Raw genomic sequence first — 144,179 nt, 5'->3', positions numbered from 1 at the left:
GAGTAAATTTTTATCATTGATAAGCCAGCTACTAACAAACTGTAAATCTGTTAATTTTCAATAATACATGTATGTAGGTAAATCTCATAACAGAAACTGTCCATCTTTTCATGCCTCATTGTATATTTTTATTGCATTTTCAGTGTTTCTTTCTGAAGAAACATTTAGCCAAATTATTGGTAGAGCGTCTGATATCAAGTTTTGGCTTTAAATGGTTTCTGATATCATAAATATCGGGACCAGTAATAAGGCGTAGAATCGTTTCGTTGCATTTACCACTGCTTGGCAAGGAATAAAGAGGCAACTAGTCTGCCGATACCTAAAATCGGTCCCAAATCCATAAATGGCATAATGGTGCGACAATCCAGAGCATTTATTAATGTAAACGCTTGCAGATTGATCGATTTAATTCATTTTAAAATGCTTGCAGATTGATCGATTTTAATGATTTGTTTCTGAGTGTTGTTGTGATCAGTACAATATTGTATTTAAAATACACTTTATATACGTTGAAAGAGAAACTGATATAAGGCGTTATGTATGTCATATCATATGACGATATTTATTTTTGCCGAAATTTTGTTATGTTCGTATCATGGAACTACGCAAGAAAAATGGCACTCAGTTAGTTCAATAGTTGAGTTAATAGAACGATATTCAATTTCAATTTAAGTTTTGATATATTAAATCATACCGTTTGACCATTGAGAGTTATACGGATGTAAAAAAGAAGCAGTGAACGGTAAATAAAGTATTTTCTTTGATCAAATAAGTTATGATTATTGCATAAAATGTGTGTTTACGGTCCGTTATCGCGGTGCGTTTAATCTTAAAAACCTGGGCGTTATCGGTAAAAAACGTGCATTATTCAGTAAATTCACGTGCCGTTAATGACCGGCTTTTTTGTTCTACATATGCGCTATCAGGGCCCGCATCATAACTATGCAAACCTTTGCACAAAATAATATTTCAGATATTAAAGAGATGAAATAAACAACATTAAACTTAATATATATTTTCTTCTGAGTCGTCTTTTCCTGGCAAGCCGAGGTGACTTAATAGATAGTACTTTCTGCAGTTGTTTTGACTATTTGTTTGCTTTAAAAGCACTAAATTAAGTCTAAAACGTTTAACTCTTCCCAACTCTAGTTTTTTTGTCGATTTTATTCAGAACAAACGACTTAAATGGACATGATTCTATTACGTCGTATGCAATGAACAAAAAAATACAAATATTTTGTGTAAATAATCCAAGTAATCCAGTCAATTCCTAAAAAAAAACACTTTCAAATCGACTGAACACTGAAAAAAATAGCATCGAAACAAGAATGCAGCTGTCGAGTTATGTTGGGGCCCTAATCGAGCTTTATCTAAAACCTTTTCAATGACATCGCTCATGACGTCACACACGTACCTGTGGAGAGGTTATTTTGAACTAAATGTTTTTGCATTTTTGTGACATTTAACAGCATTTTTTACATAAAAGTTACTCATGGTGTGTATTTAATGCATCGCACTCGCGCTGTAAACCATTTTCGGGCCTTTGCAGATGGTAACGACCTCAAAAAGGTGTATTAACTATATACTAATCAATGGCACACTTAAGAAAGGTTATTTTATGTTAAGTATGTCGACATATGATCTGAAACTATTGCTCTGGTATTCAGGTTAAAAAGAGGGTCGTCGTTGTCAGTTGTAATTTTTTTAAATGCAAATAACTTTGTTTTTCTGAACTTCAAATGTTTATCTAACACTTCTTTATTTCAGCTCAATCATGTGCTGGCATAAATCCCAAATTTTTAGTTTGTCATGTTTTAACTTTAAAGTTTAAAACTTTTGATTGAGAATGACTACCTGCATTGCACTTGGTGCGGCAAATGCTAACAAATAACACTTTAACTGAAATATCGGACAGTCTGGCAAAACGTTTCAGGCTATAATTGGCTGACACGGAATTGAAAGCGGAGGATACAGTCGGCCATTTCTTTGGCTTGTTACAGAACTGATGGACTCTTGTACACAATAACGATAGAGCTGTAATGTTCATCGTTAATGATGATGTATCATTGCTTCACATTGCATAAGTATGAAATGTTAACGAGTTCTTTTGATGCTTGTTGTTAAAATTAAAAGTTAATGCCTTTAAAGGTATTAATTGTGTTTATTTTTTTCTTCTTGCTTTACATTGATACTACAACCACTTATTTTCATATTTTAACTGTAACAGCGACCTAAACACAAATGTAAGTGTATTTTCCTTAACCTCAATAACTCGTTTAACTTGACGCCTTTTATTGAATGTATGTTTCATGAGTGATTACAGTATTTACTTGCTCATGTCGTGCTACTTCTGATTATTTTTGAAAACGTGCACTCATGCATTCGTACATCTTGAGCAGACGAGAAAATGTGATTAATCCTTCAATATTTACACCTCAACTTCCATTCCTTTAATGAACTACTTTCCGGCAATTGCAATTATCATCCGATGAACGCAACATCTTCGGATCTGTTCGGATCGTGAGTCATCGAATAACAATATATGTTCATTGAAAATTATATTTCTCGTTATTGCTTGTATTGTGTCAGTAGGCCCCGAAAACCTTAAATCAACATGTAAGATAGGGTAAATTTATGATTGTTAAAATTCGTTGTTGTTATTAGTGTTTCAATTTCACGTTTAAAAGTGATTTGAAGGGATGGATTAGTCCCCGCGTTAATGTGACGTCATTTGAAAAACTGTTTCCGGTTACTGTCGGCTCATTGTATTTGCAGAACAGTTGAAAAAGAATTACTGTTTTATAAATGAAATATAGTTTTTTTTAACAATTTTTGAATGACATAATGAGCTATTGGTGTAAATATAAGTAATGAATTGCGGGATTGATGTCATTATCGGGGATATGAACGCAAAAGGGCTCGTTAAAGCAAGCGAAGCGGACCCCACACACTTTAACCAGCCCAATGTGTATTTACCTAATAAGAGAACAAAACAACATTCATGTGACAGGCTTTTAAGGACTAGGAGACGCAAAATCAAAGAGTATTTCAAATATGAAATAAACAGTGATTCAAGTTTCCATTTTCTGTGAAACATGCTGTTACGTAGACATACTCTGCTCTTGTTGCAAGTTTATATCAAACGGTTTCTCAAGTGCTTCTCTGAGACTTCCAAAATAAGATAATGGAAATAGTATTGATTGTGTTAGGCTGTAGGCCGCTATGCCTGCAGACATTTATAACCGTATCTCGGAAATCGCATCGGCAGCTCGACATAACATGTTTATCTTTTGGCGAATTAATGCGCGCATGGGCGTTTAAGCCCGCGGTTAGAACTGCGGTGGTAACCGACCTAATTTACATTAATTTTTAAATCGAAAATACCGAGATAGAGCACAAATTGGCCCATAAAATTCGAAGCTCTCATTATATGGGTCGATGTTTGGCGCTAATTGAAAATACCTAGTAAGCAATCTGCTCTAATAGCTACGGACTGCGTTCTGCATATTATTTAGCTTGCTATTAATAGCGCTGTAATGAGTCTTCAATCTATAATATGCAGTTAATATAGTTCGAGTAAGCTGCGTTTAGCGTAATATAACACAATTGAAATGGTACAAAAAGCAATTATTTTAATATTGGCGAGTTACAGAACGCAATATCGTTTCAAAATGAACGCGTACTATATCAAATAAATACATGTATTATATAACATGTATTATAATGTGTTTAGATTTTGTTTTGGTCGAAGACCGATAATATTTACGCTTACATTGTAGTTAAGAATAGAATGTCATCGCATTCGGACAGGTTTATTCCCTTGAGATAAAAAGTTAAAAAATATTGATCGTATTATGATGCAATAAAATGCTACTTAGGCGTAAAATATCAATATAAAATGATTTAAATGAAATCATAATACTTAATTTTATCCTAGAGTTCATTCATAAGTATATTTTTTGTTTTAAATTGCCTGAATCGACGATTGCTTAACATGTTTTTATTGAGATTGTTAGTTTTTTTCAGTTTATCTCAGAAATTTCAATCCAATATCTTCAGCATGTAGCATAATGCATATGCTTATTAAAATAAAAACTGATATAACTTTTCATTTTGTCCACAAGTGACATTTTTGAGGACATTATTAAGATACATGTACATCAAATATGCAGGGAATAAATGGTATGGGGGTGATTCGATCCAGTGGTGTTTGGCGTTATAGAAAGAAACCTTAAACATAAACCTAATAAGTATGCCCAATGTATTTTGTTGGGATATATTTTGTTAAGCTGGCATACCCTGATAGTAAATTAAATACGCCTAAGTCAAGTTTGAAATGAAGAGTAGATTTTACAGAAAAATCCTTAATGCTTTATCTGTGGCATTGCATTGGTTATGAAACCAAAGCTCCAGATAATGTTTTATAAGATATTGAGAATTACTCCATACCTTTATCTATTTGGTGTATTCCACATTTCAATTGAGTTATACTTCATGATCCCATTGAAAATCAATATTAAAATCTAGAAGTTTTGGCGAAAAGAATTATGAGCGAGCATATTCTATCTTTAGATGTGTATGTTAATAATTAGGTTTTAATGACTTTACTCTTAAAGCGTTGCAGGGCGAAAGCCATTCAACGCTTAAAGTGCTTTGATTTTCTATAGGAGGTGATAGAATGGTATTAAGGGACCATGATACATTCACACCCCACGCTATATCATTTCAAGTGAATCTTATAAATTAATACATTACTCTCAGAATAGTCTGCAGATGTATGTTTCAATTTATGTATGTCGGAAGAAATGGGTTGCATAAATCAACAACTAATTAATACATGTTTCTTTTAGAATGATATGCGGCACTTTATAGGCCACCATTTCTAAATCTTGTTATAGAATTGAACAGACTCCTTAAGAATGTGTTGCATTGGCCTGAAATTGACCATAAGCATGTTTTACTCTCTTTTGGCAAAAATGTAACTCAAATACGTTCAAGACCGACGTTAACAGCCCTCTATAACCAAGAATAAAACAGAAAAAGATAGTGCTTGTGCATACATATCAACATTTGATCACATTTGAATGAAAGAGAAGAAACATGACCTGTTTTGATAGTATTACACTGAGTTGCATACACATTGCCAGTTCAAAGTGTAAATATTAGAAAAGTCATAGCATGTGGAAGATTGTAAATTGGTTGTTTGTAGCCGAATAATGACATGACCTTATTGTGTTTTTTTTAATTCTACTCCATTCTGATAGTCGGATAAGTCATCAACATAGTTTTCTTGTGTTGAGACGTTGTGTCTTGGAGCGTTTAAAAATCAACGCTAGCAGTTTCTTTTTCTTGAATAAGGATTGTTATCAAGATGAACTTTTTATTAGTGTCTGTATGAGGCATATAGTAAAGTCCCCTGTGGCCTTAAGAAAATGAGACATACAATCAGTGAGAGAAACTGTTATATTACGATTTAAAGAAAGGAGGTTCCACAATTGTTTTATCTCTTGTTTTGTCATATTTATTAGATATTAACTGTAACAAACTATGCTTAAAATACAACCTACATTTTAAGCCAATGGAATTGCAGATAATCAATCATTAAGTTCTAGACCTAATCATTAGAATTACATCTTTCACAGGTGTTAAAAGGTCCGCCTACTGCCAGGATACACACTCATTGTGTCAGATTTCGCCATGTCACCTCATCAGCCAATGAGGTTGCATTGCACTTAGATGACCTGAAGAAATGTCATATTCATTTAGAATTAACTTCATTTAATCTAACAAGTACATAGTGTTAATCATAAGTTAACTGGGTTGAAATCTTTTCAGTCGTAAGGGATGAAGGTTAAGGTTGTTTTTCTCATTACATAATTGTATTTTGGTTGATGTATTAGCAAAGGTCTGACATTTTGTAGGGTACCTACTTGCACTCATTGTTTGTGTTTTTGTTTTTTTGAAAACAACAAGCAAACCAATCATGGCAAAGAAAATTGGTGCAATCTACCTAACTATAAATTGAACATAATAAGCCTCATTTTTATACATAATCTACTCGTTGTAATTTAATTTATTGAAATTGTGAAACCTTCATATATATTGATCGATTACATCAAAACAACGTCATAAGAAATTGGCGATTGCTTTATTTGCATATACAAATAAAAATTTGAATAGTCACTTATATCTTTTTGTACACGTATTTAGTATTGCTAAATTAGCTCAACTCTCTATTATGTCATTGAACTCAATTCTTATTTGATAGGAAACCCGGTTCATATTGTGAATGTCTTGTAAATTTTAACATGAACTTAAGCCTACGATTTTGTCTCAATTCAGATGTTTATAGGAATTACGACAAGATAAGAAGACACTACTTGTTTAATTGGTGTTCTGTTGGTAAAGATTTAAATACTTTTTTTATAAAACTGGTACTCTAAGTCAGTTGTCTTTGCGTCTTCATCATCATTTAAAATTAACACACAAAGGGAAATAATCATGTTTAGAATGTAGATATATATGTTTGAGTTCATTCTCTTGGAACAACTCTTACAGTATTGCTTTAATATATACGTCACGTATTTTGGGCCGGTGGCCTTTAATTACTTAATGTGTTTTTTTTTCACTTTCTTGATTTGTAAACATTTACTGATCACATCATGATTCTACATTAGGTTTACAATAAATAAATACTGTACCTATTTTAGAGATCTTAATTTGAGCGTCATATATCTATTATAATGCATGTTTGTGTATATATCAAATTAATTGTCAGTATTAAAGTTAGCTACATTAACAAAAAACAAACATTTCCCTTTCACTCCTAGTATGTCTTATTTAATGAATTTAGATGTATTGAGTAGGGTTTAACCCAGGTTTCAAATAGGACAGGGGCTACAAAAAGGGACAGCAGGCTACAGAAAAGGGACAGGGGGCTACAGAAAAGGAACAGGGTGCTGAGGGACAAAAGAGCACATTGTATCGGGCTTAAATAATTAATGCGTTTTTAATTTCATATAAAATTTTAGATAGTGTGCGTATTTAAAGTAAAATTAGGTTGCAACTTCTAAATATATAAGTTTTGTTTGAATTGATTATCATGTTTGATGTCAACTCTTTGTGTCTAATATACAAAAGTTAATGAGGTCAAACTTGATATATAAGTAAACAGTCATTTTCATGCATAAGCAGATGAACATTTCTAGAGTTCTAACGACTCTTAGTCAATGATTACGTTTTTATAAGATTTTTGATTTAAAAAAGGGATTTAAAATAATGGTACAATGAATATTCATGCATACCGGACGAATGATGTTGCTCATGTGACCTGTGCTGGAAAAAACGTCATACCCACCATGCAAGATGAGTCACGCGCAACAACGTGCCACTTCTTATTTCTTATATTGTATGGTTTATGAAAAGTATATTATTCCATTTCCATGAAGCGCTATGAAATATGTGTGCAATTTTTTTAGCTAAAATTTAAAATAAATAATGGTAAAAACGTGACTTTAGAGGATCTATTTGACATCAATAGTGTTTAAAAATTACAGCACTTATTCCGACAGTAAACAACGTCGCACGAGCTTTTTAGTAAAATGCACTAAGTGCGTTTTCTCCGTCAATTTTTCCACAAATTGATAATTTTAGATATACAAGAAAAAACACGTTTTTTAAAACTTAGTATGTGGTTAAAAGGTTATTAATCGAGTAACACAACCAATAACACGTATACTTTACTTTTAATTATAAACCAACGTTTCGGCACCAAGCGACTTCTTCAGGGTTATAATAACAACTACAAATGGACGTTACGTCAAGAACGACGAAACGTCGTTTGGCGGGAAAACGTATGTCATATTACTTTTTACAAAACTTTGTGTAAAAATAATAGTTATAGATGCTTTCGGATTAAATAAATACAAAAATTTCCTATAGTAATATATTATAAAAAAAACCCATATATATAGGGAAAAACGAAAGCAAGCTAAACTTATTTTTAATTGCAAAGCTATTCTTTAACATTAAAAATAGCTTTAGAGTTCATTCCCTGAGGATATAAAGTTTTGAGTTTGTGAAATAAGTCTCTTTACATAAACGATTTATGTTATTTCTAACAAATTCAATAGGCATAAAACTAAAGTCATTTATACTATGCGACACGCTATTAAAATGCGCAGCAACTAATGATGAAAACATAGGGTCCGTAAAATTACAAATATCAAATATGTGACTATTCATACGTTTTGACACAGCTTGTGTAGTTTGACCCACATTTTGTTCGTTACATCATTTGCATGTAATTATTTTTTTAATGTAATTATTTTTTTTTTGTTAAAAGGTTATTGTAAGATTAAGCAATTTCAGTGTCGTACGTACCAACATCGCAAAGGGGATCAATCTTTAAATATGTCAAAACAAGAAAGTTTGATTTATAAATTGTACAGGACCATGTGACTTTGTGAACATAAATAATTCTGCTAATATATACATATTGACAGTTAAAAACAGTTAATATTAACCATGTTTTTTTTCGGAAAAAGTGGTATGTGTCCATCTTTATATATGAAAGTTAAATGTGTGTTTTAAAATGATATGCATGCATATATAGCTAGATCAAATATGTATGACTAACATATTTGGTTCCAGCCGGTAAATTGAATGAAAATATAATAATAATGTGCTTCCTGCTTACGTAAACAGATATCAAACACTACACCTACAAGACTTGTCCGCAATATAATGATATTAGGAAAACATACATAACTAAATTTTACTATGCAAGACAAAGAAGGTTTAAATTCGTTCAATTATTAAACTCGGAAAATGCTGCATGTCTACGAAAACTAGCTTTGTATTTCAAACATGCTTTTAAGCTGCGATATAATGCTTTGAATAATAATGTTGAACTCATTGATAATTTATATATGAATCATGCGCTCTCGCATGTATCAACTATTGTCATGCGTGTTATGTTATTGTAATAACGATGAACTGTATATATTTTCAAGATAACAATAAATGTTTGTTGTGTTTTGTTCTGTTTTGTTCTGTTCTATTCTGTGTCTTTAAAGTTATCTACTTGATAAGGAAAAAGAATCATCGTATGCATTTTATGTCATTGTCATAATGAAATACTCGCTTAATAGAAATGTCAAATATGGCGTCTGTTACATACCAATGTGTGATACTCCTCGATTTTTAGTTCGAAGAAAATGCATTAATAAAAATACTTGAAAGTAGAAAATATATCAACAATTCAAGGCTGCTTGGCCGTTAAGTCGCCAACTTCACGCCGCAAGGTCGGTAGGCCGACTTGGCTGCTATCCTCACGTCACTTTGACGCTAGGGCGTTTACTTCACGCCGATGATGCGCTACTTTCAGGTGCATTTCGGCAACTACATCTGCAGGCCCAAAGAAAACGAACTTCAAACGGCTAAGTCCATCTCACTATCTCAAGGTCTACTAGAATTTTAGCTGTTAGCTGATCAGTATTCAAAATTACTTATATTCTACTTTTTTAAAAGCACAGTGTTTTGTGCATCGTTATCATAAACACCATTGGTCAAATATTCTAAATACGATTTGTTAAAAATTATCAAAAAAATGAACTCTAGCACAATAGTTGCTCTTGAATGTTTTGTTTTCTGTAAATTATTAACATTTATGTGCAGATTTCAGCTTCTTTGAAATAATGAGCTTTAAAACAAACATGTAGTGTATTAAACCATGCTATGCCTTTACGTTGTGAAATAAGAGATTAAGGTCAAGGTTTTGTCGCAAATATGTCCCTGATATCTTACTTATCTTATTATTAGTATCTTTCTTTTAATAATTAATTATAATTGCATTATATTTGATAATAAGTATACATACTGAGGACCTCATTGCAAATTTTCTCCAAGGAGCTTCTGGGCCATCCGATGTTATTACACACCAATTGTAGTCGGGTTAACCAACAAAGTTTTTTTGTCCACTAAAGCATAGAATATTGTTTAGTCATATTAATATCCAACATGTTCATTTGATTTAAGCATGTTGAGATAAGTAAATGTGTAATATATTAAATACTTTAAAGCTTTATTTTAATTCTTATAATGTGTCCTCGAACTATAATTTAAAGGGGCTGTACTCCGTATGATGAAATAGCGAAAATAATAATGGGTCGAAAACTGACATAAACTTGGTATCGATGTGTACAATGCATTTGATACTTACTATCTGAAGTACCACATAGTTTACAATTAATTTATTGTTCGCAGTTTTTTTCGTATTTTTCCATTAAAAAAGATTACTAGGTATGTCTGCCTAGTAGAATTCATACCTTATGCGTGAATGGATTGTCGCTGTTATCACGTGATATGACTAAGTTAGGTATATAGCTTAAATATTCCGACTGTGAAGAGTGAGCCTTCGTAGCACATTGGATACAACACTGGACTGCAATTTTTGCGACACCGGTTCGAACCCGGTCTCAGACTCGATATGTTATTTTACATTTTGGTATTTTTATTACAATTTTGATGACAAAGATTAAAACATTCTAATAAATACTTGTCCTGAGATTCGTTACAGAAAAAAATCTTTTTTGGTGCCAATCTGGTGTACAGTCCCTTTAAAGATTTTGCATGTGAATATTGAGTGAGGTCTTACTTGAATATTTTCAACCAATCAGTGTTACGTCATTACCCTGGCTGTGACATGTTTCGGCTACAGAAACTTGCAAGCCGGTAATATTTTGGTCAACAAATATCCCACCGGACATGGCTAATTTACATAACACTATCTAAACAAATCGAATGTTATACAATTTTAACTCAGGTGGTTGGTCAAATCTGGATCCTATTGGCCCTCTCGTTCGTTTATCCACATGACCTTTGGCACCGCGATATACATACACTTATTTAGAACAGAACACGGAACTGAACTTTATTCACAATAAATGGCAAAAGGTAATGTATAAGTGGCGATATACGATATATAAAAAAACAAAAACATTAAGTTAACATAGTCAGATGAAATTTTACTATATGTTATTGTAGTGAAGAAAACACAAAACAAAGTGTTCAAGAAATTGGTTTCGTAGTTCAAATAATGCTTCATGTGTGAACACAGAAATGTTTGAATTTTTATGTTAGATAATTTAAGTACATGTTTCAATAATATAGAAAGATTTTATAAACACCAATGTGATCTAGGTTAGAAATACACAAGGAAGTAAAACAAAGTGTACTTCGGGAGATGATAACGAAAAGTGTTAAGTCCTACTCAAGTGGCAACACATCATCATTTAATATTCATTCATATAACTGTCTTTCTAGTTGAGTTTTATGATACAATTTTCAGAACTATATTATTATTCACGAGTGTACAATTATTCACTTTTTGTTTATTACTAATGGAATAAAAATGAATCGTTGTTGTTTAATAAAAATGCTTTTCTGAGCCTGTGTCTAGACTTTGTCCTCAGACAGTTTGTAATCGTAACTAGTTAACCTCTTAATTTACTAGTAAGTTATATTGTTATCTGGTGGCAGAAATATGACACCATACCCATATTTTTATTGTAAAAATCTTAAAGATAATCCTCTTATTAAGATACTTATTATTTTTAATATTCAAAGCAAAAGTTTACCTACTGAAACCTGTCTATATTGTAAGTATTCTGTTATTACAGTGTTTGTTACAAATTAATAATAATAATAATAATAATAATAATAATAATAATAATAATAATAATAATAATAATAATAATATTTACAATGTGGCCTTCTGAAAGAGCATACTCATAAAAATAAAAAAAATAAAAATAAAATGACACTAAACGAAGAGATGCAATAATAATCAAACACATGTGAGAAAACACATTTCATTGCCGAAAAAAACAACATATTGTTAAAAGGCATCATTACATTTTTCTTTCAACATGACCTATAACTGGAATAAATGATCGTTCTGACATGAAAAAAAAACCTACCTAGAATAAAAATGTAAGCATAAATTTATGTTATTGCAAATGGTAGGTATTATATTATATTACGAAAACATAAAGAAGCATATATATAACAATATAATACATCACATTAACACATCAATACATCCATTTGTACCTAAATATTAACAAGAAATCTCATTAAAAGTAATGAACTGAGTAAGTAGGATAGTCACACATGTATTAACAACTTACTCGACATATACATAATGAATAAACTATATGCATGGAATTATGCATACATTTCTTACAACAGGTTAAGCAACTGATGATGAAAAAAAGAACTTCTTGCAGCAGGCTTTAAATGTCTTATCAGTGTTAGATTAAAGTATTCCCTCTGGTAAAAAGTACCAAACTTTACCACCGTAGCATGCGAACGAGTGTTACTTGTATTGTGTTTTATGTCTAATGTCAGCTATGTGATGGCGCGTAGAAGATCGTAATCCATATAGTGTACATACATATAAAGCAAATATTTTTATTTAAATGAACCTAGTATGAAGCATCATTTAATTGCCTTTTCACATACAAACATATAGCTGTATGTGCAAGGAAAGTCATCCCAACCATTGAAAGTAGAATACATTATTCGTGACAGGCAGTTTTCAAATGTGCCTCTATTTGGTGTTTGAGTAATTTTTCCGTGAACCACTCCCGCAGCAAAATTACAATACATCCATGCTTCCCCCGACTGCCAATTCCACGTACCTTCTACTGCCTTGTCGTTGGCTCCGATCCAAATGGTAGAAACCACATGCGAAGCAAGTGTGAAAACGAATTTGTCTTCCTCCTGATTGGTGATCGAGATGAGTTGGGCGCCGGCGTACTCACACGCGCTCTTTGCATCGTCCCATTTTTTTTTGTTTGGAACAGCTGATAGCAAGACGCGTGGAACATGGTCCAACCCGCTTCACACTATTTGAAACGAAAATATTATAGTCAATTTGATTTGAGTGTACGCATGTCGTTTTCAAGCTGACGAGTGCAGACAACGCCTCGTTGTTGACATTTTTTAAGTTAACTTTTCAAAGTATGTATGGTGTTTGTTTTAAAGTTATTAATCAGATAGTAGTATGAACTCTCCGTGAAGTTCGTTTTACAGAGCCAGACTGTTTGAAAAGATATTCTATACATGATATAACATGGAATAAATGTTCGAGCATTTTTTTTCATTTGTAACGAGTTTCAACGTAAGAAAATGTTTGAGAATTCAGTTTTAAAAAAAAAAGTTTAAAAATGGGATTACCATTTCTTTTATTAACGTTAAATCATGTTTATTTCAAATATTTGTTGAAACAATGCAATCTTTTTTATGGGAAATTGCTATTTTTGACATAATTTTGACAAGAAAGTGACGTAGTAGCAAGTTTGTATAAAAAAGAAGTGATTACAATTAATTTTAAAGGTAATTCTTAGACTAGTCTCCAGGCTATTTCTTGTTTCGTTTTTTTTTTTGTTAAAGTACTTTTAATGTATGTTTACTTACACGTTTTGTATTATTGACCGTCATGAAAATTATTGTATTAATAAGATGGTAGCAGGCTCTTATTTGTAAATGGCGTTATACATATTTGTGTCGCTGTTACATTTGAAGTCCATTGGAGTTTTGAAGTAGTTCATAAAACTTTCAATTACATCATTAATTAAATGTAGTGTTTTAGCTTGTCTATGTAAATCTTAGTTTAAATTGATTGCCAGTGAAGTGTATTATTGCAAACAACAATATTAAGATTCCCAAGAGTTGAGTCATTAAATTTAACTGCTAAATTGAAATTGCTACGAGTTCTTCCAGCAGCGTAGTTAAAGCGTGCAAATTTGTGACATTGTAAACCGTTCATATACATCCGGGGTTGTTTTCGTAAAAAATGGTCGAGGAGTTCCGAGTGCTAACCTTAGACTCAACACAAACATTCAACATCTCCTCATCTGTAAAAGGGCCAATTCATACAGCTGCTTTACACACTATATTTTGTTTCGCAACGTCATGTCAATCTTTATGAAAAGTGCATTATTTTGTGATCAAAGGCAAGTTTAAACTTTTGTTGTAAACCTTAACAATATCGTTTGAAGAAACGTTTTGAATAGAACATTGCGTTGGTTTCCCTGTAAATACGGTGTTAATCAAAACATACCGTGATTCATGGCAATTGTTGACACAGCTCATTAAAAGTTAATCATTTTACTACAAACAATGGCGATTTCAGAATACAACAAAACTTTCAAAGGCATTCTGTGAACATGAAGAATATCGATATCTACTTTCTACGTCTGTCAATATGGAATGATGTTATAACATTATTACTTGGAACCCAACTTTCATCCATTCGACTTCCATTCACTTTTATCCTGCTGACTTGCATTCTCTTGTATCCCGTTACCTTCCACTCACTTTATCCAGTTGAATTTGCATTTACTTTTATCTGCTTGACTTGCATTAACTATTAGTCAATTGACTTCCATTCACTTTTAATCAGTTGATATCCAAATTCTTTTATCCAACTGACTTCCATTCACTTTTATCCAATTGACTTCGATTCCCTTTTATCCAATTGACTTCCATTCACTTTTATCCAATTGATTCTCATTTACTTTTATCCAATTGACTTCCATTCCTTTTATCAAATTGACTCATTAATTTTTATCCAAATGACTTTCATTTACTTTTATCCAGTTGACTTCCATTCACTTTTATCCAGCTAACTTGTATTCTCTTGTATCCCGTTACCATCCACTCACTTTATCCAGTTGACTTGCATTCACTTATATCCCGTTACCATCCACTCACTTTATCCAATTGACTCTCATTCACTTTTATCCGCTTGACTTGCATTCATTTTTAATCAATTGACTTTCATTCACTTTTATTCAGTTGATACCCAATTACTGTTATCCAACTGACTTCCATTCACTTTTATCCAACTGACTTCCATTCACTTTCATCCAATTGACTTCCGTTCCCTTTTATCCAATTGACTTCCATTCACTTTTATCCAATTGACTCTCATTGACTTTTATCCATTGAATTCGATTAACTTTTATCCAACTCACCCTCATTTACTTTTATCCAATTGACATCCTTTCCCTTTTATCCAATTGACTTCCATTCACTTTTATCCAATTGACTCTCATTGACTTTTATCCATTGAATTCGATTAACTTTTATCTAGTTGACTTCCATTCACTTTTGTCCAGTTGACTTTCATTCACTTTTGTCTAGTTGACTTCCATTCAGTTTTGTCCAGTTGACTTCCATTTACTTTTATCAAGATGACTTCCATTAACTTTTGTCCAGTTCACTTCCATTCAATTTTATCCATTTGACTTCCATTCACTTTTATCCAATTAACTCTCATTTACTTTTATCCATTGAATTCCATTAACTTCTATCCAACTGACTCTCATTTATTTTTATCAAATTGACTTCCTTTCCCTTTTATCCTGTTGACTTCCATTCACTTTTATCTAGTTGACTTCCATTCACATTTATCCAGTTCACTTTCATTCACTTTTATCTAGTTGACTTCCATTCACTTTTGTCCAGTTGACTTTCATTCACTTTTGTCTAGTTGACTTCCATTCAGTTTTGTCCAGTTGACTTCCATTTACTTTTATCAAGTTGACTTCCATTAAATTTTATCTAGTTGACTTCCATTAACTTTTGTCCAGTTGACTTTCATTTAATTTTATCCATTTGACTTCCATTCACTTTAATCCAATTGACTTACATTCACTTTTATCAAGTCGCCTTCCATTCACTTTTATCCAATTGACTTCCATTCACTTTTATCCAATTGACTCTCATTTACTTTTATCCAATTGACTTCCATTCACTTTTATCCAATTGACTCTCATTTACTTTTATCCAATTGACTTGCATTCTCTTGTATCCCGTTACCTTTTACATACTTTATCAAGTTGACTTCCATTCACTTTTATCTGCTTGACTTGCATTAACTTTTAGTCAATTGACTTTCATTCACTTTCATTCAATTGATACACAATTACTTTTATCCAACTGACTTCCATTCACTTTTATCCAACTGACTTCCATTCACTTTCATCCAATTGACTTCCGTTCCCTTTTATCCAGTTGACTCTCATTTACTTTTATCCAACTGACTTCCATTCACTTTTATCCAATTGATTTCCATTCACTTTTATCCAATTGACTTCCATTCACTTTTATCCAATTGACTCTCATTTACTTTTATCCAATTGACTTCCATTCACTTTTGTCCAATTGACTTCCATTCACTTTTATCCAATTGACTTCCATTCACTTTTATCCAATTGACTCTCATTTACTTTTATCCAATTGAATTCCATTGACTTTTATCTAGTTGACTTCCATTCACTTTTGTCCAGTTGACTTTCATTCACTTTTGTCTGGTTGACTTCCATTCACTTTTGTCCAGTTGACTTCCATTAACTTTTATCAAGTTGACTTCCATTGACTTTTATCTAGTTGACTTCCATTAACTTTTGTCAAGTTGACTTCCATTCAATTATCCATTTGACTTCCATTCACTTTAATCTAATTGACTTCCATTCACTTTTATCAAGTTGCCTTCCATTCCCTTTTATCTAGTTGACTTCCATTCCCTTTTATCCAATTGCCTTCCATTCACTTTTATCCAATGACTCTCATTTACTTTTATCCAATTGAGTTCCATTAACTTTTATCCAGTTGACTTCCATTCACTTCTATCCAGTTGACTTCCATTCACTTTTATCCAGTTGACTTCCATTCACTTTTATCCAGTTGACTTCCATTCACTTTTGTCCAGTTGACTTCCATTCACTTATGTCTAGTTGACTTCCATTCACTTTTATCAAGTTGACTTCCATTCACTTTTATTTAGTTGACTTCCATTTACTTTTGTCAAGTTGACTCTCATTCAATTTTACCATTTTGACTTCCATTCACTTTTATCCAATTGACTTCCATTCACTTTTATCAAGTTGACTTCCATTCACTTTTATTCAGTTGACTTCCATTCACTTTTATCCATTTGACTTCCATTCACATTTATCCAATTGACTCTCATTTACTTCTATCCAGTTGACTTCCATTCACTTTTATCAATTTGACTTCCATTAACTTTTATCAAGTTGCCTTCCATTCCCTTTTATCTAGTTGACTTCCATTCCCTTTTATCCAATTGCCTTCCATTCACTTTTATCCAACGACTCTCATTTACTTTTATCCAATTGACTTCCATTCACTTTTATCCAGTTGACTTCCATTCACATTGATCCAGTTGACTTCTGTTCACTTTATCCAGTTGACTTCCATTCACTTTTATCCAGTTGACTTCCATTCACTTTTGTCCAGTTGACTTCCATTCACTTTTATCCAGTTGACTTCCATTCACTTTTATCAAGTTGACTTCCATTCACTTTTATTTAGTTGACTTCCATTCACTTTAATCCAGTTGACTCTCATTCAATTTTATCATTTTGACTTCCATTCACTTTTATCCAATTGACTTCCATTCACTTTTATCAAGTTGCCTTCCATTCACTTTTATTCAGTTGACTTCCATTCACTTTTATCCATTTGACTTCCATTCACATTTATCCAATTGACTCTCATTTACTTTTATCCAGTTGACTTCCATTCTCTTTTATCCATTTGACTTCCATTCACTTCTATCCAGTTGACTTCCATTCACTTTTATCCAGTTGACTTCCATTCAGTTTTGTCCAGTTGACTTCCATTCATTTTTATCCAGTTTACTTCCATTCACTTTTATCCAGTTGACATCCATTCACTTTTATCCAGTTGACTTCCTTTCACTTTTGTCCAGTTGACTTCCATTCACATTTATCCAGTTTACTTCCATTCACTTTTATCCAGTTGACATCCATTCACTTTTATCCAGTTGACATCCATTCACTTTTGTCCAGTTGACTTGCATTAACTTTGGCCTTTTCAACTTCCGATTACTTTTATCCATTTGACTTACATTCACTTTTGTCCAGTTGACTTCCGTTCACTTTTATCAAGTTTATTTCCATTTAATTTTATCCAGTTGACTTCCATTCACTTTTATCAAGTTGATTTCCATTCAATTTTATCCAGTTGACCTCCATTTACTTTTATCCAGCTGACTTCCATTCACTTTTATCCAGTTGACTTCCATTCACTTTTATCAAGTTGACTTCCATTCACTTTTGTCCAGTTGACTTCCATTCATTTTTATCCAGTTTACTTCCATTCACTTTTATCCAGTTGACATCCATTCACTTTTATCCAGTTGACTTCCATTCACTTTTGTCCAGTTGACTTCCATTCACATTTATCCAGTTTACTTCCATTCACTTTTATCCAGTTGACATCCATTCACTTTTATCCAGTTGACATCCATTCACTTTTGTCCAGTTGACTTGCATTAACTTTGGCCTTTTCAACTTCCGATTACTTTTATCCATTTGACTTACATTCACTTTTGTCCAGTTGACTTCCATTCACTTTTATCAAGTTTATTTCCATTTAATTTTATCCAGTTGACTTCCATTCACTTTTATCCAGTTGACTTCCATTCACTTTTATCAAGTTGACTTCCATTCACTTTTATCCAGTTGACTTCCATTCACTTTTATCTAGTTGACTTCCATTCACTTTTATTTAGTTTACTTCCATTTACTTTGTCCAGTTGACTTCCATTTAATTGTGTCCAGTTGACTTCCATTCACTTTTATCCAGTTGACTTCCATTCACTTTTATCCAGTTGACTTCCATTTACTTTTATCCAGTTGACTTGCATTTACTTTTATCTAGTTTACTTCCATTTACTTTTATCCAGCTGACTTCCATTCACTTTTATCCAGTTGACTTCCATTCACTTTTATCAAGTTGACTTCCATTCACTTTTATCTAGTTGACTCTCATTTACTTTTATCCAGTTGACTTCCATTCACTTTTATCAAGTTGACTTCCATTCACTTTTATCCAGTTGACTTCCATTCACTTTTATCCAGTTGACTTCCATTCACTTTTATCCAGTTGACTTCCATTCACTTTTATCCAGTTGACTTCCATTCACTTTTATCATTTGACTTCCATTCACTTTTATCCAGTTGACTTCCATTCACTTTTATCCAGTTGACTTCCATTCACTTTTATCATTTGACTTCCATTCACTTTTGTTCTGATGACTTCCATTCACTTTTATCCAATTGACTCTCATTCACTTTTGTCTTGTTGACTTCCATTCACTTTAATCAAATTGACTTCCATTCACTTTTATCAAGTTGACTTCCATTCCCTCTATTCCAGTTGACTTCTGTAAATTAAAATAATGGTGCATTGAATGTCCAGTTCATTAAATTCCCCCAAAGCCGGTCTTTTGTAGTTTTATACCACGTGATAAATTACGTCATAAATGCTACGTCGAAAGGCAATATTGTTTACTTTGAATTGGCCATGAATGTGTGGTTAATCTGCAAATATACACACATCGAATCACACAGATTGAAATCATTGACATAACAACTAAATGTTTGCCTTTCGAAGCAGGAATATCCCTTTTTATATTAGCAATTCACTTGTTGTTAATTACTGTTTTGATTGGACAATACCACATCAACTAAACGCCAGCTTCACCACTAATCGGTGCCTCATTAAAATAAGCTGTCAACACTTTCGTGGTGCAGCTGTGGGCTATGTGTATATTTCCTTTCTAGAAAGTGCTGATAAGTTTTGTTCATTACACGCAGACATAAATGTTTGCAACCCTCTACATACACACATAATTACACACTTTTTGTCGTTCGCATTTGACTGCATTAAATAGCTCTTTGTTACTGTGTACCTTCTCCACAGGTAATGTAAATTAACTGCTTGTAACAATGTTTGAACGTTTTATGTGTATAAATAGGAAATAATTTCAAGTTTAAAATGTGACCTTTAATATGTATTTGCCTTAAATCCCAAGTAACGCTACTGTATACAAAAATATTTTAGGCTTGAAATTACATCTCCTGTTCAAACGTTCGAAGTTGTTGTTTTTTTTAAAAGTCCGATTTCAAAAGGCTGTAGCCTCTATCTGTATTTATTTATAGCTTTGGTGATGTTAGCAATATTTGACTGGTATTGTTCACAACTAACAAAGATCACTGTAAATAAACAATTTGCCTTTTTGTGAACAATGACATGTGACGACCTTTGATAGACAACCTGATCCAAAACTATGTTCAATAACTTAAATCCCCTGCAAGCAACTTTTCTTTTAAATTATATATTATTCATTACAAACGTCAGTTTTATGTCCACATCATGTATTTTGTATATGAAGCATCCGTTTACAGTTTAGTTGTTCCGTTTATGTTTTGCAAACTGATGTGCAAGTGGTACTCTTGAATTATTCATAATGCTGGTTTTCAAGTGAATCATCAACTTCTACAATGTATGCTCTTTACAGAAGCAAATGTAGGTAATACCTCTTCATAAATAAATTACATTGGCTATGACATTGCAAAATGTCAAAGCTAAATGTTCAGACAATTTAAATTATTCATATTTTTTCAACGATCATCCTCACAACATTCAACAAACACAGCAATGTCGAGAATCAATTGTGAAGAAATTCTATGTTTAATTCGTTGGTAAATGCTTTTTATTATAAAAACAATAAAAACAACAAAGTCCCTAAAGCCAGTGCAATCTGTACGTATATGTAGATGGTACTTCTAGACGTCATGTCGGAAGCTCACCACTCGTTCCCTACGTCATAGTTGTCCATTTAACCAGCATTGCTCACGTCATCATGAGGTTCCAAAAAGAGTCCCCAAAGGTGTTGTATTAATGGCATATAAAGCAGGCAAAACGTGTTTTGTGCATTTTCAAGTAAAATTAAGACGACTGTGTCTGTGTCCTTCCAGCCTAACTTCGGTTCAAAAGTGCATACATTTTTATCACGAAGCTTATGCTGTTATGTGTAACATTACCAAATCTACAAATGGAAATAGTTCAGGAATGCAGATCACAATCTCTGACCCTCGTTGCTGGGTAGAAATCGCCATAAAAGAAATAATTTTCTGCGGTTATTCTTTTTCAATGTTTTAGCATTCTGTTGACTTATTCCATTTCTTAACAAATGTTTCGTACCTCTATTTGTCTTTCGCTGCAATGGAGTAGAATTACGGCATTACACTGTAAGATCAGAATAAAACTTTAAAGCATTAAAAACTATCAGCTATGCAAAATGAATCCTTCTTTAACGATCGACCACAGTTTAACTGGACATTTGAATGGACTTGTACCTGCTTACATAGTGGAAAATATTGTATTTTATGCAAACCGTACTAGTTCGCCCTTACACGCTGATAATAGTTTATTTCTGTATATATGCTCTTCCTACAAATAAGCACAAGCTGACATTATAAGTATATTCCATGGACGAGAGAAATATAGGTTTATTCAAACCCGAACATATTGTGTTTTCCTTCAAATAAGCACAATCTGACACAAGTGTTTTCGTCCTCATCCACTCATTATATTAGTTTTCCTGTATACCTTCTCTTCCTACAAATAAACACACACCGACATAAGTGTCACAAGTCTTGTGATCATACATCATTCACTCTATTGGTCAGTTATTAATAACAAGTTATCCGATTAGCTACATCGTTCTTAGAAACAGTATTGCGTACCAGTTTAGAACATTACATATTGTAATGTAGTTACGTAAACTTCGCAGAATTTAGTGTTTTACATACAAATAAGTATATAAATACTGATATAACACAATTAATATCATTTTTAAAACCAAACATGTAGTTTGATAAGGAACTCAATTTCAAACAATTGCTACAAAGGCATTTTTTAAGGCTTCATACAACTGATATTGAGCAATCAATTCTTATATCAAATGAAAAACAACGAATATACTGCATATTTTATTCGTCAATTCAAGTAACAAACTAATACGAAACCGTTTGAGTACGAAACTGTTCCACCTGTCGGCAAGGCTGCAAACAACAAGAGCGAGCAAGAATCGGTTTTTAATATGTTATGTGCAGCTCAGTTTGCAGCCAGCCCTCCTATGGATAGGTAGTTCAGAAATTATTGAGGCATCGGCAGTATCTCTGGTGGGCTCGTAGACATTAATCTGCTTCTCAAAATGATCTTCATACTGATAAGTGTTTCACTGCTACAGCTGTTTGCCTGTGCAATGGGTACCACATCAACCAAGAACTACGCGAGCAGTTTACCACTGACGGGGAATCTTTTAAAGCTTACCTTTGCACCCTCGACCGTCGGTTGCCTGACACTGTGTGCTGACCATAAGCACACGTCCAAAGTTGTATGTTACGGGGCTCGCTACAACGGCGGTACACGCGAGTGTGAACTGATGTCATATAATAACACGGGAGCGGTGCAATGGGTGGTCGACAATCTATGGAAAGTCTTTGTACTCCAGGTATGTTAATTTATGCATTTCAATATAGAACAATTACGAAGTTGAGATCATTATCATAATATTTATTGTTATTGCGCTCTGTGGAAAATGTGTGAAATCAATTTAATATCAAGTTTACAAGTTTACAAGTGTTTTGGTACACTTAGCAAATACATACATGTGATATCAGGTTTAATAAAGCATATTTATATGTAAACAACCAGGCTTGTTACCTTCAGAGGGAAAAATAATATGGAAAAATGGTTACACATTTATCAAAAGGAAAATACATGCTTCTATAATTATCTAACAGTTTTATGTGTTTGGCCTGGCGGGTGTTTTTAAAATAATTCATTATAATATATCAAAATATGCCTACTTAACGAAGAGTTTGTTCGTTGTTTTCATTCATAAGAGGTATGTAACTTAGACAATTTGTGTTTCTATGGAATCGCCCTGATTTGTTTGTTTTTGTAATTGATTAAAAAAGTACATTTCAATAAGTAACAAGAAAAACATTTGATGCAAAGCATCAAAGGGTGCCATTTAATAGTTTATGCATTTGTTATATGTTAAAAAACAAGGAATGTCAAGGCCAACAAGCATATTACAATGCATTGAACCGCATCCATGAAATTCTCAAAATATTTGTAGTATTCTGCTTAACAACATAGGCTAAAGCATTGAAATTGAAGAGTTGAACATTTCATTAGGGGTGTGGTACATTAATGAACACGACAGAATTAGGGTGCTTGTGCACTGTACTTTTTGTCATTGCCACCTATCCATATACCAAGTTTTTTTTTCAATACCATGAGTATTTTGAAAGTAATGCTCTGGTCAAGAAAAAGAGGCAAAGGGCAATAATTCTGTAATTAGCTGAAATACAGCTATAGTCATAATGTGCACTGCACTTCCTCTTGTTGTGCTTTACCATTGAATGATGTTTAATGAAATTCCAAAAAGTAGTTTTCTTTTTATGCTACAGACAGGAAAAGGGACAAAGGGAATAACTCTTGCAATTCGCTGAAATAAAGTTATTGTTCTTGTACACTGCAGTTCTAATCATTTAGGGGGAGGGGGCAACGTCACTATGCTGGAATGACAACTTGAAGGGAAGAATAAGTTTCCTGATTATATGGGGAATTCATCATGAAGAAGTGACATGAAATAACAATTTTTGTAGTACTTTAATAAACATTATCATTTCGTCTGAAAGTTACAAACATAAATAGAACATAATTATTGAACTGTTATATAAAATGAGAACACTGTTTACTAGATGAAATGCATTTATAACATAACATGCTTTGTTTTTAGCTGTTTAATAATACTAAAATGTATGAAATTGGACAAATTGCATAACAAAACTGGTCACTGGATTAAGAGTTGAAAATGGATGTGTTTAGTTGATAGTGATATTAACACAAAAATAGCATGTGTCTAATAGGACACTGGCAAATTTTTCAAATATGATAAAAATAATGCATACAAACTGATTATGTATCAGACTATGTATGAAAGAAATAATACTGTTTCTATTTTTCACAAAGGTTTTGAAATACAACAATGCACATATATGCATAAATAGGCCAAATATGCACAAAATAATAGTAAACAAGGTGTGAAAGTGATACTGAACACTTTCTTTGTGCATTAAATGAATATATACCAGAAAAGCAATACGAAATCAAGTCCAAAATGTATAATAACATGAAGAACACCCCTTTATGAATATCTTCATAACAAATCAGAGTACATGTAAACAATAATCATTAATATAATTAGTATCAAATGTGTCTACTTAAAAGTGTGTTTTCATTTGCATTAAATTAATGTATACCAGAAAAGCAATTATGAAAATCCTTAAATGTATAAGAAACTGAAGACAACAAAGAATAACAACCATTTATAAATATCTCCAAAACAAATCAGAGGTCACCTAAACAATAATCATTCATACAATAAGTATCAAATGTGTCTAGTTTTTGTGTGTCTGTTCATTATCTTTAAATGAGCATCTTTAAAGTGAAACTCTTATTTGAAATCAATACATATATGATATAATTGTATTTATAACACACATCATCCCATTTTGAAAAATAAAACAATGATATTAATTGTGATTAGAAGTCTTGTTTGGGAGTAAGAGTGCATCTTTAAAAATAGTTTGTGTTGTTTTCACTTTATATGAAATATGTACCAATTCAATTTGACAAATGAGACATTTTTTTAAGTTAGGAAATAAAAGTAGTAATTGTACATATTACAAAACAACAAAAAAATGACAGGAAATCTATATGAAAACAAAAATCAATAAAGGCCATAATTATTTAAACTGAATTAAGGTATTAGTAATACACACTTTAATAAAAGCTTTCACCGACAACATAGCTATTATCATGGTACACTATGGGACTTTTATCCAAATTCTGAGATAAAGATATTTTACCGTGAATAAAGTTATTTAAGTTTCATTACACCCAACCCCAAACTACAAGGGCTACAAAGAGCGTAAAGTAAATATTTTGTCTATATTTGATTTTTGTTCACATTATTAGAGCTTATGAAATAATTACAACAGTTTCTGGTGAAATAAACTTCAGTTAACAGAAAACATAAGTTCAACCGAACAGCATTATTGATACACATGCAAAAAATATTTTGATTGATCTTGTGAGTCTTTTGAACAGAGCAGTATTTCGATGTTTGAAAATATAAAGCAGTTTTATAAATTCATAAAAAATAATTAATAATAAGACAACCTGCTGAAATCATTTTAAATATTTTCTATGATGAACAATTTAAAAGACAATTTATGATAGTTTACCGTTCAATTTTGAAGAAAATATACATAATGTGACAATGTCATGTAACCATACATTTTTATAGCTAATACAATTCTTAAAAATAAATCCTTTTCTTGTAAAAATTGATAAAACTTTATTGGACTTATTCATAAAATGTAATCATTCAAATATAATAATGAATTTTACGTATGATACTATCTCAGAATTCAGATTTAAAAACAATGAATGTACTTTCAAATTAAAATATGTAAAGAAAAAAGGACACTATGTACACGTAGGCGGTAATGCCCCTCCAAAAATGTCATAGTGAAAGTTCTCAACTAATTTGTCTTTTTAATATTATAACATGTAAACAGTCTCTGTAGGTAATCGATGTCTATTTGTTTTATTTTGTCAACGGTATTCTTACATTTTGAATTTTTCACAATAAGTCTTCACTCTTCAACATTTGAAGTTTGGTCTGTTCCCATGCGTTTGTACTTGTAGTGTGTGCACAGATGATAATTACTCAATGCTGATTCAATGCTGATTTGGTTTTCATGCCCCTTCAGGTTCTTTACCCATCTAGAATGTTTAGTGCTGTAAAGGAAAAAAAAGTACTTTAAAGCCTTTCTAACTTATTAGTACAGATAATAATACTGCCATACATATATATATATATACAAAATAAAATATAAAAAGTTTAATATTTCTCGACATTATTTAAAAAAAAAACACAACAAGCTGATACATACATGTAGATACTATATAAAGAAAATTACTAAATTTATCAATAAAATTCATCATCATCATCATCATCATCATCATCATCATCATCACCACTTGATTATTGAATACAGTGAGTTCATAAAACAACAAACACCAACTCAAATATGTTTTATATGAAATACTCACATCATCTCTATCAGATGTGACTGCCTTGTGAATGACATGGATGTCAAATCTGTCTCAATGATCCAACATAGTATTTAATGCAGGCTGTAATTCTTCATAACCCCAATTTGTTGACTTCTAAAGTAATATTCAGTCATTTTCCTACCTAAAAGAAATTAAACTTCTGATTATAAACCGGCAGAAACTACAACTGTGAAAGACAAATGCACATGTATCAATTATACATTTTGCACTAATATCCGTTTTAGCCAAGAGTAAGTTGGTAGACACAAATGTGTAGTTGTTGTGTATATGGTTGATAATGATTCACGACAGTACGGGGTTTTAACGAGACCTACACCAAGCAAATGAATGTCGCTAGTGTAAAAGCTGTCGTGGCTTCCAGCCCGAAACCATGTACGTCTTTTCTTACAGGTTTATTTTGAAAATATGCAGTTTGTAAACAAATAATGGGTATGTTCATGTATTATGGTATGTTAAAAATAGTTCACATACCAAAACACATCCTTTTTAAACAAAATTTTAAGTCTAATATTTTTCTAAGATAAAACAATCAAATAAAAGATTACGTACTCATATCATATACACAAATAATGTGCATAAGTACATTTAAAAATACGAAACATGTACATAATGCACCAGTCAATTGTAACAATGGCCCCCACAGGTCCGGTGTTATGCTGGGAATAGCTGGGGAAACGGGCCGTGTTTTTGCCGTTCAGGTGGCCGTGCAGTGCCGGGTTAATGCGGTGGTTTGTATTCGAGCAAAATATAGCGGGGAATATGCCTTTCCTAGGCTCCCTGGGGTGCGGGGGCATATGGCAGGGATTTGACCATCAGTTCGTCCTCGCAGGACGAGGATTTTACCTGGGGTTGGCTGGACCGAAAGTCAAAGTCCCGGCTATTCCCCTGACCGGGCGCGTGGTTACAATTGACTGGTGCATAATGCACCAATCAATTGTAACCACCCCCACCACCGCATTCACCCGGCACTGCAGGGACTCCCCGAAGGTAAAAACATGGTCCTTTTCCCCCGCTATCCCCGGTATACCCCCGACCTGGGGGGGGGGGAGGGGGCGTGGTTACAATTGACTGGTGCATAAGTAGATGTAACATGTATATTTATAATAATATATAATTATAGTACATGTATGTAAAAATATTAACACGCTGTCTTAACATTTAGCAAATAAAAATGATTTAAGAATTCCAAAGATAAATTAAAAAACAAACATTTTTGAACACGTCAACGTACAAAACTACTCAAAGATACTTACATACATAGCACTTTGATACGAATATCCCAGTTCCATGCCGATTGTTGACATTCGTTTTTTCGACAGAAAATCTTCTCTTACGCGTATAATTCACTTATAATCCATGTTTTACTGTAATGACTCAAATTGTTAGGTGTATCGTAATCAACTGTCAGTGTGCACTTTTAGTGTTTACTTATTTCAAACGTATATTCATGATAAAAACATCACCCGAGTTTCCAACTAATACGATGTAGAAATTCCATTATTGACCTAGGTGAATAGCGGGGAAATACCTTCTGGTTCTAAAAATAGCAACATCCGGTATGTGTTACAACTCGGGGACAATCGTAATAAAATTTTACTAATGTCACTTTCAACACATTAACAAATAAAGTTAGATGAACATTTAATTCCAATATCGATTAGATTAAAGAAACAAGATTACCTCATGGTTTATCAATCCAGTAAACATAACAAAACAACATGAAACATTATTATTCCCATTAACATAATTACCGGTCCACACACATTTTACATTTCCGGCACATGATATTTCAGATATTTCAGGTAACCAATCGGAAAACGTAATCGAATCGGGAACAGTTATTAAACTTATTTGTCGTTCTTCCGAAATAATGTTTTGAAGATTAATTGAAGACTATCTATTCAACCATAGATAACATTTTTAACACCCATGCAATCCCCAACCATTTGCATTTTTAATCATTATTAAATAACAGTAAAACCCAACTGTCAACCAACTTAAAAACCGCTCCTACCACTAATTAAAATAAATTCTCATTCCATAATAGGCGCGCACTTCAGTGCGGCGCCAATGAAATTCGTCTCCGACCTCACCAGAATTACAAACATTGCAAATATCGTTACGTTGAACTTTAGCCCAGCTAAGTTTCTTTTTTTGATTTGGCCCAGGAACTTGAAGCTCCTTGGCCAGTAAATAACCACTATGTTTAGTGCCAAAAGGGCATAGGTCAAGATCATGAGCAAATTGTTCATAACAAATGCGTAACTTGAGCGTTTTGACTAAATGTTCGGAAGCACATATTAAGGTCTGTGAACCATGGTAAGTTTGTAACACAGTCTTTATACTAGGTGGACCTCTGTGTTCGTCAATTGTGCATTAGTAGCGACAATGGTAATGAGTTTATTTAATCTCGGACTAGGCCCAATCTGCGAGTTCTCCGATAATATTGTTAGCTATATTGGGTTTTGGGAGCATATTGCTCATACAGAATGTAACACTGGTTAGAGCCACCCTGGTTCCTGAACATGCACCAGTGAATATCACTGTCACACGGAACCCCATTTAACGTCCCTCCCGGAAGACACTGAGTATGTTTTAGTTGAGTTGTGGGATTTCGAACCTGCGACCCCTTTATTGACAATTGGATGTGCTACCACTAGACCACGGTTCATTCACTAAACATCGACTACCGGGCTTGAGAATTAATTCCACGTTTAATCTAAGAAACTAGTCACACTGTATTTAAGTAAATACACTTTTTTAAAACGATGACAAATTATGACAAAGTTCACCATGTTGACGTTTAGGACCGAAAGCTAATGAATTGGATAATTAAAGTATTTGTAATAATGTTCCCTGAAAGTATTATTTTCAATTAAAACAAACAAAACTTATGATAATCGTCCATACCTTTTAAGACCTATTAAGACCTAATTTCAAAAAGCAAATAACATTCTACCGGAGATAGATTAGCTTATAAATAAGTTTTAGAAAATCTCACGGCTTTTCGAAACGCAATTTTACGGTTTCTAGTTTATTTACCATTTTCGTTATTTATTAGAATTCCTATGAAAAACGTTTTTTCTTTCATTCACGGACTGAAACAACCAACATTCATTTTGTAATCATTTATAAATTATTCGAAGATGCATTGATTGAGGCTTGAGAAGTCCAAGTTTATATAAAAATGTAAACTTATTTTTGTACGTATATCCAAATGACTTTTTCTACCCCTTGTAAACCCCTAAGATGATAAAAAAATGCATTTATTGCAATTGCAAAACGCAGCTGAATCGAAAGTATAATTCTAATTAAGCGCGCTCGAAGTCATTACGAAACTTGCATATCACGTGACCATTTTTATGCCAAGGGTACGTTTATCTATACTCTCAAGGCCCATTCGGCGAGTGCTCAGATAATATTATTTGTCATATTGGGTGTATGGAGCATAAGACACAGACATAATGTAGTCCTGGTTATACCTTCCCTCGTTCTTAAACGTTCACCAGTGTATTACCAAAGTCAGAAGAGACCCCTATATAAGGTCCCTCTCTGAAGACAATTTGTATTGTTTAGTGATGCGGCGGGGAATCGATCCTGCGACCACTGGTTTGACATTGAAGTGTGTAATCACTTGATCATGGATCCGCCACATGCAACGATTATATGGGGGGGGGGGGGGGTTAAAATACAGTTCTAAGGATTTCCATTGTTTAACTAAGAAGTTATTGGTTTAAATATTTTTAAACAATTAAAATAATCATACTTACACTGTTATTTTCATAAATATTTTAATTGAAAGCTTAATTATATTCTACTGAAGTAATAAGAGGTAATAAGACAATTGGTTAAATCGGCGATTTTTCACTTAACATTGAATCAGTGATCGAGAAATTGATTCCCTTGGTATTTCCCATCCACTCCTGTTTAATAAAATGTGTAAACCACGTGTTTAATTTAAAAATTACTTGAAACTTTATCAAAGTTATATACGCAGGTTTTTTTGTTTTTTTGTTTTTTCACTCAATATTTAATCCTAAGTGGTACTTGGACTTTAAAGGCCTAGTTTAAGCCTTCTATAAGTGTCCCCCGCCAACAACCCCCCACCCGCCCCAATCTGTGTACAGTACACAACATTTGTGTATTGATCTTGATTTATTTGCCATGATCCCTCTTATCAGATCTCTAAGTATCCTGCTGTGCAGTTTTGGTGGTTTTATTAGCAAGAGATGCACGGCAGTGAATTATCATGCCGAACATTCCTTAAACTAGGCCTTTAAGGTTATCGAAAAGAAACAAATATGTTCATAATAATTAATATAAAACGAAAACGAGTATCTTAACTTGTTTTTAAAAGAACTATAACAAACAAAACATAAAAAGAACATAGTCTGGGGCTACACTAAGAATTACTTTTAAAATAAATTGTAGTCACTTCCCTTTGATAAAAACTTGGTACCTCACTTTTGAAACAGAATATCAAAACAACATCATGTCAAATATCGCAATTTTACTTAAAAAGGATTGCATATGTTTAAATTATTATTTCGAATTATACATAACTTAACGTTTATGAAAGGGGTATTCCTTTTTTAACGCTTTTTGAAGCTGAATTCTCAAACATTTTCTTTTGTTCAAACTCGTTACAAATGAAATCAAATGCTCAAATATAGATTCTATGTTATAACATTTATTGAATATATTTTCAAACAGTCTGGCTTTATAATACGAACTTCCCGGATAGTTCACACTACTATCTGGTTAATAAACTTAAAACCAAACACCATACATACTTTGAAAACGTTAACTTAAAATGTCAACAACGAGGCGCATTCGGAACTCCTCGGCCATTTTCTATCGAAAACAACCTCGGATGTATATCGACGGATTACAATGTCAGAAATCGGTACACTTTAACTACTCTTCAAGGAAATCGCTTAGTTATTTCAATTAAGCAGTTCAACTTTATAACTTAACTTTTGGAAAACTTGACCACGAGATTTAGTGTGAGCAAGCTAGTACAGTTTGTCTTACCATTTGGGTGAAAAATTACAAAACGGCGATGTAAATTGAAATTATGGAGTTGCACCTAATTTTTTAAGGTGCAGGTCTAAGAAAAGGCATGACGGTCTAAATATAGAGGTGCAGTTGTATATTCAAGATGTGCAATAGTACACTTCACTGGCAATCGATTTAAACTTAGATATATAAATACAAGCTAAAACATAACATTAAAGTGGCACTTTTATTCAAAATGAATACATAAACGTGTATAACAAACATAAAATTTGAGTGATTTACCCTCTACTTCTTACTAAGTAATGCATTTATGGAAAATATCAACTAATTATAACATTATTATAACCGTCTTGTTAATAGATGAACACGCAAAAATATTAAATGATTGATGAATGCCAAAATATTTACTGTGATCTACTATTGTCTCATAAGGTATAAATACCGTGTTTTCTGCACCATTCTTTCAAATAAAACTCACTTTCGTTCACAAGAACCATTGTTTTCGACATGTGTTCATTCTTTTTGGTGTATCAAACCAATGATATTTAATATGTTAAATCTTATTTGGGAGTAATAGTGCATCTTTAAAAAATAATATAATTCAAAATTTTACGAACGACTTCTACTGATATACCGGCATACATCCGAGGTTGTTTCGATAGAAAATGGCCGAGGAGTTCCAAATGCAACGAGGCATTGTCTACACTCTTCAGCTTTAAAACGACAGGACTACACTCAAATCAATATTGACAATAACACTCTAATATTTTCGTTTCAAATAGTGTGAGCCGGGTTGGACCATGTTCCAAGCGTCTTGCTATCAGTTGTTCCAAACAGAGAAAACTTGGGACGATGCAAAGAGCGCGTGCGAGCACGCCGACGCCCAACTCATCTCGATCACCAATCAGGAGGAAGACGACTTCGTTTACGCACTTGCTTCGCATGTAGTTAATACGATCTGGATCGGAGCCAACGACAGAGCAGTAGATGGTACGTGGAATTGGCAGTCGGAGGAACCATGGATGTATTGTAATTTTGCTGCGGGAGTGGTTGATGGAATCTTTTATCAAGCGCCGACTGGAGGCACAAGTGAAAACTGCCTGGCACGAATAATGGATTCTACTTTCAATGGTTGGGATGACTTTCCTTGCACATACAGGTTTATGTTTGTATGTGAAAAGCAAATAAATTGATGCTTCTTTAAAAAATAAAAAAGGTGTAAAAATAGTATATCTGTGAGAGTGCAGCTTTAAGACTGTTCGTATTCATGGCCCCAGGTTAGCGAAGTTCAATTTGTTTAACATCATTGTGACTATGTAGACTCTGCAACAGTAACCAAGTTGAAAGTGAAATTCATTCCCTTTTACAATGTGATACATATACAAACATTAGAAATAGTTTACTTAGTACTACTGATGTTTTAAACAATGTTAGCCTACCATTATCTGATAAATTATGTTCACTTATGCATTCACATCCCATAAAGATTGCCAAATGTGTAACTAAGGCGTATTTATTAAGAAGAAGTCTGTTGTATTCTTAAAACCAACATATTTTCATATTTCTCGCTAACAACATATATTACCGTGTTTATTTAATTTTTATTATCTGCCATTATTGTTTTGTAATAATGATATTAATTGACCTGGCTATAAGTATTATCATTTATGTTGTAAGGTGACTTATAGGTCCACTGGGCCGGGTGTAAAATATTTTGTCTATATTGTATGATATTATGTATATTGTCCATTACACATGTCACTATAATAAACAATTTTCTTATCTTATATTATCTTATCCTTGTACATGTCTAACTTAGATCACAATGGTGTTAATGTAATATTTCATGTTTTTTTAAATATGTACTTTAACAGAAATTCACACATTCCTGTGTTTACTTATTCAGCCTTATTTCAATTATAAAAACAATTTCATTAACAAATTGTTTTGCCTTTTCTTTTATATATTTATGATACACTCTCATTCCCAAATAGGATACACTACAATTAATACATTTGTTTTAATTAACCGAAAAGGATGAATACATGGTTCTTATAGTTCTTAATCATACTGTTTTTAATTTGAAAGAAAGATGCAGAAAACACCTAACTGTATCTAATGAGACGATAGAAGATCACTGTAAATCTTTTCGCACTCAACAATTAATGTTATTTAATATTTGTGCATTTTCAGCTATTAAATACACGGTTACAATCTTGGTATCAGTAATTAATATTTTCCATAAATGTATTATATAGTTATTTGTTTAAGGTTTACCTTTCAAAATGTATGTTTGTTATAAATGTGTATGTTTTGATTTTAGATACGAGTGTCACTCCAAGGGCGTTTTTGTTGGTAATAATCTGGTTTCGGTTTCATATCGGTTTCACGAACTGTGCATTTATTGAAACAGTTTAAAATAAAACCAAAACCAGTTTAATAGTTTTTTTTTAACGAAAACCGAAACCGGTTTTCAAAACTATCGAAACCCCTACCGGAGGCGGTTTCATCGGTTCGTTCCGTCCGAAAACTAGTCTAGTTTGAAAACAACATGGCGCTAATTGATCAACCACGTTTGTTGAAACTCAATCTTTTTATAACAATACCTTACAATGGGCAAATGAGCTAAATGAGAAAGGTAATATTAATAATTAGAAATAATGGCTACATGCAGTAGCTCCGCCATGTTGTTGAAACTGTACACAAAACCATGCATTTGTTACTTCAAGCAAAACTATCAAAACCGGTTTCGAATCTGCTGAAACCATTGAAACTAAAACTGAAACTGGTTTGGTTTCAACAAAAACGCCCTAATAAATAAGATATTTTCATTCGATTATTTAACTTATACATGCACTACGCGTAATGTTATCGTTGTTTATGTATCGGCACATAAATGTTACTTTTTGCCATTTCTTGTGAATAAAAGTTCAGTTCCGTGTTCTGTTCTGTTATATCAGGCGCGAAGCTATGGCCAATTTGGGATAACGCAGACCGATGCCTTGTGGTAGGTGTGGGAAGGGGTATTTCAAATTCGGGGTTTGTGGTATGACAAACATTTCGACCAGTCAAAATTTCATTACGCAACTGTGTATTTGCGTACGCAACTGTGTATCTGCTACGCGCCTGTCTATTGCAGGTATGTCGTGGCGACAAAGGTCTTGTAGATTAACGAACGAGAGGGCCAATAGGATCTAGATTTGACCAACCAAATGGAGTTAAAATTGTATAACTTTCGATTTGTTTAGTGGTAAAAATATTGTTATGAAAATTAGCCATGTCTGGTGGAGTAATTGTTTACCAAATTGTTACCGGCCTGTAAGTTTCTGTAGCTTGAACATGTCACAGCCAGGGTAATCACATGAAACATTTGGAACACCTCGACCATTTTCCATCGAAAACAACCTCGGATGTCTGCCGGTACATTAGTTTAAGTAGTTCGTAAATTTTTGAATTATATCATTAATTAAATGTAGTGTTTTAACTTGTATGTTGTCCGGTTAGCGCAGTGGTTAGCGCACTCGCTTCTCACCTAGGCGACCCGGGTTCGATTCCCGGCTTGGGCGCATGTGAGTTTAGTTTGTGGTCACCAAGCCGGACAAGTGGGTTTTCTCCGGGTTCTCCGGTTTCCCCCACAAGACCACACTCTCGCGTAAAATCGGACCAACGAGAGTGATTAACATAATGTTGTAATAACTTGTTTCACAATCGTTGTGAAATAAATATGTTTAAACTAACTTGTATGTATTGATCTAAGTTTAAATGGATTGCCAGTGAAGTGTACTATTACAAACATAAAAGAGATTCGCAAGAGTTATATCAGTATGTTTAACTGCTAAATTAAATTACTACGTGATATACTTGCAGCATTCGGAACTCCTCGGCCATTTTATCGAAAACAACCTCGGATGTATTTGGACGGTTTACACACTCAAAAAGTGGTACGTTTAAGTCCGCTGCAAGTAGATCGCGTAGTAATTTTATTTAGCAGTTAAACTTTGTGACTTAACTCTTGGGATTCTTCATTATGTTTGCTATAATACAATTCAATGACAATAAATTTAAACTTAGATCAATAAATACAACTCTAAAACACTACATTTAACTAATGATATAATTCAAAATTTTACGAACTACTTCAGTAGATGTACCTGCATACATCCGAGGTTGTTTTCGATAAAATGGCCGAGGAGCTCCGAATGATACTTGCAGCGGACTTAAATATACCAATTTTTGAGTATGTAAACCGTCCAAATACATCCGAGGTTGTTTTCAATTAAGATGGCCGAGGAGCTCCGAATGATACTTGCAGCGGACTTAAATATACCAATTTTTGAGTATGTAAACCGTCCAAATACATCCGAAGTTGTTTTCAATTAAGATGGCCGAGGAGCTCCGAATGCCTCGGATGTAGATGGACGGTTAATGTCATATTTCTTTACATTTAACTATGGAGCAAGACGATCGTGAAGTAATTTTGATTTAACAGTTAAAATTAATGACTTTACTCTGGGGGTTCTTTATCATTTAAATTTTATGTTATAATTCATTTTACTGGCAATCCATTTAAGCTTAATAATACAATAAAAACATTAAAAAATTAACAAAAATGCATCAACCTTTCCATGCATAAATTGACATTCTGTAGCGAGTATCAGCATTTTTCTAAAAAATATTCAATGTTGTAAACAATGTTTAGACTTATTTTTCGATTGAGAGCCAAAAACACAGTGTGAAACATTGGGAATTACTATAATGCTGATTATTGCTACGGGATATTAATGTGTTCATGAAAAACGTTAATTTAGCATTGATTTCAAGAAAACGCACCAGGTCGTATAACTTCACACCGCTAGGCCACCGGCCTAGGCCTCTAATTTCATGTTCATGCTGAACTAGAAATCGAGGATTTTCACAAATTGTTTCGTAACAGACGACATATTTGACATTTCTATTCAGTTAGTATAGACGTTCGATAATTATCTAATACCGTTTCCGTGGACCTGTGGTTAAGGTGTCCGGCTACGGAGCGGGAGGTCGCAGATCCGATCGCTGGTCGCGTCTTATCAAAATACGTTAAAAATTAGTACAAGTAGCTCCCTTGTCTGACGTTCAGCATTTACACGGGTAGTGCTTGTAAAGTGGTGTACTCAGTACTGGTTTAACCCAGGAAGATTTTACACGATGTATCGGTGTTTTACACCGAACAAGTAAAAGAATCAATGGGTATCTTAGAAAAGAGCTAGGGTATCACACCTAGACTTCCGTGTATCCCACCACTGTCTCTTCCGCGTTCTGTCCCTTCAGCAAAAACAAAGGGCCCCCTTTGAAATAAGTGCTTGCACTTTCACACGTTATCCTTGACCACAAGCTCTTAAGAAAAACGTACATACAATGACACAACGGTCATACTAATATGGTGCTTTTGCTTTATCAAGAAGACGGTTTTGACAGGTGCTGCTATGTGTTTGAAAATCTGTTTTACGCCAGCTGGCAGTGCATTCCAGTCTATTTATATGGGTTTTTTTTTCATTCACGTTACAGGTTGGAACAAAATGTTAGTTATTCATATTTGCTCTGGCTAGCGTAATCAGCTAATTGACTTCTTTCCCCGTACCACGTTTCTTGGAGTCAATTTTTTACTTTTAGATTAATACCAAGATCAAGTTAAAAAGTGGTATTTTTACTTCCAACGATGTTTTAGCAAAATTGGCAGACTTAAAATATAAGGTGGAATCATTATAATCCCCATATAGACTTTTATCCCCGTACCAAGTTTCGTGAATGTAGATCTTATACCAAGACTCAAACATACTAAAGTGTTATTTTTTTAGTTTTTACGTTGTCAAAACAACCACGAAGTGTATTTAACGGAAAAGGAAATAATATTTTACCTTATACCCTTATGATGACCTTTCTTCTCTCATACCAAGTTTCATTAACCAAGCGTGCAGGTTTCTGGCGTTAGTGCAGGATCCAGTCAGATAGAAGTAATCTCATTATTTGCTTTACCGTAACAACAATAACTGTTGACTGGCAAAAAAATAAATAATATGAATAACATTATCTCCTTATATCCCTCTATCACCATACCAAGTTTCATTAGCCTAGCTTACATACTGTTTGAATTATTATAGTGTCAGGATAGTTCCAGGTTGGACAGATGCATCAACATAAAGTAATGATTTATTGTTTACGAGGGGTTTCCATCTTAAAAAAATAGCTCAAAAGCAGGCGTTTGTATGAGCTTTTAATTCAGAAAACTCTTTTTAAAACGTCCTTAACTCTGCTCTCAGACCAACTGATGGCCCTAGATGTAAGTGCGGCGACAGACAGACAGACAAACAGATGGAGGGACAGGCGGTAAAGCTAGAGTCATGAATCAATTAAGCAAGGGTTTCACGTGTTATTACAGTTTTACACTTGATCAAGCCCTATATACCTTCTAAGCCTCCGATTTGTATTCCGGATTCCGACTTTTAAGCACTTGTCGCTGGAATTTAAATTCATCTGAACACCCAGGCGTACTATTAACCATGTAACAAGAGTAACTTCCCTATGTATTCTATTTTATAACTTTGATTTTTCCTGAGGTCCGTTTGATGCAATTTAGCATCGTAGGGATTGTTTAATTTAAAAAGCGCAAATTATCTTTTTTAAGGATACTTCTTTAATCGGATAACTTCGGCCATTATTCAGTAGATATGACCTCAGAAATAAAGCGGGAAATAAAATATAGTCCATCATGGCGGTGCCCATATAGAAAACGTGTTGAATGTGTTTTCAAGGGGCATTTAGATGTGTGAGGGAGGGGATTTTGACAATTACACCGGCCCTATATGCGTCGAATTCAAGTTCCTGTAAAGCTTTTATTAAGACGCAAATCAAAATCATTCACAGTCAGGATTTACATTAACGACTGGGTCTATTTGGCGTATTAATAACTGAGTTAATCGCCGACGGCCTCATCTTTGTTTCGTAAATCTTTCAGACTATTTACGAGGTTTATCCCGAAGACTGTCGGAGATGACCGATGTGTTTTGATTGGCAATTCTTAAATATTTCATCAACACCGATATCATGGCGCAACCTTTCGGTGAATTTATATTTTGATTTATCTGAAATAAAAAAATAGTCCCGATATTTTAGTTATATTGGCGTTCTTTTTTATTTAAATTCTGTCAATAAAATACGCATGTTTATGTTGATAGATCGCCAAACCTGCGCACATGTTGAACTTTATGATGAGTATCATCTTTTATACATCAACAAAAGTACACGGGTATTTAAAAGAGCCACTGGATAGCTTTTGAATCTTTTAAACTCCAATTCTTTTCACCGCTCTAAACGATACCGAAATTCATTGACAGTAATTGAATGGTGATTATAAAGCCGATGAATTCAATTGAAGGCATTAAAAGTAAATATTTTCAAATAAATAGCTCTGACATCAACGTATTTATATGTTTACATCAATTACAATAGCGCAAACAAATTTGATCAATGAAGTATGGTTTTTTATCACCGATATTTGAATGCATTTGCAGTTATACGAAATATCTGAATACATACAATATTTAAGCTCTTTGATCAGTAATGATTAGTTAATAATTTTCGATTTTTGCGCAACTTGTTTGTATCATTTCTTGATATAGTTTGAGATATTTAAGATGAAAATGTGCGACATTTAGATTATGAATCATATCTGAATCTTGATTCGAAAAAGGATGATATACAAAGACATGTCAGAAAAGAAGGATTTAATTTTCATATATTCGGCTATCATCGTTTGTTTTGTTACCAATATAGGTAAGTCTAGCTACTGTATAGATTTATCAACTTTATCTTCATGTTAAAAGTGATATGCAGTCGTTTTCGCACTGTATAGATAGGGGATATTAAAGTATTGTATTTGTAAATATTATGAAAAGTCTCTTAAACTCAATTTTGAGTGACTTGTATTTCATTACTTATTATGTATATGTAAATATTTATTGTGAACTTTTAATTTGATGATGAAAATGAAAGAACTATAAAATATGTAGATATCTGGGTATATTTGCCCACACAAATATTCTGTTTAATAACAAACTAAGCACATACCCGTAGTTATTGGTTATCAGACTGGATTGTGATCTCTGCTATTCGGATTATAGTCATTAAAGATGCACTCTTACTCCCGAATAAGGGTTACCACTATTAAAACAATTGTTTAGAAATACCCCCCAAAAAAGGATTAGTTAATATCGAAACAATATTAATGGTTCTTATGACGGATACCGAGTTTAATTTTGACGAAAGGTGAAGAAAACAAATCTACCTGATGAGACGATAGTAGATTACAGTAAATCTTTTAGCACTCACCAATCATTTTATAATTTTGCATGTCCAGCTATTAAATACACGGTTACAATCTTGTTATCAGTAATTAATATTTTCCATAGATGCATTATTTAGGAAGTAGTTAAAGATTTATCACTCAAAATGTATGTTTGTTATACATTGTGCATGTGTATGTGTTGAATTTAAATAAAAATGTCACCTTTAAGGCGGAAAATATATGCCCGTCTTCGTATTTTTCTTGAAAGGAGCACCAGTTGTCTACTCTTAATCATAGTTTATACTCAACGTGTAACACCGTCTTTGCAATACACAGGGGCCATGTTTAAGGGCAGACAGAAAATGAAAATACTGCAATCTTCATTTCTCTGGGGTGGGAGAACAATATTTTTACGATGGATTCCAGTTTACCGCCAATAAAAGAGTTCAAAATTATTGGCATTTCTGCAAAATGTCTTGGCACTTTCTAGTATGTTATAGCATTGCCAAGAGGTACGGGTTACATGACAGACAATGAACATACATGCCCTTAGCAATGCTATCCAACACACATATATTGTATAACAATAATAAAACAGCACCATTTGTTTCTTTTAAAACAAAAACAACAGAGGGATGTGGAGACATCGGGGCGTCAAGTCCGTCAGCCCATATCGCCACGACTGGAGCACAAAATGGTGAGATTTTCTGATTTTTACGATATGAAAGTATAAAAAATTATATATTATGCGTGATAATTGACTCGATTGTCTTATAACTGCTCATCAATTCCATTCTCGGTGAAAACTTACAAATTCACAGTAAGCATGTAAAGTTCACAAGTCTTATCCGAATTATTTCCAAACGAATCGTTGACACGCTTCACTTTTAAATTATTAAATTTGATAAAACTGAGCTCATAGCAAGCAAAACAATGTTCTACTCTACAATAAATAATAATAACATCAATTCTTAATCTCAAAATGTGTTTACAGATTACACAATTTTAAGATTTTAACAAATTTTCCGCATTGATATGTTCATTCGAAACTCCTCGGTCATTTTCCATCGAAATCAACATCGGATATAATGGACGGTTTACAATGTTATTTTATTTTACATTTTAACTACGCTACAAGTAGATCGCGTAGTAATTTCTATTAGCAGTTAAACTTCATGATTTTACTCTTATGGTCTTAATAATTTATACAAAAATTAATTTCTCTGGTAATCATTTAAACTTAGATCACCAAATACACGTCAAAACATTACAATTAATAAATACTATTATTTAACTTTTAACGAACTACTTCTACCGGCATTCATCCGAGGTTGTTTTCGATGGAACATAGCCGAGGAGTTTCAAACGTGTTGTATTGCACTGAAGAATAAAACGTCGCCCTATGATTCATCGAGGTTATTGATCACTATTAAAATTTCACCAACTGCGTTCGCGTTTGCCTCCCTTAAAAAAAATCAAATATGTTTGAACAAAAAGCAAGTGGTTAGTACTGCATCCGATGATTTAGATGGTTGCCATTTTGATTTTGAAACGAAAGTTAAATTCACATGCGAGCGTTCCATACGCGGGCCAGAAAAAGGTTAATTGATAATCGGCCGCGCCTTCTTAAGAGCTTAGTTTGCTTTTTTGGGAAGCGTATAAATATGTACAAAGTTTAATGTCAATAATGTCACATGTGTAACTATAAGATGTTGCTTAGTGTTAAAATAACTACAAATGTAAATGAAATGATTCAATTTCAACATACATGTATTTTAAAAGCAATAATGTCTCCAGCGCCCAAATCAAGTAACTCATTTCGATTGCAGACCAAACGTTTTTCGTTGAGAGTTCGACGTCGACGTGTTGCGGACTTCTAACCACGTGGAAATTCTACGCTAGTTCCGCCGGTGACGTCACAGTTCACCAGTGGCGTCAGTCAACCACGACGACCAGTAACTATGAGTTGATCTCCAAGCAGACGGTCACGGGTATTTTATCATTTGCAATCATTGAGTGTTAATTTGAAATACAAATAAACTTCCTGATAAAACTTATAGAAGATTGCATAACCTTCATAAATATTTTTACCATTCATCTAGTTTGTATCTATTTTAAGCCAAGAAAAAAAGTCGATGTACAATCGAACACCGTTAGCTCGAATTCGCTTGGCTCGAACTCCTCGTTGGCTCGAACAAGTTGTAAATGACCGAAGGGTTTAAAATCCCATTTGGCTTGATTTTCTCGAGGCTCGATGTACTTTTGCCGGTACCATGGAGTCCGAGCCATCGGGGTATGACTGTATTGTCATAGCCTTCGCGTAGTTGTCGCCGGCGTCGTTATCAGCTTGAAAAACCTTTAACCTAGGACATGGTGTCAGCCATGCGCCCTCGTTGTGATTTGACACCCACTCAATGTCTCCCGTAAAGAGAAGAAGGGGCTTAAACAATGTTAAAATTTTATATGTTTGGCTTTTCTATAAAAGCAAATTTTTACCCCAAAACCATTGTTATGGAACTACTTAGTAAATTTTTGTATTAAGAATATTTTTTTAGTGGGATTGGTGGCGGTCTTGAAAAAGTCCGCCATTTTGAAAAAGACAGTTTTTTCGAACAAGTATCCTAATGGAAACTCCCATGCGAATGTTGATGTTTATATCACAAACAAAACGATTTTTCTTAATACTGACTTAAACTGCCGGGCTAGTTTCTCCATTTGCTTGTCTAGTTTACCAGTTTACGGATATATTTTTATAATATAATGTTTAGTTGCTATTTAAGCCCTGTTACACATTATCAAAGGTGTCTGAAATCACCGTTATGAGATACAAAGCATTTAAAAGCGGAATCAAAGCAGTTTATTTATTTTTTGAAATAATTAAGTAAAATAACCCAATAAATATGAGCACACATGATTTTTTGTCGTTTGTTTATGTTTCAGCGGCTGTTGGTTTGAATGCGTTCAGTCCCGCCACACCAGTTCTTATTGAGATGGGTGATAACATCGGATGGTAAAGTTGTTATTAACCTAGTATTTCATTATTTTGAAAAATTGACCTACCGTGGCCCTAACACGGCCTTAATCCGTAAAGAATTCAAAATGATATGTAACAGTATTGCCTGTCGATCGACATCACCGAAGAAACCAAAATCCCCCCCCCCCCCCCATTTGTGATTTGGCGTTTATTTTGGAACATTTTTTTATTATCCGAAATGTTCGATGTTTTTCAAACAGGGCGACTACGGGTGCAGAGCTTATACCGTCAAGCGTCACCCCAGGAAGTACCACACAGAACCAGCAGCTTGCGGCGGGTACGCCCGCCGTGGGGGTGGAGATTCCCTGGTCACTTACCCAGGATACTACCAACACGTACGCGTTCGGTGCCGTCATAACAAGTAGTAAGTTAATTATATTGATTGTAAACAAATTTAATGGCTGAATTCAGTCCTGTAGTTTATTGTATTGTGCCAGTCAGTTGTAACCACCCCCCAGATCCGGGAAATAGCGGGGACTTTGACTTTGGGTCCAGCCAATCCCGCGTAAAATCCCCGCCATGCGGGGACGAACTGCTGGTAAAATCCCCTCCAATGCCCCCGCACCTCAGAGACCCTAGGTAAGGCCCATTATCCGCTATCGTTGGCGCGAATACAAAACCACCATGATATTTAACCGGCACTGCGGGGCCACCTGGAAGGTAAAAACACGTTCAATTTCCCCGGCTACCCCCGGTATACCCCCGGGCCTTTTAGGGCCTTGGTTTCAATTGACTAGATCATTAGACAATTGACTTTTAACTCTGAGGCAACAGATTTGATCAAAAATGTATACCCGTCCTCCGGGAGAGCCGTCCCGTATAAATTTAGTGTTTTAAATTGGCGTACGTTTAAGAACGAGATGTAGCTCAGACAATTGGAGCACCTCGGATAGTTTTCTTTTATACAACCACGGATGCATATGGATAGTTAAAAAATCTCAGAAGTCTTTACATTTAACTACGCTGCAAGTAGACCGCGAAGTAATTTCAATTTGGTAGTTAAGCTAAATGACTTTTCTCTAAGAAATCTTAATGATTTATGCAATAATACACTTCACTGGGAATCAATTTGAATACGTTAATACAAATTACACGTTAAATACAAATATTTTATATTATTCTTATTAATTTTACGAACTACGTTTACTAATTCACCGGCATAGACCCTACGCTTGTCATAATTATGGCCGAGGTGTTCCGGTTGAAAGCTCAGGGAAAAAATATTTCAATGAGCTGCATCAGAGAATGCACTTTACCAACACAATATTTGGTAATTAGGCATAAATAAACACACACCACTGTCACCGTGTTTCTATTATAACACCGTAAGTGCGTAGTTGTGCTATAGGGACCAAACACCTGATTGGCACCAAAAAAAGTTTTTTTCCGCAACGAATCTCAGGACAATTATTTCATAAAATATTTTACTCTTTGATATCATTATTGTAAAAAAAAGTTCCAAAATGTAAAAAAAATAATCGAGTCGGAGACCGTGTCGCTAAAATTGCAGTACAGTGTTATATCCACTGAACTAAGAAGGCATTCCCTCAACATTTGGAATATACATGCCTGACTTAGTAATATCACGTGATAACATCGACTAGCCAATCACGCACAAGAATGAATTCTACTAGGTACACATACCTAGTAATCTTTTTTAAATGAAATATACGATAAAACTGCGAAAATAAATTAATTGTAAACTATGTGGTACTTCAGTTAGTTAGTTTCAATGCATTGTACACATCGATACCAAGTTTATGTCAATTTTCGACAATTTTCTTTTTATTTCGCTATTTTTATCATACGGTGTATGGCCCCTTTAACTGCATTACCCTCTTTTAGACGAAGTCCCGGCGGTGGCAACTGATTCCGTCACCATAACGAACAGTATGACGTCACAATCTATTTTCACCATTGACGTCACGGACACCGACACAGCAGACCTCCTAGATGCCGATACAGGCTTAACAGTGACCAAGGCTTCCGGAAGTAGTGATTTCTCTGTAGTTACCACGGCAACTGGTTGTAAGTTTAAATGTTTAGTTTTTACTTATTAGCAATGGAGAAATATTTCCATTCTGTGTTAATTTTAGATATTCTGATTTGGGCTTACCTCACAACACATAGATGTACTCTTCAGTCGACATAGACACAAAAGAAATAAAAAATAAATAAAAAATAACAACCAATTTTCGTGTATTACAGATATCTTAGAGAGTGGGTCTAGCCTACTCTTTGTTTAACGTCAAATATAACTACATGTACATTCTTGCATGTATTACAGTCGACATAGAGAGTGGGTCTAGCCTAACCTCTGGGACTTATCCAGTTGTGGTACAGGCCACAGACAGGTGTGGGGACACAGCTACGGCGACCATTACTGTTATCGTCGGCAACACAGTATGTTTGTATTGTTTGTTTTTCCGCATGCTGTTGATTACATGTATATGCAAATGACACCAGCTCATATTCAACGAAAGTATCTATATTTCTTTTAAACAACAAATATCAAAATAAAACTTTAAAAAAAATGGTGCTCGATACATGATCGGTTTGTAGATTCCTGTCTTCGCCACAACTCCCATGCAGACAAATCATCCTACGTCAATAAGTGACGTCACAACTGCAGCTACGTCACTGTATACCTTTAGCGTGACGGACACAGACACGATAACATGCAGCGTGGACAATACCAAGTTTGAAATACAGACCGTTGGGACAAGTAAGGAGTTGAATTGCATTTTTTTTAAACATTAAGGTACCTGTTCATTGTGTTAAACTGATAACGGATTTACCTGTTAAACTGTGTAGCATTTACCTACTATCAGGCGCGTATACGTAGCTGCCTTTACGCGAGTAACGCGGCTGAATCCACATGATTCTAACAAAAAAATAAAAAAATCAGCCGAAGATCCAGTATGCGTACTTTACAACATGATCCTAAAAAAAAAATCCAGTGCCAAATTGCACCATGGGTTTCAAAATATTCTGAAGGGCATTCCCCCGACCCCCACCCGCTTGCAAAAATTTGAATCAACTTTAAATATAATCATACTACCTGTATCTAAAAAATCCTGTTCTACGATGTTAAACCATAGGACCCCTTCCTATATACACGTTGAAACAATAACTCAAACTAGGAGAAAAGTCAACGGGAGATTACCACAAACTCCAACTGCATAAGATAATGTAAAAACACAAAGATTTCATTACAATTCATAAAAACATGTCCCTCGTGTTTTAAACATCTAAGATGCATTCTACCTACAGTCGAACCCCGATGGCTCGAACTCCAAGGGACCGGCGACTATACTTCGAGCCTCGGAAAATTCGAGCCAAGCGTGAATGCTTACGTTTAGTAAATAGAAATATGTCCTTAACATTCACATCGAGCCATTCGTTTTTGCGAATTTGCCCGAAATTGTGTTACCACACAAAGTCAATGCAATCTAAGAACCTGTCTACATCTAAAATTAACTTTACAATTTCAAACTGGTAATGTCTTAATAACATACTGATAATGAAAATGAATATTAGCTGATTTTGCACGACTTTTGGGAAGTTGTCACCAAGCAAAATAGCTGGGGTTTTCTCCGTTTTTCTCCACAACAGAAGACATCACCCACGAGTAACATCGTATCAACGATTTATATATAGAATGTTGTTATAATATATACCTTATTTTTGCACGATATACAAACAAAAGGTAAACACTCTAAACTTCAAATGATAACAGTTTGTGAGTAACATAAACACTCGTTCAGGGACATTTGTGAGATCACTTTGATGAAAATAAAACAGCGTTTTTCTGTACACGCTTTTACTGTAAATGTTGCTTTTGCATCTCATAAATGGATAACAGTGAGGTTTCAAAGCGCTTACTTTAAACAGTATTATTTCAGTGTGTATATACCACATGATCAATTACGTCACAAATGCTACGTCGGAAGGCAACATTTTGCTTCGAATGATGACATAAAACAAAGACAACTTTTCTTTTTAATCACCATTTAACTTTGAAACTAAGGACAGTCTTTGCCGATTAAAGAGCACCGCCTTCGTGTTATTACCTGATTTTGATTTTTTCAAAAACTTCGACAAACCTGTGTCCAAAATTATGTAATGACAGTGCTACAGCAGGCGGCGGTTTTGTAAAAAGGTTTGTCGAAGTGTTTTAAGAACCTAAACTCTCAATTAAACTCTAGAAAAATACCGAAGGAGGGGCTATGTAGGCGGCCTATACTGCACCATGTTTTATTGAATATAATGAATAAATAGTAAAACTATCGTTCTTTAAAGTCTTGCCTTTCGATGTAGCATTTATAACGCAATTTTTCACGTGCTGTACTTACACTGTACCACTATGTTCTACGATTTGTTCAAACTGGGATTGGCGGCAATGTTATCAACCACGTTGAACGAAGCATCAAGCGAAGCACTGGCATTAACGTTAAACGACGGTAAAAGCCATTTTAATTTTCAACAAAGTAACACTCCACTAATATACAGATTTCCAGCTTAACCTGAAGGCGGGGTCGTCAACAACGTTAAACCACGACACGACACCGAGCGAGACGATGACGATTACGTGCACAGACGGCAGCGACTCCATTACAAGTCCATATACAGTCAACATTTCCGACGAGGTGAGGTTATTCTGTGTTGATAATTACGATAAAGAACTCGGCTGGTAATTATAAAACATCTTGAGTCAATTCTTATCTTAAGTCGTTTTTCCTTAAATGTTCGTAGTCAGATTAAAAGAAATGTACCAGTGAATTTAACATGAGATTGTGTTTTTTACATTTAATTTGTATAAATAATTAAGTGTTTAAGATAGTATTAAATTACTATATTATATGAGAAGTGAGATACTTCACTTAGAAAAATAACTTAAGTTAGGAATGACTTAAGATGTTTTATGAATACCACCCTAAGGCGAAGTATTCAGTAATGAAATGGAGTAATCGTTAAATTTCGAGGAACAATAATGTGATTTTTAAAAATAATATTCTGACGAGCACCATTTTCATTCATCAGAGATGTGATCATGATGAATCTGGAATTTTGCTGTTTGTACTCAGAGTCGTTGTGATTGAACCACAGTGCCGTACGCATAGCATCATCGCTATGATGTGCGTGTATTCAAGCGTTGTTGTTGTTGTTTTTCGCTGAATATTGTTTCGTTAGGTCCTGAAAGTCAAAAAGCATGTCTAGATGTTGACACATTGACGGAGTACAATTCACGAACCGAGAGTCAAACAACCGTTCTAATTTCAGGATCAAATGACACAATTCCCCTAACAAACATATATCGATTTAAGGTATTAATAATGCACATAGCATATTTGTCAACATAATCTCCGAATATGTTTAAAAATACAGGCCTCTCGAGTCTAAACCTACGTTGGGTTGGTTTACTATATTTAACTTAAGATAATCTTATGGTCATACATCGTTGACTTCATTCCCTCTATTTTTCAGTTATTAAATAACAAGTAATCCGATTAGCTACATATTTCTTAGATCCAATTAAGACTAATATTGAATAAATCGTTTCTTATGTTACAGCCGCCAACGTTTACAGGACTAGGCGGAACGTCCGGCCCCATCGGAGACCTCTCCGCCGCGGGTACCTCAATCGTTCAGTTCACGAGCACCGACCAAGATGACGTCGTTTCCTGTTCAGTAAATGCACCGGAAAACGCAGTGTTTGGGGTGACTGCGGTGGACGGTGTAGCAGGAACGCAGAGTACGTGAACATCAAACATTAGATCGGAGCGTACATATACGTATATTAAAACATTTAAATTCATCAGTAACATTTATAAAGCGAACCTCAAGTTGTTTTAGAACGAGTCAAATATTGATTACAATTTTGGTTTGAATAAAGTACGCAATGTCTATGTGAAACGATGAAAACATAGAAATTAAGTCTTGAAGTGGTCTCATACTAACTGTCTGAATTGAAGTGTTATCATACTCTCTGTTTGGCTTGAAGTGGTATTAGACTTTCTTTTTTGGCTTGAAGTGGTATGAGAGTCTGAGTCTGGCTTCATCCATATACTTGCTTATCATAATAGTCGCTTTTTACAACATTACGGCGACATATTTCATACCTAATGATACATTTTCCCGCAATTTTCAGAGTTTGACATTGAGACCATAGCCGCCCTTGATTACGATTCTGCGACGTCATATACTGTAACAGTGTCGTGCTCTGATGGCGTCAACGTTGCGACGACGTTATCTCAGACCGTCACCATAAACGATGAAGTAAATGGTGTTACCAAATATAATCTAAATAAAATTCGTTTTTTTTAAATATTTCTGTTTAAAATAACAATAATGAATAAAAAAATATTTTAAAAAAACCACTAACCAAACCCAAAGTACCAAAAAAAATATTTTAAAGAAATCATGAGTTTGGCAGTTATCAAAACTTTTTGATGTTGCTACTACCATCGCATTACACATTCTAAGCCGTATGACTGTTCTCGTAAATATTTTTTTCAGTTGTTTTTCTAAATAAGTGTACGCTAGCCACATTGACGTCATTTTATTCATTGAACTAAGCATTCAAGCAATATAATCAGCACTTTGTAATTGATAATTATTATAATTTAAACTCACACCTCTGTTCATAAGCCACCGACGTTTACGGGTTTGCCGCTCACGCATGCTACGTCACTAGATGATGGGCCACAGACTGCGACGTCACTTTACACGTTCAGCGTCACTGACGCTAACGATCAGGCAGACATTACTTGCACCATACAGGCGCCGGATGATACGTTGTTCAGTATAGTTAAACAAACTGCACCAGGTAATTGTAATGTCCAGTTACAGTTACTGATACAGTGTGTGTATACCACGTCATATATGCTACGTCGGAAGGCAACATTGTGCTTAAAATGAAGACTTAAAACACAGACTACTTTCCTTTTTCTGTACCATTTTAAATGAAACAATAGGCCAATCTATGCCGCTGAAAGAGCCCCGCCTCTATTTTATTACCGGAATTTGATTAGGAGATTTGTTTCTTCAAATACTTCGACAAACCTGTTTCAGAAATAATGTTTTGACAGTGCCCTATCAGGCAGCGGTTTTGTGAAAAGGTTTATCGAAGAAACTTAACTCTCAATCAAACTCTGGTAACAGAAATAAGGCGTGGCTCTGTAAGCGGCGTAGTCACGGCGCTATGTTTCATTTAAAATCATAATAAAATTGTGAAGTTATCTTTGTTTAAAATCTGTGAAATACTGTGATATGATCTTAAATCACAGAGAATTGAAAGTGCGAAACAGATTCCAACAGCTGCCACTGGGCTACTTAAACAGTTGCCTGTGGCCTCAGTTGGGTACAATCAGTCTTGACTTTGAAAATTAAAAAATACAAACATTTTATAGGCTGCTTATCACGTCATGGACATTATACAAATATTAATCATGATTTATCGACGAGGCCACGGAAAACTATTTTAAGTTAGCGAAGGGCAGCTGTTGGGATCTGTATCGAACTTTCAAGTCTTTGTGTCTTAAATACGACATCGATAACCTTCGACCAAAAATGCATGTAGATTTGTGATTGTGTAAATGTTTCCCATTTTCAAATGAACCCCATTCGAAATAATATATTATACACCAGTCAATTGTAACCACGCCCCCCCCCAGGTCCGGGGGTATTCCGGGGATAGCCGGGGAAAAGGGCCGTGTTTTTACTTTCCAGGTGCCCCCGCAGGACCGGGTGACCCCGGTGGTTTTGTGATAGCGCCAAATCTAGCGGAGAATGGGCCTTACATAGAGTCTCTGGGGTGCGGGGGCATTTGACCGGGGTTTAACCATCAGTTCGTCCCCGCAGAGCGGGGATTTTACCCGGGGTTGGCTGGACCGAAAGTCAAAGTCCCGGCTATTACCCGGACCGGGGGGGGGGGGCGTGGTTACAATTGACTGGTGCATTATACATGTTTTACATCTGAAAGGTCAACCATTTCTGAGCATTTCTTTTCTATTAGGCTAGGTTAGATGTTATATTGTTCACCACAAAATGACACTTAATATATTTTAACGGCCAACCTCGTTTTAGACAAAATTGGGAATAAACAGCTTTAAAATTGATGCGCTTTTTTTTAGCTAAATATATATCTGTAGGATTTAATTGAACGATAGCCACTTAACACGTTAATATAATGATGACGTCATTCTTTGTCCCTAGATGTAAAGTTACCAAAATCCGAACAATTTCTTCACTTTTTTAGCAAACATTCCCCAATATAGCGACAAATAATTACAAATGTTCAATTTACAAAATTGGTTGTCTGGTTAACGAACTCGCTTCTCACCAAGTCGACCTGAGTTTGATTCCCGGCCAGGGCGCATGGGAGTTTGGTTAGTGGTCACCAATTCGGACTTGAGCAATTTCTCCGGGTACTCCGGTTTCCCCCACAACACAAGACCACAGTCTCGCTCAACATCGTGCCAACGAGAGAGATCTTAGTATAAGTTTTTACATCTTACTTTAGAATCGTTGTAAAATATATAATGTTTAAACTAAATATTTCTTGCACACAGAGTTCGAGGTGTGGACACAGGCGGCCACGTTAGCAGCGGCCGACGGTCCTTACGTCCTCAATATAGACTGTGTAGATGACCAAAACCCGGCAAATACCATATCATCTACCTACACTGTACCCATCACTGATAAGGTAAGCAATGAATCGAATGTGCCAGTGTGAAACAATTATGGAGAGTTCGTTTCATGATACTGGGGCATCATGGATTTTCTTTAATAGCGTTATCTTGACAATGTATTTATTCAAAAGGAAAACATAACAAACAGTTATTTTAAACTAATATCAACTGCGAGCCTTGTGATGATTATTGTATTTACAATGCGCTTAGTCACTGTTTAAGTATGTCCTTTAGTGTTTGTTTTCTCCAAAAGAACATCCATGATATCAAATCGTTTAAAAATGCCCCCACACGTTAAACGACCCCCCCCCCCACTCTGACATCAGCATTTATTCGTTAAAAATACAAGATTATGATCAATGTAAGCATACATTTCTAAATTCATCAAAGTAAGTAAATCAGACATAATCTTTCATGATTGCTCATGTTTTAGGCTCCAACATTTGTTGCTGGAATACCCGGAACTTCACCAAATCTTCCTGACAATACGTTGACGGAGACGTCACTAGGTGCTTTTACCGTGAGTGACGTCGACGTCACATGCACTGTAGCGTCCTCGGTGTATGAACTTCGCTCTGTTCCCTCGCCGCCCGCAGATGCAAACCAACCAGGTATTAATTGTGCTTAATGAACACAGTTTTACAATAAATCAAAGCGCTGAAAGCGCTGCAAGACTGTCGGTGACGTAACTGAAGCAAGCAAACACTACCACAAAGTTCTTTCAAATGAAACGTGATCAAATGATTTCATACAAATGATGAACACTCTTTAAGGTAGATGAAGAAGGATAAATGTGATTATAATAAGCACAAATATATTGGGCCTACTTAATCATGTATCCAATGGCCTACACGATTCTTAATTCAAATTTCATAATTTTGAACTGCTTTCAATTAGTTAAATGCATATTCATAATGTTAAAATTGCTTCAATTTATGACGTCGCTTATAACAGTTTCAGTAAGCAATTACATTCCTCCATTTCATTAGGGTCTGTTGAAGCCAATGTCTTTAAAATGCAAATACAATACAAACTATACCCAAGATTCAAGGGACATAATAAAAATATAACTTTAAAATGATGCTCTTTCAAGCCTAAAAATGCCTCCCAGAACTTCTATCAACAGAGTCCACATATCTACAAAATTTGTGCTCGAGTTACTTTCTTTGATATAAAAGTGAAAACAAATCTGCATGGTGCTGTGGCATCATACCATGAAAAAAAACTAATATCTTTAAAATTTGTTTTCTAGTTTGTTTTTATTATGAAAGTGTTAATAAATCTGCATGGTGCTGAAGAAAAAAACTAATGTCTTAAATTTCAAACCAGCAGCATTAATTAGCGCCATGTTGTCAAGAATATCTGGACAATTGAATGAAATATCCATGGACCAAAATGACAGCTGGTTTTTCATTGACAAAAGATGCCTTTGAGGCAGTTTTAAGATTATGCTATTCAAAGTATGAGGGTAGTTGGTACAGTTTTCACTCATATTCAGATGATGGCTGATATTTGCTGATAAACATGTATCCTCTTAGCAGCAGGGAATAAGTAAATGACATAGTTTTAATGACCAATATTGGAGATGTGACCTTGACCTCCAAATCCAAAGGGGTCATCTGCTGGTCATCCCAAACCTAAATTTCAAGTTTGAAGGCCATGGGTGCAGACTTTGTCGAGTTGTCACACAGGCAAGCTTTTTGCGTTCAATGGTCTGTGACAAATCAATAGGGCTCACCTACTGGTCAGGCCCAACCCCAAAGTCAAGTTGTTTCAAGGGCCATGGGTGCAGGCTTTGTCCAGTCATTATTAGTACAACCTTTTAGCATTCAAGGTGACTGTGACCTTGACTTTTGACCCAATGACCCCTTAAATCAATAGGATCTTCTAATAGTCAGACTTAGCCTCCATGTTGAGTTTGAGGGCCATAGGTGCAGGCATTGTCAACCTATCAGTCAGATGTATGGTTTGACACCTTCCTGTTCCAAGGTCACTGTGACCTTTGACCATAATACCCCTAAAATCAAAAGGGGTCATCTACTGGTTAAACCAAACTTTCATGTCAAGTTTGACAATAGGTCTAGGAATTGTAGAGTTATCACCCGGAAAAGCTTTGGGTACTGTCAGACAGACGGACGTAGCGGCCAACATGTGCAAAGCAATATACTCCTCTTCTTTGAAAGGGGCATAATAAATTGAAATTGATTAAATATTTTTGTTTATTACGTTAATTAACTTACACTACATACAACAAGTACCATTTTGATATTTTCGAATGCTCATTTATACATGTACATGGGTTTTGATCTGACTATGAACATGAAACTACATAGTGATGTTCCCTCCTATCAATTCTAAATTTAAATAACCATGAGAAAAAGAGAATGTTTTCACTGCACCATGAATAAATATGTCAAATAAAATAAATGTCAAGTTATTCAAGATTAATTTAACACTGTTCTTTTGATGATTTCCGTGCATTTCTGACTGCAGGTTTTTCCCATTTTCCCACACAGTTATTTCATATTGGCCTTACAAGGTCAGATCTTGAGTTGGGTCTTCATTGCTGGACACTATCTCTTTATCTCCACAGAAAACACACTGGTGCAAGTTTCACTGCAACAACTGCAAAAAAAGTTATATTATATTCTAACTGAACTCTGCATCAATATTCAATTTTTTTTTTAAGGTTCATATTAATTAATGAATTTTTTCAATTTAATGCATTATCATGCTGGACTCTTTGACATTGATGGTTAAAACAAAGAAGGCATATGATTTGTGTACAGATTAAACATTATTAATTATAAATGTGTTCTTTAATTAATAGACAAGTGGCAACAATTTCCCCAGTTAAAAAAGCTTACATTTGTATATCTGCAGATTAATCATTTGCATTTCTTTTGCTTTGATCATTTAAGTCAAATGAGTTAGACATGATAATGCATTAAAATAAGAAATATATTTTTGGGCATCAATCTATAGTGTGTGCCTTCAATCTAGAAATAAATTTCTTCTCAACAGATGCTAAATTATAAAAAAAACACAAAAAAACCAAGATTTTGATTATGACATACCTGCATAGTTAGTGGTCTCCATAACTGCTCAGAAATGCTCCCTATGACAAACTAAGTGCTGGTGTATGGCTGGGTAATAGTGCTGCTCCAACCAATAGCGCAATTCTTCCTACAGGTGGACCAGCTCCTCAATATGGTTTCTGTCATGGCAGTGATAACAGAATGTAACATGCCCTTTTCTACTTTCCAGAGAATGAATCTTCCAATCTAAATTACAAATTTAAGAACAAATTTATAAATATGCATGTGTAATGTTGTTAAAAACATACCATTTAGGTGCAACAAAACTATAAGATTTTAGGTGAAAATTGAGCCAAATCAAAACATTTAGTCATTTAAAGCTGCACTCTCACAGATTTACTGTTTTTACAACTTTTGTATTTTTTGTCTTGGAATGACCTATTTTTTTGCTAAAATATCTGCAAACCAGTGATATAAGACTACTGACAAAATATTAGATTGCAGACTTCCATATTTCAGGTCGAAAACAAAGGTTTTATGGCTTAAAGCGTTACTAACGATTTAAGAAAAATGCATAAAACATTTTGAACTTAAATATAAACATTTTCTGACAAATTTATTGTCAGCAATCTTATATGAATGGTTAACATGCATTTTCACATAAATTGGCCCGTTCCAAGACAAAAAATAAATAAAGTAGTCAAAACATTTAATCTGTAAGAAAGCTGCACTCTCAGTCACAGATTAAAGGTTTTGACAACTTCTTTTTACTTTTTGGCTTGGAATAAGCTAATGAAAAGCAGTATGAAAACTGACGAAATAAGACCGCTGACAAAAGATAAGATCATGTTTTTTATATTTACATTTGTAACTATTGGTTTTATGGTTAAAAGCATTACTTACGCTTTACTAATAATGAGATTTTTGGCACAGAACATCATCTTTTGACCGTATTAAAATAAGAAAACAGCGTTCCAATATTTTCAGTTGTCTTTTTTGACTGAATTAATATAAGAAAGCAGCGATCCCCTTTTTCCAGTTGTCTGTTATGTCCAGTGTTCAGAAATTCGCATAAAATAATTCATTACAAGACCAAGAAATAAAAAAAACAGTTGGTAAAACAGACAATATGTGAGAGTGCAGCTTAAACATATGATATGCATTATCAGACCTACTCACATCCTGGCTACACAACCAGTACATTCATCAGCTTTACTGATTCAAACCAGGCACATTTATATTGGTAGACTAGCATTTTTCCATTCTGTGCTGGCCAGTAAAGCTCTCATTTGAATTAGAATTCAAAATGTATATACCTTTGTTCATTTTTTTGCCAACTCTGTTTCAACTGAACTTTTTAAATGAATGAGAAGTTTCAAAAAATAATTACAATATCTCAGTAAATACCTGCATTTATGTGTTTCTTGTGCAATCTGTCAGCTTTGGTAGGCTCAGGTTTCATTTTGTCCACCTCAATACTTGTAATCTTCTAGTCTGATGTACTGCCATCCAATTTTTAAGTCAGGTCAGGCAGCCATTTCAGCTTTGTTCCAGTTGATTGTATCAGATGATGTTAACAATACTAGCCTTGTATCCAGGCACTTCTCAATCTGAAAGTTTACAAAAGAACATGGCCTGTAATATTTAATAAAAAAAATCATAATTGTTTACTCCTGGATGATGGGTTCTAAAGTAAACCTTTGAAGAAAGATGCTACTGGTATGGTGCTTGAACCCACGACCATGTGAACACTTGCATGGAGATCTGTCAAACTGAGCTAACTGGGTAACTGATTTTTAGGCAGCTCCCAGCTTGGCTCTACAATTGACAGGTGCATTATACATTATAGAGACAATAAATCAAACACTTGAAGCACTAGTCCAAATAATAGTAACTTAACTGATCTTTTTACAAATTTTGAAATGGCATATCCTTCACATACAATTTCTTTTGTACCAAAAGTGGGTAGCTATTCCGAATGGGATTCCGGGTCAGATAATTATATATATCTAAAATATGAGTTATGTACACAAAAAATAAAAGCTGACGAATTATTATGAGTTTGATGAGTGTTTTTCTTCATTTCATACTGTCAAAACATAATGATATAAACTGTTATACATGAAGATCACCTGCAAGGCTGCAGTGCATAGATTTACATACCCCGGTAGATGTAAAATGGTTGTATTTAAATGCATTAAATGCTTGTTTTGTGAAAAAAATCTTTGCACTTACATGGTAATAACTAAAATACGAATATAAACCTTTAATATCTATTTCAAACATATAATACTTATCTAACTACGATTTCAATATCTTTCAACCCCCACCCTGTTTTGCACAAACCCGATTAGACGTAAGGGATTGGAAGAATCCCATATAAAACGTCTATTTTTTTAGACTATTGAAGCATATATGTTCTTTTTTGATGGTTGAGACATTTCAGGTTAAACAACAATTAAAAATGCAAAATAATTTTAGTGAATAATCAACTCTGAATTGAAAGTAACATGAAGATGTTGTAGTGAAGGATTTGCCATATATATTATATATATACATTTTTTTTAATCGTAAAAAGAGTCCGTCAAAGTACAAATATTTAGACTAAGAGATGTAGATCAGCTAGATGTACCTTCTAGTCCAAATAATTGTATGTTGACAGATTTTTTTATGATTTTTGATACAGCAAATCCTTCACGTACAAATTGTTTTGTACGAAAAGTGGGTAGTTATTCCGGGATAAAGCATATTGCATCTATAACATATCATAAAAACAAGAAATATTACCAGATAATGTTATTTTATAAAAATTTCGTAACCAAAAAGTAATATCAAGCAAATAATTATGAATTTGATGCTTTTTTCTTCATTTCATTCTGTCAAAACATAACAATATATACATGAAGGGCACCTGCAAGGCTGCAGTTCACAATTTTACAACAATCGGAACATTTCGGCCATCAATTGTAACAACTCGCCATCTTTGGTAAGCTTCGAGATAGTCAATCCCTGTTGGATACTGGCTGAGGTGTTCAGATTGTTCGGCCAAGGCTGAGTTGTTACGATTGTATTATCTCGAAGCTTGTCGGAGGTGGCCGAATTATTACGATTGGGTCAAGTTGTTCCACTTGGCATAATTGTTGTCTGTGTCAGTCAACTTTCCTTTTAATGAAAAGGTGAATAATGTGTTTTAATGCATTAAATGCTTGTTTTTTGCAAAATAGCTTTGCACTTCCATGGTAAAATATGAATATAAATCTTTACTTTATTATCCATTTCAACCATAAAATATTTCACTTAATACAATTTCAATATTTTTCAAACACCCCCGCTTTTTGCACAAAACCGTTTAGACGTTAGGGATTGGAAGAATCCCGTATAACACGTCTATTATTTTAGACTAATGTACATGTACCTTCTAGTCATTCTAAAATGCCGTCCAGGCTTTTTTTTTAATGATGGTTAGTCCAGGCTAACCATCATTAAAAAAAAGCCTGGACGGCATTTTAGAATGACTAATGTACCTTCGTGTCCGAAATCGATCACTTCCTGGCAGCTCATTTCTGGATTGTCTCCATCTAAATTCAACATTTTTAGACGCATACATTGATGCCATTTTTGCTTCGATTGATGTTAAAGCAATAGCACTAAATACAGGTAGGTTATTTTGTAGAAGAACGTGTTCGAAGTAACATTCAATTTCATTTCCGCATAATCGCCACCATATTGTGTATGACTTTAAAAACTACACCCTATAGTTCAAAATAACAATAGGCATAACGTTGACACACTGTGATAGGTATAATCCAAATAATTTACTCAAACAAATACAATAGTTCGATTGCTGCTGAAAAAATCATTTGAAACATAAAAGCTATTTCACAAAATATTACATGACATGAACTCTTTAACCGCGTATGATTTATTTCTTAATAGCTGTCATTCATAAAATAAGTTCTTTGCCGGGGTTTGCCGGGTCAGTCTTGAATGCCGGGATATGTGTGACGTCACACGGGGTGCAAACATGTGGTGTAGCTTACTATTGGATGTAGGGTAAAATGACTTCGTATGTAAATGCTATACTTTCATTTTTTTTCATTATTTTGTTCAATAAAACTCACCAAATTGCAACGGTACAACTATACTAAGAGTAACACGCAATGTTTGTCATAAAAAAGGCAATAACGCGTTAAATACACATAAGCAGGTACTTGACGCCCCACATTAACGTAAGTAGTTCCGTTGCTACGCAGGTGGTGTGTATTAATATATTCATGTTCAATATGTCGTGTCAGGCGACTAGTCGCGTTTCTGAAATACCGCTCTCTAAAGACTGTCGGCTTGCAGCCGACAGTCTAAAAACCGTATGCATACCGGTTGCGTATGGCGACTATAAATATCATTGTAACGTCAGTGTTGTATGAGTTACGACGGAAACAACGCAAAAAATAAAGTTATTACATTCAAAATCAAATTTCATTGTCAGCTCGATTATAACACGCTAATAAAGAGCGGAGCTTAATTCATTATGCTTGTGAACATTTGAAGATGTATTCAAATATTTAAAGCTTGTCTTGAAGGCCCAGTGTCATTTAGCGTTAAATCATTAGAGAGAAAAAAGAGTAAGCATATAACTATGAAACAGTATCAGATAATGTTTGATAAATCCTCGAAGTTCACACGATGCTTTATTAAACAAAAAACTATGTAACATAGTTAAAAATTAAACCGCTATTCTTTATACTATTGATTTTCCTATTTTAACTAAGAAATAATTATTTTAAATTATTTTTTTTACAAAATATTCGTGCTAAAAAGAATATTTTCGACTAGTTTGACTTAAATGTTCATAATTAAAAATAAACAAAAAAAAAACAACAAAAAAACATGACTTTTCTGTTAAAAAGAGTTTAGCCCTTATTATTGGACTTTTTAAAAAAAAAAAAATATCAAGGCCACAAATTCTTCTGATAAAAAGAGTTCCAAAAATATTGCTTATATTTTTGTTCGAGCACAAATTATATGCTTTGTATTTATCATTAAGCCATATGAGCTTAACATAACAGTGCATAAAAATATAAAAAAAATGAAATAATATATTGTGCCCCTTTTATACAAGTTTACAAGTTTACAAGTTTATTTCTCTTTTCCCAGAAGGTCATAGACCCATGTGGTACAATTTGCAAAATATATGATATGGCAAACGTGCATCAAAATTAAGTTGACATGATCTCATACATGCATTACAGTAGCACATTTTACACTTATATTATTTATTTTATATAAGTGGATGCGATCGAAGTGTGTTTCAGTAAGTAATAATGATTTTACGCCACAGAGTACGAGATATGGGTCGCTAGCTCTGTGACGGAAGCGGATATCGATTTCGACGACCAGACAGTTCCGTTGACGTTAACTATTACGTGCACGGACGGTAACGTTGCCAATGACATCACTGGCAACTTTGACGTGAACATCGTAGATGCGGTAAGTATTTTGCATCATTTAAACTACCCATACTATGAACTTTACCTGTGAACTGTAAACGTCCTGAAGTCTATGCTAGCAAAATTCAGCACGTGTTCAATTTATGCTGACTAAACACGTGTATATTTTATTATAACTTAACATTAGTCTTTTCTATGACAACTTAATCACGTGTCGCTTCTATGTTAACGAGTGCACGTGTCGCTGCTAGGCTTACTAAATCACGTGTCGCTTCTATTCTTAAAGCATCTGTCGATTGCAAGTGTCGATTCTATGTTATTCTATGTTTATAAAGCACGTGTCAATTATCTTCTTACTATATCACGTGTCGATTGTTTGCTAACTAAAGCACGTGTCGATTAAATTATTATTAAAGCACGTGTCGATTTTAGGCTAAGTAAAACACATGTTGATTCTAAGTTAACTAAAGCACATGTCAATTCTATATTAAGTAAGTGCCGATTCTATATTAACTAAAGCAAGTAACAATTCTATGTTATTTTAAGCAAGTGTTGATCTTTTCTATGTTTTATGGTCGCACCGTTAACTTCTTTGATTATACAGTTTGTAGCGCCATTATCTTTTTCGACTAGGCACCCGTCCTGACCGGCCTGCCCTTCACAATGCCTGCAGCCAGAGACGACGGTCCTCAGACCGCGGAGACGTTACACACGTTTAGCGTTACCGACGGCGACGATCAGGCGATAATTGCATGCTCCATACAAGCCCCGGAGAACGCGTTGTTTGAAGTGGTCAAAGGCACCGAGCCGGGTAAGGATGTGACGTTTCCTTTTCGCTGTATTCATTCGGAAACCCTCGGCCATTTTTATCGAAAACAACCTCGGATGTATGCCGGTACATCAGTTGAAGTAGCTGGTATTTTTTTTAATTATATCATTAATTAAATCTGGTGGTTAAGAGTTGTATCTACTGATCTAAGTTCAAATTGATAACCAGTGAAGTGTATTATTGCAAACATAATTCAGATTCCCAAGAGTTCAGTCATAAAGTTTAACTGCTAAATAAAATTACTACGCGATCTACTTGCAGCGGACTTAAACGTACCTCTTTTTGAGTATGTAAACAGTCCAAATACATCCGAGGTTGTTTTCGATAAAAATGGCCGAGGAGCTCCGAATATGCTGTATTTTGTTATAATTAAAATCAAGTATACGCGTTTGTAAAGATACGTTTTTCCTCCTCCGACCTTGTTCAATAGATGTACTGCCATGCCAAAGAAAACTATTTCAATCGCACGCCTAATTTAATACACAAATAACCGCATCATCATTATACGAACAATCAAAATATTCAAGGCATTAAAGAGAATGTTGATTTTGCTTGCAAAATATACAAGAGTTCCCACTACTTTTGTTCAACTGATAACATATGTATATATATCACGAGAAACACCATCGAAGCCGAATGAACTAATTACACTTCCGTTGAACACCTTTATTAAACTATTAAAGAGATATAAAATATATGTATTTTCTTTCGTTCTGTTACGAAGAGTTCAACATCAACGTACTAGCTGTGACGTTAGACGCTGCAAACAACCCTTACGTCATCAATGTCGACTGTGTCGACGACTCAGCTAACACAGTGAGCGGCACATTAACCGTTCCCGTGCAAGACAAGGTACGTAAGCTCATCAGTGTTTCAATTTCAAGGTACGTGGATTTATCAGTGTTTCTACTTCAATGTACGTGGGCTTATCAGTGTTCCTATTTCAATGTACGTGGGCTTATCAGTGTTTCAACTTCAATGTACGTGGACTTATCAGTGTTTCTATTTCAATGTTTGTGAGCTTATCAGTTTTACTACTTCAAGGTACGTGTGCTTATCAGTGTTACTACGTCAAGGTACGTGTGCTTATCAGTGTTACTACTTCAAGGTACGTGGGCTTATCAGTGTTACTACTTCAAGGTACGTGGGCTTATAAGTGTTTCTACTTCAAGGTACGTGGACTTATAAGTGTTCCTACTTCAAGGTACGTGGACTTATCAGTGTTACTACTTCAATGTACGTGGGCTTATCAGTTTTTCTACTTCAAGGTAGGTGGGCTTATCAGTGTTTCAACTTCAAGGTACGTGGACTTATCAGTGTTTCAACTACATGGTACGTGGGCTTACCAGTGTTTCAACTTCAAGGTACGTGGGCTTATAAGTGTTTCTACTAAAAGGTACGTAGACTTATCAGGGTTTCAACTTCAAGGTACGTGGGCTTATAAGTGTTTCTACTAAAAGGTACGTGGATTTACCAGTGTTTCAACTTAAAAGTAAGTGGGCTTATAAGTGTTTCTACTAAAGGGTACGTGGGATTATCAGTGTTTCAATTTCAAGGTACGTGGGCTTATAAGTGTTTCTACTTCAAGGTACGTGGGCTTAAAAGTGTTACATCTTCAAGGTACGTGGGCTTATCAGTGTTACTACTTCAAAGTGCGTGGGCTTATCAGTGTTACTACTTCAAGGTACGTGGGCTTATCAGTGTTACATCTTCAAGATACGTGGGCTTATCGGTGTTACTACTTCAAAGTACGTGGACTTACCAGTGTTTCAACTTCAAGGTACGTGGGCTTATAAGTGTTTCTACTAAAAGGTACGTGGGATTATCAGTGTTTCAACTTCAAGATACGTGGGCTTATAAGTGATTCTACTTCAAGGTACGTGGGCTTATCAGTGCTACATCTTCAAGGTACGTGGGCTTATCAGTGTTACTACTTCAATGTACGTGGGCTTATCAGTGTTACTACTTCAAGGTACGTGGGCTTACCAGTGTTACTACTTCAATGTACGTTGGCTTATCAGTGTTACTACTTCAATGTACGTGGGCTTATCAGTGTTTCTACTTCAAGGTACGTGGACTTACCAGTGTTTCAACTTCAAGGTACGTGGGCTTATAAGTGTTTCTACTAAAAGGTACGTGGGATTATCAGTGTTTCAACTTCAAGATACGTGGGCTTATAAGTGATTCTACTTCAAGGTACGTGGGCTTATCAGTGCTACATCTTCAAGGTACGTGGGCTTATCAGTGTAACTACTTCAAAGTACGTGGGCTTATCAGTGTTACTACTTCAAGGTACGTGGGCTTACCAGTGTTACTACTTCAATGTACGTGGGCTTATCAGTGTTACTACTTCAATGTACGTGGGCTTATCAGTGTTTCTACTTCAAGGTACGTGGGCTTATCAGTGTTTCTACTTCAAGGTACGTGGGCTTATCAGTGTTTCAACTTCAAGGTACGTGGGCTTATCAGTGTTACTACTTCAAGGTACGTGGGCTTATCAGTGTTTCTACTTCAATGTACGTGGGCTTATCAGTGGTTCTACTTCAAGGTACGTGGGCTTATCAGTGTTTCAACTTCAAGGTACGTGGGCTTATAAGTGTTACATCTTCAAGGTACGTGGGCTTATCAGTGTTTCAACTTCAAGGTACGTGGGCTTATCAGTGTTTCAAGTTCAAGGTACGTGGGCTTATCAGTGTTACTACTTCAATGTACGTGGGCTTATCAGTGTTTCAACTTCAAGGTACGTGGGCTTATCAGTGTTACTACTTCAATGTACGTGGGCTTATCAGTGGTTCTACTTCAAGGTACGTGGGCTTATAAGTGTTTCAATTTCAAGGTACGTGGGCTTATCAGTGTTACTACTTCAATGTACGTGGGCTTATCAGTGGTTCTACTTCAAGGTACGTGGGCTTATTAGTGTTTCATTTTTAAGGTACGTGGGCTTATCAGTGTTTCAACTTCAATGTACGTGGGCTTATAAGTGTTACTCTTTCAAGGTACGTGGACTTATCAGTGTTTCAACTTCAATGTACGTGGGCTTATAAGTGTTACTACTTCAATTTACGCGGGCTTATCAGTGTTACTACTTCAAGGTATGTGGACTTATCAGTGTTTCAACTTCAAGGTACGTGGGCTTACCAGTGCTTTTACGTTAAGGTACGAAGACTTGTAAGTGTTTCTACGTAGGTTTTTAGAGCGTTTTACTGAAAGGTATGTGGCCTATCAGTGTTCCTACTTTGATGGATATAAATGAGATATTCATTATAGACATTCAAGATCCGAGCCATTTATCATTGCTCGTTTAACACGACAAATACCGACATCAAGTTTTCATCGGAACATTTCGTTCTAAAATCTTACAATCTCTGTGAAAAGACTAAACGTCCTTCTAAGAACACTAGGCTTATATGTAGGACCATTTCGTTCTTAATCCTTGAAGCAATAAAACTAGAAGCATATTGGTCACAGGAAGAATTTAAAACAATGAGGTACGACTGTCAAAAAATAGCAAAACTGCTGCTAAACTTTGGACACCTTAAATCACAATTTAACTCATTCAATGCAAGGCTTAAGGTCACTACATCAGAAGTTCGCTCCCTGTACTACTGTCTTTTTTCCAAAGTTTGAGTAACAAAGTAGGCAATACTTCATTTCCAAGAAATATGTTAATGGATTTATTTTCACAGCCTTCCTAAATGCATTCTCATTGTGTCGGATTCGAACCATTTCATTTTAACACTTACCTTAAAGCTGCACTATTACAGATATACCATTTTTACAAAAAAAGAAAAATATTTTTTTTGTTTTGGAAAGAGCACATTTTTGCGTAGATTTATGAAAACCAATGATAAAAGATTGCTGACAAAAGATCAGATAATGTTTTATGGCTTAAACCGTTACTAACTCTTTAGAAAATTGCATAAAACATCAATTTTTGAATTAAAATACAAATATCTGCGATCTATTTTTTGTCGGCAGTCTTGTTTAACTGGTTTCTATGGACTTTTGCAAAAATTGGCTGGTTCCAAGACAAAGAATAAAAAAGTTGTCAAAACGTTCAATCTGTGAGAGTGCAGTTTTAAAGTATACGTCTGTACTATATCAAAATACTACAAATCAAACGTTTCAATCTTACAGATGGTTTTATCACTGTTCTAAACATTGTTTTTTCTCCAAAGGCTCCGACATTTATTGCTGGTATTCCCGGAACGTTTTCACCTCTCTCTGACGACACAGTTGTAGAGACGTCACTAGGCGCGTTCACTGTAAGTGACGTCGACGTCACGTGCAGTATTACGTCACCAGCACCGCCGTCAGTGTATGAACTACGTGACGTGGCAGCACCCGCAGATGCGACCCAGCCAGGTATTTAATAATGAATCGCCTAATTGTTCGTGCCTTATAAGTTTCTATGATCGGTTTATTGAAACTTATTATAATGTGTGCTTTGACATGCTGATGAGATGAAAAAAATGCCACTTTTTGTTAGTAATGAGGTCAATTTTAACTCAACTCAGTTGGAAGAAATTGGTCATTTACATCTAGTTCGAGCAAACGAGAAACTCGAGCAAAGCGAGTTCGAGCCAATAGGGTTCGACTGTATTGTGACGTGTCGTTTCTCTCGTTGAGTATCTCTCTGACCTTAAAGTGACACTCTTTTTCAAAATCAATACATACACAAGTATGAAAAACATAATGTTTGAGCTGTCAAATTTTACTTCTCACTAAATAATGCATTCATGGGAAATATTAATTCCTGATAACAAGATTGTAACTGTTTATTTAATAACTGAAAATGCAAATAATATTAAATAATTGGTGAGTGCTAAAAGATTAACTGTGATCTACTATCGCCCCATAAGCTAGAAATACCGTGTTTTCTGCACCTTTCTTTCAAACTAAACACTGCACACTTTATAAAAAACATTGTTTTCGATATTCATTCATCCTTTTTGGTATATTAACACAATTAATTGTCGTTAATCTTATTTAGCAGTAAGAGTGCATTTTTAAACGTCGCGCCTCTAAATAGAGGCATAGTAAGAGTTTCGGCTTTTTGGATTGTCCCTGTAGTTTACATTGTGGCATTGAATACTTATAACCGCTTGATTATGCCTAAAAAGTATGTCCGTTTCGGGTAACCCGACCCTACCTATAAAAATGCGCCTACCCTAACTATTTTTTTCCGTTTCTGAGCAAAAAAATATTCGTTTGCGAAAAGAGAGTTACGAAGAGCGGATCAATTCAGATTTTAATCAGGATTATTGTTTATATGATAAAACAAAGTCAGGCAATGACAGTAATGTAGGAAAGACTGCCATGTGCAAGAAAACACTCTGAACTTACGACAAATTTTGAAAAAAAAAATCCCCACCGTCCCTACCTAGAAATTTTGGGAAGGTTACCCTAAACAAACGATTTTTTTTGGCCTTACAGAATTTGAGGTATGGGTCGGTAGCTCAGTGACGGAGGCTGATATAGATTTCAACGACCAGTCTACGGTGGCGTTAACTATTACGTGCACGGACGGCAACGTCATTAACGACATTACAGGAACCTTTACCGTGACCATCACAGATGCTGTAAGTATTGATTTTAACCTCAATGTAGAGATAGAAATTAATTTTAACGTCGAATGCAGATACAATAATGATTTATATCAGTATGTTGTAATTACTTGTTTAAATATCAATGTAGAGCTAAAACTAGGTTGAAACTTAGGGCGTTTTTGTTGATACCAAACCAGTTTCAGTTTTGTTTTCAATGGTTTCAGCAGTTACGAAACCGGTTTTGATAGTTTTGCTTGAAGTAACAAATGCATGGTTTTGTGCACATTTTCAACAATATGGCGGAGCTACTGTAGCTACTGAGCTACACAATTACTAATGTAACCCTTTTCATTTAGCTCATTTGCCCATTGTAAGGCATAGTTATAAAAAAGATTGAGTTTCAACAAACGAAGTTGACTTCTATCCACCATGTTGTTTTCGAAGTAAACTAGTTTTCGGATGGAACGAACCGATGAAACCGCCTCCGGTAGGGGTTTCGATAGTTTCAAAAACCGGTTTCGGTTTTCGTTAAAAAACGATTGAAACTGGTTTGGGTTTTATTTGAAACTGTTACAACAAATACACAGTTAGTGAAACCGATATAAAACCAAAACCAGTTTATTACCAACAAAAATGCCCTTAATGCAGGTAAATATTCATAATTTTAAAACTTAACTTGATTTAAGAAGATGACACTTTAAATCTGCACTCTCACAGATTGATATTTAAAAAAAATGTCTTGGAGTGAACCCATCTTTGCGTTAATATCTGGGCACCAGTGGTATATGACTGTTGACAAAATATAAGATCACAATTTCAAATATTTTCGTTCAAAAATTGAAGTTTTGTGGCTAAAAGCGTTATTTACGCTTTAGGAAAAAATGAGTTTTTCGGCATAAAATATCAATTTTGAACGTTAATATGTACCTGCGTGGGTTCGCACCACAATTAAGCCAGATTCTATTTTTTATACTTTAATATTATTATTTTCTGCAATTTCGGTATCAATGAATTCACTTATTATAAGCGTTATCGGATTCATTTTCGAAAAAACTAATTTTTGGTACAAAAACATGAGCGTACCTTGGTTGAGTATTTATACGGTCGCGATTTGTTTGGGGTTTCGTATTAAAAATGATGAGATAATGATATATCTATTCACCGACATACAGGACCCGGTATTGTCAGGATTCCCCACAACGCCCTACCAGACACTGCCGGACACAGAACCTACCGAACTACAGCTCGCGACATTCAACATGGCCGACTCTGATGACGTCATCACCTGTCAGGTAGACCCAGGATCAGCCGAAGCCACGAGTTTTGAAGTTCGAGCTGGGACTCCTCCAGGTTACAATAATATATTGTTTTATTAATATTATGATTATGATTATGATTATGATGATTAGTATTATTATTATTATCATTCGTATTTGTTATCATTATTGTTATTATAAGTATGATTTATTTTTTTTATTTTTGTTAATTTAACTTGTCTGGAAAATACGTAAACCTTCATCAAATTGTGGTAGGGTTTTAGACACTTTTTAAAAAAAAGCAAGTACTTTTCGACCAGTAACAAATGGTAATATAAAGATACCGAGATAAGAATGTATTAAGATTCATCCATTTCGTTACTATAACAACCCTCATTGATTTTCCAGAATTTCAGATTTGGTTCAAGGGAACACCACCTGCCAATCTCAATTTTGACGTCAGCCCGTCCCATAATCTTACTATAGTTTGTGACGACGGTAATGTCTTCACACAGACAGAGACGTACACTGTGGAACTTGAAAATAAAGTAAGTCCTGACCTCTAGCGGGTGAGGGTGGGTGGGTAGGGGTGGGGGAGGGAGATTTAGAAATATTGATCTGGCTTTAGGACACCCACATTGTTTATCCACAGGAAAACAAACAACTTAGTTGATCTTGTTTTTCATTATTCATATTGTGTTTCTAAAATGCATTATGAGTAGTTATACAACACAGTTTTGATCATATCAAATATTTCTTCCATATGAAGGTGAATCATTCATAAGGGTAACTCCATGATCGTGTTGAAATTTCCATTCATATTTTTGAGTAATTTACCTGTGCAAAATATGATACATTATAACAACAAAACATGTATCACAATTAAATCAAACAATGTTCACGTTCCCTTAAATTGCAGGTTTGTACATATTTGAAACAAATTGCATGTCAGCGTACACTCTAACCTGTGGTGGTATCCAATATTCAATTAAGAATATCTTACGCTCATACATCATTGGCTTCATTCACTTTATTAGCCAGTAATTAATAACCAGTAATCCGATTAGCTACATCGTTCTAGATCCAATTAAGATTAATGTTGAATACCAGCCCTGGTGTTATATACTTCCAGCCTCCGGAATTCACGAACCTACCACCAGCAACTAACCCATCCATTGCTGAGTCTGTAACCACAAAGACACTGCTGTACACACTCACAGTGTCGGACAATACAGGTAATATTGAGCTGATTGGTCAAAACGTTGTTAACGTCATCGTTGTTAACTTTCAAGTATATATTGCTCTGGAAAAGTGATGGTTACACTTGTTATCAACAGTGTTTTTCTTACAATATTTTGGGGCAACTGTTTCAGTTGTACTTGTGTTTTTTTTAAATATGAGCTAATAATTAAATATTTAACGTTTAAAAGTTAACAATTATCTCGTTTATCACGTTGTTAACTTCAACAATTTTCTAAAAATCGGTTCACAATTTCATAAGCTGTTGCAAAATGATTTCCGCTCTTCAAGTCACGTCAGTTTCACCCTGGTTTGTTTTGGATGTAACTGATTATACACGGTGTTTTATTTTACCAAAAATGATGAATGCGTATCAAGAACAATGTTTCTCATGAAGGATACCGTGTTTAATATGAAATAGGGGTGCAGAAATCGAGGTGTTTATACCTTATGAGACGATAATTGATCACTGTCAATCTTTTTGCACCACTAGTCATTTAATATTAATATTTGTGCATTTTTAGCTATAAAATAAACGATTACAGTCTTGTTATCAGTAATTAATATTTTTCACAAATGCATTATTAAGTTAGTACATTTAGTTAAAGGTTAATCACTCGAAATGTATATTTGTCATACATTTGTATGTATTGATTTTAAATACGAGTATCACTTTCTCTAATTGTTACAACATATATTTTCAGTACCAGTCTGTTACCTCAGTGACACAGCTTTAGCAGCCGGGATGTTACCTCTTGAACAGGGAACGGTGGCTTTACCATTAACTGGTAGGTCAAACTCAGTTTGTGTATACCACGTGATAAATTGCGTCATAAATGCTACGTCGGAAGGCAATGTTTTGTTTTGAAAAAAAAAGACTTTAAACAAAGATATCTTCAGAATTTTCTACAATTATCATTGAAACATAGCGCAGTCAACGCAGCTTACGGAGCCTTGCCTTCGATCTTTGGTCAGATTTTGATTGAGAGTTTAGTTTCTTTTAACACTTCGACAAACCTTTTCGCAATACGAAAAGCACTGTCAAACATTATTTTGACAACAGGTTTCACTAAGTGTTTGGTGAAACTAATTACTTAACAAATTTCAGAAATACAACAAATGCGGGGCTCTTTAAGCGGCATAGACTGCCCTTTGTTCAATTAAAATGGTGTTGTAAAAGAAAAGTTTTCTTTGATTTAAGATTTCATTTTAAGCAAAATGTTTCCTTCTGACATAGCATATATGACGTAATTTATCACGTAGTATACACACACTGCAAACTACTGAATAAAAAGTTCATTTTAAACTGCACTCTCACAGATTGACCGTTTTGACAACCTTTTTACTTTTAGTCTCAAAATGAGCCATTTTTGCGTAGATGTCTGAAAACCATGCAGTGATATAAGAACGGTGACAAAGTATCAGATCGCTGTTTTATATGTCTACGTTCAAAATCGGAAAACGTAAATATAAAAACTGCGATCTGATCTGATGTCAGCAGTCGTATCTCTGGTTCTCTGATATTTACGCAAGAAATGGCTTATTCTAAAACAAAATATTTAACCGTTCTCAAAACCGTCAATCTGTGAGAGTGCAGCTTTAATACCAAAAGGGATGAATAAATAATGATTATGTCGGATATTTGTAAACCAAATCACCAAATGCATTCAAACTAATCAAGCTACTGGCTTCAATATATCTAAATCATGAAAAAGGACAAATATATTGGGCCACGAGTTTCTCAAACATCAGTTACGGCGCTTTCCAAAATATCACATGATACCCAAATTGATAACGTTGTCGCATAAACTTTACAATAAAATGTCATGTTACATATTCATTAGAATTTAGTGTTCTTAAACTGACCAAGAAACGGGGTTCAGATTAATAGAACGGGTTATCCATACATATTATCAGTATTGAAACAACTAGAAGGAGATATCAGTTTAAAACATTGTCTTGATTTTTGTTATGTTTGGAAGATACGGAAATATACACTAATAAAATATTCTGGCGAAAGCTGGAATTGAGCGCGTATCGCAAGTTTACTACTTTTTACAACAGCTTTGTAGACCACTCGCATATGGAAACAACTAACAATATAGGGTAATTGAAGTATACTTATTTGTAACATTTGATTTGATTCGAAGAAGGGTTTTCTCCCCAGCCTCATGCATATTCATTAAAATGAGTTTGTTTACTGTGAATTGTCCCACTGATTTTATAAAGTGTAACGGAGAAATAAACCGAGGGTTGCCGACGATGCGTTCAACATGTTTTATGTGTTGATACAACAATTACACTCACCCTAAAACAGGGGTGAGAGTAGAACTAGTTTGCTTGGCTTTTAACTCACAATTGTCCTGAGATTTAACAACAACTTCATATTTATATAAGTCTCATCAGAGGTAGCATTCAACTTCTTAACCATTAAGAATAGATGTTTTCATTTCTTTCAGAGTACCATGTATACGCACATAATCCGGACTCGTTTGATTTTGAGAGCAGTTCCGGTTCCGTCACCGTGGATGTCACGTGCGGGGATTCCGAATCAATAATAGGAGGCAACTTTGTTGTTGACATCACTAATGAGGTAAATATTATGAAAAGCTTTTATAATATTTCTTTTGTTCGACTTCGTCTATAAAATGTCATTGAATACATTTCAATAAGCATACGTCAAGATATTCCCTTTTTGTGTTTCGCATTAAATAATATTACAAGGAAGACTAAAAGGACAATCCGAGAAGTCTAAAAAACAAAATGGAAATTCTGTTTATAGGCATGAGGTGAGAGCCAAACCGCACTGAACAAGAGACACTCACGTGCTTACACCGCATACACACGTACAAACAACACACACACACATGTATAAAAATCACAAACACATATACAAACACCACACGCAGTACACAATAGCATTATAATAGAGATAAACACTTTCTAACGGTCAGTTAAACTCAAGTTAACACTAATAAAAGTCTACGTAATAGTTAGATGACATGAATTAAGGTCTTCGTGATTAAGTATGGGCGGAGTGAGCGTAGGAAATGAGTCCTTCTTAATCATGAACATTTTAATTCATGTCATCTCACTGACTTAGAATGCAACCTTTTTGGCTGATGACTCATTGTCAGCGCTACATCTGACGTAGGAATTGTGTATCAGTTCAGTGGCAGTGGGTGGACCTTTAAACACCCGCGAATGTTGAAATTCTTAATGATTCAGCCGAACATTTAATTATTGCCTACAATTGATCTGCGATTTCATTAGCTGTAAATGTAGGTTTTATTCTAATGAAGGTTTCAACTTGATTATATGGTCATAACCTCACAATTTTCCAAACGTCTTGAATTTAAGCAGGGGCGGATCCAGGTATTGACGTTGGGGGGGGGGGCGTTACATAGGGGCGTTAACTTTTGACATGCGCCCCTCCCTCAGGAACGAAAGTATATGGCATTAACTGTTTGCATGGGAATTTGGTGCTACTCCCTCAAGAAGAGTTTAACAATTTGTAGAGGGAAAGGGTGCATAATGAGCGTAATTTATTACCTTTTTGTGTCCCATATTGATTAAAAAAGTAAACTTGGAGTATTTAAAGGGGGCGCGCGCCGGATGCACCTCCTCTATATCCGCTAGTTCTATGTTCATCTCATGTCAGACGGACACAATGTTTTGTTCGAATCTAGGCACCAGTTATTACCAATGGAGGTGGAAGTGGCACGGTAGCGGAAAGCAATACGGGAACGAAAACGTTCAAGAAGCTCAGCTTTGAAAGGTTCGACGCTAATGATGCCGATTGTACCATGACAGACAACGATGGGGGTCCTTTTGACGTCATTGGTAAATTTATTTACATGTATGATAAATATTCACAAAATAAACAGTAATTTACACATTGACTCTTTTTAAATTATAGAAATATCTCATCACCGTTTGGAAATTCGAATCCTCAGTTCATTTTTGAGGTTATAAATGCACAAAGTTTCAGAATAAATTATATTCACTTTTTTTACAGTTTCCATTTAATTGGGCCTTTACTTTCTTTAAGAGAATCAAACACTTTCATTGGCCCTTTTCTAATAATTTTTGGAATTAAACCCTCTAAAAACAGAGCGCGTAAGTTTGTAAACACGAACATGTTTATTAAAAACACATAAAATGGCAGGTTTGAGCAAGTCTGCATCAACAAAACCTTAAATATGTTACGTGTAAAGCAACATGTGTCACCTACCGCGCACACTCGAATCTGAGATCCATTCCTAACGCGAAATACTTGAATCCAGAATCGGGAATTCCAGACGTGCATGTTGCTCAAATATTCCATGACTGTCCAATTTTTGTACCAAGCGTAAACTCTCCATTAGGCGACTTTTAATTAATTGCTAGATTTTGATCCCTTGTCAACCCCTCCTTTTTCACCCACCCTTTACTTTTAATTGACTCAAATGAAAATGTTGAACATTGGTCTGTATTTGCGTAACTGTCTCGAACTTTCCTGGAACGGCGTTTATTCATGCTTACGATGTCGATGGATAACATTCACATGTAAAAAAAAGAATAATTGTTACCATCGTGTTCGTTGTTCGTCTTGAAAGATATTTTTGGTCCCTTATGCAATGAGAAAAACATTACACATATTTAACGCCGAAACAGTCATCGGAGACAAAATACAATGTCAACCCCGCCCCAATTTAAAAAAAGGATGAACATCTAGCAATAAATTTGTTATGGCCTGTTTGCAACTTTGTAAGAATTCGGAACGTTTCGGGTATTTTCCATCGAAAACAACCTCGGATGTATGACGATACAACAGTAGAAGAAGTTCGTAAAATTTTAAATTTTAGTATTAATCAATATATATGACTGTTTTAACGTGCATTTTGTATTACTACGTTTAAATTGATTGTCTGTGAAGTTTATTACTGCATACATAATTAAGATTCCCAACAGTGAAGTCATCAATTTTAACTGCTTAATTAAAATTGCCACGTGATCTACTTGCAGCGTAGTTAAATGTAAACATTTCTGACATTGTAAACCGCCAATATACATCCGAGGTAATTTTCGATGGAAAATGGCCGAGGTGTTCCGAATGCTTTGTAACTGAACAGCTTGTCATATTTAGAAATTGCTGACAACCTCTTTAAAGTTTTAGAACATATTTGTAGAGAACTAATTATTATTGTTAACATATAAACATTGTGACAGCTAATGCATGGCTCCTTTAAAGATTAGGTTTAGTTCATTTTGCTGTAAACAAAAATGGATTTAATTTCAATTGACGGCATCCTTCATAACAGTTAGTCTTCTGTCATTAATAGAAAATAAATGTTTTCTATTTTTAAAGGGGCACAATATAGGTATGTTTTCTATTTTAAAGGGGCACACTATAGGTATGTTTTCTATTTTAAAGGGGCACAATATAGGTATGTTTTCTATTTTAATGGGGCACAATATAGGTATGTTTTCTATTTTAAAGGGGCACAATATAGGTATGTTTTCTATTTTAAAGGGGCACAATATAGGTATGTTTTCTATTTTAAAGGGGCACACTATAGGTATGTTTTCTATTTTTAAAGGGGCACACTATAGGTATGTTTTCTATTTTAAAGGGGCACACTATAGGTATGTTTTCTAATTTTAATGGGGCACACTATAGGTATGTTTTCTAATTTTAAAGGGGCACACTATAGGTATGTTTTCTATTTTAATGGGGCACACTATAGGTATGTTTTCTATTTTAATTGGGCACACTATAGGTATGTTTTCTATTTTAATGGGGCACACTATAGGTATGTTTTCTATTTTAATGGGACACACTATAGGTATGTTTTCTATTTTAATGGGGCACACTATAGGTATGTTTTCTATTTTTAAAGGGGCACACTATAGGTATGTTTTCTATTTTAAAGGGGCACAATATTGGTATGTTTTCTATTTTAATGGGGCACAATATAGGTATGTTTTCTATTTTAATGGGGCACACTATAGGTATGTTTTCTATTTTAATGGGGGCACACTATAGGTATGTTTTTTTATTTTAATGGGGCACACTATAGGTATGTTTTCTATTTTAATGGGGCACACTATAGGTATGTTTTCTATTATAAAGGGGCACACTGTAGGCATGTTTTCTATTATAAAGGGGCACACTATAGGTATATTTTCTATTTTAAAGGGGCACACTATAGGTATGTTTTCTATTTTAATGGGGGCACACTATAGGTATGTTTTCTATTTTAAAGGGGCACACTATAGGTATGTTTTCTATTTTAATGGGACACACAATAGGTATGTTTTCTATTATAAAGGGGCACACTGTAGGCATGTTTTCTATTATAAAGGGGCACACTGTAGGTATGTTTTCTATTATAAAGGGGCACACTATAGGTATGTTTTCTATTTTAAAGGGGCACACTATAGGTATGTTTTCTATTTTAAAGGGGCACACTATAGGTATGATTTTTATTTTAAATGGGCACACAATAGGTATGTTTTCTATTTTAATGGGGCACACACTATAGGTATGTTTTCTATTTTAATGGGGCACACTATAGGTATGTTTTCTATTTTAATGGGGCACACTATAGGTATGTTTTCTATTTTCATGGGGCACACTATAGGTATGTTTTCTATTTTCATGGGGCACACTATAGGTATGTTTTCTATTTTCATGGGGCACACTATAGGTATGTTTTCTATTTTCATGGGGCACACTATAGGTATGTTTTCTATTTTAATGGGGCACACTATAGGTATGTTTTCTATTTTAAAGGGGCACACTATAGGTATGTTTTCTATTTTCATGGGGCACACTATAGGTATGTTTTCTATTTTAATGGGGCACACTATAGGTATGTTTTCTATTTTAATGGGGCACACTATAGGTATGTTTTCTATTTTAATGCGGCACACTATAGGTATGTTTTCTATTTTAATGGGGCACACTATAGGTATGTTTTCTATTTTAATGGGGCACACTATAGGTATGTTTTCTATTTTAATGGGGCACACTATAGGTATGTTTTCTATTTTAATGGGGCACACTATAGGTATGTTTTCTATTTTAATGCGGCACACTATAGGTATGTTTTCTATTTTAATGCGACACTCTATGTATGTTTTCTATTTTAATGGGGGCACACTCTAGGTATGTTTTCTATTTTCATGGGGCACACTCTAGGTATGTTTTCTATTTTCATGGGGCACACTCTAGGTATGTTTTCTATTTTAATGGGGCACACTATAGGTATGTTTTCTATTTTAATGGGGCACACTATAGGTATGTTTTCTATTTTAATGGGGCACAATATAGGTATGTTTTCTATTTTAAAGGGGCACACTATAGGTATGTTTTCTATTTTAAAGGGGCACAATATAGGTATGTTTTCTATTTTAAAGGGGCACACTATAGGTATGTTTTCTATTTTAAAGGGGCACACTATAGGTATGTTTTCTATTTTAATGGGCCACACTATAGGTATGTTTTCTATTTTAATGGGGCACACTATAGGTATGTTTTCTATTTTAATGTGGCACACTATAGGTATGTTTTCTATTTTAATGGGGCACACTATAGGTATGTTTTCTATTTTAATGGGGCACACTATAGGTATGTTTTCTATTTTAATGGGGGTATGTTTTCTATTTTAAAGGGGCACACTATAGGTTGATACAAAAACAGTATTTTTAATTTAAATGAAATAAGATGTTAAACTCACATCAAAATATTATTGTCATAACAAAGAAAATAATTAGTGAACATATAATAAAGATATAACCGATATTTGGCGCCTTTTTAACAGGAAAATTCCATTAATTAAAAAAGTAACCATTTAGTAATACTTAAAAGCTTTTTCTTACATAAATCATATTTTTTATTTTATTTTGACCAATAATGACCAGTGAGTGAAACATCATAAAGCATAGAAATGCATCAATCTACTTTGTGCTTCTTTTAAGCATACATTAATTGCCATTAATTTATCGATTTGTCGAAAAGATGTATACCACGTGTGTTTGTTATTTACAATTAAATACGATTAAACTAGACATTAATCGAAACATTTTCTGTATGTGTCCATTTTACAGGCAATACTATCGTGAAAACTGCTGGAGACCTAGATTACGAAACCAAGACAACGTATAACCTCGGAATAACATGTAGCGATGGACTACTTTCGACAACAGATTCATACACCGTCAATGTAGAAAATGAGGTAAATAGTGTTTACGTATTTCGTTCATACAAACTTATGTTCTTAAAATCGAACTTACGAATATAGTTTAAAGTACACTTTCGATTACAACTGAACAGATTAAAAACAAGCATAGAGGCAATTTCTTAGTCGTAATGAAAGTTATTTTAAATCTGTATTTAAGGTTACAAATGGAAAACGGTCCTTCTGGTGTTTCCTATATTATGTTTGTATTTTCAATAGTGGGAAAAACATTATTTTACAAAAACACTAGCGGATCCGGGGGTGCGGGCGTATAAAATCGTCCAAATGTATATATTTTTCCAATATAGAAGGAAAAAACAAATACGCCCAAAATGCACCATTTCGGTCGAAAAATTGTGAAAATGTTCAATGGTGAGTAACCCCCAACCCTCCCCCACCGATACCACAGATATCTCAGTTCTGAGGGAGGGGCGCAATCTAAAGGTTATGCCCCCCCCCCTCTAATGTCGAATCCTTGATACGCCCCTGAACAATATGTTGCCGAGTAACAAAATTATGACACTAAGATCATTTCAATTTACGACTAAGATTGACTAATATCTTTATTGAATCGAGAGCCGTTTCTATAAAAAAAGGTCTTAGTTGATTTTGGTTAGGTATAAGATAAACTGTATAATACAAAAAGAAAAGAACTACAATCCTGTATAAACTGTTGTACCGTAAGCGTGAACATTATTGATAAAATAATCAAATAATATTCAAACCATTCTACAAAACTCCGCCAAGTTGAAATTTTGGCTTAGGATTGCATTACTTAATACAAGTCAAATTAAAATAATTCACATGTGTTTAAGAAGCAGAAAATAGCAAAAGGCCAAGACATATTTTTATATCTTTTCTGTCAAATAAAAATATTAAGACATTAATGTCACTTAATTGTTTGTTTACATCATGCAGTTGTGACCCGTGGTGACCAATTTGAGAACCCCTTTGAAGTCACGTGATTTCTGACTCTGTTAAATCATAAATGTACTTGAATTTATTATACAATTATCCTGACTATTATGAAACATAGTTCACAACCTGTAAAACTTATACAATAAATACAAACAATTTCCATTTTTAGGGCCCAGATATCACGAACTTACAGACAGGCGTGAGCATAAATGAATGGCAATCGGACGAACTCCTTTTGAAGGATCTAGTGTTGTCAGAGGACGCAACGGACTGTAGTCAGGTGGCGCCTGTACAAGACGAATTCTCGATAAAGTTTGAACCCACAACCAGTGGTAATGTTATTATAATACTCGCTCATGATGGCATATATATCTGTTCTGCTTATCAAGGGAGATCACTGTGAATGAGATTGCCGTCCTTCATTGAAATTAACTTTACAAATCGCTTTTAAGATCGTATGGGTATTTAGAAATACTATTAACTTATATAACTATATAAAAACTACTAATGTGTACTTTAATTTTGGTAGAATAACTATATTATAATTTGGTTGGCATTTAATAGTATTGTTTCCCCTTAAAAAGAATTGCCAAACAAGGAATTAACTGTGTGGGCGAATATTTCGTACGAGCAAAAAATATGGCCCCTAACCAGTATTATTATATCGTTATCAAGTAATTAGTTGAATTCCCGAAAGTGAGAGGATTTCACTAAGGAAAAAAAACGGTAGATTTAATTTAGTTCATAAAAGGAGGATTGTTCATTACTAAATATAGTAACTTGTGGCCACTACTTAGTAAGTTTTGGCCACAACTTGGTAACTTTTGGCCATTACTTAGGAACTTTTGGCCACTAATTAGTAACTTTTGGCCACTACTTAGTAGCTTGTGGCCACAACTTGGTAACTTTTGGCCACTAATTAGTAACTTGTGGCCACAACTTGGTAACTTTTGGCCACTACTTAGTAACTTTTGGCCACTACTTAGTAACTTTTGGCCACAACTTGGTAACTTTTGGCCACTACTTAGGAAATTTTGGCCACTACTTAGTAACTTTTGGCCATTACTTAGTAACTTTTGGCCACTTCTTAGTAACTTTTGGCCACTAATTAGTAACTTTTTGGCCGCTACTTAGTAACTTTTGGCCACTACTTAGTAACTTTTGGCAATAACTTAGTAAATTGTAGCCACTACTTAGTAACTTTTGGCCACTACTTCGTAACTTTTGGCCACTACTTAGTAACTTTTGGCCACTACTTAGTAACTTTTGGCCACTACTTAGTAACTTTTGGCAATAACTTAGTAAATTGTTGGCCACTACTTAGTAACTTTTGGCCACTACTTAGTAACTTTTGGCCACTACTTAGTAACTTTTGGCCACTTCTTAGTAACTTTTGGCCACTTCTTAGTAAATTGTGGCCACTACTTAGTAACTTTTGGCCATAACTTAGTCACTTGAGGCCCAAACTTTGTAAATTGTGGCCACTACTTAGTAAATTGTGGCCACTACTTAGTAACTTTTGGCCATAACTTAGTAAATTGTGGCCACTACTTAGTAATTTTTGGCCACTACTTAGTAAATTGAGGCCACTACTTAGTAATTTTTGGCCACTACTTAGTAAATTGTGGCCACTACTTAGTAATTTTTGGCCACTACTTAGTAAATTGTGGCCACTACTTAATAACTTATGGCCATAACCTAGTCACTTGCGGCCCCAACTTAGAACATTGTGGCAACAACTTAGTAGCTTTGCTGATGTCACCTCTGAGCCACCGTAATGAACACATGCACTGCAATGTTCCTATTTAGGCCAATGATTTAGCACTACTTGTTTTATTGAAATAAAGGAGCAAATCATCGAATAGTTATCCTTAAATTAAAAAAAAAATCTTTGCTTACATTTTAATACGTTGTAAACTTAAACAAAGTTCCAAATAATCGGCCTTTTGAAACTATATAAGACACAACAATATTTTGTTTATCGCAGCATGGTCAGTATATTACGTAAGCGAGGGCGTGGCGGGGCGCCCTCTCAGTTACGAGACGAATCCGGCCTACAACCTTAAAATACAGTGTGTGGACGCCGCTGGGGCCGCTGGACCCGTGCGGACATTGACTGTAAACGTTGTGGACAATCAGGCGCCAACATGTGCGAATATTCTTAGTGAGTGTTTTTGAATATCTTAAGATTGTTATTTTTGTAAACAAATATTCATAGAACTAATTATTAAGAGTCCATATCACTGAGGGCCATCATATTAAAAGGACCGGCCAGCTTCGGGGGCTGACTGGCCTGTCCTTATGATGTCCTTTGGCCCTATATGATATGTCATTATTTTATATCATACATTTCAAATTACCATTCTATAACTTTTAAAGGGCTTTTGATATTTCATTGAACAGAGCAAACTATGCACACATGTCTACTTGAATTACTTGTATTGCGAAATATTTCGCAGTTGTGCAAATCGCAAAGCAGCACTCAAAATTGTTATGATGACAGCGGTCGTTACAATATATTGGCTGTCCTGACCTGTCCAAAAATATTGTATGAACAGCTGACGTAAAAAATAGGATTTATTTTTATCAGCGATAAAGGGTCAAACCGACTTTATATATACAAAGAAAGCTCCTTATTGCCGGAAAGCCTAATGATAAAGCCAAATAGGGTAGGCATTCATTTGGTCGGTTCCTTGCTTAAGTCTTCACATGGACATAGAACATATGCTTTATCAGGAGCGGATCAAGGATCTAAAGTTAGAGGGGGGGTAATTTAGGGGCGTTAATTTTTTACTAGTGCCCTCCCGCCGTAGCGATATTTAATTGTTGAACGTACTTGTTGAATCACACTCAAAGTATTCTAAATTTTAGGGGGAGGGGTGTTGGGGAGGGGACGCAGGGGGCGGGTGCTGGATACGCTAGTGTTTATGATATTTTATATATTTTGATTGAAAATATATATATTTAGACATGGCAGGAAAAGGGCAATATACTATAAGATAACAATTACATTATTATCGAGTGTTTTTGTTCTTAAAGGTTCACCAATTACGAAGGTATCACTTATTGCCAAGGATTTCGATGCGACAAGCCTGGTGTTTTCCGCCACTGCTGATGACTTCGAAAATGATGACGTCACGTTCTCGTTACCGGCATGTGAACCAAACGATACATGTCCGTTTATTATGACACCAAGTAAGCATATTTGATATACATCTATTACTGGCAATGCTAATAGCTTAAAACAATTAAGTTTTTTTTTAAAGTACACGATTCGAAATGGTTCAAGTGCCAACAATTTGGGACTATCAAACGATGTTAAGGAATTTAATAATCCAGGGTATCAGTGGATGTATTTCTTCCGTTATTAATATTTGTTTAAAAGAACAAATACGGAAAAAGTAATAAAAGACCATGACATGACAGGTGTAAAGTTTTATATTCGAGAAGTGTTTGCCCTACATCTTCAGCCAATCAGAAAGAATCGCTAGATCTTTAAAATGTTTAGTTTCTCATTTGTGAAGAATCGTTACTTATTCATGTTATTGCTGAAGACGACTCTTCATGATAAAGTTTATTGCTATAACTGCGCATGCGCATAAAGTCAAGTCTACTGTTTGCAAATACAAAGGAATAAATTCAGTGTCAACGCTGATTAAAATGACGTCACAGTATATTACAGTGATTGAAAGGTCTTTTGACAGGCGCACATCTTAATTTTAAAAGTGAGCAAATTGAGAGGGGCTAACACTAAATCGATTAGAATTAATTATAAATAATGTTTTCGTAAATTAGAAACCACGGTCCCTTCGATAAGCTCTGCTCCCTTAGGGTCCTTATTCACGAATACATTTCTTAAATGGTGTGCACTTTACTAACCGATAATTTTTCCTATAGAAATTGTAGGTGGGGTTGGGGGATGTATTGTTTGTGGTAACAATAAAGTTGATAAGTGCTTATTGGTGAACATGCTAGACTGGCCCCATTTTTATTTAAAATGTTTTAAGTCTTAAATTACTTACCCAGTATATTTTTCTCTTGCGCACGGCTATATAAAACAGCATATACCGATTATGTATAGGAGTTGTTATTTTTAGAATGCAATTGAGGTATAATAAAAAAAAAACAGTATATGTAATATTTAGATGACGTGAAGTAAATTCTAAATGAATAAGAATGGGCGGAGTTAGCGTAGCAAATAGCCCTTCTCATTCATTAAGAAATTACTTCAAGTGCAAAACCTTGTGTATCGGATAAGTGGCAGTAGGCGGACCTTTAAACATCCGCGAAAGGTGAAATTCTTAATGATCAAGTCTAGTACTTAATGCTTGCTTATCTGTACTTTCATTGGTTTAAAATGTAGGTTGTATTCTTAATTATGTTCTTGCCTGCTGTTCAGATGGCGATATATACACGAATGTTGACCTTCACTCCCATAACCAGTCTGACTACGAGTTGTCGGTGAAGCTGGAAGATAAGTACAACCCTAACACCCCACCATGTACCCTTCTTATTGAAATTATAGGTGAGTTAAGATGGCTACGAAATAGATTTTGTTTTCTACCACCTCAGATAACTATGCTTTAAATCCTTAGATTGCCCACGGGCGAAGATAAAATGCCCGTATTGAACTCCGTTTTAATGGACACCACAATGTAAATACCTCCCTTGTTGTGGCAATATTTAGAACGCTTAATGATTTTTTCTCGCTTCAAATGTCACCATAAAACAGTTTTCACGCATCAAGAAATAATGAATCGTTCTCCTAAAACTATTTAAAGAGCGATTTGAATATTAACATAATCTGAATCACTGCGCGCATATCCATGACAATCATGAATTCAGCCAGAAAATACATCTTTATTTAATTGTTAAACTGAGGTGGAAGAAAAAGCATCCTCAATAGCCGTTCGTGTAAGATAGGTTCATCCCGACCCTCGCCCAGGGTGTTTTGCGGAAACTCGGTTAACCTCGTTTCCGCAATACAATCTACGAGTTTCCGCAAAACAATCTACGCTCGGGTCGGAATGATCCTATCTTACACTCTCGGCCATGGAAGATACTTATAATATTTACATTGTATATATAAGACGTTTTGCTTTGTTATATTTCCATTTTGACATTGCACATAACTTTTCTGTAACCAAAACTTTTGTTCAAATTAGATCAATGACCCCGATCCTTCCATTAATGGTTTTCTTTCATCTTTTTAGTGTAGATTTGGGAGTGATTATATGAAGCCGAAGTGTTTATTTAAAGCTGCACTCTCACAGATAGAACGCTTTGACGACTTTTTTATTTTTTGTATTGGAACGAGCCAATTTTTGTGAAAATCCATGGAAACCAGAAATATAAGACAGCTGAAAAAAAAATAGATCACATATTTTTATATTTAAGTTAAACAAATTCATGTTTTATGCATTTTTTCTTAAACCGTTAGTAACGGTTTAAGCCATAAAACATTAATTTTCGAACGGAAATATGAAAATCTGTGCTCTGATCTTTTGTCAGCAATCTTTTATCATTGGTTTGAAGATATTTACGCAAAAATTTGCTCTTTCCAAAACAAAAAATAAAAAAGTTGTAAAAACAGTAGATCTGTGAGAGTGCAGCTTTAAGAAAGGTAACATATATATGTCATTCGGAACATCTTGGTGAGTTGTCATCGCAACATCATCGGTACCTCAGAAGAAGTAGTTCGTAACATTTTAAATAAAAGTATTAATTGGTTACTGTGTTTTTTGATTTTGTATTACTTAGTTTAAATGCTTGCCCGTGAAGTGTTTTATTGCACATAAATAAAAGTCCAAAAAGTAAAGTCATTAAGTTTAACTGCTGAATTGAAATTAAGTTGTGATCTAGTTTCAGCGTAGTTAAATGTTAATATTTCTGTGATTTGTAAACCGTCCATATACATCTGAGGCTGAAGGAAAATGGATGAGGAGTTCCGATTAACATATTTATACGAACGCTCCGGATACCGGATAAACTCATGGAAATTTAAGAATATGTCAAAATGATAAATTACAGTGTGTGTATACCACGTAATAAATTTAGTCATATATGCTACATCAGAAGGCAACACTTTGCTTAAAATGAAGACTTAAATCAAAGATGACTTTCCTTTTACTACACCAATTCAAATGAAACAAGGGACAGTCTAAGCCGCTTAAAAAGCCACGCCTTCGCTTTATTACCGGAGTTTGATAAGGTGATTAGTTTCGTCAAACACTTCGACAAATCTGTTTCCAAAATAATGTTTTGACAGTGCTCCGTCAGACGGGGGTAATGTGAAAAGGTTTGTCGAAGTGTTTCCAGAAACTAAACTCTCAATCAAACTCTGGTAAAAGACCGAAGGCGGGACTCCGTAAGTGGCGTTGACTGCGCTATGTTTCATTTTAAATGGTGAAGAAATAGGAATGTTATCTTAAGTTTGTTTAAAGTCTTTATTCGAGGCAAAATATTGCCTTCCGACGTAGCATTTATGACGCAATTTATCACGTGGTATACACGCACTGAATAAAATAATGTGCGTGAAGTTAGCACCGTAGCACCGTATCACCATATCACCGCGGTGATGCGGTGCTAGCACCGTATCTCCATATATTGTCAGATCAGTATACTAGTAGTATTAAGAGTCTCTTATTCCTGGATAATGCACCTATAACACTGTGTGGCAAGACCTAACCATAGGTAAAAGTTGCATGTGAATAATCTAGGATTTTAGGCCGGCAATGCCGTATTTGAATATAGGCACATAATGGCTATTTGCCACATAGTCAGTAAAAAAACACGCCGAAACGTTGGTTTATAATTAAAAGTAAAGTATACGTGTTATTTTTTGTGTTACTCAATTAACCACATAGTCAGTAACTCATATACAGGGGAAACCTTAAAATCAGCGATGGGATCATAGCGATCAATGTCACCGTGTAGCCAAAACATGGCCATGGGTGATAGAACATGTTAATTTCCTAGGATTTCAGGCTGAATAGGCGGAATAAGGAGATGACATAGGTTCCAAATGACTATTTATCGCATAAAATGGTATAACTATGGTGCGGAAACCTCAAAATGAGCATGGAGACCATAACGACCTATGTCATCGTGTAGCCGAGGACTAGGCCTAGGTAATTGTATTTGTGAATAACCTAGGATTTTAGACAGGCTTTGCGGTAGAGGAACATACAATAGACCCCCAATGTCTATTTGCCGCATATTCATTAACTGGTTATGGCACGGACACTTTAAAACAAGCAAGGGGACCATATCGACATATGTCACCATGTAGCCGAGACCTAGTCCTAGTTGATAGTACATATGAATAACCTAGGATTTTAAGCAGGCTATGCGAGATACGTACATGGAAAAGGCTCCCAATGCCTATTTGCCTCTTATAAATGACATGTTATGGTGCAAAAACCATAAAACGAGAAACGGGACCAAAGCGACCTATGTCACCATGTAGCAGAGACCTAGTCCTAGGTGAAAGTACATATGACTAACCTAGGATTTTATGCAGGCTATGCGAGATAGGGACTTAGAAAAGGCTCCCAATGTATATTTTCCTCATATCCATTACATGTTATGATGCAAAAACCTTCAAACAAAGCAAGGGGACCATAGCGCATTATATCAGTGTGAATCTTAGACCTAGTCCTAGGTGATAGTACATATGAATTACCTAGGATTTTAGGTAGGCTATGAGTGATAGGGGCATGGAAAAGGCTCCCAATGCCTATTTTCCTCATATTCATTACATGTTATTGTGCAAACACCTTGAAACAAGCAAGGGGACCAAAGCGACCTATGTCAGCTCGTTGCTTAGATCTTTTTCTAGGTGATAGTACATATGAATTATCTAGGATTTTAGGCAGGCTATGCAATATAGGGACATGGGAAAGGCCCCTTATGCCTATTTGCCTCATTTTCATTACATGTTATGGTGAAGAAACCTTAAAACGAGCAAGGGGACCATAGCGACCTATGCCAGTTCGTTGCTTAGACCCATTCCTAGGTGATAGTACATATGAATTACCTAGGATTTTAGGCAGATTGTGACAGGAAGTGACATGGAAAAGGCTTCAAATGCCTATTTTTACCTCATATTTATTAAATGTTATGGTGCAGAAACCTAAGAACGAGCAAGGGGACCATAGCGACCTATGTCAGCTCGTTGATTGAACCTAGTCCTAGATGATAGTACATATGAATTACTTAGGATTTTAGGCAGGCTATGTGAGATAGGGACATAAAAAATGCTCCCAATGCCAATTTGCCTCACATTTTTTACATGGTATGGTGCAGAAACCTTAAAATAATTAAGGGGACCATACGTCACCATAGCGACCTTTGTCAGCTCGTTGCTTAGACCAAGTCCTAGGTTATAGTACATATGAATTACCTAGGGTTTTAGGCAGGCTATGCGATTTAGGGACATGAAAAAGGCTCCCAATACCTATTTGCCTCTTATTATTACATGTTATGGTGCATTAACCTTAAAACGAGCAAGGGGACAATAGCGAACTATGTCAGCGTGTGGCTTAGACCTAGTCCTAGGTGATAGTTCATATGAATTACCTAGGATTTTAGGCAGGCTATACGAGATAGGGACATGGAAAAGGCTCCCAATCCCTTTTTGCCTCATATTCATTACATGTTATGGTGCAGAAACCTTAAAACGAGCAAGGGGACCACAGCGACCTATGTTAGCATGTAGCTTAGACCTAATCCTAGGTGATAGAACATAAGAATTACCTAGAATTTTAGGTAGGCTATGAGTGATAGGGGCATGGAAAAGGCTCCCAATGCCTATTTTCCTCATATTCATTGCATGTTATTGTGCAAAAACCTTAAAACGAGCAAGGGGACCAAACCGACCTATGCCAGTTCGTTGCTTAGATCTATTCCCAGGTGATAGTACATATGAATTATCTAGGATTTTAGGCAGATTGTGCGTGATAGTGACATGGAAAAGGCTCCAAATGCCTATTTTTACCTCATATTCATTAAATGTTATTACATGGTATGTTGCAGAAACCATTAAATAATTAAGAGGAAGGGGACCATAGCGACCTATGTCAGCTCGTTGCTTAGACCTAGTCCTAGGTGATAGTACATATGAATTACCTAGGATTTTAGGCAGGCTATGCAATATAGGGACATGGAAAAGGCTCCCAATGCCTATTTGCCTCTTCTTATTACAAGTTATGGTGCATTAACCTTAAAACGAGCAACGGGACCATAGCGAACTATGTCAGTGTGTGACTTAGATCTAGTCCTAGGTGATAGAACATATGAATTACCTAGGATTATAGGCAGGCTATACGAGATAGGAACATGGAAAAGGCTCCCAATCCCCATATGTCTCATATTCATTACATGTTATGGTGCAGAAACCTTAAAACGAGCAGCGACCTATGCTAGGGTGTAGCATAGACCTAATCCTAGGTGATAGAATATATGAATTACCTAGGAATTAAGAAAGGCTTTGCGAGAAAGGTACATGGAAAAGGCTCCAAATGCCTGTTTTTACTTCATATTCAATAAATGTTATGGTACAGAATCCTTAAAACGAGCAAGGGGACCATAGCAACCTATGTAAGCGTGTAGCTTAAACCTAATCCTAGGTGATAGTACATATGAATTACCTAGGATTTTAGACAGGCTATGCGATATAGGGACATGGAAAAGGCTCCCAATGCCAATTTGCCTCACGAGCATGTGGACCATAGCGAACTATGTCAGCGTGTGGCTTAGACCTAGTCCTAGGTAAAAGTACATATGAATTAGTTACGATTTTAGGCAGGCTATACGAGATAGGGACATGGAAAAGGATCCCAATGCCTATTTGTCTCACATTCATTACATTTTATGGTGCGGAAACCTTAAAACGAGCATGGGGACCATATCGACCTTTGTCATCATGCAGCCGAGACCTAGTCCTAGATGATAGTATATGTGAATAACCTAGGATTTTAGGTATGCTATGCGAGATAGTGTCATGGAAAAGGCTCCCAATGCATATTTGATTCATATTATTTTCATATTTTGGTGCGGTAACCTTAAAACGAGCAAGAAAACCAAAGCGACTTATGTCACAATGTAGCAGAGACCTAGTCCTAGATAATAGTATACATGAATAACGTAAGATTTTAGGCAGGCTATGCGAGATAGGGACATTGAAAATGCCCTCAAAACCAATTTGCCTCATATGCATTACATTTTATGGTACAAAAACCTTTATACGAGCAAGGGGACCATAGCGCCCTATGTCAGTGTGTAGCTTAGACCTATTCCTAGGTGATAGTACATATGAATAACCAAGGATTTTAGGCAGGCTATACGAGATAGGGACATGGAAAATGCTCCACATGCCTATTTGACTCATATTCATTACACGTTATGGTTCAGAATCCTTAAAACGAGCAAGGGGACCACAGCGACCTATGTCAGCGTGTAGCTTAGACCTATTCCTAGGTGATAGTACATATGAATAACCAAGGATTTTAGGCAGGCTATACGAGATAGGGACATGGAAAATGCGCCACATGCCTATTTGACTCATATTCATTACACGTTATGGTTCAGAATCCTTAAAACGAGCAAGGGGACCACAGCGATCTATGTCAACGTGTAGCTTAGACCTAGTCTTAGGTGATAGTACATATGAATTATCTAGGATTTTAGGCAGATTGTGCGTGATAGGGACATGGGAAAGACTCAAAATGCCTATTTTTACCTCATATTCATTACATGTTATGTTGCAAAAACCTTAAACAAGCAAGGGGACCAAAGCGACCTATGTCAGCTCGTTGCTTAGACCTAGTCCTAGGTGATAGTACATATGAATTATCTAGGGTTTTAGGCAGGCTATGCGATATAGGGACATGAAAAAGGCCCCTTATACCTATTTACCTCATATTCATTACATGTTATGGTTCAAAAACCTTAAAACGAGCAAGGGGACCATAGCGGTTTATGTCAACGTGTAGCTTAGACCTAGTCCTAGGTGATAGTATGTATAAATTACCTAGGATTTTAGGCAGATTGTGCGAGATAGGGACATGGAAAAGACTCTGAATGCCTATAATTACATCTTATTCATTAAATGTTATGGTGCAGAAACCTTAAAACGAGCACGGGGACCATTGCGACCTATGTCAGTTCGTTGCTTGAACCTAGTCCTAGATCATAGTACATACAAATTACCTAGTATATTAGGCAGGCTATGCGAGATAGGGACATGAAAAATGTTCCAAATGCCAATTTGCCTCACATTTATTACATGTTCTGGCGCAAATAATTAAGGGAACCATAGCGACCTATGTCAACTCGTTGCTTAGACCTAGCCCTAGGTGATGGTACATATGAATTACCTAGGATTTTGGGCATGCTATGCGATATAGGAACATGGAAAAGGATCCCAATCCCTATTTGTCTCATATGCATTACATGTTATGTTGCATTAACCTTTAAACAAGCAAGGGGACCATAGCGCCCTATGTCAGCGTGTATCTTAGACCTAGTCCTAGGTGATAGTACATATGAATAACCTAGGATTTTAGGCAGGCTATACGAGATAGGGACTTGGAAAAGGGTCCACATTCCTATTTGCCTCATATTCATTACACGTTATGGTTCAGAAACCTTAAAACGAGCAAGGGACCATAGCGCAGATTGTGCGAGATAGAGACATGGAAAAGACACCAAAAACCTATTTTTACCTCATATTCATTAAATGTTATGGTGAAGAAACCTTAACAGTAGTAAGGGGACCATAACGACCTATGTAAGTTCGTTGCTTGGACCTAGTCCTAGGTGATAGTACATATGAATTATCAAGGATTTTAGGCAGATTGTGCGAGATAAAGACATGGAAAAGACTCCAAATGCCTATATTTACCTCTTATTTATTAAATGTTATGGTGCAGAAACCTTAAAACGAGCACGGGGACCATAGCGACCTATGTCAGCTCGTTGCTTGAACCTAGTCCTAGATCATAGTACATACAAATTACCTAGGATATTAGGCAGTCTCTGCGAGATAGGGACATGAAAAATGGCCTCCTATACCTATTTGCCTTATTTTCATTACATGTTATGGTGAATAAAACTTAAAACGAGCAAGGGGACCATAGAGACCTATGACAGTTTGTTGCTTAGACCTAGTCCTAGGTGATAGTACATATGGATTACCTAGGATTTTAGGCAGATTGTACTAGAAAGTGACTTGGAAAAGGCTCCAAATGCCTATTTTTACCTCATATTTATTAAATGTTATGGTGTAGAACCCATAAAAAAACAAGGGGACCATAGCGACCTATGTCAGCTCGTTGCTTGAACCTAGTCCTAGATGATAGTACATATGAATTACCTAGGATTTTAGGCAGGCTATGCGATATAGGGACATGAAAAATGCTGCCAATGCCAATTTGCCTCACATTTATTACATGTTATTGTGCAAAAACCTTAAAACAATTAAGGGGACCAAAGTGACCTATGTCAAGATGTAGCTTAGACCTAGTCCTATGTGATAGTACATATGAATCACCTAGGATTTAAGGCAGGCTATGCGAGATATGGACATGGAAAAGGCTCGCGGTGCCTATTTTTACCTCATATTCACTAAATGTTACGGTGCAGAAACCTTTAAACGAGCAAGGAGACCATACCGACCTATGTCAGCTTGTTTCTCAGACCTAGTCCTAGGTGATAGAACATATGTATAACCTAAGATTTTTGGCAGGCTACGCGAGATAGGAACATGGAAAAGGCTCCCAATGTATAATTGTCTAATATTCATTACATGTTGTGGTGCGGAAACCTTAAAACGAGCATCGGGACCATATCGACCTTTGTCATCATGCAGCCGAGACATAGTCCTAGGTAATAGTACATATGAATAACCTAGGATTTTAGGCATGCTATGCGAGATAGGGACATGGAAAAGGCTCCCAATGCATGTTTGATTCATATCATATACATGTTTTGGTGCGGAAACCTTATAACGAGCAAGGTGACCAAAGCGACCTATGTCACCATGTAGGACAGACCTAGTACTAGATGATAGAACATATGAATTATCTAGATTTTAGGCAGTCTATGCGAGATAGGGACATGGATAATGCTCTCAACGTCCATTGTCCTAATATTCATTACAGGTTATTGTGCAAAAACCTTCAAACGAGCAAGGGGACCATACCGCCCTATGTCGGCGTGTAGCTTAGACAAAGACCTAGGTGATAGTACATATTAATTACCTAGGATTTTAGGTAGACTATGGGTGATAGGGACATGGAAAAGGCTCCCAATGCCTATTTCCCTCATATTCATTACATGTTATGGTGCAAAAACCTTAAAACGAGCAAAGGCACCATAGCGATCTATGGCAGGTCGTTGCTTAAACCTAGTCCTAGGTGATAGTACATATGAATTACCTAGGATTTAAGGCAGATTGTGCGAGAAAGTGATATGGAAAAGGCCCCAAATGCCTATTTTTAACTCATATTTATTAAATGTTACGGTGCAGAAACTTTAAAACGTGCAAAGGGACAAAAGCGACCTATGTCAGCTCGTGGATTAAACCTAGTCCTATGTGATAGTATATATGTATTACCAGGATTTTAGGCAGGCTATGCGAGATAGGGACATGGAAAAGGCTCCAAATCCCTATTTGCCTCATATTATTACATGTTATGATGCATTAACCTTAAAACAAGCAAGGGGGCCATAGCGAACTATGTCAGCGTGTAGCCGAGACCTAGTCCTAGGTGATAGTACATATGAATTACCTAGGATTTAAGGCAGGCAATACGAGATAGGGACAAGGAAAAGGGTCTTAATCCCTATTTGCCTCATATTCATTACATGTTATGGTGCAGAAACCTTAAAACCAGCAAGGGGACCAAAGCGACCTATATCAGCGTGTATAGACCTTATCCTAGGTGAAAGTACATATGAACTACCTAGGATTTTAGGCAGGGTGTGCGAGATAAGGACATGATAAAGGCTCACGATGCCTATTTTTACCTCATATTCATTAAATGTTATGGTGCAAAAACCTTCAAACGAGCAAGGAGACCATACCGACCTATGTCAGCGTGTATCTTAAACCTAGTCCTAGGTGATAGTACATAATTATGAATATTTAAGATTTTAGGCAGAAAAGGATCCCAATCCCTATTTGCCTCATATTCATTACATGTTATGGTGCGGAAAACTTAAAACCAGCAAGGGGACCACAGCGACCTATATCAGCGTGTATAGACCTTATCCTAGGTGAAAGTACATATGAACTACCTAGGATTTTAGGCAGGGTGTGCGAGATAAGGACATGATAAAGGCTCACGATGCCTATTTTTACCTCATATTCATTAAATGTTATGATGCAAAAACCTACAAACGAGCAAGGAGACCATACCGACCTATGTCAGCGTGTATCTTAAACCTAGTCCTAGGTGATAGTACATATGAATATTTAAGATTTAAGGCAGACTATGCGAGATAGGGACATGGAAAATGCTCCCAACGCCTATTTGTCTCATATTCATTGCATGTTATGGTGCGGAAACCTTAAAAGAGCATGGGGATCATATCGCCCTTTGTCATCATGTAGCCAAGACCTAGTCCTAGGTGATAGTACATATGAATAACCTAGGAGTTTAGGTATGCTATGCGAGATAGGAACGTGGAAAAGGCTCCCAATGTATATTTGATTCATATTCTATACATGTTTTGGTGCAGAAACCTTAAAACAAGCAAGGGGACAATAGCGACCTATGTCACCATGTAGCAGAGACCGAGTCCTAGATGATAGTACATATGAATAACGTAAGATTTTCGGCAGGCTATGCGTGATAGGGACATGGTCAATGCTCTCAATGCCAAATTCATTAAATGTTATTGTGCAAAAACCTCAAAACGAGCTAGGGGACCAAAGCGACCTTTGTCAGCTTGTTGATTAGACCTAATCCTAGGTGATTGTACATATGAATTACCTATAATTTAAAGCAGGCTATGCGATATAGGGACATGGAAAATGGCCCCTTATGCCTATTTGCCTCATATTTATTAAATGTTATGGTGAAAAAACCTTAAAACGATCAAGTGGACCATAGCGCCCTATGACAGTTCGTTGCGTAGTCCTAGTCCTAGGTGATAGTATATATTAATTACCTAGGATTTTAGGCAGGCTATGCAAGATAGGGACATGGAAAAGGCTCCCATTTTCAATTTGTCTAATATTCATTACATGTTATGGTGCAGAAACTTTAAAACGAGCAAGGGGACCATAGCGACCTATGTCAGCTTGTATCTTAGACCTAGTCCTAGGTGATAGTATTTATGAATTACCTAGGATTTTAGGCAGATTGTGCGAAATAGAGACATGGAAAAGTCTCCCAATGCCTATTTTTACCTCATATTCATTAAAGGTTATGATGCTGAAACCTTAAAACGAGCCAGGGGACCACAGCGACTGATGTCAGCTCGTTGCTTAGACCTAATCCTATATGTTAGTACATATGATTTACACAGGATTTTAGGCAGGCTATGCGAGATTGGGACATGGAAAAGGCTCACAATGCCTATTTTACCTCATACTCATTAAAGGTTATGTTGCAGAAACCTTGAAACAGACAAGGAGACCATACCGACCTATGTCAGCGTGTATCTTAGACCTAGTCCTAGGTGATAATTCATTTAAATTACCTAGGATTTTAGGCAGGCTATGCGAGATGGGGATATGGAAAAAGGGTCCCAATGCTCATTTGCTTCATATTCATTACATGTTATGATGCAGAAAACTTAAAACAAGAAACGGGACCAAAGCGACCTATGTCATTGTTTAGCAGAAACCTAATCTTAGATATGAATAACCTAGGATTTTAGGCAGGCTATGTGGTATGGTGACGCGGAAAAGGCTCCCAATGTCTATTTGACTCATATTCATTATATGCTATGATGCAGAAACCTTAAAACGAGAAACGGGACCATATCGACCTATTTCACCTTATAGACGAGACCTAGTCGTAGGTGATAGAACATATGAGTAACCTATGATTTTAGGCAGACTATGCGTGATAGGGACATGGAAAAGGCTCCATATTCCTATTTGCGGCATAGTCATTAACTGGTAATGGCGCGGAAAAATTAAAACGATCAAGGGTACCATATCGACCTATGCCATAATGTAGTCGAGACCAAGTCCTAGGACATAGTGCATATGAATAACCTAGGATATTAGGCATGCTATGCGAGTTTGGGACTAGGAAAATGCTCCCAATGGCTTTTGACCTATATTCATTACATATTATGGTGCAGAAAACTTAAAACAAACGAGAAACGGGACCAAAGCGACCTATGTCATCTTTTAGCCGAAACCTAGTCTTAGGTGATATAACAGGATTTTAGGCAGGCTATGTGTGATGGGGACATGAAAAAGGCTCCCAATGTCTATTTGACACATATTCGTTACATGTTATGGTTCAGAAACCTTAAAACGACAAACGGGACCATAGCAACCTATGTCACCTTATAGACGAGATCTTGTCCTATGTGATACTTCATATGAATAACCTCGTATTGTAGGCATGCTATGCGAGATAGAGACATGGAAAATGCTCCCAATGCCTATTTGCCACATATTCATTTATGGTGCGGAAACATTACAACGAGCAAGTGGACCATAACGACCTATGTCAGCGTGTAGCTAAGACCTAGTCCTAGGCAGGCTATGCAGGAAAGGGACATGGAAAGGCTACCAATGTCTTTTTCCCTCATAATCTGGCATTGCGCGGAAACCTTAAAACGAGTAAGGGGACATAGTGACTTACGTTACTAAGTAGACTTGACCTTTCCCAGATGATGGTTTATGTGAATATATAGGCAGGTTATGTGGGATAGGGAAATGAAAATGACTCCCAATTCCTATTTACACAATAAACAACTAAAACGGTGCGAAACCCTTAACACGAGCAAGCGCACGAAGGGACCTATGGCACTTTGTAGCCCAGACCTCGCTTTAAGTGATAACATCCATGAATTACCAAGAATTTTAGGCAGGCTTCGAGGGAAAGGGGCATGAAATAAGCTCCAAATGCCTTCATTGCATTAATAGCAAACAGCGAAAACATGAACACGAATCACATATACCATAGCGTCCCAAATCGTGACCTGGCCATACACGGTGAGTGAACATATGAATATCATAGGAATTTATGCAGGCTATGCGGGATAGGGACATGAAATTTGCTTCTAATGGATATTTAGTTATTTATATTCTGGCATTGTTATGGTGCGGAAACCTTACAACAATCAAAGAGATCATAGCGACCTTAGTCACTGTGTAGCCGAGACTTTACCCCAGATGATTCCATATGTGAATTAGTTAGGGTTTTAGGCAGATTTTGCGGGAAAGGGGCATTTAAAGGAATCCCAAGTACTATTTAGCCAATATAAAACTTTTATGGTGCGATAACATTACAATGAGTAGTAACCTATGACACTTTGTAGCCAATATTTGGCTTGAAGTGATGGTATATGGATCAACCTAGGCAACTTATAGATAGATAGGGACATGAAAAATACTTCCAATGCCTACCTGGCATTACTAACATGTTATGGTGTGGAAACCTTTAAACGAGAAAGGAGACCATAGCGACCTATGTCACCGTTTAGCCGAGACCTGGCCATACTCGGTGTTGAAACATGAAAATATCCTATGCTATGCGGGATAGGGACATAAAATATGCCCATTATGCATATTAGTAATTTACCCGATATTCTTGCAGCGTTATTGTTTGTTATTGTGTGGAAACATTAAAACGTGCACTGCGACAATATGGACATATGTCACTGTTCAGCCGAGACCTTGCACTAAATGATGGCATATATTTGAATAACCTAGGATTTTAGGCAAGTTATGCAGGATAGGACATGATAAGACTCCCAATACCTAATATCCAATATACAACTGTTATGGTGCGATAACCTTAAAACAAGCAAGCGAACCATAGGGACCATTGCCACTGTATAGCCGAGACTGGTTTAAGTTTATGGCATATGTGAATCACTTAGGATTGTAGGGTGATAATGCGGGATAGGGACATGAAATAAGCTCCCAACACCTACCTGACCCACATACATACCGTTTATGTTGCGGAATCCTTACAACGAACAAGGGTACCATATCGACCAATATCACAGTGTAACTGAGACCTGGCCCTTGGCGAGGCCTTATGTGAATAACTTCGGATTTTCGAAAGACTATTCGAGATAGGGACATACATTTGGTTCTTAATGCGTGTTTAATGTGTGTATATAAATGTGCCTGTCATAGGCAATTAAATAAAAAAAAAGGTCCAGCTTTTATTTGTATTTAGGGTTATTACAAAGTGTGTGAAGCCCTAAACTGTGGACTCTGCTGTATAATTAACATAAATACACTGTCATATCGATCATAACATTGACATAACACCTTTGGGTGTGCACCGTCTTTGATGGAATCAATCCCAAAATATGTTGTTAAACTTATAAAGCCAAAAGGGGGTTGAGGCCTAGGGTACCCTAATAAGATTCGCTATTGCAGTAAGGGGCGGTCCACGATTTGATATTTCCTAGGGATCACAACTAAGTCTTGATCCGTCTTCCCCTTGAAGCATAGAATATGGGGCATAAATAAATAAGGAGATTTGAGGGTTCTTACGCTATAATATCGCTATGTCTAAATTCAGTCTTTAACTGTGCACTTTGGTGTAATATTTGTTTATTTATATGGACATAAAACATTAATTTTATGACGTCACATTCCCAATGTTCTTCCATGTTAGCCGAAAATATGTTAACACCTAAACAAATGCGCGGCTAAAATAATTCTAAAACTGTGCATTTTGTAATACATACACATGACAGAGGCTTGGAACTATCCCGGAATACGGTGAAGATGTTTGCCGTTACATAATGTCGTATCCCGGAGAGCAATGCTGATTTGTGATAAATGCATATTTATATACTTGATGTATGCTTATTAATGACAGGCTTTGATAAATTACCGCTTCAAATGGCCACATTCAGGAAAGGATACTAACACATTCATAAGTTTACAAAATGTTACCATATTTTTAAATATAATTCATTCAAGAAATATATTGTATATATGTAGCATACGTTTATAGACCTAAACATAAAGATAATGCTACTTATCTTTATCTAAAAGTAAACATATTGGATACTCAACAACACTGCTAAACGAAAAGCCCTCTTTTCCCCTGTAAGTAATCACTGTTTTCTCTCCTGCACCTCTTATACCATCCAAAATGTTACCCCTGTGTACCCTCCGTTAATACGGATGTTCGGTAGCAGTCAATCGTTTAGTCATCATTCGATTGTTCATCGTAAGATGCGAATCGGGGATCCCAAATTTCTTTCTATAAGGCATTGAAGGTAAATTTCGGCAATATATGTCTCTAAAAAATATAAAGCTATTGTTTTTGTTACAGGTACTATGTTACGACTGTTTCTTATATAGGGCCAATTTAAATTCGAAACTGTGCTAGAAACACCCTACATTTCAAATCTGAAGCTAAGCTTTAAAGCTGTACTCTCACAGATTGAACGTTTTGACACCTTTTTTTGTCTTGGAACGAGAATAACCAATGGTAAAAGACTGCTGACTAAAGATCAGATCGCAGCTTTATATATTTCCGTCCCAAAATTTATGTTTTATGCATTTTTCTTAAACCGTTAGTAACGGTTTAAGCCATAAAACATTAAATTCGGAATGGAAATATGAAGATCTGCGATCTGATTTTTTGTCAGCAGTCTTCACTGGTAAGCAGATATTTACGCAATATTTTCCAATTCCAAAACAAAAAAAAAATAAAAAAAATGGAAAAACGGTAAATCTGTGAGAGGGCAGCTTTAAACCTGATGTCTGCAACCCGGTGTTAATCAATCTCCAACGCAGTGTTCTCAATAATTTACATTTCATTTACCAAAATAACGTTTTTTTTTCTATTGACACGGGATTTTCATGTTGTGTGCTCAAACACCTTAGCGAAGTATATTCATGTGTTCGTTCATTATGCTCAGACCAGAGTTTCCCCAGATCAATGGCCTATGTGAGGTTGAAGTGATTCCAAATTCCTACCACTCTGGCAATATTCATGTTAATTGAACATAAACTCGTGAATGCCTCGAACATGAGCCATCACAGCATATTGAGGCATAAGGCAATGCTCACATGTTAATGTGCTCAAACCAGACTTTTCCGAATACAATGGTATATTTGAGGTTGAAGAGATTCCAAATGCCGACCACTCTAGCATAGTGGCAAAAGCCATGATAATTTTAAGCAAACGTATCAATGCCTAGAACATGAGCCATGAAAGAGTATTATTATTATCTATAGTTCACATTATAGGCCCTGAACCTAGTTATCATTACACTTTCTGTTAAGGACCTCTTAGTCGAATAATCGGGTCAGTCCGTCCCAAAAATGGCGTTTGCAGCAGCAAAGTTCAATTTTCGAGCTCTATTTTCGGCTATTCAGTACAACAGCTCCAGCGAAATAAATTGATCATAAAGTAGGCCTCGTGGCCTAGTTCATCCCTACACTTATCGTTATGTCCCCTAGGTAAAATTTTTGGGTCAGTTTGTCCCTATCCCGCATAGCCTGCCTAAAATCCTAGGGTATTCACATGTGCCATCACCTAGGGCCAGGTCTCGGCTACACAGTGACATAGGTCCCTATGGTCCCCTTGCTCGTTTCTGCGAGAACGAGCCTTACATGTATGGTAGGGGTCAGTGGGGCTTATATTGCCCATATACGCACAATGTTGGGCTAAGGACGGGGCCAGACTAAAATCCTCGTAGTATTAACAGTTTCCCCGAATGTATCACACCGCCAGGTAACCCTTGGATACAGTGCCATTGGTCCCCTTGCTCGTTTTTAAGGCATCCGCACCATAACAGTGTCTGAATATGGGCCAAATTGGCATGGGGGATCGAGTTCATGTCCCTATCCCGCATAGCCTGCCTAAAATCCTAGGGTATTCACATGTGCCATCACCTAGGGCCAGGTCTCGGCTACACAGTGACATAGGTCCCTATGGTCCCCTTGCTCGTTTCTGCGAGAACGAGCCTTACATGTATGGTAGGGGTCAGTGGGGCTTATATTGCCCATATACGCACAATGTTGGGCTAAGGACGGGGCCAGACTAAAATCCTCGTAGTATTAACAGTTTCCCCGAATGTATCACACCGCCAGGTAACCCTTGGATACAGTGCCATTGGTCCCCTTGCTCGTTTTTAAGGCATCCGCACCATAACAGTGTCTGAATATGGGCCAAATTGGCATGGGGGATCGAGTTCATGTCCCTATCCCGCATAGCCTGCCTAAAATCCTAGGGTATTCACATGTGCCATCACCTAGGGCCAGGTCTCGGCTACACAGTGACATAGGTCCCTATGGTCCCCTTGCTCGTTTCTGCGAGAACGAGCCTTACATGTATGGTAGGGGTCAGTGGGGCTTATATTGCCCATATACGCACAATGTTGGGCTAAGGACGGGGCCAGACTAAAATCCTCGTAGTATTAACAGTTTCCCCGAATGTATCACACCGCCAGGTAACCCTTGGATACAGTGCCATTGGTCCCCTTGCTCGTTTTTAAGGCATCCGCACCATAACAGTGTCTGAATATGGGCCAAATTGGCATGGGGGATCGAGTTCATGTCCCTATCCCGCATAGCCTGCCTAAAATCCTAGGGTATTCACATGTGCCATCACCTAGGGCCAGGTCTCGGCTACACAGTGACATAGGTCCCTATGGTCCCCTTGCTCGTTTCTGCGAGAACGAGCCTTACATGTATGGTAGGGGTCAGTAGGGGCTTATATTGCCCATATACGCACAATGTTGGGCTAAGGACGGGGCCAGACTAAAATCCTCGTAGTATTAACAGTTTCCCCGAATGTATCACACCGCCAGGTAACCCTTGGATACAGTGCCATTGGTCCCCTTGCTCGTTTTTAAGGCATCCGCACCATAACAGTGTCTGAATATGGGCCAAATTGGCATGGGGGATCGAGTTCATGTCCCTATCCCGCATAGCCTGCCTAAAATCCTAGGGTATTCACATGTGCCATCACCTAGGGCCAGGTCTCGGCTACACAGTGACATAGGTCCCTATGGTCCCCTTGCTCGTTTCTGCGAGAACGAGCCTTACATGTATGGTAGGGGTCAGTGGGGCTTATATTGCCCATATACGCACAATGTTGGGCTAAGGACGGGGCCAGACTAAAATCCTCGTAGTATTAACAGTTTCCCCGAATGTATCACACCGCCAGGTAACCCTTGGATACAGTGCCATTGGTCCCCTTGCTCGTTTTTAAGGCATCCGCACCATAACAGTGTCTGAATATGGGCCAAATTGGCATGGGGGATCGAGTTCATGTCCCTATCCCGCATAGCCTGCCTAAAATCCTAGGGTATTCACATGTGCCATCACCTAGGGCCAGGTCTCGGCTACACAGTGACATAGGTCCCTATGGTCCCCTTGCTCGTTTCTGCGAGAACGAGCCTTACATGTATGGTAGGGGTCAGTGGGGCTTATATTGCCCATATACGCACAATGTTGGGCTAAGGACGGGGCCAGACTAAAATCCTCGTAGTATTAACAGTTTCCCCGAATGTATCACACCGCCAGGTAACCCTTGGATACAGTGCCATTGGTCCCCTTGCTCGTTTTTAAGGCATCCGCACCATAACAGTGTCTGAATATGGGCCAAATTGGCATGGGGGATCGAGTTCATGTCCCTATCCCGCATAGCCTGCCTAAAATCCTAGGGTATTCACATGTGCCATCACCTAGGGCCAGGTCTCGGCTACACAGTGACATAGGTCCCTATGGTCCCCTTGCTCGTTTCTGCGAGAACGAGCCTTACATGTATGGTAGGGGTCAGTAGGGGCTTATATTGCCCATATACGCACAATGTTGGGCTAAGGACGGGGCCAGACTAAAATCCTCGTAGTATTAACAGTTTCCCCGAATGTATCACACCGCCAGGTAACCCTTGGATACAGTGCCATTGGTCCCCTTGCTCGTTTTTAAGGCATCCGCACCATAACAGTGTCTGAATATGGGCCAAATTGGCATGGGGGATCGAGTTCATGTCCCTATCCCGCATAGCCTGCCTAAAATCCTAGGGTATTCACATGTGCCATCACCTAGGGCCAGGTCTCGGCTACACAGTGACATAGGTCCCTATGGTCCCCTTGCTCGTTTCTGCGAGAACGAGCCTTACATGTATGGTAGGGGTCAGTAGGGGCTTATATTGCCCATATACGCACAATGTTGGGCTAAGGACGGGGCCAGACTAAAATCCTCGTAGTATTAACAGTTTCCCCGAATGTATCACACCGCCAGGTAACCCTTGGATACAGTGCCATTGGTCCCCTTGCTCGTTTTTAAGGCATCCGCACCATAACAGTGTCTGAATATGGGCCAAATTGGCATGGGGGATCGAGTTCATGTCCCTATCCCGCATAGCCTGCCTAAAATCCTAGGGTATTCACATGTGCCATCACCTAGGGCCAGGTCTCGGCTACACAGTGACATAGGTCCCTATGGTCCCCTTGCTCGTTTCTGCGAGAACGAGCCTTACATGTATGGTAGGGGTCAGTGGGGCTTATATTGCCCATATACGCACAATGTTGGGCTAAGGACGGGGCCAGACTAAAATCCTCGTAGTATTAACAGTTTCCCCGAATGTATCACACCGCCAGGTAACCCTTGGATACAGTGCCATTGGTCCCCTTGCTCGTTTTTAAGGCATCCGCACCATAACAGTGTCTGAATATGGGCCAAATTGGCATGGGGGATCGAGTTCATGTCCCTATCCCGCATAGCCTGCCTAAAATCCTAGGGTATTCACATGTGCCATCACCTAGGGCCAGGTCTCGGCTACACAGTGACATAGGTCCCTATGGTCCCCTTGCTCGTTTCTGCGAGAACGAGCCTTACATGTATGGTAGGGGTCAGTGGGGCTTATATTGCCCATATACGCACAATGTTGGGCTAAGGACGGGGCCAGACTAAAATCCTCGTAGTATTAACAGTTTCCCCGAATGTATCACACCGCCAGGTAACCCTTGGATACAGTGCCATTGGTCCCCTTGCTCGTTTTTAAGGCATCCGCACCATAACAGTGTCTGAATATGGGCCAAATTGGCATGGGGGATCGAGTTCATGTCCCTATCCCGCATAGCCTGCCTAAAATCCTAGGGTATTCACATGTGCCATCACCTAGGGCCAGGTCTCGGCTACACAGTGACATAGGTCCCTATGGTCCCCTTGCTCGTTTCTGCGAGAACGAGCCTTACATGTATGGTAGGGGTCAGTGGGGCTTATATTGCCCATATACGCACAATGTTGGGCTAAGGACGGGGCCAGACTAAAATCCTCGTAGTATTAACAGTTTCCCCGAATGTATCACACCGCCAGGTAACCCTTGGATACAGTGCCATTGGTCCCCTTGCTCGTTTTTAAGGCATCCGCACCATAACAGTGTCTGAATATGGGCCAAATTGGCATGGGGGATCGAGTTCATGTCCCTATCCCGCATAGCCTGCCTAAAATCCTAGGGTATTCACATGTGCCATCACCTAGGGCCAGGTCTCGGCTACACAGTGACATAGGTCCCTATGGTCCCCTTGCTCGTTTCTGCGAGAACGAGCCTTACATGTATGGTAGGGGTCAGTGGGGCTTATATTGCCCATATACGCACAATGTTGGGCTAAGGACGGGGCCAGACTAAAATCCTCGTAGTATTAACAGTTTCCCCGAATGTATCACACCGCCAGGTAACCCTTGGATACAGTGCCATTGGTCCCCTTGCTCGTTTTTAAGGCATCCGCACCATAACAGTGTCTGAATATGGGCCAAATTGGCATGGGGGATCGAGTTCATGTCCCTATCCCGCATAGCCTGCCTAAAATCCTAGGGTATTCACATGTGCCATCACCTAGGGCCAGGTCTCGGCTACACAGTGACATAGGTCCCTATGGTCCCCTTGCTCGTTTCTGCGAGAACGAGCCTTACATGTATGGTAGGGGTCAGTGGGGCTTATATTGCCCATATACGCACAATGTTGGGCTAAGGACGGGGCCAGACTAAAATCCTCGTAGTATTAACAGTTTCCCCGAATGTATCACACCGCCAGGTAACCCTTGGATACAGTGCCATTGGTCCCCTTGCTCGTTTTTAAGGCATCCGCACCATAACAGTGTCTGAATATGGGCCAAATTGGCATGGGGGATCGAGTTCATGTCCCTATCCCGCATAGCCTGCCTAAAATCCTAGGGTATTCACATGTGCCATCACCTAGGGCCAGGTCTCGGCTACACAGTGACATAGGTCCCTATGGTCCCCTTGCTCGTTTCTGCGAGAACGAGCCTTACATGCTTCCTCGAGATTAATGCTCTTATTGTATTGATTTTGATGGTGATACGGTGCTAGCACCGCATCCCCGCGGTGATATGGTGATACGGTGCTACGGTGCTAACTTCACGCACATAATAAAATAAGTTCACAAACAAAAAAATGAGATTAATCCGAAATTGGATTCCACACACGAATATATCGTTGGTGGTGGTGGTAAGCATATTTAAGAGATATAAGCAAATAGTTTTTAAATGTTATATTTCGTTAAATGCATTAAATGACACTTAAATTTAACCCTTCATCTATTTTGGAAGGCTATTCGAAGTGTGAACTAATGCTGAATGGGGGCATAGATTTGTTTGTTTAAATAAAATTCCTTGCTTTTTTAGAAATTAACACGGTTCCAAACATCACGAATCTACCTCTTTTGGACGTTGTTGCCGTATATGAAAATAACCCGGCAGGGGTCGTATATGACGTCGATCACGAGGACCCAGATACCGATGACGTCATCACTTATTACTGTGATTTTTTGGACGGAGGAGAAGAATACTTTGAGTGTAATTCATTAAGTACGTTCAATTATGTTTATATTCTGATATCGATATTGTTGTGCATGAATCGATATTATTGTACATAAATCGATATTGTTGTACATGAATCGATATTGTTGTGCATGAATCGATATTGTTGTACATGAATCGATATTTTTGTACATGAATCGATATTATTGTACATAAATCGAAATTGTTGTACATGAATCGATATTGTTGTGCATGAATCGATATTATTGTACATAAATCGAAATTGTTGTACATGAATCGATATTGTTGTACATAAATCGATGTAATTGTACATGAATCGATAAATGTTGTACATGAATCGATATTGTTGTGCATGAATCGATATTGTTGTGCATGAATCGATATTATTGCACATAAATCGATATTTTGTAGATAAATCGATATTGTTGTACATTTATTTTATAGAACATATATTTAGGTAGATCATTGCAATATGTTTAAACACACACAGTGGAAATTAAATCGCAGTTTTTTTTTATTTTCATTTTAATGCTGTGTTTGCGAGTAGCTTTTGCTGTATGTTTAGGAAAGTAAGAACATAAATTATGATATCTCGTTGAAGCCGGAGAAATCAGCACGAAGCAGAGTATAAACTTTGAGGAAGTGACGGTTCGTGAATACGAGGTAGACGTGCACGTCAATGATGGTTACGCCGACTCAACGGTAGAGACGCTGACTTTACACATCAGTGACGTCAACGAACAGCCGACCTTCCAGACGGGTAGTTGGACCATAACAAAACCGGATGAAGGAGGGGTAAGTATGGAAATAAATGAATGTATGCTACATTTTTTAATATATTTTTAGTTCGAAAAGACGATTTGAAATTTAATTTAAATTAAAAGCTTTTTATCAATGAAAATGGCGATATTCAGAATGATTGACATTAAATGATGACATAATCAATGTTTATCAGTGGAGTTTGATCAAATTATTAGTTTAAAGATGCAATCTTACTCCCAAATAAGATTTATCGCAATTAGTACACTTGTTTTAATATATCAAAATGGTTAAATAAATGTCGAAAACAATGATTCTTATAAAGGATACCAAGTGAAATTTGAAAGAAAAGTGCAGAAAACACGAAATTTCTACCTTATGAAACGATGTAAATCACAGTAAATATTGTAGCATTCACCAATCATTTAAAATGTTTGCGTTTTCAGCTATTTAATACACGATAACAATCTTGTTATCAGTAATTGATATTTTACATAAATGCATTATTAAGTAAGTAGTAAAAGGCGTTTCACTCAAACTATATGTTTGTTATACATGCGTTTGTATTGATTTTCAATAAGAGTGCAACTTAAAATTGCAAAAACATTAAATGATTGGTGAGTGCTAAAAGATTAACTGTGGTCTACTATCGTCTCATAAGGTAGACATACCGTGTTTTCTGCACCTTTCTTTCAAATTAAACTCGATTTCCTTCATAAGAATCATTGTTTTCGATATTTATTCATCATTTTTGGTATATTAAAGCAATTGCATTAATTGTGGTAATTTTTTTGGGAGTAAGAATGCATCTTAGAATAGGCCAACTATCCGTTGATTCTATCAAATACTATTGTAACTGCTAAATGAGTATATAAACTGTTAAGTCTTGGATTATGAAATCAAGTGTAAACATTGAAATCATTATTCTCATTTGCTTAGCCTGGAGAACAAATTGACTGCCCAGCTTTCAAGGAGGATATTATGGACGAGGACATAAATGACGTACACACCTACAAAATGTCCTGTCCGGGAGGGGCCGGTGTGTTTGTTATGGACCCGCTGACCGCATGTGTGACCATGACAAAAGAGTGGGACCTGGATACGGCTCCCAGGCGTGGAGGGACCGGTACTATTGTCTGCACGGTGACGGCTACAGACAGGCGTGGGCTTGAAACAACCACAACTGTATGCATTAGAAATTTATCAACATGAATTTGCTTGCATGGATAAGATTTAAACTATTCAAAGACAACAAACCTTAGTTATGGCCATAATTAATAACCAACTTGGATATAAGTTAAGTTTAAAAGTAGAAACGGAGTGTTTTGATTGGACTGTAAAAATAACTGGCCAATAGTCTGAATAGAGTCATTGAAGCGTATCGAAGGATAAGAACAGAACAGAACAGAACAGAACATTTATTTAGATACAAGCATATACTGCTTATGATCATCAAAACAACCACCATAGCATGCAGAACAGGATATATAAATTGTCATGAATACAAACAAAAAGAAACTACAAGAAGAGAGCAATAACATCCAGTTTAAGTTAGGCTGTACTGTTAACTAGATTGTCTCTGATCTGATTTGCCTTTATAATAAATATAGCCAGTTTGTGTAACAACGACATTTTCTTAGAGTTAAGAAGAGTAATATTGTTTAACATACTAGGTCGCGTTCGATAATAACTAGATATATAATTATCTCTAAAGTGTTTATATCTATCTCATATAAATACAGAATAATATTCATCTTCAATGTCATTCAATGAACATTCATCACATCTCCTCATATTCATAAGAATAAGAATGATTTAGACTGCTGCTCTTGAACTCAAACTCATTAAGCTCATTGATACGTCATATGATAAAAAATACAAATATGTCCATTTCGCATACCGTTTCAAATACAATAAAATGTGTTTTCCGAATCCTTTTGCTTAAGTATTTCTAGAAGAAAAAGTATTATAGGTAGGATTCGCCTTTCATTAATATAGTGAAATGAAACGATTAGCGCACACTTTTATCAGGTACTATCAATTTTACATCAACTTTAAGAGAGTAATTTATGTGGAATACTTTTAAGCGTCTACATGTATGCTTCCTAAAGTCATGATTACACTGTTATCACTTGTTCTCCCACAGCTGAATATCGTGATCAACGAGGAGGACGACAACAAGCCGTACCTTGACCAGACGTCATACGTCTTCTGCGCTGCAACTGGCTCAACTGGGGGTACGCTGGAGACCGTCTCCGCCTCTGATAATGACGTACTAGATGCTAACAAGGAACATACGTTTGAGTTCACAGGTAGGGAATGAGTTTAAGTGTTAGAAGAGGGTGCTGCGCCTGGTAAATATTTCGTAGCCCCCTTTTGCGCTAACGGAGATCAACATGCATGTGTACGCTACTGACGCAAAAGGAACTTACGTATGTGTTTACAGATTGGGAATGAGCCCAAGTGTTTTAGAAGGATGCTGCGCCTTGTAAATATTTCGTAGCACCCTTTTGCCCTCATGGAAATCAATATGTGTACCCTAATTGTACACAAGGAACCTACGTATGAGTTCAAAGATTGAACTTGAGCTAAAGAGTTATGTGAGGGTATTATGCATTATCCTTTTTCATAACAAAATGTTATCCCAGTAAAGAGCAGTATTAAATCATTACTAACACACACGGAACCTACATATGAGTACACAGGTAGGGTTTGCCGAAGGGTGCTATGCCTTTTTTTTGGTAGCACCATTTTGTCCTCATGGAAAGCAACATGAGCACCCTGCTTTCACACAATGAACTTACGTATGACTTCAAAGCTTGGGATTGAGCAAAAGAGTTATTTGAGGGTGCTGTGCCTTGTCGTTTTCGTAACGCCCTTTTATGCCGATTAAATGCGGCATGTGCACCTTACTTACACACAAGAAACTTACGTAGGAGCTCACAGGTGGGAAGTGAGCTATGAAAGGGTGCTACGCCTCGTCTTTTTTGGTCGCAACCTTCTGACCTAATGGAGACCAGTATGTGTACCTTACTTACACAAAAGGAAGTAACATTAGACCCCAAAGGTTTTTAACATGTATCGCAACATATGCATATTTCGCAAGAATATCTGATTTCCATAATTTGGAACTCTATATAGACTTATAATATGTTGTTTGATCAGACTGTGATATTGTTTAATTATACAGTATCTGTTTCGCTTCATGCTTCTCAAGGCAAATCATAATTCACAGCCACGTATTGTGATTTACCCTGTGGCATGAAGTGAAACAGGTTGGTAAATAAACAAAATGACAAACCCATGTGAAGTTGTCATTCGAAACTTCTCGGCCATTTTCTTTCGAAACAATCTCGGATGTATGCCGGTACATCTTTCGAAGTAGTTCGTTAAATTTTAAGTAACGGTATTATTTAATATTAGTGTTATTAACGTGTATTTTGTATTACTAAGTTTAAATTGATTGCCAGTGATGTGAATAATTGAATAAATTATTAAGAATCCCAAGTGTAAAGTCTTAAAGTTTAATTGCTAAATAGAAATTATTACGAGATCTACTTGCAGCGTAGTTAAACTGTATAGAGCTCTGACATTGTAAACCGTCCATATTCACCGAAGTTGTTTAATATAGAAAATGGCAGAGAAGTTCCGAATGGTGATGTCATGTTTCTATTTTTATGTATAGAATCAATAATTCAGCCTTATATTGTATTTACAACAATAGGAAGCGGACCATTTTCTGCCAATGGGGACGGACTCCTTTCCCACGGTGATGTTAGCAGTTATGCAAAGGGTACAACGTTTGAAACAACACTGAGAGTCACAGGTTTGTTGTCCTCTTGAATGAGTAATTATCTTAAAGCTGCACTCTCACAGATTAAAATTTTGACTTTTTTATTTTTTGTCTTGGAACCAGCGAATTTTTGCGAAAATATATTTTGTTCATTGTATACTTTTATATGACGACTTCAGTGTGTGTATATCAAGTGATAAATTATGTCATATACGGAAGGCAAAATTTTGCTTAAAATAAAGACTCAAATCAAAGATAACTTTTCTTTTAATACACCATTTTAAATAAAACCAAGGGCAGTCTACGCTTCTTAAAGAGCCCCGCCTTCGTTTTATTACCGAAGTTTGATAAGGTGATTAGTTTCATCAAACACTTCTACAAACCTGTTTCCAAAATAATGTTTTGACAGTGCTCCGTCAGACGGCCGTAAAAAAGGTTTGTCGAAGTGTCTTATAAAGCTAAACCCTAAATCAAACTCTGGTAAAAGACCGAACGGTGGGCTCTGTAAGCTACGTAGAGTGCGCTATGTTTCATTTAAAATGGTGAAGAATTGTGATGTTATCTTTGTTTAAAGACTTCATTCAAAGCAAAATATTGCCTTCCGACGTAGCATTAATGACGCAATTTATCACGTGGTATACACACACTGGACATGATTTGTTACATTAGTCGGTTCTGTATTGTTAAACTATCACATGCAACTAGTCTTCTTTCTACAGATGCAGCCGGCCATTCCGATGAATCGCCTGTTACTATTATTATTTGCGACCCTGTGCCGTCACAGTCAAGCTCTAGTTCATCAAGTTCATCATCCTCTTCTACATCCGGATCTTCGGAGAATTTCCTCTTCTGGTTAATCCCCGCCATTTTGTTGGGTGCACTCTTGCTCGGGCTTCTGGCGTTCCTGTTGCGAAAATGTTGTCTTGCGGGACGTTGGTAAGTTCCAATGAAACAATGGACATATCATTTTTTTCACTTAAAAATCCACCGGAAAGTATATAATAGTATCGTATTCCTGCAAAAAAACACCTTCCAGTGCTTCTCACAGTGCAACAATTAGTTTGAAGGACAAATACATAAATCTTCAAAACTAAGTTCAACTTTAAGTTTTAATACTTTTTTTTGGCCTTCCTCACCAACTTTTGCATTGTTGAAGGCTCTTAACCCTGGCCGTAACTTTAAACCTTCAACAAGGTTGTTTCTGTGATGGCCACTTACTAATTCATCAATTTCAACTTCAATTTTACAACGTGGCTTACATAATAATTCACACGCGAAAAAAACTGAATAGTATTCATGGGTGCCATTCGTTTAGTAGGTTTCAATGAATATAAAAAGAATGTAAAAACATGACCACCCCGACAATATCGCATATCTCAAACTGGATGAACGTGTTATGGATCGAACCGCATGCATATATAAAAATTAGCAACAAGAGTTATTTTTGAGACCATGTACATGTACAATTTTTATTTTATCTCACTGACAGTGGTTCCTGTTACCGCTCTTACCCTAAAGCCATACGCACTGTACGCGCCGCCCGCCCTGTGCAAGTCGTGCGCCAGCCCGTGAAAACAGTCCGCCCGGTGACGAGGCCCGTCCAGATAATTGAAGAAAAGCCGCCAGTCAGAGTAGCCTCGCCCCCGCGTGAAAAAGGAACTATTGCGCCATTGGAACTGCCGATCACACAGTTGGTTATTTTTGACTATGTTTATCTATCCCAGTTTATGTGACATAATCTAGGATGGTTTTGAAATACAATATTAATGAGGCGATTGTTCGGAACTTTGTTGAAGTGAATAACTTCATTTGCAAAATCGTTTTCAACTTTTTTTCATGCTTATATATCTGAATAAAACACAAACAACTGACACATGTGTCTCGAAGTTTAAGTACAAACATATCATTGATGTAGTCTTAAGGCCTAAGATCTGTGTGTATTTGTCACATCTATGAAACTTTTCTAAGAATTGTTGAGACTGGCCCACGACGTACATATCCATCACAGTTTTATTTCAATTATTGATGTTTGGCTCGTAAATTTAATTCCGTTTTGATTATCCTGTATTATAAACTACGCTCTACACTGCTCTGTTATAGATACCGTTTTCTTTTCCAGTTTCCATGCACGAGACATAGGCAACCTTGGTGGCAGATATCCGATGTCGTAGTCATATTTTCAGAGCTGCTCTTCAGTTTTTTTAAACAGATTCACTACAGTTTTCAAAGAGATTCACTTTAGTTTTCATTAAGATGCACTACAGTTTTCGGAAAAGAGATTCACAACAGTTTTCAGAGAGATTCACTACAGTTTTCAAACAGATTCACTGCAGTTTTCAAAGAAATTCACTTCAGTTTTCAAACAGATTCACTGCAGTTTTCAAACGGATTCACTACAGTTTTCAAACAGATTCAATACAGTTTTCAAATGAATTCACTTCAGTTTTCAAACGGATTCACTGCAGTTTTCAAACGGATTCAGTGCAGTTTGCAAACGGATTCAGTACAGTTTTCAAATGGATTCAATGCAGTTTTCAAACGGATTCACTGCAGTTTTCAAACGGATTCAGTTCAGTTGCCCTGACAATACATTCTTATAAAGATCGAATTTGATTATTCAAAGTATTTGTGATATATTCGAGGGACTTGTGAATGTTTGCTTAGTTTATGATGCTCCCATAGGCTTTTAGGCGTGGTATAGATTTCTTTTAAGATTTCTTTTTTTATACTTATGTGTCTGAAAACCTTTTGTAAATTGTTGGCAGTTTTTGATATCTGTTCAGATATACAATAATGGAATATGCCTTTATTATAACTTTAATAAGCAAAACAAAGAACATTAGTTTGATAGACATGCATGTATTCAAATGTCTCAAGTGGTTATCAAAAATAATGCTTACCATAGTCCATAGCGGCTGAGTATGTCGTCAAAATTTCGAATTTAATCGTTGTTCAATTATTCAACGTTCGTAACTTAAAAAAACAACGTTGTTGACAACTTCGAGAAATGCTTTGTTGCTCAGGTACTACAACTCATTTTTAATAAACTCTTGCCATATACACTGGTGTTGTTATATAAGTGTTGCCATTTACAAGGGAGTGTCATATACACGAATGATGTCCTATAATATACAGGAATAGTCATATCAACGGTCTCTCATATACAGGGATGTTGTCCTATGTACAGAAACTGCCATATCCACGGTTTTGTCACATATTCAGGATAATGTCCTTTATACAAGAATTGTCATATCCACGAGGTGTCATATACACGGATGGTGTCCTTTATACAAGAATTGTCATATCCACGGTGTGTCATATACACGGATGATTTTCTATATACAGGAATTGTCATGTCCACGGTGCGTCATATACACGGACGATGTCCTATATACAGGAATTATCTTGTCCACGGTGCGTCATATACACGGACGATGTCCTATATACAGGAATTGTCATGTCCACGGTGCGTCATATACACGGACGATGTCCTATATACAGGAATTGTCATATCCACGGTGCGTCATATACACGGACGATGTCCTATATACAGGAATTGTCATGTCCACGGTGCGTCATAAACACGGCCGATGTCCTCTAAACAGGAATTATCATGTCCACGGTGCGTCATATACACGGACGATGTCCTATATACAGGAATTTTCATGTCCACGGTGCGTCATATACACGGACGATGTCCTATATACAGGAATTGTTATGTCCACGGTGCGTCATATACACGGACGATGTCCTATATACATGAATTGTCATGTCCACGGTGCGTCATATACACGGACGATGTCCTATATACAGGAATTGTCATGTCCACGGTGCGTCATATACACGGACGATGTCCTATATACAGGAATTGTCATGTCCACGGTGCGTCATATACACGGACGATGTCCTATATACAGGAATTGTCATGTCCACGGTGCGTCATATACACGGACGATGTCCTATATACAGGAATTATCATGTCCACGGTGCGTCATATACACGGACGATGTCCTATATACAGGAATTGTCATGTCCACGGTGCGTCATATACACGGACGATGTCCTATATACAAGAATTGTCATGTCCACGGTGCGTCATATACACGGACGATGTCCTATATACAAGAATTGTCATGTCCACGGTGCGTCATATACACGGACGATGTCCTATGTACAGGAATTGTCATGTCCACGGTGCGTCATATACACGGACGATGTCCTATATACAGGAATTATCAAGTCCACGGTGCGTCATATACACGGATGTTGTCCTATATACAGGAATTGTCATATCCACGGTGCGTCATATACACGGACGATGTCCTATATACAGGAATTGTCATATCCACGGAACGTCATATACACGGACGATGTCCTATATACAGGAATTGTCATATCCACGGAGCGTCATATACACGGACAATGTCCTATATACAGGAATTGTCATGTCCACGGTGCGTCATATACACGGATGATGTCCTATATACAGGAATTGTCATGTCCACGGTGCGTCATATACACGGACGATGTCCTATATACAGGAATTGTCATGTCCACGGTGCGTCATATACACGGATGTTGTCCTATATACAGGAATTATCATGTCCACGGTGCGTCATATACACGGATGATGTCCTATATACAGGAATTGTCATGTCCACTGTGCGTCATATACACGGACGATGTCCTATATACAGGAATTGTCATGTCCACGGTGCGTCATATACACGGACGATGTCCTATATACAGAAATTTTCATGTCCACGGTGCGTCATATACACGGATGTTGTCCTATATACAGGAATTGTCATGTCCACGGTGCGTCATATACACGGATGATGTCCTATATACAGGAATTGTCATGTCTCCTATATACAGGAATTGTCATGTCCACGGTGCGTCATATACACGGACGATGTTCTATATACAGGAATTATCATGTCCACGGTGCGTCATATACACGGACGATGTCCTATATACAGGAATTATCATGTCCACGGTGCGTCATATACACGGACGATGTCCTATATACAGGAATTGTCATGTCCACGGTGCGTCATATACACGGACGATGTCCTATATACAGGAATTGTCATGTCCACGGTGCGTCATATACACGGACGATGTCCTATATACATTAATTGTCATGTCCACGGTGCGTCATATACACGGCCGATGTCCTATATACAGGAATTATCATGTCCACGGTGCGTCATATACACGGATGATGTCCTATATACAGGAATTGTCATGTCCACGGTGCGTCATATACACGGACGATGTCCTATATACAGGAATTGTCATGTCCACGGTGCGTCATATACACGGATGTTGTCCTATATACAGGAATTATCATGTCCACGGTGCGTCATATACACGGATGTTGTCCTATATACAGGAATTGTCATGTCCACGGTGCGTCATATACACGGACGATGTCCTATATACAGGAATTATCATGTCCACGGTGCGTCATATACACGGACGATGTTCTATATACAGGAATTGTCATGTCCACGGTGCGTCATATACACGGACGATGTCCTATATACAGGAATTGTCATGTCCACGGTGCGTCATATACACAGATGATGTCCTATATACAGGAATTATCATGTCGACGGTACGTCATATACACGGATGATGTTCTATATACAGGAATTGTCATGTCCACGGTGCGTCATATACACGGACGATGTTCTATATACAGGAATTGTCATGTCCACGGTGCGTCATATACACGGACGATGTCCTATATACTGGAATTATCATGTCCACGGTGTGTGATATACACGGACGATGTTCTATATACTGGAATTATCATGTCCACGGTGTGTGATATACACGGACGATGTTCTATATACAGGAATTGTCATGTCCACGGTGCGTAATATACACGGACGATGTCCTATATACAGGAATTGTCATGTCCACGGTGCGTCATATACACGGACGATGTCCTATATACAGGAATTGTCATGTCCACGGTGCGTCATATACACGGACGATGTTCTATATACAGGAATTATCATGTCCAAGGTGCGTCATATACACGGCCGATGTCCTATATACAGGAATTATCATGTCCAAGGTGCGTCATATACACGGCCGATGTCCTATATACAGGAATTGTCATGTCCACGGTGCGTCATATACACGGACGATGTCCTATATACAGGAATTGTCATGTCCATGGTGCGTCATATACACGGATGATGTTCTATATACAGGAATTATCATGTCCAAGGTGCGTCATATACACGGATGATGTTCTATATACAGGAATTGTCATGTCCACGGTGCGTCATATAAACGGACGATGTCCTATATACAGGAATTGTCATGTCCACGGTGCGTCATATACACGGACGATGTCCTATATACAGGAATTGTCATGTCCACGGTGCGTCATATACTTGGACGATGTCCTATATACAGGAATTATCATGTCCACGGTGCGTCATATACACGGACGATGTCCTATATACAGGAATTGTCATGTCCACGGTGCGTCATATACACGGCCGATGTCCTATATACAGGAATTGTCATGTCCACGGTGCGTCATATACACGGCCGATGTCCTATATACAGTAATTGTCATGTCCACGGTGCGTCATATACACGGCCGATGTCCTATATACAGGAATTGTCATGTCCACGGTGCGTCATATACACGGATGATGTCCTATATACAGGAATTGTCATGTCCACGGTGCGTCATATACACGGATGATGTTCTATATACTGGAATTGTCATGTCCACGGTGCGTCATATACACGGCCGATGTCCTATATACAGGAATTATCATGTCCACGGTGCGTCATATACACGGATGATGTCCTATATACAGGAATTGTCATGTCCACGGTGCGTCATATACACGGATGATGTTCTATATACTGGAATTGTCATGTCCACGGTGCGTCATATACACGGACGATGTCCTATATACAGGAATTGTCATGTCCACGGTGCGTCATATACACGGCCGATGTCCTATATACAGGAATTGTCATGTCCACGGTGCGTCATATACACGGCCGATGTCCTATATACAGGATTTGTCATGTCCACGGTGCGTCATATACACGGCCGATGTCCTATATACATTAATTATCATGTCCACGGTGCGTCATATACACGGCCGATGTCCTATATACAGGAATTGTCATGTCCACGGTGCGTCATATACACGGATGATGTTCTATATACTGGAATTGTCATGTCCACGGTGCGTCATATACACGGACGATGTCCTATATACAGGAATTGATATGTCCACGGTGCGTCATATACACGGCCGATGTCCTATATACAGGAATTGTCATGTCCACGGTGCGTCATATACACGGCCGATGTCCTATATACATTAATTGTCATGTCCACGGTGCGTCATATACACGGCCGATGTCCTATATACAGGAATTATCATGTCCACGGTGCGTCATATACACGGATGATGTCCTATATACAGGAATTGTCATGTCCACGGTGCGTCATATACACGGACGATGTCTTATATACAGGAATTATCATGTCCAAGGTGGGTCATATACACGGACGATGTCCTATATACAGGAATTATCATGTCCACGGTGTGTATTATACACGGACGATGTCCTATATACAGGAATTATCATGTCCACGGTGTGTAATATACACGGACGATATCCTATATACAGGAATTATCATATCTAAGGTGTGTCATATACACGGACGATGTCCTATATTCAAGAATTGTCATATGCACGGTGTGTCATATACTAGGATTTTGTCCTATATACAGGAATTGTCATATCCACGGTGTGTAATGTACACGGACGATGTTCTATATACAGGAATTGTCATGTCCACGGTGCGTCATATACACGGACGATGTCCTATATACAGGAATTATCATGTCCACGGTGCGTCTTATACACGGACGATGTCCTATATACAGGAATTTTCATGTCCACGGTGCGTCATATACACGGACGATGTCCTATATACAAGAATTGTCATGTCCACGGTGCATCATATACACTGACGATGTCCTATATACAGGAATTGTCATGTCCACGATGCGTCATATACACTGAAGATGTCCTATATACAGGAATTATCATGTCCACGGTGCGTCATATACACGGACGATGTCCTATATACAGGAATTGTCATGTCCACGGTGCGTCATATACACGGACGATGTTATATATACAGGAATTGTCATGTCCACGGTGCGTCATATACACGGACGATGTCCTATATACAGGAATTGTCATGTCCACGGTGCGTCATATACACGGACGATGTCCTATATACAGGAATTGTCATGTCCACGGTGCGTCATATACACGGACGATGTCCTATATACAGGAATTGTCATGTCCACGGTGCGTCATATACACGGACGATGTCCTATATACAGGAATTGTCATGTCCACGGTGCGTCATATACACGGACGATGTCCTATATACAGGAATTATCATGTCCACGGTGCGCCATATACACGGACGATGTCCTATATACAGGAATTATCATGTCCACGGTGCGTCATATACACGGACGATGTCCTATATACAGGAATTATCATGTCCACGGTGCGTCATATACACGGACGATGTCCTATATACAGGAATTGTCATGTCCACGGTGCGTCATATACACGGACGATGTCCTATATACAGGAATTGTCATGTCCACGGTGCGTCATATACACGGACGATGTCCTATATACAGGAATTGTCATGTCCACGGTGCGTCATATACACGGACGATGTCCTATATACAGGAATTATCATGTCCACGGTGCGTCATATACACGGACGATGTCCTATATACAGGAATTATCATGTCCACGGTGCGTCATATTCACGGACGATGTCCTATATACAGGAATTATCATGTCCACGGTGCGTCATATACACGGACGATGTCCTATATACAGGAATTGTCATGTCCACGGTGCGTCATATACACGGACGATGTCCTATATACAGGAATTGTCATGTCCACGGTGCGTCATATACACGGACGATGTCCTATATACAGGAATTGTCATGTCCACGGTGCGTCATATACACGGACGATGTCCTATATAGAGGAATTGTCATGTCCACGGTGCGTCATATACACGGATGAAGTCCTATATACAGGAATTGTCATGTCCACGGTGCGTCATATACACGGACGATGTCCTATATACAGGAATTATCATGTCCAAGGTGCGTTATATACACGGACGATGTCTTATATATAGGAATTATCATGTCCACGGTGTGTAATATACACGGACGATGTCCTATATACTGGAATTGTCATATCCAAGGTGTGTCATATACACGAACGATGTCCTATATACAAGAATTGTCATATCCACGGTGTGTCATATACACGGATCTTGCCTATATACAGGAATTGTCATATCCACGATGTGTAATGTACACGGATGATGTTCTATATACAGGAATTGTCATGTCCACAGTGCGTCATATACACGGACGATGTCCTATATACAGGAATTATCATGTCCACGGTGCGTCATATACACGGACGATGTCCTATATACAGGAATTGTCATGTCCACGGTGCGTCATATACACGGACGATGTCCTATATACAGGAATTGTCATGTCCACGGTGCGTCATATACACGGATGATGTCCTATATACAAGAATTGTCATGTCCATGGTGTGTCATATACACGGATGATGCCCTATATACAGGAATTGTCATGTCCACGGTGCGTCATATACACGGACGATGTCCTATATACAGGAATTATCATGTCCACGATGCGTCATATACACGGACGATGTCCTATATAGAGGAATTGTCATGTCCATGGTGTGTCATATACACGGATGATGCCCTATATACAGGAATTTTCATGTCCACGGTGCGTCATATACACGGACGATGTCCTATATACAGGAATTATCATGTCCACGGTGCGTCATATACACGGACGATGTCCTATATACAGGAATTATCATGTCCACGGTGCGTCATATACACGGACGATGTCCTATATACAGGAATTGTCATGTCCACGGTGCGTCATATACACGGACGATGTCCTATATACAGGAATTGTCATGTCCACGGTGCGTCATATACACGGACGATGTCCTATATACAGGAATTGTCATGTCCACGATGCGTCATATACACGGACAATGTCCTATATACAGGAATTACCATGTACACGGTGTGTCATATACACGGATGATGTTCTATATACAGGAATTGTCATGTCCACGGTGCGTCATATACACGGACGATGTTCTATATACAGGAATTGTCATGTCCACGGTGCGTCATATACACGGACGATGTCCTATATACAGGAATTGTCATGTCCACGGTGCGTCATATACACGGACGATGTCCTATATACAGGAATTATCATGTCCAAGGTGCGTTATATACACGGACGATGTCCTATATACTGGAATTATCATGTCCAAGGTGCGTCATATACACGGACGATGTCCTATATACAGGAATTATCATTTTCACGGTGCGTAATATACACGGACGATGTCCTATATATAGGAATTATCATGTCCACGGTGTGTAATATACACGGACGATGTCCTATATACTGGAATTGTCATATCCAAGGTGTGTCATATACACGAACGATGTCCTATATACAAGAATTGTCATATCCACGGTGTGTCATATACACGGATCTTGCCTATATACAGGAATTGTCATATCCACGATGTGTAATGTACACGGATGATGTTCTATATACAGGAATTGTCATGTCCACAGTGCGTCATATACACGGACGATGTCCTATATACAGGAATTATCATGTCCACGGTGCGTCATATACACGGACGATGTCCTATAAACAGGAGTTGCCATGTTTCTTATAAACAGATGGTATCACATTCACGGGTGTTTTTATATACAGTAGTTGTATACACGGGTGTTTCCACATACACGGATTTTGTTAAATATGGGTGTAATAATATACACGGATGTTTCCATATATACAAGCGTTGCCATATACTCAAGTTTTGTCATATGTAGGTGCTATCATATACATGGGTGTTGTCATAAACACGGGTGTTGTCATATACACGGGTGTTGTCATAAACACGGGTGTTGTTATATACACGGGTGTTGTCATACACGGGTGTTGCCATAAACACGGGTGTTGTCATATACACTGCTGCTGTCATAAACACGGGTGTTGTCATATACACGGGTGTTGTCATATACACGGGTGTTGTCATATACACGGGTGTTGTCATATACACGGGTGTTGTCATATACACGGGTGTTGTCATATACACGGGTGTTGTTATATATACGGACGTTGTCATACACGGGTGTTGCCATATACACGGGTGTTGTTATATATACGGACGTTGTCATACACGGGTGTTGCCATATACACGGGTGTTGTTATATATACGGACGTTGTCATACACGGGTGTTGCCATATACACGGGTGTTGTTATATATACGGACGTTGTCATACACGGGTGTTGCCATATACACGGGTGTTGTTATATATACGGACGTTGTCATACACGGGTGTTGCAATATGCACGGATGATGTCTTATAAAAAGGTTTTTCCATATACTGGGTGGTTATCATATACACAGGTGTTGCCATTTATAAGAATTTGTTTTATACAGTGGTGTTGTTATACGCGTGTTGCGATATGCATACACATAGGCACTTGTGTTCCTTTATTTCCATGCATGCACGCATCAGGCAGGGATCGGACAGATGTCGTTCGTGCTCTTGTAAGGGTGTTTAGGGTAATCGAACTTGATATTGACCTTGGAATTTATTTAAGTCACCGGTTTTCATCATGATCGTATATAGAGAATAGTAGGTTAGCGTCGTGGATGGAGAAAGTTTTTTCTGGCAAGGAGGATGAATGAATAGGTTGAGCCGTATTAACTTTCTCCATCCACAGAACTAACCTGTTTTCTATTTATTCGGTTACTTATTAATTGTGTTAATACGTACACATATATCAATGATTTTAAGACGCAAAACTCAGTTGGCGCTGGAGTTGTGTATCTAGTTAGTTTGAGGTAAAAGTCAGATTCTGTTGAAATTGTTTGTACCTCGATAATGCCTTTAGAATTCTGACTCTTGACGCGAGCTCTCCACCAAAATTGCTGCCAGTTGTGAAAGTCCGATCAATCTAAAGAGCAGTGGAGCTGAAATGTTTTGATTGCTTTGACTCACAAGAAAGTACATGTAGGTTCACTCATAACCAAAGTCGTTCAAAACTACAGTGTAAGAGGAAAACACAATACGTCATTGTGTCAATACGAATGCACATCTCCACGATCTTAAGACACAAAACCCAGTCGGCTTCGAGCTATCTGCATTCTCAAGCCGCATCTGGGGGTTCACTGAAGTAATGAATTCATACGCTGTATTTTGATTGGATTGCGGTTAGCGAATTTGGATAATCAAAGTAGTACCAGAACTGATTACAATGAAAACATCCAATAAAAATAGTTCTCCTAACAATTCAAGCTAACTGTATGTTCTTTTATTGAAGCACAAGAAATTCATACGTAGCGAGTGAGTTAATCGGGTTAACTACATGAATGTTCTTGCATACGGTCAGATTATATGCAATAAGAATATGAACATATTGCAAAAGTACGCATCGAAAATTTTCCGTTCAATGCTCTGTATTGATAGACTGGTACCCTCTTTCTCTTTTATCCGAAATGAAACCAGTATCAGCTAACCGCGGTGCCCGTCGCGCATTTGAAATGTCTTGTGAATTCATACGTAAAGCGAATAAACGTGCGGTCTAAGTAGAAAACAACCAGGAAAGTTGGTTTAAAAAAGTATTGTTATCCTTTGTATAGAATGTTGGTATTCCGAAGTCGATCCCTGTTCTTTTTTTCGACATAATTTGTATGTTTCCGTGATATTTTATTTTCGATTCAAAGTTTTTTTAACTAATCATCGCGAGGCACTTAGTACTTTTTTACATACAGCATGATTGTTGGTATTTATTGTTCAAATACTATTAATGTTAACTAAAAACCATATGCCGCGTAACTTTTGAGTTTTATTTAACAATGCAGTGCCGAATATTGTGGAGATAGAATTGAATTTGTATTAATTAATCAGTTGACTTGTGGCGTTTAGGGAACAAAATTAAAATCAAAATATTCAATAAAGTTCCCTTATCACCCAATGTTGTGGAATAGTGAAGTAATGAAGATTTAACCTCACAACAGTCTTTCTCAAATGCTGTCCAGGCTTTTTTATGCTTAAGAATAACTAACCTCGCGATGTCAGACCAGAAATCATCTTGGCATGAGATTGGATCACTATGGATCATTATGCTCCAGTCAATTGTAAATACGGCTCCCACATCCGGGGGTATACCGGGGATAGCCGGCGAAATGGGCCATGTTTTTACCTTTCAGGTGGCCCCGCAGTGCCGGATCTTCCCGGAAAATACAGTGTGGATGGGGCTTAACCTAATGTCCCTTGGGTGCGGGGGCATTTGGTGGGGACTTTACCATCAGATAATCTGCGCAGAGCGGGGATTTTAGCTGGGGTTGGCTGGACCGAAAGTAAAAGTCCCCGCTATTCCGGGACTGGGGGGGGGGGGCATGGTTACAATTGACTGATGCATTAGCTTGTGTATTCAGATAAAGTTAAGAATATATATTTATTTATATAAGTTATACTTTGCAATCTAAATCAAAGATTTAAAAAAGGTATCCTGTATCAATAAATGCAAGTATACATAAATGACTGTGCAGATCTTTATGTATCATCCAAATATGAGTACCTTGCAGGGTGAATGTTATTTGTAAAATATATACTAAGTGAGCTTTCAAGATTACCTTTCCAATCGCATACACAATGCAGTTTGAAACCTGGATAATTAAAACAAATCTTGGTTGTAGACCATTACTATTAAATATTTGATAAGTCACAGACATTGTACTCAGTTAATGGTGAAAAAGCAAAAATTTAAAGAAAATTGTAGAAAATTGACATAAACTTGGTATCGATGTGTACAATTAATGCATTGAAACTTACTAACTGATGATCCCCATAGTTTACAAATGATTTATTAATAGCAGTTATTTCGTGTTTTTCCATTAAAAAAAGATTACTAGGTATGTCTACCGAGTAGAATTCATTCCTTATGCATGATCCGCCGTTGATGTTATTACATGATATTAGCGACTTAGGTATACATCTGGAAAATTCCACCCAGTAAAATAAGTCTTCATAGCATAGTAGATACGACACTTCACTGCAATTTTTTTTTTCTCATTTTGGTATTTTATTTACAATAACGATATCAAAGAGTAAAATATTTTATTAAAAAAGTGTCCTTAGGTTCGTTACAGGAAAAAAAAAACTTTTTTGGTGCCAATCTGGTGTACAGTCCCTTTCATAAACAACAAGTGAAGCCAATGCTGTATTAATTTGAGACAAACAAAAAGAAGACATCACAACGTTCAAAAAGTGTGACTAATGTGAGAAAACCTTACATAATTTATAAATTTCCATGCGATTCAGACAATTTTAATGCTAGAAATCACAAAAAAATCATTCCTTTGAATTATTCCTGTCATAGTTTAAAGCTGCACTCTCACAGATTTACCGTTTTTACAACTTTTTTTGTCTTCGAAAGAGCAGATTTTTGCGTTAACATCTTCAAACAATGATATCAGATTGCTGACAAACAATTAGCTCGTAGTTGGTCATATTTCCGTTCGAAAATTAATGTTTTATGGCTTAAACCGTTACTTACAGTATAAGAATAATGCTTAAAACATCATTTTTTAACTTTAATATAAAAATCTGCCATCTAAATTTTGGTCAGCAGTCTTATAGAACTGGTTTCCATGGATTTTCGCAAAAATTGGCTCGTTCCAAGACAAAAAATAAAAAAGTTGTCAAAACGTTCAATGTGTGAGAGTGCAGCTTTAAACTCATAATAAAATCTCAATGCACAGATGATTTTTTTTTAAAGCACAATTCATTGCAATATTTATGTCAAATATTAATTATTATGTTGACTTAAGTTTGAAGATAAGAACTAATGGTATAGGTGATGTGAGAATGATCAAGTAAGTCTTTAAAAAACCCTTTTGGTATTGTGAGTTTTTTGCTTCAGTCTTGTTCAGTTTAGCTTTTGAAGATTTTCAAAGTAACTGCAAAACAAGTCCAGCTGTCTAGAAAGACTATGTCAAACCCTGACCAGATATAATTTCTTGTCTTTTCAAATTACCAACTTGGCAATGGTTTTATCATAACAAAGGATATTGGTTTTAAAGAACAATTGTTAGTGTTTTTGTATGTGGAATGAAATATCATAAGTGGCACTAAATTGAACATAATTTATGGTTCTCATTGATATTACACATAGCCCCAAGTACATGTTGATCTAAGATTTAAGGCTTGGATGGAGTCAGGGCAAGAAAAATGCATGTTAATACATTGTACTTTCCAACGCAAGAACTGTTTGTTTATTCAAGTAAATAAAGCAATCCCCACACCAAGGAACTGCAGTATTGCTTAACCAGCTTAATTGACAGTATGAGTTGGAGTTCAAATTGCTGCAATTAACGGCACATCTAGTTTTCAGAATTATTCAAACTCTGATTTAGCAACCTTAATATAATTATATGAACTACTTTTGCGAAATGAAAGCTTTTTTTTAGATTTACAAGGACGGGTGAAAAGTATTTGACAAATGTACTGAAACACCTGATACCTGTTGCCTAGGAATCCAACAAATTCTTGGCACTTCAAATGTTACAGTACTATTCAATTTGGAGTGCCTGAAAAGAAAGCTTCTTGATTCTACATTCAACATCTTCTTTCTGTATGACATATTGGACCAGGAGAATCATGAACCTACAACCTTTTGCATTTATTGAGATAGGGAGCTATCAGGACAGTGACAGAGGACAATACAAGAATGGCCAACTGCTGCATTTATTGAGTTATCTAATGCATACAAATTCAGACGGAGAAATTAATTCTTAATTTTTCCAAACTACTCCCTTAAGCATCTTGTATGTAGTTGTCTTTTACAACGATTGTTCAAAGTTACAATGGCCCTGTGGGTTAAAGATGCTCTGTCGACGGGGTAACAGGTTTTGTACATAATAGGGTTATAAGTACTGCGTTTTGATCCAGGAGGTTGTATTCGACTCAAGTAGATTTTTTCAGATTCGGATTTCACAAGGCATAAGCCGAGTAAAATCAAAATCTACAAAAAACTACCAGAATCAAACGACATTCGGCCATATCCGGATCAAAACGCAGTACTAATAACCCTATTATTATATACATTACTGATTAGATCACTTAGAAGTCACATCTTTGCATAATAAATTTCATATTAAGGATGCACTCATTGCTTTAATGACGTTAATTTAATATTGCGAAACATACTTGTTATGACGTGACGTCACAAGAGTGGTATATGGCCGTATTGCACTGGAGCGGAATATGGGTTAAAGTATTTTGTGATATGTGTATTGCATGTGGATTGATGATGGGTATATAATAAAGAATAAAATTATGTTTGGTATTCCATTCTCACTAGCAGTGTGATGAAATACTGACACCATGTTATGAAATTTGATGGTCAAAGTATATAAAAGACATTTCAATATTTCATACTTTTAAAACGATATTCATCTCATCTAAGTCTACTCAACGTGCTATGTACAAAAGTCTGCAGCAGTAATATGAATAGCATTAGACAGAAGGCAGTGCTTAGTATTCATCAACAGCACTAAGTTATCATGGTAGCATGTTATATGAATTGAATACCAAACACAAATTTAGAGGGAGAAAATAATTCTTCACTTTAAATAAAAATGTAGATGTATTTTACAAAGATTGTTCAAAGTACGGCCCTGTGGTTTAAAGCTCCCCTGAAAAAGAGGTGATAGGTTTTCTATATAGTATATAATTACATCATTGCAAATCTTCTCTGAAACTGCAAATAACAGACATTTGATATAAAAGGATTTGATCAAATTAAAGAAGTATGTGTGCCAACCACGTAAATTAATTTGTACAAGTCTGATTTAACGACTTGAGAAATTCAAAAGAACTATGACTTTATCTGATTTAACGCATTAGCCCCCCCCCCCCCCACACACACACACACCCACCCCACTCTACGCACACTTAACTTTTCAAATTTCCTTTGCAGCTTGCAAGCAGTTTTAGTCTAAGTTTAAGCTAACCCATCAAACAGTGACCCCTTGTGATGTGAGCCGATTTTGTCAATGCTTAGAACATGGTTGTCAACATTCCCCTAAATGAAGCCCAAGTCCATCAGTGCTTTCAGCACTTTGATTTGTTTTACATATGCGCTATCAGGGCCCGCATCATAACAATTAAGGCTGAGTGACCAGGTTTTTGACCGAAAGTTGGTCAACGATGCTAACTTTTGCACAAAAACATATTTTAGCATATATAATGTAGCTGCATACAAATACCAAAACATGAAATAAACCACATATAACTTACATATTTTCTACTGATTTGTCTTTTCCTGGCAAGCTGATGTGTTTACTAAATAGTTTTTTCTGCAAGTGTTTTGAGTATTAAAAGCACTAAATTATGTCTAAAACGACTAACTCCTCCGAACTGTAGTTATTTCTGTCGATTTTATTCCAAAACATACGACTTATATGGACATGATTCCATTACGTCGTATGCAATGAACAAAGAAATTTCAATTTTCAATGTTTTCTCTGATGCTTAAGATGCTGTTCATTTTATCAAGAACATGTTTACAAAATTTTCAGGCTTAAATTAGTTATCAAAACAAACAATGGTTAAATTAGGACTGAATAGGTAATTAATTGATTACCCAATTTTTTGGTATTGTGTGTAAATAAACCCAGAAATCCAGTCAATTTTCGAAAAAACAACACTTTCAAAACGAATGAACACTGCAAAAAATGGCGTCGAAACAAAATGCAGCTGCCGAGTTATGTTGCGGCCCGAATCGAGCTTAATGTAAAACTTTTTCAATTACATCACTCATGACGTCATACAAGCACCCGTTATAGAGGTTATTTTGAACTAACTGTTTTTGCATTGTCGTGACATTTAACAGCCTTTTTAAACACAAACGTTTCTTCAACTGTTCCATCCATCATGAAATCATATACATTAAAATCAATCAAATTATCGTTGCTTATCTTTTTTTAACTGCTTTACTGCAGATTACAGTTTTGCATGTTGCCGATATTGGCAATAGTTTTACTACGATTTCATTGAAAAAAATAGTTCCGTAGTAAATATGCCCCGCCCCTTGGTATTATTGCGCCCAATGACAGGACAGAAGTATCGAACAAACGCACGCGATATCGATGGGAAATGCCATTGCACTTTATACAACAATAAAGTGCAATTGATAAACAACAACCATCGTTTAGGAATGAAGTGTGAATGTAAATATTACACAATGAGGTATCATAAGTCAATGTTACTATGCCCTTCTTCAGATATTAGCCATTTTTCTCCCAACTTTTGTTACTTGTCGGTGTTTCTATGACCAATTGTTGAATTTAATACGATCTGAAAAACAAACATCCTTTATATACTTCTAGAATGGAAAGCGGAACTTGTCAATAGTGAAACTAGCGCTGTAACATTTGAATGTTTACCTGCATTACCTATGCCATGGGTTTTATGCATATGCACTTCAGAATGAAAAAAGTATAATTTGTCTCGGCACCTTTCGCTTTCAATATATCTTTATGAAATTCAACTAGAAATCATTACCTTCTTTATTCGTAAATAGTCACAAATAAACTGGCCAAAGCAGTATCTATAACATTATTATAAGATATAGAGACAATTTCAAATCATACATAATACAACTACTATTCTAGGTGTGTACACAGTACACATCAGCCAATATAAGCTTTTATATAAGACAAGTCTTGATGATTCCTGTCATTGTTGGTTTTAAATCCTTCGAGGCCCATCATCTATCACTAGGTTGTCGAAATAGGATGTTGGATGAAAATAAGAACACAGTTGGACCTGTTTCACAAATATAGCATATACAATATTTTATATTTAAACACTGCGTACAAGTCTTATAAGCTTTGAGTATTGACTTATCCCATAGAGTATATATATATTTCAAGTCATTTGTAGTTGTAATGCACATTTATTTCCTTATTTTGAGCACACCACACATGTTATCTCCCGATTGTTGACATACGGTGGACATGGCAAAGTTCCACACCTTCCTTCAACAAGGTAAAACAATTTCCCGTCCAGACTTTTTACACTATCACTGATAACTTCTGGCTTTGCGTCCAAACATATGTACTCGGACCCTGCATCGTGACTGAATTGCCCGGCTACAAGATAACCGTGGTATTCCTCTGTCCATCCATCCAGACACTTGTTTCGTCCAGGAATCATAAGTATGGTCGACCTCTTCGTTTCACAAACTGCGCAGGGTGCATCATGTTGGTGTATCTCTTTGCCAAAGAAGTTGTTACGATTCCTACTGTTGAATTGATACTCGCCACCATAAAGATATGCTCCTTCGGCAAGCGCCGCATCTTTGTAGTTACCCCAAAGTGGTTCCTTCGTCAGACAAAGGTAATTCACGGCAGCCCCTTTGTGTGTGTAAAAGGAACCTCCAGCAAATCCCTCGTAAACCAGTGAAGTACCGTTAGCAGGACATGAGGTTCGCCCCCATCGAACGTAAGACGCCCCCCGAAAATCGTCATAATCGCCTGAAGAAATATTAAGAAACATTATTCTACTTTTCAGAACAAATCGCTCTAATAATGTAGCAACGCCTTACTATTTACCGACTTTTTAATGTCGTTTCCCATGAAAGAAGCCAAATTTAGCACACCTTATTAGAACTATTACAAATTACTTTCATTGACGACTTAAATGAACATTTAATATGTCACATATGCCTCTTTAATACTTACCACTTGCCGATTTCAAAGCATTGACAGATCTTTCTTGATCACGAACTCTGATTCTTAACTCCTGAAAAACACAAAGTATTCCACACGATGAAATGGGTTCCCTTTAAGCAGAAATGGATCACATATCAGTTTCAACTGTTAAATTAGCTTCGAATAGAAAGGTAAGGATGGGAAATCTAGTATGAGGTCATTTTAGCTAGACTGTTATCACTTTCACCACACTCAATGTATTCATAAACAGCTATGGACGACTTTCTGAAATGGCTGCTACGCCCACTTCACGAGTTATTGACATTATTCACCAGTACGAAATGAGCTCTATACCGTTTAAAATCTGAGGGTAGTCACTGTAGTACCATTTTACACCATTTTGTCAAGAGCAGCGATAATTCACGGTAAGAACTATACCTTTTGTCTACCATTCTGCTATAAGAATTAGTGAATATCAGAACACATTATGGTTTTCAATATGATGAAAATATATTTTCATACAGCATTTTGATCTATGAATATTGCTTTGATTCCTATAGAATAATTTGAGAATTAGAATTAGATGGGTCAGTATTCATTCAGTTCCTAATTCTGTTTACAATTTATACCGGACAACCGACAGTATTTTATATAAAAAAAACAGTTATTAACACATTAACATCAATTTCTTATTGAAAAACTAATAACATTTTCTTTGAAAATTTAACTAACATAAAAAATATTGGCTTGTTGTCGCTCCGTTCCTAGATTTGTGTAACATTTAGCTATATTTTTAGAAAGTGTATAAATGGTTGGATTACCGCACTCGCATGGTAAACAAAAGCTTAGAATGAAACATTCTAGAAGAAAGTGTTAGACCATTTGATGAGCGCTCAACATGAGACTTGTCACGATAGCTATCAGAACTAAACGAATAAGCATCATCTGAGAAAGTGTCAACTAGAAGGAGATGGAGGTTAAACTTTATCACAACTTTAAATTGAATAATTTTGTTCAAATACCAAAAATGGAAATCAACTACAAATGAATGAATCCAGCCTGACACCAGTGTTTATCAAAGGCACGATACAAGCATGAATAACTAGCGGATCCAGGGGATACACCGGGCGCCCCTCCCTTCTTTTTTATGGCACTGCGAAATAAATAAGTAGATAAGCACAAAACGCACCATCTCGTCATTATTAAATGTTAAACTTTTATTGTTGGAGTACCTCTTAACCCCCCAACATTTTAAATTTACGTTCATTTGGGGGGGGGGGGCGATTGTCAATTTGTTGTGCCCCCTATGTTACGCCCCCCTTTAGCGTCAACTCCTGGACCGGCCCCTGTAGACATATTTACAAATTAAAAACTCCTTTTTATCAAAACAGACCCCCAATATTTATCTCAATATAATACACAAATTTTCTTACCTGGGAAGTTTCCTTTAGGTCTTCAATCAGGTTTCCCTGTTCTGTTACAATATTCTGCAATCGTTTGGTTTCCGTTTCAAGTTCTACAAACTTCGTAAGGACTTTGTAATCGAAATCAAATCTAGACACACATTGCGGCTCGTTGTTCAATTTCGATCCCGAAACTAATGTCACTGAAAAAATGCACACGCAAAACGAAAATATCAACATCTTTAATTTCTAACAAACTAAACTTTAGCATGCCAATATCTTTTGAGAGTTTGCAGTAAATATGTAACAAGAATGCTATGGTAGTCTAGTATACAAACAAACGTTAAGGAGGGATATCCTAAATTCATTGTAACCTGAAGCCCATGTGCTTGAGGCAACTCGAGACCGTATACTTAAATACGATTTGCCTTATAAAAGTGATACTTCTGATTGGGATATTTTAATTAGCTGTTTCATTTGTACTTCATTAAACATCCGGCGAAAATGTTTCAAATAACAAAGACGCAGAAAATATGTCTGAATAAGTATGTAAAGGCCCAGGCGGGATCTTAGTAGGTTAACATACAAGGCCATTAAATTGAATAGTACATTTTTTCCATGAAATTTATTTTGTATTATTTTATTATAAATTCGATTTATAAAAATGCTTGAATGTTTATAAGTGTCGCAATTTTGTACAATATTTGGCCACACACCATTCAAAACATGACAGGTCGTGGGTTCAATCCCCACTAGGGGATTTGTCATGGCCTCTCAAAATAGACACCAGTATTGGTTTCTACCCAGGTGTCTTATGGCTTCAGACCAGGTATTCCTCTATTATTGTCATGTAAACATTTAACATGCTGGGCATGAACAGCTTGACCCCAGGGGCGTTATTTAAACAATCTTGGTAAGACAACTACATGATGCTACAAACCAAAAAAGCAATGATCTAGTCATTGCAGTTTCGGCTAAGATTTTCAAGGCTTTCATTATTTGTGTTGAAGAAACAAAGTAAGAGACAGAGATATTAGGTCAAATCTCAGTCTCAGTCTCAACTCATTTTACCACATAAAACCAAAGTATGATTTAAACTCTGGTATTGGTTAACTCTTTTCAAAAACATATTTTCGCATATAAAGTGTTGACAAAAAACGTTTGTCAATTCTTAGATGAATATTTATGCAAAAAGCTCAGTAGCAAAACGTTTAAACATGAACCCGGTTTAGTTGCACTGGGCAAACGCCAAAGACATAGAACACAAAATCACAAACAAGAAACATAGAAGAACAGCACAAAACTCCACAAACAGCACAGTGCGTACATACTATATATATTATATATATACAAAGTAGGTTTGTTCATCAAGAATTGTTAGGTACCGCCTTGGAACGGTCAGTAAAATGTAAATTTACTGGGGGTTTAAACCAGTTTGTGTGCACAAACCTCACTCTTATCCAAACAATCCTTAATAAAGATAAAACGCAAAAAGTAAATCTTATCAAAGTATGCATTTACTTGAGGAAACTTAACAATAAAACAAATAATAATAAACATATAGGTAAACCCCAAGTACTTCTATGATTAGCGATCCCAACTCTATCTACAGACGGAGGGATACAATTCGGAGCACATAATGCACAAACTTTTCAAAGATACGATGCAGTCACTGTTTGAAACTATAAACATCCCACACAGTCTGCCCCATAAAACTTGTCTAGAAACTGTTATTAACATATTAACGACAATAAACAGCCTATGTATAGGTCTGTCTTATTATAGAGCAAAAACTATACCTGGGTAATTGTTAAAATCATTTAGTTGTAATTGATAACATTTGATGTTATAGAATGTTTTGTTTTCCTTTGAACATTGATCAACGTTTTAATTAGCATATTCTATGAGAGAATGCGCTTTGAAAAGTGTAAAAAAAAACATATACGATTTTCGATTACTTTTGATGATATGTGGCTCGATAAGTTGCGTCTAAGATTGAACTGTGACTTAAGTATTGGTTGTGATATTGGGGCCAGATACTTCTCTTGGTTCCTTAACGTACCCGGTGTAATGCACTAATACCTATGGTTTAAGTGATCTTTATTCAAACGAGTACAATTTAATGCCAAGTGCCAGGCAATAGTGCTAATGGTGGTAAGTACCTACGTTATTGTGGTAAGTACCTACGTTATTGTGGTAAGTACCTACGTTAAGGTGGTAAGTACCTACGTTATGGTGGTAAGTACTTACGTTATGGTGGTAAGTACCTAAGATAAGGTGGTAAGTACCTACGTTAAGGTGGTAAGTACCTACGTTAAGGTGGTAAGTACCTACGTTAAGGTGGTAAGTACCTACGTTATGGTGGTAAGTACCTACGTTAAGGTGGTAAGTACCTACGTTAACGTGGTAAGTACCTACGTTATGGTGGTAAGTACATACGTTAAGGTGGTAAGTACCTACGTTAAGGTGGTAAATACATACGTTTCAACGCTTATTGCCTACGTAAAGTGATAACATGTACGTTCCCTTTACATCCACGGAAGAGAACTCATGTAAACTTATTCATGCAAACCATTTAAGAGGCAGCTGTTCTCTTTTTTCTGCGCTTAAATGCTGATATTTTATTCTTTAATTAGAAATTTCTTCGATTCTAGTCAAACAATTTTCCACAAGAGTTTTCTGTCGTGTGTTGAATGGGTACTACTATGTTTGTGTCCGTTTAATATAAAAGCAGTCGCAGGATACCGGTATTGCTGGTTCCCTTTCCATTTTCATTTATACAGGCCCATTCGTTTAGTTGCATACGACCAATACATACTGACGTCGGTACTGGGTGAGTACCTAAATCGGAACAGTACCTAAATATGGAACACCCGTTATAAAAGTGTGTGTTTTTTCGAGCGTGATGGGTTTATATACGATTGTAATCACCATAGACGCTTGCCTTGGATACAAGTTCCAAATAACAAGATACTCCAGTAAGTATTTCAAATGCTGCTATCATTCAAAGTTTTTCATGTTCAAAAGTCAAAGCATGGCATGCGGGGGAATGACTTCATGCTTGCCACAATCACAGCATACTGGTACAGTCTGTATTTCTTTACTTAAATCGTCAAATTTTACCGACAAAAATGACCAAAAAAACAAGCTGGAAATAAAAAACATTATTCATTTCCTTAAAAAAACATGTGGCCATAATTTTAAAAGGATACATAAAAATAAATAAAGAGTTAAAACAGTTCAATATTTAGGTACTCCGAGGACAAAAATGGCAGCCCTCGACTATGCGGTTAATACAGTACGTTTCATGAAGATTAATAGTGTCTTGAAAAATACCATTTATATCAACCAATTGGTCTGGAATCCTAGTATGCTGATGGAAAACTTGTAGTTGTAGTGCAAGTCTAACTATAAATATTTAAAAAAATAGTGCCGAAATTGTTCCGATTTAAGTCCTCACCCAGTATATGATTTTGCCTTGTTAGTTGCCAATGTTCTTATTAAATACATTTTAATTACACTTAGTGAATATGTACATAGGCATTAAGCATTCAGGTCGAGGAAACACGTGACTTCAAGGGGTTCTCGCATTGGTAGCCACGGGTCACAACCGATGTAAACAATCGAGTAAGTCTAAATAACTTTTTTGACAGAAAAGATATGAAACTATTTCTTAGCCTATCTATAATAATATTAATTCATTGTAGTGTTTTCATGAGGTTTCTTTGAGTTCTTAGTTCAAAATGATTCGCAGTGAAGTGTTTTACTGCATAAACCCTAAAAATTACTAAGAGTATGTCCGTAAGGTTTACTGCTAAATAAAAATTACTACACGATCTACTTGCAGCGTAGTTAAATTTAATGAACTCTGATATTGAAAACCGTCCATCTACATCCGAAGTATATTTTGATATTTGATAAGTCAGAGCGATGCACATAATTTACAGTTTGTCCTACTTTGAAAGCCAATGAGATTGCTGCATTTCGTTTTAAATTTGAAAAATATTTCCCATATTCTGCAATTCGTCCCTGATATGAACTCCGATACAGAGAAAATACAGTGATATTTGGCCTACGTGACTTTTCTAGAAAGTAGGCGGAGCCTGTATTGTTTACTGTAAATGTTGATGCTTTCCATAATACGGGCATTCTAAAGTGCCCGACCCCTAGATTTGCAACCAAAATTAATCAAGAAAGTGTGACATTGTAACATCATTATAACTAGAATCGAAATTCGACATTTCTTCAAACAAAAAGTTTTTAAAGAACTCATTATCACTATCCAGAAATGTAAAGTCCATGACGCTAACTTTTAGAACAAAAGCCAACACGAGACTGCGACAATTTAATTCTTAGGTCTGCATGTACCGCACCAGACATCACGTGACATCAAAGAACCGGTGCCGCGCCACTAGATTATTTCCCTGGCTTGTCAATCAATTTTTGGGTGGAGTCGGCGTTTGTCAGTCAAACGTTTTGCCGGGTGTGCGGACGTGACAAACTGTAAGCAAGTTATCTTTCATATTTTTAAAAATACGGAACATATTGCTGCGCTCGCCTTCGGCCCGCTTGCAATATATTCCGTATTTTTAAAAATATGAAAGATAACTAATACGTATAGTTGTTATTCTTTAAGTTCACTCTTCAGTTACACCTACACCCAGAGAGAGAAATGTCATAAATATCTTAGATATTTTATTTTTTTCTGCTGGATAAGAAATTTACTGTCATCTGGCCAGGCCCCAATATCACGCAATAAGTCAAATCTCAATCTCTATCTGAACTCATTTTACCACAAACAAGCATCGTATTATTCAAAATCTTGCATGTGTTCATACATTTAGCAAACTTTTTTTTTTCTCATAATATGTGTTATTGAAAGATTTTGACAATATTTCAAAGAAATCTTGTTCTAGAGCAAAAATATACTCGAGTAATTGTTAAAAGGCAATGAATTGTACATTTTTGGCTATAAAAAAGTTTTCAATTGGAATCTAGACCAAATGTTTTGATCAACATATTTAATGAAAGAATGCGTTTTAAAAAATTGTTAAAACATATTTTTGTTTCCATTTTTTTGTATTATATGGTAAAATGAGTTGAGATCGAGTTTGAAATTTGAATTAAGTATTTTCGTGATATTGGGGCTAGATGCACAAAACACGTATAGTGTATGCTCTTGATTTAACCTTACATTTTCATCAAGTCAGTAACTTACAGAAAGACTAAATAAAAAATAAACAGTTTATTATTTTCAAAGATTTTTAATTAATATGATGACTGCTTTTGTATAACGATACTCAAGCTTCGGTTTATCACTAAATATAGTACTACATATAGTACCTTTTTGCGAAAACAGCATCACTTTTAATATTATTTCCTCTAATTGCATTGTCAAAGTTTTTTTATGAATTTATAAATTTTATAATACTTTCCCTAGACGATTTATATCTTTACCTTTTTTTGACAACAACCGACAAGCTACGGGTGAATTAAAAAAATAATTGCATAAAAAAAACCCATTAATTTACAGCCACATTTCTTTCTTCTTTTCACTATTATTTCGACATGACCTTTTCATAAATTAATTATTTTTCCGGGGCTGTCCTTCAAGCTTCTAGTATATCAATGACCTTTTCTTGCAAAAAAGAACATTAATTATCACCCATGAGGCGTTCTTTTTTTTCTATTATTATTTTTTTCACTAATAAGATTTTCTAAGACATCTTTATATATAAATCAACGTACACGGACTTGACTTGTATATGAATTACCAATAATTGCAAAAAAAAACAACCCCACATTTTAATTGATATCCACGGATCTTTTCTTACCAATTCCGCTATTTATATTTTCTATGGCATTTTTATTAATTAATAAATCCCTCAAAGGTTCAAAGGTTATGCCAGTTTGTATAAGTTAAAGAAAACACGTTTTAACATTGAAAAGACAAAATATAATTAAACTATTCCATCGACAAAAACAAAGAAATATCGAGACAAGAAAACCAAATTTCCTTTTTAGTATCAGGGCAACCTTCAGGGAAATAGAATTAGTAAATTATGTTCACAGAATATTGTAGAATCTGAATACGACTTTTTGTTGTGCTGTAAGTCTTATGGACATCTTAAAAATAAATTGTGTATTAGATTTGTCAAAATGTCAGCACCCATAAGACATTCTTATCATAAGGACTTTGTAATCGAAATCAAATCTAGACACACATTGCGGCTCGTTGTTCAATTTCGATCCCGAAACTAATGTCACTGAAAAAATGCACACGCAAAACGAAAATATCAACATCTTTAATTTCTAACAAACTAAACTTTAGCATGCCAATATCTTTTGAGAGTTTGCAGTAAATATGTAACAAGAATGCTATGGTAGTCTAGTATACAAACAAACGTTAAGGAGGGATATCCTAAATTCATTGTAACCTGAAGCCCATGTGCTTGAGGCAACTCGAGACCGTATACTTAAATACGATTTGCCTTATAAAAGTGATACTTCTGATTGGGATATTTTAATTAGCTGTTTCATTTGTACTTCATTAAACATCCGGCGAAAATGTTTCAAATAACAAAGACGCAGAAAATATGTCTGAATAAGTATGTAAAGGCCCAGGCGGGATCTTAGTAGGTTAACATACAAGGCCATTAAATTGAATAGTACATTTTTTCCATGAAATTTATTTTGTATTATTTTATTATAAATTCGATTTATAAAAATGCTTGAATGTTTATAAGTGTCGCAATTTTGTACAATATTTGGCCACACACCATTCAAAACATGACAGGTCGTAGGTTCAATCCCCACTAGGGGATTTGTCATGGCCTCTCAAAATAGACACCAGTATTGGTTTCTACCCAGGTGTCTTATGGCTTCAGACCAGGTATTCCTCTATTATTGTCATGTAAACATTTAACATGCTGGGCATGAACAGCTTGACCCCAGGGGCGTTATTTAAACAATCTTGGTAAGACAACTACATGATGCTACAAACCAAAAAAGCAATGATCTAGTCATTGCAGTTTCGGCTAAGATTTTCAAGGCTTTCATTATTTGTGTTGAAGAAACAAAGTAAGAGACAGAGATATTAGGTCAAATCTCAGTCTCAGTCTCAACTCATTTTACCACATAAAACCAAAGTATGATTTAAACTCTGGTATTGGTTAACTCTTTTCAAAAACATATTTTCGCATATAAAGTGTTGACAAAAAACGTTTGTCAATTCTTAGATGAATATTTATGCAAAAAGCTCAGTAGCAAAACGTTTAAAACATGAACCCGGTTTAGTTGCACTGGGCAAACGCCAAAGACATAGAACACAAAATCACAAACAAGAAACATAGAAGAACAGCACAAAACTCCACAAACAGCACAGTGCGTACATACTATATATATATATATATATATATACAAAGTAGGTTTGTTCATCAAGAATTGTTAGGTACCGCCTTGGAACGGTCAGTAAAATGTAAATTTACTGGGGGTTTAAACCAGTTTGTGTGCACAAACCTCACTCTTATCCAAACAATCCTTAATAAAGATAAAACGCAAAAAGTAAATCTTATCAAAGTATGCATTTACTTGAGGAAACTTAACAATAAAACAAATAATAATAAACATATAGGTAAACCCCAAGTACTTCTATGATTAGCGATCCCAACTCTATCTACAGACGGAGGGATACAATTCGGAGCACATAATGCACAAACTTTTCAAAGATACGATGCAGTCACTGTTTGAAACTATAAACATCCCACACAGTCTGCCCCATAAAACTTGTCTAGAAACTGTTATTAACATATTAACGACAATAAACAGCCTATGTATAGGTCTGTCTTATTATAGAGCAAAAACTATACCTGGGTAATTGTTAAAATCATTTAGTTGTAATTAATAACATTTGATGTCATAGAATGTTTTGTTTTCCTTTGAACATTGATCAACGTTTTAATTAGCATATTCTATGAGAGAATGCGCTTTGAAAAGTGAAAAAAAAACATATACGATTTTCGATTACTTTTGATGATATGTGGCTCGATAAGTTGCGTCTAAGATTGAACTGTGACTTAAGTATTGGTTGTGATATTGGGGCCAGATACTTCTCTTGGTTCCTTAACGTACCCGGTGTAATGCACTAATACCTATGGTTTAAGTGATCTTTATTCAAACGAGTACAATTTAATGCCAAGTGCCAGGCAATAGTGCTAATGGTGGTAAGTACCTACGTTATTGTGGTAAGTACCTACGTTATTGTGGTAAGTACCTACGTTAAGGTGGTAAGTACCTACGTTATGGTGGTAAGTACTTACGTTATGGTGGTAAGTACCTAAGATAAGGTGGTAAGTACCTACGTTAAGGTGGTAAGTACCTACGTTAACGTGGTAAGTACCTACGTTATGGTGGTAAGTACGTACGTTAAGGTGGTAAGTACCTACGTTAAGGTGGTAAATACATACGTTTCAACGCTTATTGCCTACGTAAAGTGATAACATGTACGTTCCCTTTACATCCACGGAAGAGAACTCATGTAAACTTATTCATGCAAACCATTTAAGAGGCAGCTGTTCTCTTTTTTCTGCGCTTAAATGCTGATATTTTATTCTTTAATTAGAAATTTCTTCGATTCTAGTCAAACAATTTTCCACAAGAGTTTTCTGTCGTGTGTTGAATGGGTACTACTATGTTTGTGTCCGTTTAATATAAAAGCAGTCGCAGGATACCGGTATTGCTGGTTCCCTTTCCATTTTCATTTATACAGGCCCATTATTTTAGTTGCATACGACCAATACATACTGACGTCGGTACTGGGTGAGTACCTAAATCGGAACAGTACCTAAATATGGAACACCCGTTATAAAAGTGTGTGTTTTTTCGAGCGTGATGGGTTTATATACGATTGTAATCACCATAGACGCTTGCCTTGGATACAAGTTCCAAATAACAAGATACTCCAGTAAGTATTTCAAATGCTGCTATCATTCAAAGTTTTTCATGTTCAAAAGTCAAAGCATGGCATGCGGGGGAATGACTTCATGCTTGCCACAATCACAGCATACTGGTACAGTCTGTATTTCTTTACTTAAATCGTCAAATTTTACCGACAAAAATGACCAAAAAAACAAGCTGGAAATAAAAAACATTATTCATTTCCTTAAAAAAACATGTGGCCATAATTTTAAAAGGATACATAAAAATAAATAAAGAGTTAAAACAGTTCAATATTTAGGTACTCCGAGGACAAAAATGGCAGCCCTCGGCTATGCGGTTAATACAGTACGTTTCATGAAGATTAATAGTGTCTTGAAAAATACCATTTATATCAACCAATTGGTCTGGAATCCTAGTATGCTGATGGAAAACTTGTAGTTGTAGTGCAAGTCTAACTATAAATATTTAAAAAAATAGTGCCGAAATTGTTCCGATTTAAGTCCTCACCCAGTATATGATTTTGCCTTGTTAGTTGCCAATGTTCTTATTAAATACATTTTAATTACACTTAGTGAATATGTACATAGGCATTAAGCATTCAGGTCGAGGAAACACGTGACTTCAAGGGGTTCTCGCATTGGTAGCCACGGGTCACAACCGATGTAAACAATCGAGTAAGTCTAAATAACTTTTTTGACAGAAAAGATATGAAACTATTTCTTAGCCTATCTATAATAATATTAATTCATTGTAGTGTTTTCATGAGGTTTCTTTGAGTTCTTAGTTCAAAATGATTCGCAGTGAAGTGTTTTACTGCATAAACCCTAAAAATTACTAAGAGTATGTCCGTAAGGTTTACTGCTAAATAAAAATTACTACACGATCTACTTGCAGCGTAGTTAAATTTAATGAACTCTGATATTGAAAACCGTCCATCTACATCCGAAGTATATTTTGATCTTTGATAAGTCAGAGCGATGCACATAATTTACAGTTTGTCCTACTTTGAAAGCCAATGAGATTGCTGCATTTCGTTTTAAATTTGAAAAATATTTCCCATATTCTGCAATTCGTCCCTGATATGAACTCCGATACAGAGAAAATACAGTGATATTTGGCCTACGTGACTTTTCTAGAAAGTAGGCGGAGCCTGTATTGTTTACTGTAAAATGTTGATGCTTTCCATAATACGGGCATTCTAAAGTGCCCGACCCCTAGATTTGCAACCAAAATTAATCAAGAAAGTGTGACATTGTAACATCATTATAACTAGAATCGAAATTCGACATTTCTTCAAACAAAAAGTTTTTAAAGAACTCATTATCACTATCCAGAAATGTAAAGTCCATGACGCTAACTTTTTAGAACAAAAGCCAACACGAGACTGCGACAATTTAATTCTTAGGTCTGCATGTACCGCACCAGACATCACGTGACATCAAAGAACCGGTGCCGCGCCACTAGATTATTTCCCTGGCTTGTCAATCAATTTTTGGGTGGAGTCGGCATTTGTCAGTCAACGTTTTGCCGGGTGTGCGGACGTGACAAACTGTAAGCAAGTTATCTTTCATATTTTTAAAAATACGGAACATATTGCTGCGCTCGCCTTCGGCCCGCTTGCAATATATTCCGTATTTTTAAAAATATGAAAGATAACTAATACGTATAGTTGTTATTCTTTAAGTTCACTCTTCAGTTACACCTACACCCAGAGAGAGAAATGTCATAAATATCTTAGATATTTTATTTTTTTCTGCTGGATAAGAAATTTACTGTCATCTGGCCAGGCCCCAATATCACGCAATAAGTCAAATCTCAATCTCTATCTGAACTCATTTAACCACAAACAAGCATCGTATTATTCAAAATCTTGCATGTGTTCATACATTTAGCAAACTTTTTTTTTCTCATAATATGTGTTATTGAAAGATTTTGACAATATTTCAAAGAAATCTTGTTCTAGAGCAAAAATATACTCGAGTAATTGTTAAAAGGCAATGAATTGAACTCAGTACATTTTGGCTATAAAAAAGTTTTCAATTGGAATCTAGACCAAATGTTTTGATCAACATATTTAATGAAAGAATGCGTTTTAAAAAATTGTTAAAACATATTTTTGTTTCCATTTTTTTGTATTATATGGTAAAATGAGTTGAGATCGAGTTTGAAATTTGAATTAAGTATTTTCGTGATATTGGGGCTAGATGCACAAAACACGTATAGTGTATGCTCTTGATTTAACCTTACATTTTCATCAAGTCAGTAACTTACAGAAAGACTAAATAAAAAATAAACAGTTCATTATTTTCAAAGATTTTTAATTAATATGATGACTGCTTTTGTATAACGATACTCAAGCTTCGGTTTATCACTAAATATAGTACTAAATATAGTACCTTTTTGCGATAACAGCATCACTTTTAATATTATTTCCTCTAATTGCATTGTCAAAGTTTTTTTTATGAATTTATAAATTTTATAATACTTTCCCTAGACGATTTATATCTTTACCTTTTTTTGACAACAACCGACAAGCTACGGGTGAATTAAAAAAATAATTGCATAAAAAAAACCATTAATTTACAGCCACATTTCTTTCTTCTTTTCACTATTATTTCGACATGACCTTTTCATAAATTAATTATTTTTCTGGGGCTGTCCTTCAAGCTTCTAGTATATCAATGACCTTTTCTTGCAAAAAAGAACATTAATTATCACCCATGAGGCGTTCTTTTTTTTCTATTATTATTTTTTTCACTAATAAGATTTTCTAAGACATCTTTATATATAAATCAACGTACACGGACTTGACTTGTATATGAATTACCAATAATTGCAAAAAAAAACAACCCCACATTTTAATTGATATCCACGGATCTTTTCTTACCAATTCCGCTAATTATATTTTCTATGGCATTTTTATTAATTAATAAATCCCTAGATGATTAATCAGCGGTATTCGTCTTCATGGTTTATGAGTGGTATTCATATATATTGCAATTGATGTTAAAAGTTCAAAGGTTATGCCAGTTTGTATAAGTTAAAGAAAACACGTTTTAACATTGAAAAGACAAAATATAATTAAACTATTCCATCGACAAAAACAAAGAAATATCGAGACAGGAAACCAAATTTCCTTTTTAGTATCAGGGCAACCTTCAGGGAAATAGAATTAGTAAATTATGTTCACAGAATATTGTAGAATCTGAATACGACTTTTTTGTGTGCTGTAAGTCTTATGGACATCTTAAAAATAAATTTGTGTATTAGATTTGTCAAAATGTCAGCACCCATAAGACATTCTTATCATAAGGACTTTGTAATCGAAATCAAATCTAGACACACATTGCGGCTCGTTGTTCAATTTCGATCCCGAAACTAATGTCACTGAAAAAATGCACACGCAAAACGAAAATATCAACATCTTTAATTTCTAACAAACTAAACTTTAGCATGCCAATATCTTTTGAGAGTTTGCAGTAAATATGTAACAAGAATGCTATGGTAGTCTAGTATACAAACAAACGTTAAGGAGGGATATCCTAAATTCATTGTAACCTGAAGCCCATGTGCTTGAGGCAACTCGAGACCGTATACTTAAATACGATTTGCCTTATAAAAGTGATACTTCTGATTGGGATATTTTAATTAGCTGTTTCATTTGTACTTCATTAAACATCCGGCGAAAATGTTTCAAATAACAAAGACGCAGAAAATATGTCTGAATAAGTATGTAAAGGCCCAGGCGGGATCTTAGTAGGTTAACATACAAGGCCATTAAATTGAATAGTACATTTTTTCCATGAAATTTATTTTGTATTATTTTATTATAAATTCGATTTATAAAAATGCTTGAATGTTTATAAGTGTCGCAATTTTGTACAATATTTGGCCACACACCATTCAAAACATGACAGGTCGTAGGTTCAATCCCCACTAGGGGATTTGTCATGGCCTCTCAAAATAGACACCAGTATTGGTTTCTACCCAGGTGTCTTATGGCTTCAGACCAGGTATTCCTCTATTATTGTCATGTAAACATTTAACATGCTGGGCATGAACAGCTTGACCCCAGGGGCGTTATTTAAACAATCTTGGTAAGACAACTACATGATGCTACAAACCAAAAAAGCAATGATCTAGTCATTGCAGTTTCGGCTAAGATTTTCAAGGCTTTCATTATTTGTGTTGAAGAAACAAAGTAAGAGACAGAGATATTAGGTCAAATCTCAGTCTCAGTCTCAACTCATTTTACCACATAAAACCAAAGTATGATTTAAACTCTGGTATTGGTTAACTCTTTTCAAAAACATATTTTCGCATATAAAGTGTTGACAAAAAACGTTTGTCAATTCTTAGATGAATATTTATGCAAAAAGCTCAGTAGCAAAACGTTTAAACATGAACCCGGTTTAGTTGCACTGGGCAAACGCCAAAGACATAGAACACAAAATCACAAACAAGAAACATAGAAGAACAGCACAAAACTCCACAAACAGCACAGTGCGTACATACTATATTATATATATATATATATACAAAGTAGGTTTGTTCATCAAGAATTGTTAGGTACCGCCTTGGAACGGTCAGTAAAATGTAAATTTACTGGGGGTTTAAACCAGTTTGTGTGCACAAACCTCACTCTTATCCAAACAATCCTTAATAAAGATAAAACGCAAAAAGTAAATCTTATCAAAGTATGCATTTACTTGAGGAAACTTAACAATAAAACAAATAATAATAAACATATAGGTAAACCCCAAGTACTTCTATGATTAGCGATCCCAACTCTATCTACAGACGGAGGGATACAATTCGGAGCACATAATGCACAAACTTTTCAAAGATACGATGCAGTCACTGTTTGAAACTATAAACATCCCACACAGTCTGCCCCATAAAACTTGTCTAGAAACTGTTATTAACATATTAACGACAATAAACAGCCTATGTATAGGTCTGTCTTATTATAGAGCAAAAACTATACCTGGGTAATTGTTAAAATCATTTAGTTGTAATTAATAACATTTGATGTCATAGAATGTTTTGTTTTCCTTTGAACATTGATCAACGTTTTAATTAGCATATTCTATGAGAGAATGCGCTTTGAAAAGTGAAAAAAAAACATATACGATTTTCGATTACTTTTGATGATATGTGGCTCGATAAGTTGCGTCTAAGATTGAACTGTGACTTAAGTATTGGTTGTGATATTGGGGCCAGATACTTCTCTTGGTTCCTTAACGTACCCGGTGTAATGCACTAATACCTATGGTTTAAGTGATCTTTATTCAAACGAGTACAATTTAATGCCAAGTGCCAGGCAATAGTGCTAATGGTGGTAAGTACCTACGTTATTGTGGTAAGTACCTACGTTATTGTGGTAAGTACCTACGTTAAGGTGGTAAGTACCTACGTTATGGTGGTAAGTACTTACGTTATGGTGGTAAGTACCTAAGATAAGGTGGTAAGTACCTACGTTAAGGTGGTAAGTACCTACGTTAACGTGGTAAGTACCTACGTTATGGTGGTAAGTACGTACGTTAAGGTGGTAAGTACCTACGTTAAGGTGGTAAATACATACGTTTCAACGCTTATTGCCTACGTAAAGTGATAACATGTACGTTCCCTTTACATCCACGGAAGAGAACTCATGTAAACTTATTCAT

General features: G+C 36.1%; 2 protein-coding genes and 1 long non-coding RNA gene across 3 annotated transcripts; 1 reads left to right on the top strand and 2 right to left on the bottom strand.

Moving 5' to 3' along the window:
* The first annotated feature begins 38,760 nt into the window (after positions 1-38,760).
* Positions 38,761-111,295, top strand: LOC128206066 (cadherin-23-like). Its single transcript, XM_052908198.1, has 38 exons — positions 38,761-38,958; positions 40,101-40,166; positions 41,299-41,460; positions 42,410-42,479; positions 42,704-42,867; positions 44,349-44,531; positions 44,791-44,906; positions 45,066-45,228; positions 47,016-47,152; positions 48,078-48,258; positions 48,655-48,782; positions 49,155-49,332; positions 51,077-51,210; positions 51,630-51,807; positions 59,573-59,721; positions 60,315-60,492; positions 61,235-61,362; positions 64,689-64,875; positions 65,947-66,092; positions 67,232-67,409; positions 67,724-67,863; positions 68,448-68,550; positions 69,259-69,342; positions 71,014-71,147; positions 72,244-72,397; positions 76,649-76,776; positions 77,867-78,029; positions 79,685-79,861; positions 80,737-80,892; positions 82,097-82,222; positions 103,528-103,710; positions 104,285-104,478; positions 105,382-105,627; positions 106,589-106,754; positions 108,167-108,268; positions 108,955-109,171; positions 109,725-109,925; positions 110,355-111,295. The coding sequence occupies exons 1-38, from the start codon at positions 38,877-38,879 to the stop codon at positions 110,404-110,406; spliced, it is 5,634 nt and encodes a 1,877-aa protein (XP_052764158.1). The 5' UTR covers positions 38,761-38,876; the 3' UTR covers positions 110,407-111,295.
* Positions 53,402-57,887, bottom strand: LOC128206068 (uncharacterized). The gene is made up of 4 exons (XR_008256379.1): positions 57,759-57,887; positions 55,642-55,844; positions 54,274-54,480; positions 53,402-53,821 (listed from the first exon to the last, which is right to left on the bottom strand). It is a non-coding gene; the product is annotated as an uncharacterized LOC128206068 (long non-coding RNA).
* Positions 111,296-127,006: 15,711 nt separating the features above from the next.
* On the bottom strand, positions 127,007-129,898 carry LOC128205239 (uncharacterized). The gene is made up of 3 exons (XM_052906747.1): positions 129,604-129,898; positions 128,201-128,261; positions 127,007-127,993 (listed from the first exon to the last, which is right to left on the bottom strand). Exons 1-3 carry the CDS (start codon positions 129,811-129,813, stop codon positions 127,422-127,424), a joined length of 843 nt encoding a protein of 280 aa, XP_052762707.1. The 5' UTR covers positions 129,814-129,898; the 3' UTR covers positions 127,007-127,421.
* Positions 129,899-144,179: the final 14,281 nt, after the last annotated feature.

This window comes from Mya arenaria, chromosome 10 (genome assembly GCF_026914265.1).
Source record: "Mya arenaria isolate MELC-2E11 chromosome 10, ASM2691426v1".
In the NCBI taxonomy this organism is placed as follows: Eukaryota; Metazoa; Mollusca; class Bivalvia; order Myida; family Myidae; genus Mya; species Mya arenaria.
Note: the sequence above shows the minus strand (reverse complement) of the source record. Positions and strands in the feature narration are given on the sequence as shown.

Excerpts from the sequence above, each read along its gene's own strand:
- LOC128206066 (XM_052908198.1), top strand. The coding sequence starts at position 38,877 with ATGATATACAAAGACATGTCAGAAAAGAAGGATTTAATTTTCATATAT. Across the intron at positions 38,959-40,100 it reads TTGTTTTGTTACCAATATAG|AGGGATGTGGAGACATCGGG; the intron begins GTAAGTCTAGCT and ends CAAAAACAACAG. Across the intron at positions 105,628-106,588 it reads GGCTTGAAACAACCACAACT|CTGAATATCGTGATCAACGA; the intron begins GTATGCATTAGA and ends GTTCTCCCACAG.
- LOC128205239 (XM_052906747.1), bottom strand. The coding sequence starts at position 129,813 with ATGTTGATATTTTCGTTTTGCGTGTGCATTTTTTCAGTGACATTAGTT. Across the intron at positions 128,262-129,603 it reads ACCTAAAGGAAACTTCCCAG|GAGTTAAGAATCAGAGTTCG; the intron begins GTAAGAAAATTT and ends TGTGTTTTTCAG. Across the intron at positions 127,994-128,200 it reads TGCTTTGAAATCGGCAAGTG|GCGATTATGACGATTTTCGG; the intron begins GTAAGTATTAAA and ends ATATTTCTTCAG.